At 36.0% G+C, this 120,360-nt stretch overlaps 1 protein-coding gene and 1 non-coding gene across 5 annotated transcripts; both read left to right on the top strand.

Moving 5' to 3' along the window:
- Nucleotides 1-6,587: 6,587 nt before the first annotated feature.
- LOC134744706 (diuretic hormone class 2) lies at nt 6,588-104,262 on the top strand. 4 transcript variants are annotated; one of them, XM_063678622.1, is made up of 6 exons: nt 6,588-6,622; nt 98,231-98,314; nt 98,601-98,705; nt 99,892-99,912; nt 99,996-100,016; nt 102,422-104,262. In XM_063678622.1, the coding sequence occupies exons 2-6, from the start codon at nt 98,232-98,234 to the stop codon at nt 102,549-102,551; spliced, it is 360 nt and encodes a 119-aa protein (XP_063534692.1). In that variant the 5' UTR covers nt 6,588-6,622; nt 98,231; the 3' UTR covers nt 102,552-104,262. The 4 variants fall into 4 exon arrangements, with proteins under 4 accessions (XP_063534692.1, XP_063534693.1, XP_063534694.1 ...); XM_063678623.1 differs by lacking the exons at nt 6,588-6,622; nt 99,892-99,912; XM_063678624.1 differs by lacking the exons at nt 6,588-6,622; nt 99,996-100,016.
- A 5,194-nt stretch (nt 104,263-109,456) lies between these two features.
- On the top strand, nt 109,457-109,528 carry Trnae-uuc (transfer RNA glutamic acid (anticodon UUC)). The gene has a single exon. It is a non-coding gene; the product is annotated as a tRNA-Glu (tRNA).
- Nucleotides 109,529-120,360: the final 10,832 nt, after the last annotated feature.

The raw sequence follows: 120,360 nt of genomic DNA, 5'->3' as shown, positions 1-120,360 counted from the left end.
ATTGGCAGACGGTTATACATACAACCCCTTAGCTGACAATACTGATATCTTTATCCATATTTTATACCTTTCTTTATGCTTTATCTCTGGTGCAATTTTTTAATGCGACAATGAGTGTGGTCACGGTAATGAAGTATTTGGAACGTTCGAAGAATGCAAACTGTGTCAGATTATCATCAGCATATCAGCCAGAGGACGTCGACTGCTGGACATAGGTCTCCTCCAAAGAGTGCCACAATGACCGGTCTTGCGCCACCCGCATCCAGCGGACTCCCGTGACCTTTACCAGGTCATCAGTCCACCTTGTGGGGAGCTTACCCACGCTGCACCTTCCGGTACGTGGTCGCCACTCGAGAACCTTTCCGCCCCAACGGCCATCGGTTCTACGGTGTCAGATTATACAAATGTACAAATATGCAACCAGTATAATTTGCATTTTAATATGTATTACTAAACAGTTGAATTATACCCGGTATAAAATGTAATTTAGAACTATGAGTTTATTCAGCACTTAATCCCTTTTAAAATTGAGTAATAGAGTAGTATTGTAATGTCTGTCATATCGTTTATTGGTAATGCAACTGCTTGATGGGCCATCAAACGCGGCGCCGCTCTATTACAAAGTACTTAAATGTTTAATGTTGCGCTGAAAAGGGACCTTGTCACAGTAGCCGCATAATAGCTTAATATATTTTTATACTTAACTAAATATTTCGGTGAGGTGTATATTTCCGAAAAGATAAGAATGTTGTGAAATACCAAAAAAAACTATTACGATGGAATTATGGGTGATTTTCGGAATTAGCCGACATTTTGAAGTAGTCCATGTTTCCCGAATGCAACAGAAAAAGCATCAAAAAAATTATAAAATCCTTTCATAATCAGCAGTTTTGAATCTCCACCCCATTCTCACGTTAACTTAAATCTCCAATCCCAAAAACTTCAAGAACATGTACCTAAGTTCACTCCAAATAGTATGGGTAACTACAAAACCTTGTGAGATCATTAAGGATGTCGCCAGTCTAACAAAAACAAACCCCAAAAATACTCCTGCAAACTATCGGATACGTAGGTGGCAATGCAAACACTTGCTCTCGTCTCTTAAAATCCGACCGTGAACTCAGAAATTCCATTACCATTGCTGACTGCGCGCATGGCCTCACGCAGCCAGTATAAGTGAGATCTCAAAATCTATTATGGCTCCTCTACACGATGACCCAGCGTCGCCCAGTCCAAGGGACGCATTTATCAAGAGCAATAAGGGAGCAATGACTTTTACGGGAGCAAGTGATATTGCTATCTCATTCCACCGCATAGCTACGTTCCTTGGACTGGCCTACGCTGGTCCATCGTGTAGAGGAACTATTACAACTAGGCTTTATTGAAGGTCATGCGTAGGGTTATTGTGCTAGTTTCCGCCCAGCTCTAGTTTTTGGCCACTTGTCGAGTTTTAAATATACCTTATATTATTTGCTACTCCACCAAGTGGACCAAAACTAGACCTGGATTGCTGGCTAGCCTGGACGAAAACTAGCGTATTGACCCTATAGGCGAAACTAAAATAATTATCTTGTTGGATGGGGCAAATGTGAGCTTTCGGGCCAAAATTTTATCCAAAATGGTGTAAGTTTTGAAGATAAAATGAATTTATAGTTCTCCAATTCACATGGCTGCATGTCTTTTCAATCATATTGTACACAAAAATTCCTATATCAAGTTAATATTCAACTAAATTAAACCTAATTTTTCAAAAACGCTACTACTAAAACTATCTATCGATGAAATCTAAAGTAAATAGAAAAATATTAAATTAAAACAGTCATGTAGGTGGAGGTACTTATGCTAAATTTCATGGTTTCTCCCGGGTGACCAAACTCTTAAGCTAAGAACCCTAAATAGGTACTGAAAATTGTATGGTAATTGTTTGAAAGAAGATCGAAGCGACTTTTTCATGAGAACCGTTGATAACGCCCAGTTTTTCTTCCCGACAATAGCTGTGGGAGACGATGGGCAAACAAAGGATGATTGGACTGGAATGACTGAGACGGCGCCCACGTTACACGGTCCGGAATCGAACCGGGAACTGTGCTGACATTGTTAAGAGTCCCGGCTTTATGAGTAATGCAGTCGGCAGCATTACTGCAGCAGTAATGTAGCGCGATAAAACTGGAGACAACATTCCGGCCGCCAATATCAAAATCTATTTTGCGGATATAACATTTAAAACACACAATAAACACATATTAAATCACATTTATAATCGTCTGGGACGTCAGTTAGCCGCGACCACGACCTGTGAAACCTGTGTCGAAAGTGTCGAAACGTCGGTAAATAAAGGTAACAAAATAAGTTCGCGATAGACCCGATTATAAATGTTATTTAATCCATGTTGCGGAGTTTTAGAAATTTGCGGCAGTAATGCAGTCGGCAGTAATGTCGCGCTGCAATACTGCAGAAGTACTAGTGTAGTCTGAACCTTTACATGTTAGTCAAATGTCAGATAGTTAGGTAAAGTTGAACCATACGTTCAAAATTCAAAGTCACGTAATTAAGTTGTGAGACGATAAGTGGCGTCAAAACTTAGAACTATGTGCAGGTTAATGCATCCATGCAACTTGAATTAAAGAGTTAAGAGGTTTGATGCAGTGCTGGAAAATAGTGGATAGAGGTCGCTACTGAGACGGAACGCCCATTGTCTAAAAAAATATTATGAGACAACCTTACCTTCAACCTGCGTATACATTGTGTCCTTACCTTCTCCATTGGAGAAACCCTGAAATCCCACGAAGGGTAAATCTAAGGAATGCTCTAACGTTAATATTTTTTTTTATTAGAACAAAAAGATATGATAATAAATTTCCAAACAAAAGTTATTTCCAATGATCGACAACAACACAAACATACTGTATTGGCAGTGTTTCTGACAATTTGTTCGAAAATGTTCGGCGATAAATAAAAAAGATAATCAAAAAGGTCGAAGAAGTTTTAATGGCTAGGGACAATTTAATGCCAAACAACGATAAAACAACATATGGTAAGCCGCTACCGGAGACTATGGACGCTTCCAGTACAGCAGAGGTGTCATATGACTGTACCGGTCCTTTAGAAACCCGCATGCTGCTTTTTTTCTGGAGTAAAACACATCGTATTTATTCCGAATTATGTTTTTCTTGTTGATATCGCCATTCAAAACAGTAACTAAGTATGGGTAGGTACTTAGGTACATATGACTACCACAGTGAATGACGATGGTCAATATGGTCATAATAGCAAAATGCTTATTCACTAAGGCAACGAAAATAGGCCTCCGACCTATCTTATTTTACTAGGTATTAAGATGGAGAGGTGCCCAAAAGACGATAAGTAAATCCACGATCACAAGTGCTTATACGCAAATATAAGCACATAAGCAGTCCAAAAGTCTCTTTACCCTTCAGAAATAAGCAGATATTTTATCGCATGTAAATTTCAATGACAGCGGTAATTTTCTCAAATAGTAAACCCACTTTACTTTTAGAATATTAAGTAGGATTGGGTACAATGAAGTGAGTCAATGCAAACATTTTCAGAATATACTTTTATATGTTAAGGATTTTCGAACGATCATTTAGTTTTTTTTAATGTTTGACAAAGTGACAAGTCCGCTCCACATTCGTGCGCGAATCGCGGCACGAAGCCGCGAACGCGAGTGTGGAGGGAGCTACAGATATATTTGACGGGGCTTTTATGAAAAATGACATTGATATTAAAGAGTACAATAGAATTTGTCTTAGAAAATTGAAAAGAAAATAAACTTGTATATTATAAAGCCCCATTTAGACTGTTTAAGAACTTGTATGCGATATTCGTTACATTGAATTCATTGTACTCTGTAGTTCTTTGTCCTTATCACCGACCGGGTTTTTTTTTTCAAGGTCGGTTTATGGCAGCATAGGTAGGAGGCGATGGCGAAATACCGAAATTTATAAGAGTGAAAGAGAAAAAGGATTATCAATACATGGATATGTCTTTCTCTTACCCCTGATCGCTCGGTTTCATGTCTATAACTACTATACTATGTCTATGGTTGTCAACGTTGTTTTTACCGAACTTGCTAATAATACGGAGTTCTATTATATTATAGCTTAGAAAAAAATAATATAAAAGAAACTTTATGTAACCTACTGACTCTCTCTCTCTCTCATTTTTCCAGCGTCGTTGTCTCGATTTTTTGCAAAGGCTCGCTAAAGGGACCTGCCTGGGGCCTGGGGTACTAACTATACGATTTTTAAATAACTTCCTGCTTTAAGCGCTGGTAGCCAAACGGTAAGAGCATGCGACTTTCAATCCGGAGGTCGCGGGTTCAAACCCCGCCTCGTACCAATGAAGCTTGGTAGGGGAAGACCAAGAAAAAGTTATATGAGCCAAGTAAAGGAGCATGCAGGGGCCGTGTCATACCAGGACACTTAAGGGCTCGCATCGGATCGACCAAGGTGGAGACAACTTCATCACGCTGCACCGACAAGAGCCCACAGCTCTTAAATTGAATGAATGACCAATGAAGCCCCGCCCCGCCTCGTTTTTGAGAACTTATTAACGATATATCATTTGATATTTACGAGCCGCTTTTCGGTAAAAGAAAACATTTTCCCTCTGGGTTGGTAGGTCACATGGCAGTAGTTTTCGTAAAAACTACCCCAAACTCCTTGCCGTGGCAAAAAGCCCGGATAACGCGAAGGTGATTGATGATTTAACTTCCTCCTTTTGATAGGTCAGTTATACCTAAATATTTAGTGACATTTATAACTGACCTATCAAAAGGAGGAAGTTGAATCACTTACCCGGGCCGTAAAAATGAAACTATTTACCAAAATAAGTAAAACGGTATCGACTCCGATTTTTCAGAAAATGAATAAACAAATAAATCCACGAGAATCGAAGCCGAAAACGAAGCGCTTCGCTCGCACTTGGCGCTCGGACGGTCTAAAAGCTTACGAGTTACGAACACACTGTACGAAACGCATATCGGAACTGGTTAACCAAATGTGACGTTTTCAACCAAAGGTACCACATTGTCGGTTGTCGATAAGCTTGATTTCTAATTGAAGCTATATGGAAATAGCGACTTACTGACAAGCGACAATAAGTACCCTTTTGGTTGAAATGGCACAAATGTCCCGGTAGATGACGCTGTTACCTCCGTCAAACTAGCGAACGTTAGTTCAACGTAGTAGTTGTATTAAGGTGTTAAACTGTTTAAATAAAATTTATATAGGTACGTCTGGTTTATCATTAAACACGGTATTTGTTCTTGCGGGGAAGCAAGCAAGCAAGTTCGAGACCCTGTTGCAAAATTGTACACATTACATATAGGACAATTCGAACATACACTGACATCACAACAATGATCGTGCGTAGGGTGGTTCAAAATACTTTTTTTCCGACGGGGCACCCCCTTATTTTGTTACACTTATTATGCTGATAAAATATAATTATTTTATTTTTTTGGATTTCATAGAACGATGAATAATTTTAAAGTGGTTAAGCACTCCCTTGTAGTTGAGATAGTTACAAAACTTGGCGTATTGAAACAGCAACAAGTGTAAAAAAATAAAGGGGTGCCACTTCTTATAGCTAAAGTTTGAATTTTTCCCATACAAACGTGAACGGCGTGAACCACTCTAATCGTGCATTATTGAGCGTCTCGCATGCACTCGCGTCTGACATGTACGGCCAAGTACAAGCAAAATGCACGATATCATTATGATGTCAGTGTATAAATATACCATAAACCTCCTTTTTGCTTCGCCGTAGTCGGGTAAAATCTCCTGATAGATTATGTTTGCCGGGAATGATTAGGGCAATTACTAGCCCGATAATGGACAACAAATCACCTCAAAACAGGCTGTAACGATTTTTCTACGAAACTACTACAATGTTTCTATTTGTAACGAACATTTTTATTATAATTTGAACTATTTTTCTTGTAGATAGCTTATATAAATTGTCTCGTTTCATTCAATAATGCTCTTACGTATACCCTGACAAGATTTTATTTGGCCTTTGTCATGTTGCGGATTTTCAATGGTACTATTTTATTTTCCTAGGAGCGCTGGTGGCCTAGCGGTAAGAGCGTGCGACTTTCAATCCGAAGGTCCCGGGTTCAAACCCCGGGTCGTACCTGTACCAATGTGTTTTTCGGAACTTATGTACGAAATATCATTTGATATTTACCACCAAAAAGTTGCTGAACAAATGTTGGTCAGTTTGAGGCTAACAGCCTCCAGTTTAATTTATTGCTCCTGTTACAAGAAACACCCGGTATATTATACGATATGTAAGCTTTAATTGCGTTTACAGTAAAAACCACACAATCACAAACTTTCTCACACAAACTTTCTATTTGTTATCTGTTATACGAGGGTAAGCACTCAACATTTTAAAAATGCATTTCCGCGTTAACTGCTAATAAACCAAAAACGATTATCACATAATTTTGATTTCTCAAATTGAATTGCAAACGCGTTAGTGCGCCGCCCATCGCGGTGGGCGGCGCCGGCCTCTATATAAGGCTAGGGCGGCGGCAGCACAACACTTTTTGCCGTCTGTTCGCCGGTCGACGACGGAGCTTCACTACTGTCAGGTAAGTGACTTTTTTTTAAGTGACGGAAATAAATTCGGAGGCCCGATTTTTTTGTGTGAAGTGACATAATTTTTCAGGATTTTTCTCGATGCTTAAGAAGTTATGTTTGAAACGAGAAAAGTTACACTATTAAAGTTATAAAGCCGATAAAAAAATACACAGAAGATGGAGATTTTTTGTGTGAAGTGACATAATTTTTCACGATTTGTTTGACGCTTGAAAAGTTAAATTTAAAGTGTAAAAAGTTACACTATTACTTAAGCTATAATAAAAGTTATAAAGCCGATAAAACAATATACCTATAGACGAAGATTTTTTGTGTCAAGTGTCATTTTTTCAGGATTTTTCGATGCTTACACACACATACTTAAACATGAAAAAAGTTACACTTTTCTACACTAAATCTGTAATAAGAGTTATTAAAGAAGTGGTATTAAACGTGTACATTTGAAGTGTATTTACCGAAGTTGAAATCGTTCTACAGAATTTAGCGACGAAAAAGTTTCGAAACCGTCAGTGGCATGTTCCGTTAATGTTTTACAAAGTCAGGTTAAGAGATAATTAAAAAAAGGGTTGCTGTTCATTAAATTATGAAGGTAATCTCTTTATACAAATGCTCCTGGTCAAAGGACCACGGCTTTTGTTTCGTCTGTAAACTCCTTTAAACTCGTCGACACGAAAAAGTTTTTTGTTGCAAAGAAGATTTAAGTATACTCTTACTTCTTTGATGTAGAAACTCATTTTTAATTTTAAACCATCCAATAATTTACAGAAGTTTGTAAATGAATGAAGTGTTATAATTTATAAATAATATAATGGAAATTGAATATTTATTTAAAACAAAACTACATTACCCATTTTGTACTATATAACTTGAAAACACTATGAAAATCTATAATGTTCCCTAGTGGGATGGCAGCACCATCTCTCTCGCTATACCGTAATCCAGTAAAGGATTCGTATAGAAGGTGTAAGAATACATTGCTCGCCCTTAAAGTTGGTCAAAGGCGCCTAGCCTTTCAAAGATAGCATACACCAGAGAATTTGAGACGCGTACCGCCGTGGCCGGGTGGTCTAGTGGTCAAGACGTTAGTCGCGTAAGCTGAAGACGCGGGTTCGATTCCCGCCTCGGCCACCGGTGGTCTTGATCACTTTTTCTTTAGTGTATGTTATCTATTTCAGTCTATAATGTTTGTCACGATTTTATTATTAAAACAGGAAATACTTTTTATATATTTCGGTGGTAATTAATTAGGTACCTAACTATTACGGTTGGTAGTAATTTAGGTAAGTAGATATATAATTCCTGGTACGTACTAACTTGATAGGGTTGGTAAAGGAGAAAAGAAAAGTCTTCTACTAATTTGTTCAAAAATTAAAAAGAAAATTGATTAATAACATTAGGTTACAGCTAGGTCAAGGTTAAAATTTAAATTTGAAATATCAATACAGTATACATGTACCTATAAGTATCATGAGGGAGTTCGTGAGGGAGTTATATATAGTCTAGAATAAGAGTATCCAGAGTCCGTCTAGAATATAGTATAAGTGTCATTATGAACGTCATATTTCCATAGACATTTGACATGAATTATGATATTACTACACTTTGTCATTGCAAACGCCATGCACAATTAGCTTGGGCCGACTCTATTACACTTATGGGTAAAAAAACCCGGACAAGTGCAAGTCGGACTCGCCCACCGAGGGTTCCGTACTTTTTAGTGTTTGTTGATATAGCGGCAACAGATGTATGTAGTTTACTGACCTTTCCAATTTTTTACCTAGATGTAGTTTACTGTTAAATTTTGTTATTTTTTCTTTTTGTGCCTGTTTTCTATAATGTTTTTGTGAAATTTAAGTGCATTGTGTATTGTGTATTTTGTTTTGTCTCTTGTGCAATGTATTTTTTTTTTCCTGGTATTGGCAATAAAACATTTTTTATTTTTATTTTAACAGAAATACATCATCTGTGAAAATTTCAACTGTCAAGCTATCACGGTTTATGAGATACAGCCTGGTGATAGACAGACAAACAGACGGACAGATGGACACTGGAGTCTAATCTTAGTAATAGGGACCCGTTTTTACGGAACCCTAAAAAGAACTAAATGAAGTCTCTAAATAAAAAACCGTCGATCGAATAAGTGATTGTCGTAAGTTGGCGTAAAGTTTTCAAACTGTTCTCATTAACGCGAGTGCTTAGCAAGTTTATTACCGCAACTTAAACCTCTACGGCCGTAAAAAACTTAATCGCCACAATTATTTCTATAACCGGAAATAAATTACGTCAGATTGTGAGGATTGTGTAGAATTTCTTTATTTCATGCTACTTACAGTGCAAAAATCCCTACTAATATTCGGTCAAATTGTTTTTTGAAAAACAAATTATAGCCAGCTTGAAGTGAATGTAGTGTGGTACCTTTGGGTATGGTGCTTTACGCACACTAGTGTCCCAACCCCCCTCCCCTTTTAGCATGAAATATGTCCCGCTCGACATTTTTTTTATTTTTTGGGGAAAGTATACAATTAAAAATAGGAAAAAAGTTTGAATGAAAGAAAGAATCCTTATTAAATTTTCAACAAAAAAGGTTATATTAATTTTTTTGATACGATGCACCTTATTCACTGACCTTTTTTGTTTAAAAATCATGAAGGATTATTTAATTTTCTTACCTTGACACTTTTTTTCTAATGCTTTTTCTCAAAAATTTAAAAATAAACCGTCAACCGGGACATATTTCATGCTAAAAGGGGGGGTTGCGTCAGGAGTAGGGGACCCACGCTAGTGTGCGTAAAGCACCATACCCAAAGGTATCATATCATACTACGTTCATTTAATGTAGGCTATAATTTGTTTGTCTTCCCCATATATTGGAACATAACTTGAACAAATCAATACGTAGTATAAATGCGAAAGTAACAGATAGACAAGAGTTTTCTCGCTTTAATAATATTAGTAGAGATATTTGTAGGTATGGGTATGTACTTTTTCAGTGACAAGTCAAGAGTCAACCGTGGATTACTGTATAATGTATAATGCGGAGGGCAGCTTAAATCACCCCTACATTTTTCGTGCGACTTAACCTCGTTAAGATATAATTATGCTCTTCATTTGGACGACACTACGATCGTACGAGTAGTCTATCTATTTGGCTTTCAATTTCAGCACCATACAATTGTTATTGTGAGATTATTAATATATAAATGTTAAATGTACATTACTATCATTCCTTAGGAACTGTAGGCACAATCATTTTTCAATCTATTGTCTATTACCAGGCTTACCTATAACAAAATGTTCCAATGAATTGACTGATTGAAAAAACAATTGCAAAAACGAGTATCTTCTTCTATTCGCGCGGGTATTTCTAACTTGGTCTTGATTATTCCCATTTACGCTTTTAGGTATCTTTAAGCTATACAAACGTCCCGTCAATAATCTTTCGGTGTGATTGAAATTGTTCACTTTTTATAGCCAAACTAGCCACGCATGACAATGCGTTTAAATAAATTTTACCCGTATCAATATCAGAAAATCATAGCGCCATTCAGAAAATTGTGTTATATATGTTATATTATTACACAAGGAACCGAAGCGAGGTTATATTAAATTATTATGAACTCAATTTAATTACGATACTGCGTACTTGTTGCGACGCTGGTTTTGTAAATATAATAATATGAATTGATTTCGATATCGTACAATTAACTAACAATAATTTTCCGTAGGAAACAAATCTCCTTATACCGATAACACCATGCAGCCACATTTCCGCGTAGGCAGCGATATGTAGGAAATAGCGTTAACGCTGGACCAGGTATCGCAAGTTACTATGCATTTACCTCACTTTTCCATAAAACTCTAAAACGGCTACTCTGGGTTATAAAGTTATTTAATCATTTTGCTAACAATCAAAAATATTGGTATTTACTGAGAAACGCTTTGCCTTGGTGCATAAAACTATTTTAGTCTTTTAAGACTTAATTTGTACATTTTAATAGTAGATCACAGAGCACTATACCAATCCACTGTCATCTGTATTACTTACATTATAATTAAGACAGATTCACAAGTAATCTTTACTTTGGTAAAACGAAGAGCCAAAAAAATTGTTTAAATTGAATAAGAATAATGAATACATATCTCATCATTTTATTATAATATTTTACGTCAGAGGTCTCCTTCAATCGATCTTAAGGTAATTCCAGCAACCTGATGTTTTTGACCGGAAATCCCAAGCGCAAGAAAAGCGCGCGTGTAGGTAAATCTCAGGTTCTTTGCCCCTCAACATCAAAGCTCTGCTGTGAGGTGTGACAATTTACTCGACGGAATATGTTTATGCCAAGATCTGAGGATGTCATGTTCTTTCTTTTAAATTAGGTACGTTTATTGTTGCATTGTCAAAGGAACCTGAATCAAATCTGGTGTGATTTAGCTACAAATGCTCTGTATTTATTGCCATAATAACATTCATGGTTTTACATGTCTTATAACTTAAACTTGACTTGTTTTTGGAATCGTACGAGTATTTTTATAGAATTACTTGTAAAAATGGGTACTGACTTCTATTGTCGCAGGTTTTTCTAACTTGGTCTTGTTCCTTTCTGCGTAAGTCTAATCTTAAGTCCCAGTTAATTAAAATAATATTGTTATACTTGTACAAAATTTAAGCGTAAAATAATCAATATAAACTAATAATAATTAAATACCTTAAAAATTACTACATTCAATAATCCATAACTTAACATAAAACTAATACACAAGCCATCATAAAAAAACGCGCACAAAAAACCAAACCAATAACACGTGACCACGAGTCATTCCAGGTGCAAAAGTTTCCAACACGCTCGCTACGTTTCCGCGTTGAATCCATCGGGTACACCGACCCCCCACAGGGGTACACCGACCCCTTACATTTCATAAAAGTGTCATAAGGGTCTCTACGTGTTGGCTTCGGCTCCGCAGACGCTTCCCAAAGGTCCGGAACACCTCATTTTTCCATGTTGGAAAGATATACAAGTAATTATAAAATGTTTAATGTATAAGACCGTATTGATTCGACTATTATTTCGATTATACCAATTTTTTTTGCAAAATTGACCTGATGCAAACGATTCTTGCATGCCTAAAGGGGCCCACTGACTATCTATCCGCCGGAAGATATCGGCCTGTCAGTTGTTCGGAACTGTCAAATTTTTGTTCTAACTTACAAGCCGATATCGTCCGGCGGACTGATAGTCAGTGGGCCCCTTTATCTACACTTTTCTCTTTTATCTTGGTTAAAAACCATCATGTATAGGTATACAGCCACGTTACATTTTAAATAGAGCAAGTAGTGAAGAGTGAAGCACATCTAGGTCAAAATTAACAAGCGCTTTAACTTTGATATTCTAACAATGTGACCAAGACAAAGCCATGTGGAATGTTCAGTATGACATTTGTGTCAATAAATTGCCTATTTGTTTTTGAAGGTGTGATTATACATTTATTTACATACAAGATATATACAGTGGTACTACGTAAACGAAATTAATAACTAGCTTAAATCTAAAATAGGCCCTTGAGGCATTGTACCAAGGATGCTGGCGGCATTTCCCCGCTGTATCGCAATGCTGATACGTTGTGCGAGAAAGCCGCCAGCTCTTCGGTCACCAGTTACGTCAACCAGACGCTTCGCGATTTCTGCAAACAACTTATGCGCGCTGGGACCCCATGGACCTAGAGTTTCAACTCCAAATGGAACGAAATGATACTCTCTACCGAGGCTCTTATATTTATTACGTTTTAAAATTTCGGCGCTTTCCGCCGCTCCGCCCGCTTTTACATTAGTCCGTTGGAGGTGGGACGGTGCCAGTGTGTCTACGCAGGTAGCATCCCACACCAACATCCGTCCCAAGCTCCAAGGAACCAAGGACATCCCATCGGGCCTCTTGCCATCATCTCTGATAATGCCAGTCGGCTCAAGAAGAGCGGGTACATTGATGGTGGCAAGAGACCGACGGATTATGTCATTAAGCGACGCATGTCTTGAAAAACGGCCGGCACTTTTTTGACAAGATAATCCATGGTGTCCCAGTCGGTCCACGTCCGTGCCACAAGAGCATATGTGTGGCGTACACACCGAAACCCCGAGTCGCAAACCAGTCGCCAGTCTAAGGGAGGCCGGATCCAAGAAAGTACCAGTATTAGGCGAAGGATGGGCATGTAGCCAGTAACCCGCTTCCCGGGCTCCGACCGCCAAAAGCCTCGCGCGGTCTGGACCTGTACAGTTGTTTAGGAGAATATTGTAAGTTAAATCACAGTAAACATTATCCCAACTCCTTTGTGAATTTGGGTTGTCTGGAAATTGTTTTCCCGGGCAAGCAATTTTAAAAGCATTTTTGGCGTCCTCAAAGCCCGCAATCTCACAGTTTGTGGGCAAAGCCCTTAAAATATTTCCTATGAGACCAGACGTGCTATGAGTGGACGCCAAAAAGGCTGGGGAAGCCACACTGGAAATTTTGCGAATTCCTAAACCTCCAAACCGAATAGGGAGGGACGCTTGAGACCAGGAAGGCTCACTTAGCTGAATGTTTAGAATAGTCTCTAAACTAATTTTGATCAAATCATCTAAAGGCGACAATAAATTTTGATGTTTCCAAAAAGGACAGCAGCGGAGCACATATGTAAATTTAGGGACAAAAAGACAAAATTTAAGAATCACAAGAGCATAATGAGGGCTAATTTCGAGTAAGCGATTCGTGTGACTTTTGAATTTAGTTAATTTATTTTTGAATAGGTGACGTTTTGTGAAGATACTAAAGGTAAACAAATATAAATAAGTACTAGGGATTTCATAGATGCCAGATCAATAAAGCTCGTTTACACCGCTCTGATCAGAAGCAAGCTTGAAGCGGCTTGTGTTGTTTGCAACCCCTATGGAACAACCTATATCCTGCTGCTAGAGCGACTAGCGAGTACAAAAGGCGTTTCTACTTTCTATGCTTCCTCTTTAAAAAAATGTTCCGGTATTACCCATTATTATACCCAACAAATTTTTGCTGGGTACATTAGGTTTTAACTCACTTGAGGTGAGGCGAAATTACATACAGACTCTGTACTTTAGCCAGTAGCATTTAACGCAGGGATTCTGACTGCCCCGAACAAGTAGCTCAGTTGCTGCGTCTGTATGTTTCCTCACCGACTAGATTTCTGTTTCAACCGCGTTGTCGCCAAATGTCAGCGCTGCCACCCGTACGAACTGTGTCCCGCCGAAAATCACTGCTTGTTCAAGCCTTGCACAGTTGCACCTAATAAACTCGCTTTTAGATGCGTACGCACCATCGCTGGCCCACTACCTTTGATGTGCGGACGAAAAACCGACATCGTGGCCATCACACATCTTGTGCATCTCTAGGGTATTTGAATTTTTATTAATAGTATCAGGTTTGTTTTGAGAACCAAATGTCTGTATGGGACCCATTGTCTTAAAGCAATACAAAAGTCACAAATGATAGTCAAAGTCTGGCAATCGCGCTTTACTGACTAAACGCTTCTAACACCTCTACCTGCCTACCTACTTGTAACGCTTCTACCTGCTTGTAATTTTTTTATAATTGTTGTAACATATTTTGTAAATATTATTATGTACTTACCCAATTCCTGACATATAAAATAATATTGCTTTTACGAATAAACGTTCTGATTCTGATTCTGAACAAAATGGATATATTACATCGTGACGCCACGATGTAATGTCACTATTGCTTAGAACCGTTTCAATGTATGGAAAACAAGGAAATTGCAATTTTGTCGGTGAAATATTGCGTTTATGTATATTGTTGCAGTAGGTACAATTATTTTATATAAAATGTAAGGAATCGAATGGTACCACTATTTTTTCCTTTCTGGATGTTAAAAAAAAACTTAAATTTTGAAACTAACTTGTATTTTTTTTCCATATACTTTTTAAGTAAGTAAGTAAACACTTTATTGTACGAAAAAGAAAGGAATCACGGTTACATCAGATAAAAGTAGTACAAAGGCGAACTTATCTCTTAGAGGGATCTCTTCTCTTTTTAAGTTTCAAATCTATTGTGATAAATTGCTCGTTTTCTATCTATTTAACTAGATTTAGTTTTAAAATTCAACTTGTGTTAACAACTCTATATTTTACGTTTTCAAGCTGCACGCAGTAACATTCGAGTGGCTCGCGGCACATTACGAATACTCGTGGGCTCGTGGGGTAACATAACATATAATTTGCACGTCTAGTTTTTGAAATAAAACACAAAAACAGAGAAGATGGAAAGCTTTCTACAATTTTGATCCATAATAAGCCCACAATTTAAGCACAGTACCTGTTTGAATATGATTTTAATAAATTATCATCGATTATCTATTATAAATTGCATTAATAAGACCTTTATGTTTCACCTTTAGAATCGAATATAAACCTCAATTAATAATTCTAATAAAATTAGTATTCTTGTTCATTGGCGTTTGAAATTTAGAGCAAAAATTTGCTTGAGATCATAATATACTTAAATGGGATTTTCTAGTACTCGTATAAATATTGTCAGGTAGCCTCTGAAATAAAAACCTTTCAATGCAAGATAATGAAATGATACATCTTTTTGACAACATTTGTTTTGTTACATTAAATTATTCATAGAATATTTTGTAAACCGTTTTTAGTATGTATTTAAAAGTTGTATACATACTAGTAGTATGTATGCACAAGTCGAGTGATGACGAAATAAAATGATTGATTGATTGAACAAGCAATGAGGGCTACCGTTTTTGTGCTCACCAGTTAGCGCCACTGTAGATGTAGGTCCAGAAACACAGATCTCAAAATTCTTCTATGCTTATTTTTATCAAATCAATGCGTTCTAATATACACAAAGGTATTTTAACGTCTAGATGTGTCATTTTTTCAACCTGGTTAATTTTGCATGTATTTTAGTTGGCACTTTTTTTAAGCCACTAACGTTTATTGAACTATACCATGTGTTTACCATGATTAATCAAAGATGGACAAAGATTTACCACGATTATGAATAAGGAGTGAAAATTTCCGAGAAATAAGCTTGAAACCCCCAACTTTTATGCATTTGACATTTTGAAAGACCTCCATCTACACTAGCGCCCCTAGTGGCGAAATTAAACGCAGTAGCCCTCATTAGAAATAAACAATGAAATCTATTACGTCAATTTTATTGAGCCTACAATGGCATAGAAAACTATGAATGTGTTATTGTACTTGTCCCTTAGTGCCTTTGTACTCGTAAATATGGTATGTCATTATACGAGGTAAATCGTCGTATGCACAGGTATTTGGCAGATGTTTTCGCTACATTCCATGTCTTGCGAGAAGGGGACAACTGTTAAACGTTTACCCCGTACGACTGTGACGAATTGTTTTTAACTTCTTTAATTGTTTTTCTTTCTGCCTGAAAAGAATAACTAAAATGCATATCTAACATTTTTATTTTTAACATCAGATTTTTATTTTTGTGTTGTTAAGCGCCTAACTTCTATTTTGCTAAAATATAATAAACAATTGAAATATTTCTACAAACTAAGCAAATAGTTAAATTAAACGTTGCTTTGCCATTGTTAAACTTGTTAAATAGAGAGGTTAAATATTTGAAGTAGAAGCTGCTAATAGTGTTAAATACATACTTAAGTAAAGTTTTGCATTTTTCGTCTACTTCACAAATGTTTGCATAAACAGTTAAAATATTTTGGTTATTTGCAACACTGTTTCGTGCACTGATGAATTTATAAAGTGAGTGAATAAAGTGATTATTTTATGATAAAGATATCATTAATTTCATCTTTAATGTGTTTCCAACTCACGTTTTTCGGGTTTGTCCAGTGTTGTTATGATTTTGTTGTTTCATATTCATTATCTATAAGCTCGTAGGTAAATGCAGTCGGCAAAGTTGCTGCCCACTCCTGCATACAAACTTCTGTGCACTGATGCTCACAGAATAACTTTGCTGGCTAAAAAAATGTGATTTTTAACAAGATTGAAGATAGGTAAGACTTATTCTCAGTATGTATTCTTAAGATCTCGTTTTACATAATGTATTCATATAAGGCTACAAGTGCAAGTACATGACAGCATAAAAGGGCAATATCCTCGTATACCAACCATCAGCAATACACTAGTAATACTCAATGAAGTTACATTCAAGCGTTAATAAGCTACGGTGTCCGTTTTCCACCAGGCGTGCCCTAAGATTGTGTTGTGTATTACAAAAAAGGGTAAATTTCACGTGGAGCTCTAGTCTCATTTTAAATTTGATTTGTTATTATTTACGGGTCATAACGGTCGAAAACCGCAATAAACTGTCCTAAAACAATACTATTACAATCGAATTTAAATAATTTGTTCCTTCAAAACCTGCTTTAAATGAAAAAATAAATAAAGAGTCGTTAACGACTGGGATTAATTTTCATTATGCTGGTATTAATTTTGCATCGTTTTAAAAACGTATATGAATTAATATTTAGCATGTGAATTTTGATGACAATTGTAATCTTGTATTTACCTATTAATAATACGAAGCGTTATGCAATCCGTTTAATACCTGAAAGTCTTGCAGTGTCTACACCTAGTTTGTTGCCGTTCGTTGCGTCTAAATGCGGTTACGTGCTTTTCTGAAAATCTTCAAGAATCATGAAACAGTTAAACGGCAAGACCAGCACTTTGTGGCTTTGGGGCCAAGCAGTAACTAAGTATCATAACTGTTTTGTATATCTAATAGCTCACACACAACGTAATCCATACATTTTACTAATTTACATTTATCAGCGAATTTTAAAGTGTTCCCTACTAACTATTCGGTAGTATTTTACCAGTACTGCAATGACTGCAGTGTCAATGAATAAATAAACACAATAATTGTGCGCGCGTGCATTCACATGAAGTTGACGTCCGTCACACGTGCGATTGTGACGTGCAAATGCACGTCGCTAAATATTAATTATAGTTGGGAGTTGGAAGTGTGCATTCTGAGCGATTTTGATTAATTGGTTAGTCATTTGAACGGCATTTGACTGTCGCCATTGTTGTTGTCTGCTTAGATTTAAACGAATTATTAGTAACAGTTTTTTAACTAAGAAAAGACGGATCTTTGGGACACCGGTCCGATACTGACCACCAGAATTATCGGCGCTAACTCGACACTTAGTTGACTTAGTCGATCTTTCCATCACATCCTTGATTTGTTTACACGCCTAAAGGAGACAAGTAATGACGTCTGCCTTAAGAGCACTACTGTACCAGGTACAAGTTAACCGCATCGATGACCCAAGTCATATTATTATTATTCAAAATTAGTTAAATAATTGTAATTTCCCTAGCAGTCTCTACCTAACCACCTACAGAACTAGGAGAACACAGTTCAATGCTAAAATTTCCAAGCTGTTTTTACTCGCTCATTAAATTGTATCATTATATATAAAACTACTTCTACTGCCATAAATATGAATTTGTTATTGTATCCACAAATTTATTTCGTAATCGAAGCTTTGTTAATTTTAGCTTTTTATCCTATATATTGTTACGTAGCGCTATATTGTGTAGATCTAGTAATCTGTGGACGATGTTGTTGGAAAAAAAGAAAAAAATTAAAAAAAAACCAACCCACTAAGCAAGTACGCCCTAGAATCACCACCTATTTAATTGCACATTCACTCAATCACTCAACTACCTATAGTCCAAAAGCTCCCAACAGCTCCAAAACTGACTGGAATATCTTCGTTCAGATGTAAATATTTTTTAATGGTTTACAGTTCTAAGGCAGACTATTTTCACAAATGGGAGAAAAAAGTCAGGCAACACCAAAAATTTGATTGGTATTCATACTTAATTACGTGTTGAACTTGTGGACCATATTAAATTTGTGGTACTGGGGCCCGTTTATCAAAAGCTTGTAGCTTGTAATACAAGTGGAAGTCCCTTTTTGACAGCTCTTGTTAGAAAGGTACTTCCACTTGTATTACAAGCTACAAGCTTTTGATAAACGGGCCCCTGGTCTATAGTTAGGTGCTACCAAAATGGTGTTCAAGTCAAACACATAACCCTCTTTTTTTGCTTGACCTTAGTCATATAAAAGCAGGCAGACGCATTATCGCGTCCATCTTAAGATTCGGCTAACCCCTATAACCAAAGCAGTTTCGGTTGTCTCTGCTCTGTGATATCTGATTGTCTCATAGATTCTACGGGCCAAGAACCTTTGCTTGGCTGCCCGCCAGAAAACCCCGTTTTACTGGGAAAAGTGATGAAAGTGAATCAGTAATGTAATATGAAGCTTTGGCTAAGTGTATTTGATGGTAAATCTATAATTGTATTTTTAGTTTGTTGTTGAATTAAATGATTAAATAGATTGTATCAATAGTTCATTATGTGAAGTGAGTCTAAACCGTAAAATGATTTAAGTTCATTATGTATTAAGGGCGGTAAACAAATCTCCGAATGAGTGTGAATTGAAGCCCGAAGCCGAAAGCGAGGACTTAACTAACACGAGTTCGAAATTCCGGTATCTCCCGTGGCAGTGGCACGTACTCTAAGCCCTAAGTAAAAAATTAAAATTTCCGGACCGCATTACCTAAGTAGCAAGTGTAATGAAAAATAAGACTTGTATTCAGTATTTAAAGATAACCACAGGATCTTTTATATTTTGGCTCTCGATCCCAAATGTACAATGCGGTTTTAACGTTGAAAATTAGAAATACAAAAACAAATACGCTACGTCATTATTTGATATTTGTTTTACAAAGTTAAAAAACAAATCATTATTGAACTTAAAATATATTTAACGGAAATCAGTTATTCGTTGCGGGAAAAGGTGTCTCGAGTAATTGATTGAGTGAGTCAAACAGAGTCAGTCCCATGGGTCAGGAAATACCAACTTTAAAATAGGATCTTTACGGTATTGCAGTTACAGATATACCTATATAGGTATATTCTGCATCTTCTCAAATGATTTTTTCGCCAAAGACCCTCATATGTTGAACAAAAGCCTTTGTTCCTTTTATGCGTGCGCGTGCCCATTGTTGGTGAGCGCATGCCACTCGCTGATATTACACCATGGTCACGGGCACGCACAAAAGGAACAAAGGCTTTTGTTCAACAGATTACTATACACTTGAAATATTACAATTCAATTTAAAAAAACGCAAATTAGAAATTTTAGTACCAAGTTTTTCATCTATAGTATTATTTTTTGCCGGAATGTATTTTGGAGTATTAAAAATTTCTTCTCCATTTAATAAAACTATGAAAACGGATTATATCGCGTATATTGAATTTATAATACATCCCGACGTTTCGAACTCTTTACAGCGTTCGTGGTCAACGGGTGACTGAGGAAAAATTACAAAATGCAAAAATACCCACATACTAAAATAATGAACAATCATAGACTACAAACTTTAAGGCTGGTTGTACATGCAAAATCGGTTCATAAGGCTTGTTATACACTATAATTATTTTTCAAGTAAAGATATATATATATACGCGATAAAAATAAACTATGCCGGCTCCAACCCTACACCACGGACCCGAGAAGATTTAATTCCCTCCTAAATTGTAGGAGGGTATCCCAATATGGGACCGGCAACAAACTCGGCGGGACACATCTTTTCAAAACATCAGAATGTCCAGCATCATCCAACACTACGGTCTCACAGTCTATATCTCGCTTGCTCCTTTATCAGGTGGACTACAGGATCCCAAGCTGGTGGTAGAGAAAAGCCATCTTCCCTATTAAAGTTTGGATATTTCTTAATCTCAATGGCCTCGCGCAGCATCCTGGGTATGTAACGCTTCTCCTTGGCAAGAACCAGAGGCTTATCAAACTTGATTGAGTGATTGGCTTTATCCATGACATGCTCACAGACAGCAGACCTAGGTCGACGGTGCTTGACATCAGCTATGTGTTCCTTCACCCGAGTGGAAATGCTCCGTTTCGTCTGCCCGACATATGATAGGCCACACTCACAGTCCAGCCTGTACACTCCTGCAGTCTGTAGAGGGGTATTGCATTTTACAGGCCTCAGGAATTGTGACATCTTCTTCATTGGCTTGAAATATGTTTATATAGAAGCACGCTTCAAGATGTGGCTGATCCTGTCCGTGACCCCCCTGACAAAAGGCAGAATGGCAGGCCTGCGCTCGACTGTGGGGATCTTAATGTGGGACCTCTGGTTGACCCGCGGTATCCTGAGCTCGTTTGCCTGGAGCGCGCGCCTGGCATGCTGGAGCTCCGCGGCCAGATGCTGGTCATCACATATCCTCTGGGCTCTCTGAAACAAAGATTTGCCTACTGTAACAAGTTGACTGGGATGGTGATGCGATTTGCCATTTAAGTACCTATCAGTATGAGTAGGTTTCCTATACACAGTGCGACCTAGGGTGTTATCAGGATTTCTTTTTACCAATACATCTAAGAAGGGGAGAGAACAGTCTTTTTTCAACTCCATAGTAAATTTTATTTTGCTATGGATGGAATTTAGGTGATCCAAGAAAGTTGAAACACTACTTTTTGGAAGTATAGTAAAAGTGTCATCTACGTATCTTTTAAATATCTTCGGTCGCACAGGAGCCAATGAGAGTGCCCTCTCCTCGAAGTCCTCCATAAAGATGTCAGCGACTACTGGAGACACCGGAGACCCCATGGCCACGCCGTCGACTTGAAGATAGAATTCACCATTCCATAGCAAGTAGCCAGATGTAAGGCAATGTTCCAACAGCTTAGCATATTCCTCTGACATGTTCTGCTCACATAACCTCTTCTTGACAATTTCAATGCAGTCTTGTACCGGTAGGCTTGTAAATAGCGACTGGACGTCAAAACTGACCATGATCTCATCATCAGTCAATGTTAGGTCTTTAATCTCACCGATGAAATGGTAAGAATCCTTTGTATGCGTGCTAGTGTTACCACGTAATGCTGAGAGGGCTCCCGCGAGGTACTGAGCCAATTTGTATGTGGGAGCATCTATCTGGCTCACTATGGGACGTAGTGGGGCACTAGGTTTGTGTATTTTTGGCAACCCATACAACTTTGGAGGCACGGGGCAGTCAGGAACTAAACTTGCAACATTCAGATCAAGGCTCTCCGAGTAATCACTAATTAGTTCTTTAGTGGTTTTCAATACTTTCATAGTCGGGTCCGTCTTTACATGTTTGTAGGTTGTAGTATCCGCTAATAATTCCCTAATTTTCTGGTTATAATCTGAAGTATTAAGTACAACCGTCGCATTTCCCTTATCCGCTCGAAGAATAGTAAGGTCTGGATCATCGCGTAACGTTTTCAACGCGGCCAATTCATCTCTAGGCAAATTCCTTTTCGGAGGCTTGGCTTTCCGTAATAATGACGAAACATCCTGCCGTATAGCCTCCAAATCTTCCTTCTTTACCTGATTTTTCACCAGACAGTCTTCTACACTAACAATAATGTCCTCAAAAGGGATCTTTCGCGGAGCCACAACATAATTAAGACCTTTTTCTAATACTGAAAACTCAGACGTCGACAATTGTTTACTGGATAGATTGACAACCGACCGATTTGACACTGACAGCGACGTTCCGTTAGCGCTATTATTCTGAAGCCCTCCGTTATCGCTGCGTCTCGTTTTCGATTTTAACTTGTCAAACTTGGCACTTTGTCGTTTCTTGCATTGTTCAAATGTAAATGCGTAACGTTTATTACCTTGTTCAACAACATCATTAAAATCGGTGCTTGTCAACACTTCCTGCAATTGACCGGTGCCTACCTTAATCTGTTGCTCAAGTCTATAAGCCGTGTAACGGTTGTTGTGGATGGTTTTGCACAGTAATCTCTCACTCGCCCGGCGAAGTATGCGTTCACTGCCGATAATGTCCTTCTTCGGAGCTATCTTCACGCATGTAGGAATAAGATTTTCATCTCGACACCTCTTCAAGAAATGCAGAGCGCAACGAGCGCGCGCGAGCTTATTCCCAAGGTCTTCATGTCGCCGGATTTTGGTTGCAACTTCCAGTCCGTACTGGTGTACATAATATTGTCTTCGGTTACCGCGATAGTTACTCATGAAATAAAACTATGAAAACGGATTATATCGCGTATATTGAATTTATAATACATCCCGACGTTTCGAACTCTTTACAGCGTTCGTGGTCAACGGGTGACTGAGGAAAAATTACAAAATGCAAAAATACCCACATACTAAAATAATGAACAATCATAGACTACAAACTTTAAGGCTGGTTGTACATGCAAAATCGGTTCATAAGGCTTGTTATACACTATAATTATTTTTCAAGTAAAGATATATATATACGCGATAAAAATAAACTATGCCGGCTCCAACCCTACACCACGGACCCGAGAAGATTTAATTCCCTCCTAAATTGTAGGAGGGTATCCCAATATGGGACCGGCAACAAACTCGGCGGGACACATCTTTTCAAAACATCAGAATGTCCAGCATCATCCAACACTACGGTCTCACAGTCTATGTCTCGCTTGCTCCTTTATCAAACACATTTGTTTTTTTATTTTTTTGCAGAATGCTGCGCGAGGCCATTGAGATTAAGAAATATCCAAACTTTAATAGGGAAGATGGCTTTTCTCTACCACCAGCTTGGGATCCTGTAGTCCACCTGATAAAGGAGCAAGCGAGACATAGACTGTGAGACCGTAGTGTTGGATGATGCTGGACATTCTGATGTTTTGAAAAGATGTGTCCCGCCGAGTTTGTTGCCGGTCCCATATTGGGATACCCTCCTACAATTTAGGAGGGAATTAAATCTTCTCGGGTCCGTGGTGTAGGGTTGGAGCCGGCATAGTTTATTTTTATCGCGTATATATATATATCTTTACTTGAAAAATAATTATAGTGTATAACAAGCCTTATGAACCGATTTTGCATGTACAACCAGCCTTAAAGTTTGTAGTCTATGATTGTTCATTATTTTAGTATGTGGGTATTTTTGCATTTTGTAATTTTTCCTCAGTCACCCGTTGACCACGAACGCTGTAAAGAGTTCGAAACGTCGGGATGTATTATAAATTCAATATACGCGATATAATCCGTTTTCATAGTTTTATTTCATGAGTAACTATCGCGGTAACCGAAGACAATATTCTTCTCCATTTATTCATATAATCAAGTTGTTTCGGGTACAAGATGGAAAAAAGAAAGGACAAAAAATTATGGAAACACTATGCAGCCGTCCTATCAAAATTGAATCTCCTCACAAACCTCACCTATATAAACAATAATTTTTTTACTCATGGTTGTAACATTATCATTAAACATGTTCAATTTCGTGTAAAGCGTACCAGATTACTTTTCCCGTTTCCTTAAGCTTTTTTCGAATATACTTTCTTGAAAATATTTTTGTAATTTCGCACGTTGAAAAAATACATCACATTCTTGTTCTCAAATATGATTATCTCGAAAGCGAGTCTGGGGCTTCTGCCGCGACGCAATGTCAATTATCGTTGATTTTCTTTTTAAAGTAACTAATAGACATTTATGAAGAATTCACGTATTGGCTTCTTAAATACTAAAATAAAATAAGTTAGTAACGAAGTATCGATATTCTTAGCGTGTAACGTGTAACAACTACCCTTTTAAATGACAGACCAGTGCCCTGTTTATCAAAAGCTTGTAGCTTGTAAGCGGAACTCACTTTTTGACAGCTTTTGTTAGAAAGGGACTTCCGCTTGTATTACAAGCTACAAGCTTTTGATAAACAGGGCACTGCCCGGTCAATTTAAACAACGTGATAATTACAATACGAGATCTAATATATACGTTATAGCGTAAACTGTAACGTATCTATTAGAACTCGTATTGTAATTATCACGTTGTTCGAATTGACCGGGTAGGTCTGTCATTCAAAAGGGTAGTTGATTACACGTTACAGGCTAAAAATATCGATACTTCGTTACTAACTTATTTTATAAGTACAGTCTAAGGAGAACTAAAGTTCTCAACTAGTTATCTTTTGCAGTTCGATTCGAGAAATCAATTGTCATTTCACGCTACAATTATTGTGACGTTTTGGGATATCCATTAGATAACCATTGGATGTCTGAGTAATATCTTAAGCATATCTTAAAGAGATCGTTCAAGAGGACATTCGGAATCGCGGAAATGTCAAATTTGACATGACTTGCTTAAATATCTAGTTGTCGTTTCTGTTTCATATCTAGTGGATATCTAGTTGATATCTAGATCATTGTTCGATTTGGCCCGGTTTTCTTAAACATTTTTCTTTAAAGGTAAATTAAATCTGGGGGCAAGGTATTGCCGCCGCCAAGACGAGCCAAGCGATAAGTACCTTCATGTTTAGGTTGTCAAAGCTCATTTAAATCAAATATATGTAAAAGTAAGTCCGATTATTACCAGACTGAGTCAAATATTTGGCAATCAATTTGATTCCTTTCATGCCTCATTTTCATTCCATCGTAAATATTGCAACATTTTTTGTTAAACTGATATGACAAATCATATACGTCACTGATAAGTCAGACGACGCAACGGAGCCACGCTGTTATGTGGTCGCCCAAATCTACTTAAATTGTATTTTTCTACTCGTCGAGTATAATCTGTGTATTACAACTTCATATGCAACACTACAACCTTACTCTTTTCAACGTTGGATAGTCTATGGCACTTCCGACTCAAGCATAAGAATTTTATCGATACGGTTTAGTCAAGTATAAAAATTTTGAAAATAGAACTTCATACATTTCGATAAAATATTTCTTGTTTAAGGAGACTCGATTCAATGCAAATAAATTAATTTAAACTTAAACACGCTGCGTCGCATCTGCTTTGTGATTGGTTGGCCAACAAACACATTTTATTTTATGTTGGAGTAGAAACAATTGCTTCATAAGTCAGAAACGCGCATGTGACGGCCTTCATATAACAACATTCATATCCTACGAAAACCGCTTAGCGTTGCTTGTTAGTCTCCATAGGCTACGGTAGCCAAAATCGAGAAAAAAACTGTCTTAAAATTGAATTTAGCAAGAAGCAGGTACCAGGGCCTCATGAGTTACGAGGTGTCGTTGACCAACCCGCCGGGGGCGCTAGGCCCGGCGGCCGGGGCGCGTACGAGTATGAAGGTATCGCGGGCTGCGGCAGCTTGCGTATCTTAGCTGTATACTTTTGGTTTGTTTACCTATATGATTCTACCAGTTGAAAGTATTATTTTTTTGTCTCGTAGAAAAAGTATTGTATACAATAGTGATATAATCAAGCTTTTCAATCTCGTACCTTAACTTAAGCAACTCAGCAAGCTTCGTTGCTTAAACACGGTACTCGACTGAATATCTCTCAATTATATCACGATTGTATAAAATACTATTTATTATTATTTGTGTTTTATCGTATCTTTTGTATTTCTATTTGCTTTGTAGTTAGCAGAAGTAGTACTGTAATGCTGTGTAACTAATTTAAATAATAAAAAAATATGTTGAAGAAACTTTTTTGAAGCACCTACTTCTAACGTGTATTACTAAGTAAACTTTTTCTTTAAACACAAAAAGGGAGTACTTAAACCCTTTACCTTGGGATACATTTGGAAACATTGTAGTTTTATAGGTCACGTTCCTAGTAGATGCAGGTTTAACAACGTCCTTCCTTTTTAAATTGTAGTTGTAGTATAGAAAAGACAAAAGGTTTAAAGTTTTCAAACGCTATAACATTTCAAATACTAAAGGTGTTATTTCTATAAATGAGCGTCAATTTCCAAGAATTTAACTGAACACTTTTGCCATCAGTTACCAAAGACAAGACACAACAAACAAACGTTACTTTCTAGTTTAATGTTTTCTTCTGTAATATTTTTTATTTTTCACCTTTCATATTTATAGTCATATTTACTATTTATAGTTTTCATATTTGTAGTGTAGTTATTTATTAGTCTAACAACACCTACCTACCCATAAAAAAGACCTCTTGATATTTATCACTATTTCTTTTGCTTAGTTTCATCAAAACATAGGTATTATTAAATAAGAAGCTACAAAAATATGTTATATACTTATCCAACCTATTTATTGCATTAGCATCATCGAGCTTTTATACCTTTTTAGCAATAAGAAGTGCCGAATTTGGCACCTTTTCCGTACTGCTAACAACTCGCCGCCGCAGGGAGTGTATTTCCAATACCTATTACGTATTCGAGCGGTTGATTTGCCGGCATCCTCGATAACAGAATCTCGGGATTACTATAGGGATTTCGTTTCTCCGATCTGTCATCAATAAATACACTAAATATTCACCTTATTGTAGCAAAAATAGTAGGTACGGGAAGTTCTTCTTTATACACACACACATATAAAACACATATTAAAAAACATTATTGTCCTGTTTTAACGGACGGTTAGTTATTAATGTATTGTTTTTTACTTTTTTTAAATATGTATCCACTAACAAAAATGCAAACAGCCAATTATTATAGCCGCGTCTACACGACCCGGTCACTCGGTCAGCTATCATTATAATCTATATAAATCGAAACTCATCCACGAATTGCCGTTTTCCCGGCCTCTGCAATAATGTACTATTACTGGACGATTTTATAGAAAACTTTTAGCATATGTTTCAAATGTTTCAATGAGCCTTAAAGTTCTGATTAGGTGTGATATTTGGAGTGTGGATGTTTTATTTTATTTTATACACTTTGTTATTTATTACAGTATTTTTAAAACTTTAAACTGTTTATTTTAGTTTGGCACACTGACCATAAAATATTGTTTACAGTACAATTGGTTATTAGTACAATGGTACATTGAACCTGTCTTACGATTGTCGAAGACCCGATTAAAATTTAAATTTTAATTGGGTCTTCGACAATCGTAAGACAGGTTCAATGTAATTTATCCCATAATTTATGTGTATTTGTGCCATGCTCAACCAAAAGGGTACTTATTGTCGGTTGTCAATAAGGGGCTATTTCCATATAGTTTCAATTTGAAATCAACCTTATCGACAAGCGACAATGTGGTACATTTTGATTGAAAACGTCACATTTATGTATAGCCTCTAGCCGGATAGAGGCTTATAAAGAGGTCTTTTATTTTATTGTACATATTTGTATTAGCAAGTTTTGATATCTGGGCGGCTTGTTAGAGGATTGTCTAAGTTATCTGTAGCGTGGTTCAAATGTAATTACTTATCAAGATATTGTCCAAAAGTGTGCAATATCTTGATAAGTAATTATGTAATTAAGAACCAAGTAATGACTGCAAAAATATCGGTAGTTTGTCATAAAAAGTCTCGTTGACAAGGAAAGTTTTGCCTCACTTTTGTTTCAAGAAAATGAAAACCTTTTGTTAACTTTTAGTTATTAACTTTCTAGCAAAGCTCATTCTTCATAGTTCATAGTTCTCATTTGAACTAATTTCACGTGTCGCCAACCTTTCCGCCAGGTATTGAACACTGTAATATCAAGACCTCTCCAGGGAGCCAACTAATATTTGTTCTCGTCGTAATTTACTTTTAAATAAACGCTCATTTCGGGTTGAGATCGTTTCTAGTACTCATTAATTGTAGAACTACTGACATAGAATATTGCGCCGCCACTGATTATCTTATGTCATATTATTTTTACACTAAGATGATGAAATCATCATCATCATCATCATGTCAGCCGATAGACGTCAACTGCTGGACATAGGCCTCCCCCAAGGCTCGCCACTCCGACCGATCCTGTGCCGCTCGCATCCACCGAATTCCCGCGACCTTCACCAGGTCGTCGCTCCATCTCGTTGGAGGCCTACCGGCAGTTCGTCTTCCGGTACGTGGACACCACTCCAGAACCTTCCGGCCCCACCGGCCATCAGTTCTGCGAGCAATGTGCCCCGCCCACTGCCACTTAAGGTTTGCAATTCTGCGAGATATGTCGGTGACCCTAGTTCTACTGCGGATATCAACATTTCTGACTCTATCACGCAGAGAAACCCCGAGCATAGCTCTCTCCATTGCCCTTTGCGTGGCCTTGAGTCTTCTTATGAGGCCTATCGTTAGCGCCCACGTCTCAGATCCGTATGTCATCACTGGCAACACACACTGGTCAAAGACTTTTGACTTAAGACACTGCGGCAATTTGGACGAAAAGATACCGTGGAGCTTCCCGAACGCTGCCCAACCGCGTCGGATTCGACGAGTGACCTCTTTCTCCAAGTTGGACCTACTTAACTGGACTGTTTGTCCTAGGTATACCTACATAATCTTCAACAACTTCGAGCGCAGAGCCTCCGATTAATACGGGTTGGCACAACATGGACGTTACCGGATGATGAAATACGTATACAAAAATTTTAATATTCCCAAAAGTGCCATAATCCCATATTCAATTTGAAAGTAATTAACATCCTTCCTGATATTTTTATAAACGGGGTGAATAACCTAGTTCTAAAGAGAACGTGACCAACAGATTCCGCGATATCTTTATGACGGAATGTCATTCATTGCTATCATCAATTAATGTCAGAAAAATAACTGGTTACTGGAAACGAGAACTAGTGTTTGGCATGGTTGTTGAATGGATTATGGTAATGAGATTGACTAAAATGGTAATGATACTTGGATATGAGAAGTATATTTTATAAGGGAATATTGACTTGGCGTTCTAAATTATTAGGTCGGTCGTGTGACGTCAAAACCTAAGTAGAGCTTACTTTGTTATAAAGTAAAATAAACTTGTGACTATTTTACGGTTTCGTGACAACCGGAGTATGCGTGTTGCGCCGTAAGTGTAAAACGTCACGACAAATTGAAGAAAGCTAATGCGAAACATTATGCAATAATAAACGTCACGCGCAGCTTGGTAATAAATTAAAATAAATGTATAAATATATCCTGAGGACATACGTATACGTATACGTTAGGACACTTACTTTATTTCGCACTCCAGATTTTGGGGATTTTAAACATTTGTGGTTTTACATAATTTGGTGGTAAAAATGTCTTAACTAGTTTAGTTACTCTTAGTTTAACCTCCGATTCTTAAGAAATTGCAGCTACTGGAAAATAATTGAATACCTATTTTATGAAGAAACAATTTTAACTGAAAGTCAATCGCCTTCACAATATGACCAAAGATACTTTTCCTGTTCATACTTAAGTTATTTAGGTACTTAATGGCGCAGAGACCCAAAATGAGACTTGGCTTCCGACACGAGTACACACCAGTTGTCTCGATCCTGTGCCATCTCCCACCAGTTATTGGCATGGAATCGCGCAAGTCCGCTTCAACCTTCAACAGCATCGCCCCAGCGATACCTGGGACGTCCGATCGGCCTCCGCCCTACCCTACCAATAGGGCGGCGAGGCGGCATATGGGGGGTTTTTTAGTGGGTACACTGTGAGCCTCATTAGCCTAGACGGGAGTCCCACATAACCACTCGGGTCACCCCCCGCACCCGGGTGGTATGCGGAATGCATTTTTCCCTCCTAAAAAAAAGGTATGCCCTTTAGTACCCTTTTAGTGTTCATGATTGTCAAATTTCTTGTGTAACTTTTAAGCGATATATATCAGTTAAGCATTGCTAACCGTATTCAAGACGTCAATAGACGTCCCTTTAATGCATCATAGAAAAATAATAGCCTTTCAACCCCGAAGGTCATTCCTACGAATTTGATACCGTGAGAAAACAAAAGAATGCCGAAGATTCCAGAGGGGCCGTCGTGGAACGAAGTACATAAATAGTGTGTTATAGCGCCCTGTGTGCACATACCTACTCGTAAAGCGCGGTTTACACCTAGTTTTAATGTTAATTACAAACATTCCTTTTTAGGGGGGTGTAAATGGGTTTTTTTGGTTGGGTGGCATTTTTGTCACTGGCTTTTGCATGCGTAGTTGCTTTTTTGGTGACAAGTGCCAGTGTATATAATATTTATGTAATATTTTAATCGAAATAAAACCGACCGAAACATTTATCAAATTATAACGTAATTTTTAACGTACCTAAATCAATGAAAAAGCATTTATATTTCGCAATACGCGGCAAAGCTTTTTACTACCACTACTACTACAAAGCTGATTAAAAAAGTGTGCGCAATCGTATAAATAATTTAATTATATAATGTACAAATAATACTTTGGTTGTGGAGTTATTAAATGTTGAAGTCTCACAATTGTGAAATAGATTCAAATAATATAAATGGACTTCTGATTAATACATGAGAAAAGTACCTAATGTTTTATTAGGACTTACTTACCTATAGTATTGCGTGAAAAACTTGATGTTGACGAGTATGGTAATGAAACTAATCGCATAATCTACTTCATCACTTTCTAATTATTATCTTCCTCTGAACAGATGGAGTTTAAGCTGTGCAGATAAAATAAAAGTATATTTTGATATAAATAATCCGTTTTCCTAAATTATAAACTTCCTTAATGTAATAAAAAAAACCGGCCAAGTGCGAGTCGGACTCGCGTTCCAAGGGGTCCATATATTACACAATTTTTAAACAATGTATTTTTATGTGAAACGTGAGTGTGAAATGTCTTTAAAAACCCCGTAGGGGTCGAATCAAAAACTAAGTAATTAAGTCCGACTCACGCTTGACTGCAATTTCTAATAGGTTTTCCTGTAATCTATAGGTATCTATTTTGTTAATTTTTTTTCAAAATTTTATACCCTGTAGTTTCGGAGATAAAGGGGGGAAATGGTTATTTTTTGCCTATTTTCTTGAATAACTTCTAAATTGTTTATCCTAAAATTGTAAAAAAAATATATTTGAGATTCTCACAATGAGCTCTTTTATATGATATGTAACACGATATAGTTTGAAAAACTTTATTTTTTAATTTTCTCATTTACCCCCCAAAAATGGCCTCCATTTTTAAAATGAATTTGTTTGCGTTACATGTCCGTCTTTGGGTCACAAACTTACATATGTATACCAAATTTCAACTTAATTGGTCCAGTAGTTTCGGAGAAAATAAGCTGTGACAGACGGACAGATAGACGCACGAGTGATCCTATAAGGGTTCCATTTTTTTGTTTTTGAGGTACGGAACCCTAAAAAAAACAAAAAAAACGTTTTACAAAGTTCAGAGTACCTCCATTACCTATATATGATAATTTAAAATTTTGATTGTATAAAATTTATCATACTGTACCAAAACATACAAATAACAAGTTGTCATGAAGTCGTTTCGTTGTTACCAACTAACTAACTAACAAGATATTTTTTCTCCTGGCTGAAGTAATAATGGTTCTAGTGCGGTACTCAGATGAAACACTTCAACTTGATTTGTTTGAATATTATATAGTAAAACACTGATTTAAACTTTCACGATTTCTACACATTTTTAAACTGTAAAACGGGATCGCGTATCTAACTTTTAAGATTTACCTCCGACGTTTCGAGGACGGCGTTGTCCCCGTGGTCTCGGAGAAGACTGGCTAAAGTTGACATCAACATCTTCTAGCCGCGAGAGTTTTTCGAACTACCCGCACTTTGGTCTTGGTATATATAGTAACTTGAGATGGCTCATTGATAGCTTGAGTTAGTGCATTGCGGTCGCGCTTATTGGTCAAATTCGTATCATGTCAAAAACTTTGCATTTTTATTTTATGAGAAGGCCTCATAGTCTAGGATATAAAAATTAAATGACCATGAAATAACGCTTATGGCCAATTTGCACCATAATAAAACGTTATGACACTTTCTTGTTACATTTTTGTGGATCCTTTGAGCTTAAACATCGTTAGACCTAAGCGTTTCATTTTATTATAATCGAGTGTCTCCTAAATGTACCGACACTTGGCGAAAACCAAGTTACGTACCCTATATTAGGCATAATGACCAATTCTTGGTAATGGCAGCATACTTAACAAAAAAACGTTGGCGTATGTAGGAAATAATCATAATAGAGGTAAAAAATAAAAACCGGCCAAGTGCGAGTCGGACTCGCGCACCGAGGGTTCCGTACTTTTTAGTATTTGTTGTCATAGCGGCAACAGAAATACACCATCTGTGAAAATTTCAACTATGAGATACAGCCTGGTGACAGACAGACGGACAGAACAGACGGACTGACGGACAGACGGACAGCGGAGTCTTAGTAATACGGTCCCGTTTTTACCCTAAAAATGGGAAACATTAATTTCATTTTTAAATAAAAAACGTGATCGGATATTGGGATACTGGTGTCCCGGAGTCTCGCCGGACGTGATGAATTTTTAAACATGTTTTACTTAATAAACTTACTCCTCTGGCGCAGCGACCCAAAGTGTGTCTTGGCCTCCAACACGACTGCTCCCGGTCCTGTGCGTTTCTCGCCAGTCTTGAACCTGGAGCTCGCGCAGATCAGCATCCACCACATCCGCCCAACGATACCTAGGTCGCCCGACCGGGCGGCGTGCTGTCAGTTTCCCTCAAACGCTCTTTTCACCGCCCGATCGCCTCCCATTCGCTTAATATGGCCGAGCCACCGTAGCTTTTGTGCCTTTGTCAGACCAATAATGTTTGGTTCAGCAACTAGTTGTTCAACTTTAAATTTAAAAATGAGTTAAAAAAAACGTTATTGGAAAAGATACCCTAATATTAAAACTGTAAACTATATTTGAATATACCTTAATTAGTTGTTAAAATAGTCTAAAAGGTGTAGTGACAATTAAACAAAAAGATAAAATAATATATCTTTTTTTTTAATAGTCATCATAAACTCGCCATGCATGTTCGCTTTTCGGATAGTATCTAAGTTTAAGTTTAGTTTAAGTTTAGTTTTTTAAGTGCATAAATGCTTAAAATGTAAAAATGAGCGCTATCTCGCCAACAAACTGCAATCGCAGTTTGGCGAGGAATATAATTGTAAGAAAATTGTTGTGATGTACATTGAGATAAATTAATTAAAAAAAAAAAAAATACTTTGCGGATTTTCCAGCTGCCATCGGGTCTCTGCGTTGGACCGAGGATTTTGCGGAGAATCATCCTCTCAGCCACCAACAGCTTACTTTCCTCCTCATGTTTGACCGTTTTTAATTTATTTGCGGTTCCGTTAAGTCAGTCTCGGTACAAAAAGTACTTCTTCTTCTTATCGTGTGAAGGGATCAAAACTAAATAATAGTTTGCCAATATCTTGCCACCTCTAACCCCCGGGGGGTAGCTCTTATCAGGTCTTCTGTAGTGCACGAAGACACAGGGAACACTGCATAATATGTTGCGTTGTTTGTAGGTCGCCACATTCGCATAAATAGTACCTATACATATGATGCAGTCGCGTCACCCATTTTTCTCTTGCGCCAGGGGGTAAGTGCTCTTTAGGTGTTATGTTTACAGTCTTCATTGAGCTGCGATTTCCATGCTGTAAGACGGGCCTTTTGTGGCGTTTGGTGCTCGAGGGCTGGATTGGTGACGAAACTCCTGCGTGACTTTAGCCTGCCGGTTATAGCAGTATGTGAATGTAGTGGGTGTCGGGAATCACACAGTTGTTTTGCGCGTTCTACAGCGGTTGCCACGTTTCTACGTATGTGAGGAGGAGCGATTCCGCTCATTTGGTAGAGATGATCGCGTTTGGTAGGTTTAAGACACCCAGTGATCAGTCGGCAGGTTTCGTTGAGAGCAGTGTCTACCTGACCTGTGTGTGCAGAGTTCTTCCACACCGGGCATGCGTACTCTGCGGCTGAAAAACTAAGCGCAAGTGCGGTAGTGCGGAGTGTATGTGGGGTTGCACCCCATGTGGTTCCAGTGATCCGAGGAATGATGTTATTTCTTGCCGCCACTTTCTGTTTTGTATTCAGGCAATGTGATTTGTAGGTCAGGGATCTGTCAAGCGTTATGCCCAAGTATTTGGGGGCGAAAGTGTGATCCAGCCGACAGCCCTCCCATATTAGGTTTAGTTGTCTAGTTGCCTGTCTATTTTTGAGGTGGAAAGCGCATACCTGTGTTTTAGCTGGGTTTGGTCTGAGTTGATTCTCCTGGTAGTACGCTGAAAGGGGCTCCAGGCCTTCTGCCAGGCCATTCTCTACCTCACCGAAAGATTTCTCTTGCGATGTCAGGGCCAGGTCGTCAGCAAAGAGGAAATGACGTAGGTTCTCCTTAATGTGCTGGTCGTTAGTATAAACGTTTAATAGTGCTGGTGCAAGTACGCTACCCTGGGGAAGACCATTTTTAAGGCATCTCTATCTGCTCCTATGCCCTTGGAAGGATTTAAAGAATCTTCGATTAGATAGTAGCTCTGAGATCATTTGCGTAAGTCTGTAGTCCTTGTTTGTTTGGTACAGCTTAGTTGCCAGTCTTCTGAGGTTAATGGTGTCGTATGCCGCTGTGAGGTCTACAAAAACCGCTCCTGTCACCATACCCTTCTCAAATCCGTCCTCAATGTGCTGTGTCAAGTTGAGCACTTGCGATGTACAGGATTTGCCTGGTCTGAAACCTGCCTGTTGGGTGATGAATGCTGTACAAAAAGTACTGAGGTTGACTGAAGTATCATGACAAATACGAACGTTTTCAAGAAAATACGATGGCAAACCATTATGCACTACATCGTGTATGTAGTGATAAACACGTTATTATAAAAAAACAAGGATAAGTAACAGCTGATATAAAGTCCTAAATAAAATAAAATAAATATCTTTTCATGCTTTCCTCTAAACATTCTTTTTTTAAACCCTTTAGGTCATATTACCCGTAAAAGGATCTCTGGGTCCAGGAAGGGGCTCACAATTCACAATTAAACAGGATTACCGCCCTCTTATTGACATCTTTGCGTCACTAATCCCGTAGCCTTAACTGGACCCATGACGCAGAGTTTGTGGATATTTGCTGGTTCAACATTTACAACAAAGGACATCTGAATAAGAGGAGGAAAATCACATAATTTTTACTCAAAAGACTTTTTACGTCATGACTGTAATAAAATTGCCGGACATTTTAGTGTAGTGTTTTAAAGTCGAATATTTATTTTTGTTTTGGATAGCTATATTTAAAATACTAAACTTTCCAATGATTCGCATATTTCCTTTTGCCAATTACTTTAGTGTTGCTGCTAACTTGCAAATTTTTTTTGCTGATTGTTACAGTTCTTAAAAAAAATAACTTTTTCATAAGTAAAACAGAGTAAGTTATAATCTATTCTGCCAAAAATAAACACACAATGTGAATGGAATTCCTGATTCTCAAATACAAACACTCAAACAGACGTAACACTCACAGCGCTCGTCTCATGAAAGTTTTTGTTATAAAAAAATGTAAAATCTGATTCAATTGACAAAAAAAAAGATTAAAAACAAATAACTAGACTTAGAGAGTAACATGAGTTATTAAGTCCGCGCCGTTATTTTTTGTACCTTGTTAATGCAATAAAATTGAATCCCGTAAAATAAATGATGCTGACGTTTGGAATCTCCAGTCCGATGGTGAAGTAACTTCGGCTTCGACTTCCTAGCTTGGCATGTGTGACAGTGAACGATTGTTGATTATCTGGCGTTGCCGTTGGCCAAATAATATTTTCACGTGATTGATAGTAACGATTGAAGTTGAGTGAATTGTTTGCTTTAATAAATGTCAAGTTTCTGACAGCTAATACTATGGACGATCTCTTATAGCACAAATGTTGCAAAAGTGACGAGCTTTCGGCTGTAAATAATAGTTACTAATCTCTCCGGTAGCGCTAGGTAGGCTCTGGGGTATGACATGAACCATAGATATAATAATATAGACATAAAATGGGGGAGGGGCAATAAATAACCCGACCAAATTAGGTTGTTTTTAGTATGTTGTCAGGAATGTTAAAACGAGTTTTTAATTTTGTTGCATTGCGTATGTACTGTCCCTCACGGTCGCACATCTATATAAAATACTAGGTCTATGACATGTCATTTCGGTGTATGGTGGCGCCGCCTAATTACTGTTTTTTGATGGACTAGAGATGTTGTTGATGATGAGATGAGCACAACTGTTGCAGCATACCCGATAATATTGACTATTAATAATAATGACTCTAATTTGATTGCACAGAGATTTGTTTTTATTATGTCACGCACATCGAAATGACAAAAAGTCTTTACGTGATGAAACGAAGGAAATAAGGCAATTTGCTCTCTTGAGATAAGTAGATTTAGAGTAGTTAAGTAGAAAAAAAATCGCTAATAATTGGAATGTATTTTTACATTGTAACTACCTACATTAACAGTTCATGGTTTTTATTCAATCATTCTTTAAAAACTAGACACATATTTTTACATTTAAAATTCAAGCTCAACAAAAAATTACATTATATAGGTAATCCGTTTAAGAATGAGTAAAACCGAAAAATAAAACGCAAGAAAATACAACAAATTATTGTTTTAATATTTTGGAAAATACGCTAAGCCGTGAGTTAGCCACTTTCAGCAACATGTATCATTCATGTGTTGAGTATCTCCATCTAGGATAAATATTAATGTCGTTATTGTTTACAAAATTTTAATTACATTAAACACAAGAAGGTAAACGTTCTATTAATAAGTGCTTTCAACACCTTAAGACCACGAACAAAGTTTTCAGTCTTTAAGAAGCTTATTAAATCACCTCTAAAGCCTAAGTTAAAGTGTAAGTTAGATTAGATGGTCTACATCTGTGTAATAGGGAGATTTTCAAAACGAATATTTACGCGAATTCACAAAAATAAATAGGTACCATCAAAGTAAGTAATTTCAGATGTTTATAAACACCTTACTTTGATGGTACCTAATTTATTTTTATGTCACCATCATCATCATCATCATCATGTCTGCCGATAGACGTCCACTGCTGGACGCTGTACTCCCTTTTTGGCGAAAATTGTATTGCCGAATTTCACTTGGCAACCAACTTTTCGCCAGTTTCATTTGACAAACCAATCGTTACCAACTAATTATTGCGAAACCATTTCATTTCCCAACCCCATAGGTAGTTGGGAAATGAAAATGACGTACTAGGTTGGGTTAGGTTAGGTTGGATTATGTAAAGGTGGGAAATGAAATTCGGCCAAATGAAACTTTGGCGAAAAGTTTTTTTTTTATACTACGTCGGTGGCAAACAAGCATACGGCCCGCCTGATGTTAAGCAGTCTCCGTAGCCTATGTACGCCTGCAACTTCAGAGGACGTTGTAAGTTGGTTGCCAAGTGATATTCTGCAATACAATTTTCGGCGAAAAGGCAGAGAACCCTGCTGGACATAGGCCTCCTTCGAGGCTCGCCACTCCGACCGATTCTGTGCCGCTTTTTATGTATTCGCATAAATAATCGTTTTGAAAATCTCTCCTCTATTACACAGATCGGCATACTCTTAACCTCCTTAATACCCAAAACCATTTTTTTTTTTACTTCAAATTACAAAAAAAATTAGGATGTCTCCATTGCGGAAAAACAGTGCAGTGTATATATGTATAAGTGTATAAGGTGTCATGAAACTTTTCTTTTTCTTTTGACACAATATCGCGTCAGAAAGGGCAATATTGTAATGAGGATGACGAGAACAACTCGTTTTATTTACAAAAAGATATGGCAAAATAATATTGTAATACTTACCAAATTGCAACGCTTTAACACAAAAAGTAGGTAGTTTTACAACTTGTAATCTTAACTTTTTCCGAAGTTTAATTTATAAAAAAATCTTTGAGAGTCGACATAACGGGGTTTTACATAATGTCTAAGGAGGTAACCTAAATAGTTTGTATATGTGTCTGAGTTAACAGTTTACCTGATTGACAATGAATTTTAGTATTTATTTTTAATTTTAAATAAAACATGGTAGCCCAACGCTAATTTTCTTTAGTTTTTATTTTATCTGTTCCCAAAAATTAAGAACATTGAACAAATTCCCACAGTTTCCCATCAATTGTAGAGACAACTTTTTTTTCTGTATTTATACCGCTCAAATATATCACAGTGTCTTCTTTAAAAAAACCCATGACTTTAAATATCACTTTTCGAATTACGCAGCGCTGTCAGAAGCGGTGAACCACAAACCTAATTTTGCGCGAATGTGATAACGACAGGGGTCCTTAAATCCGTTCCCCGAGGTGAAAGGGTACATTAACTTTTACCTTTACATACGGTTCTGACGTCATACTTGTTGTTGTTGTTATGGTTGATAATTGTTGATCACTTTGCGGTCACAATATAACTTTTCTTTTCACCATTTTTATTGTTACTTATAGGTAGATTATACATTTTTGATGGATAGCAGCGCCTATATATATACTTACTACTAATAAAAAAAACATGTACCTATGAAATGCATGAATAAATAATGTGAAATTATAAACAGTAAAAAACAGAAAAAAACACACCCAAAACTTATAAATAAAATATCAATACTTTAATTTATTAATTAAACTAAACTATCCCTGCCAATATTTTAATCATTCGCTAGCGGTGCAGTCGAGTGAGCCGGCAGATTGCCCCATTCCACTAATTAGATGACTTGGCGGAGCTCTACCCGGCGAATTTTAACTGCGTTAGGTTAGGCCCGTCGCGGGCGTAATATCGAAGCAAATGAAAAATAGCCGCCAAGTTTATTTCATTATACGTCGTGTTGGTATTGAAGTGCGTATGATGAAACGATTTTGAGGAAAATTAAAATACATTTCATGGAAATTAAATTTTCATGAGATGAACAGCTTAAAATACAACCTATTTGTTCCTTGTTCGCTAAAGCCTGCTTAAATTAACGAATGAAAGTATATATCTATATCTTCTTCTTTCTCGATTCCTCATGACTGAGGGTCCCGACCACACGAGGTCCCTATTTTGTGCACCAAGGCTCTCCAAGGCTCTATAGCTTTTGTCAAAATGCTTATACATGGTCGTATAGATCAAAATAACAGGACGCTTCTCACAAATTAGTAGGTAGTATAATAATAATAATTATTATAGCCAACTTTAATACGTAAATTTTCGTACATCCTTCAAAATACAGTCTACCTATAACTATGCGTTCAAATTCGGCCTAAATGTCTTGTGTCTTATATGTAAATATGTTCCCCCAATTTCTGTTCAAGAATATGTAACATACTTACTTATAACTAAGTTATAAGAATTTATGCGAAATCTGGAAACTGGACTAGTCTACACATTGTATGTTTGTATTTAATTTCACCATTAATCCATACTAATATTATAAATGCGAAAGTCTGTCTGTCTATCTGTCTGTGTGTTACCTCTTCACGCTTAAACCGCTGAACCGATTTAGTTGAAATTTGGTATACAGATAGTTTGAGTCCCGGGGAAAGACATAGGATACTTTTTATCCCAGAACTCACCCCTCACGGGGTGAAAAGGGGGGTGGAAATTTGTATGGGGAATCAATAACCGCTGAACCGATTTAGATGAAACTTGGTATGGGGATAGTTTGAGCTGTGGGAAAGGATATACCTATAGAATAACTTTTATCCCCGAAATCATCCCTTAAGGGTGTAAAAAATGGGGTGGAAATGTATAGTGTGGACCAATTTGGGGGTGAAAAAAGGATGGATTAAAAAGCAGATTTATTTAAGAATTAAGGTACCCAAATTACTAATTCCACGCAGACGTAGTCGCGGGCAAAAGCTAGTGATTTGATAAAAAAAGGTTAAATTAGCACGAGCATTTTTTTAAGAGATTCATAAAAGCACATCCACTTATTGCCGACATACTTTACATACTCGTACTAGGACTAGGTTTCCCCGGGTCAGTTACTTTTAAAATAAATAAGTAGATGCCGAATACGGCAAAAAATAATTATGTAGATATTTTTATAAGTAGAGCAATGTTTAAGTACCTACATAAGTATAGCCGAGGGATCTGACCAGTAATAGTACATTACTATAGAGGTCGGGAAACGAAGGGTTGCAGGCTAAGTAGATATAGACGGCCGAGCGTAGCGAGGCCGTAGGGATACGCGGCCGGCAACCCCGTTTCTCGCCGAGATTTGTATAGTGCTTTTCTCAAACTTGCAATGAAATAATAATAAAAATATAATGATTATGATGTTTCATGTCCTAATGTTATAGGTTATTCAGTGCGTAGGGTGTTAAAGGGAAACAAAAATTTGATTATTTTTGCGCCACGACGCACGGTTTAGGAGATACAGCCCTAGCGCCTAGATACAGCGCCTAGTGTGTAAGGCTGTATGAAATCCTTTACATCATCTTCGCTCATCGCACCGGATACGTAGTATTTCCGGACCTAATTTAAAGTAAGTCATGTCAACATTTCATTGCAAGTTTGTTTTTTTTTTAAACAGAATTATATTTTCATTTAATTGAGGTAAACATGAAACCCCCTGAATTGACATAACTTCCTTCGCACGTCTCGATTTATTTTGTTCCCTTCTAATTTCCTGGCTTTTACACATTTTTTGTTCGACGAAATTGTATAACGTAATAATACCTAAAAATAATTATTGAATTAATCGGCAAAACCCGTAAGCAAAACGTATCAATCCAATACATTCGATCCGATTAATTACTTAATGTTTTGACTTGATTACTTCTCCAATATCCACACTACCACAAACTCTTATGTGCTATTGACACGCCATTTCTAATTAAGTGAAGTGTGGTCCTAGTCAGAGCAACAGAATAGTTTAGTTCCGAAACAAGTTTTTTTCTGCAATGAAGGTTATTCAATACAATATAGGTACACTAATAGCTCGTAAAGGCTGAAAAGATACTACTCGTATTTACCCTGAGATAGTGTCACTAAGCAGCTTACATATGGCAATAATGTGCGTACGTCATGCATAGTCAAATAAAAGTCAGTACCTACTCGTCATGTCAATTACCTACTAATTTCAAATCATTGTTTATTGGAGTGCCAATCCTTCGTCTTTTTATTGATGTACATAAATGTTTATTTGTATTCAAAAGATTTTTTTTGCATTTTAGGCAATTTGGCATTTTTGTGGTAAAATAGTTTATAATTTCGAAATCTTTTTTCTTCTTTACATCGGCGACATTTGATGACTTTCAACGTCTGGGGGCCGATTTTTGAATTTCGAGCGCTCGATTTCGTAAATTAGCATTTCGCCGTTTTTTGTCGATTTTCGAGTAACGAAATCGAGCGCTCGAAATTCAAAAATCGTTCCCCGGGTACTTAAACCACGGAAATCATGGGAATTTATACACTGATAGAATGAATCACAAATGAAACGATACTCGTACTAAGAAAACATATCTGTATCATTCGATACTTACCATATTTGCGAGGGTAAGGGTATAGTAATGGTACTCATTGTTTACCTATCAAAGTGGCTCGTGAGAGCGGCCATTACTGAATTTGTTCACCGAAAAGTGACCTTGTTTGGCATTGTGTGTCAATTTACGAATATGGTTAGGATATTTCACACGTTTAATGTCAATGAGAAAGTTAGGTCACTGATTTTCTTCACAGGTCTTAGTATCAAAGTAATACCTAGCAATGCCTAATACGTACCTTTCTTTGAAAATCTACTTTAATGTTGGTACCTAAGTAATTATAATAATTAATAGCTAAAGCATTTATAAGCCCAACTAGGGTTAAGAGCAGATTGAAGCATAGAATAGACTAAACCCTAATACCAAAAATGTTACCTACATCTACTCTTTACGCTACAGACGTCAAAATGTAAACAATGGTTAACTTATTGAATCAGGCAACTTTGCGGGAATTCATACTAAAAGTCATATAAAATAATGATTGTTTTATACAAATTTTCGAGATTTAACTGGACCAAATGCATGAATTTGCTATTTTTTAGCCAAAATATCAAGTTCCCATAATAACAAATTCAAATTCAAATATAATTTATTTCGGAAACATAATATCCATAGTTGTTAGTAACAAAAATTTACTTAGAGCTAGTATTAGTAGGTACCTTAAATTAATATATACATAATAACACACTCAAGAACAATCATACATAACCTAGCGAGCAATGCAAAAGGTTCCAGTGCTTCTGGAAGCGCCCCTCACATCGCTCTGCAATGGTGTTCAGTATGCTGTTTGTGCTGCCCCGCAACCTATTCACTAAGGATGCCACTCTTTTGCGCAAAATAGCTGCAAAGCTGTCCGTGTGTAACATTCAATCAATCTCGAGTAGTATGGCTAAAGGTAAAAATAAACATGTAGTATTTTAACTTAAATAGTTACCTATCCCTATAAAAAGTTCCAATATGCTCTGCTGTCTCATATTATTATATTAATAATCTAAAACGCCCTAGAAGAATGCCAATTCCCATGCTCGTAACCCATAAAGTCGCCATGACGTCACATCTAACAATCTGTCCACACGATATTTACACTCAAGTAGGTAATATCATCCATGCATGGCGTGTGACGTCATTAACGTTGTTATGAATTTGTGACTTGGCCTATTCGCCGGAGTAAAGTTCTGCGGTGTAATTTTTCTTGGACTTGTTACAATTTTGTGACTTGTTATACATAAAGCGAGGTCACAGACGTAAAATAATACTGTCATCTAGATAAGATAATTTAATTTATAAATATGATTAAAAACGGAGTATTTACCATTTATATTGTATTAAAATTTATTTAGATAAAAACATTCTTTCGATTAAGATAATTCGATTACACGAACTTTTTTAGTGTTAGATGTTCCAGTGAAATAAATTTATTACGTAAGAATTAATTATAAATAAATATATATTATAGGACATTCTTACACAGATTGACTAAGTCCCACGGTAAGCCCAAGGAGGCTTGTGTTTATGGATACTCAGACAACGATGTATATTATATATAAATACTTGAATACATAGAAAACACCCATGACAGGAACAAATATCTGTGCTTATCACACAAATAAATGCCTTTACCGGGATTCGAACCCAGGACCATCGGCTTCACAGGCAGGGTCACTACCCACTAGGCCAGACGAATAATAATTGAACGAGTACATTATTATTCTAGTTAAATTCATTTTGATTAAGGTTACAATTAATTCTCAGTAGGTACCTAACAGTAAGGATTATTCCCTCATCATACTACTACATACAGCATCATACCCTCCTAAGTCCTGCGGTACCAAATTTTGTACATAATAAATTTCACCCGTCAGTCCCAGCATTAAGTAAGTTACTATAGTAATAAACACCGATAGTACATATTTCGGTACAAATTTTTTAGATGCCCCCCGCTTTCAAATTTGAACGCTCGCGCGGAGTATTCTGACAGTCCATAGGGTTGTAAATAGTCCGTTCAGGACTGACAGCAAATATTTATTATATGCAAAAAAATTAACATGAGCTGCCTCTAGGACTATGACGTTTAAAAAAAGCTGGGACTTAGGAGGATACCAAAATACTGTTAGTTTTGTACGTGGAGTTACGGAGTGAACATTTCCCCAATATAAGCGTGACATGTCAACCGCTAGCTAGCAAGTCTACTCAAGGGATTATCATTTTATTTTATTACGTATGTTTTGACATTTGGTGACATTTACGTTTGTTGTTAGTCATGTAGTAGAAACTTTTTTGCGTTGCTACTTCCCGTTATGGGAATGAACGTGTGAATGCAAGTTATCTTGTGAAAATAGGCTTATAGAATTTTTCAAGAAGAATTGTCATGCAAAAAATTATATGTCACATGTTGATAAAAATATTAAAAAATTCGGAATAAAAAGAAATTCTAAAAATGTTTGCCTGAAGCGTTATGCCATCTAATTTTATTATATGTAGGTTCAAAAGACCTGCCATCATATAAAATCCGCGCCACCTACGCCTGTCTACACCGTACCTGAACTAAGAAAGTTATAAAATTGTCGACTTTTTTGCGAAAATAACACACAAGTTTTTTATGTGAACAGGAAAAGTTTTCAGGACGTAATGAAGGAGCTATTAACCTTGTTATACTTATAAATTGCGTTACTTAACATTTGGGACGACGTAATTTCATTAGTGGTCTGCTCTGTGTGTCACTGGAAACGATCTTTGATAATAGGAAATGTTTGGGAATAGAAAAATAATAAAAAACGTAAAATATATCGTATCAAGATTTGGTAATATCAAAGAGGATATAATAGGATAGAGCGGTACTGTCTTAGTTAATTTTGTAACCACAGTAAATTCACTGCCATCTATCGACACACTTTAAAACTAAAAATGAAGATTTTAAAAATACGATAAAATGTATTTAAATATGGATAAATGATTTTTTTTGCATTAATTATTTTTATATGATTTTGGCCCATGTTCTTTCACTGATATGCGAATAACAAACGAAATAACAAACGAAACCGTCAACGCCCTCTATACGAGAGTAGGCCAAGGTAGTGACACCATCTGATCGAGAATCTAATTTTCGTGATTTTCGAGGCACGTTTTTTCCTTAGACTGTATCTATCTATTACGGAGTTATATCTATCTTCGGTAATATAATGTCAATATTTTAAATACAGTGTGTCTCTGATCATGGGGCTTTTAATTCAGGGCTCGATTCTATTCGCTAAACTGAGCTACTTTTATTATGGGACCAACTCTAAAATCGCGAATTTTTTTTTGGCTTTTCTATAGAAAACGTCGACATCTGATCAATCAAAAATGTATGAAAATGCCAAGGTTTTTTTTCGCAATTTCGGGGTTGGTCCCATAATAAAAGTAGCTCAGTTTAGCGAGTAGAATCGAGCCCTGAATTAAAAGCCCCATGATCAGAGACATACTGTATGTACCTAGCTTTTTTCAAGGTTTATTAAATAAGAAAAGAATTCAGTACTGTTAAAAAATTGTTTGAGTAAATTAATTTTTAACTTTAATCAGAGCATCCTAAATAAGTTTGGCAAATGGACGGTAAGAATTTAAAATCTTAAAACGTGGGAGGACAAAGAAATGAATATCTAAACACAAGCACCAGTTAATTTATGTAGAAATAAGCAGGTTTTTTACTTATACCCCACAAATATACATTCACAGCTGTTGTTCATAACTACACAAGTACCTAGGTACCTTTATGTTAGTGGCTAACATAAGTAATACCTATGCCGTCAAATATTTATGCACACAGATTTCATTATTTTTTGAGTAAAACAGATATACAAGTAAAATACACACACAATAGCCGTAGCCAAAACAGCGAAAACGTAACCTTAATAATTTTGGAAATGTAATTTTTAGGGTTCCGTACCTCAAAAGGAAAAAACTGAACCCTCAGGGTTCTGTACCTCAAAAGGAAAAAACGGAACCCTTATAGGATCACTCGTGCGTCTGTCTATCCGTCTGTCACAGCCTATTTTTTCCGAAATTACTGGACCAATTAAGTTGAAATTTCGTACTGATATGTAAGTTTGTGACCCAAAGACGGACATGTAACGTAAACAAATGAATTTTAAACATGGAGGCCACTTTTGGGGTAAATGATAAAATTAAAAAATAAAGTTTTTCAAACTATATCGTGTTTAGAGTTGTGCCGTTCCCGGTAACATTACCCATTTTGTATAGAGAATGTTACCGAGCGAGAAATTTCCCCATACAAAATGGGGAATGTTTTTTCCGGGGAATGGCACAACTCTAATCGTGTTACATATCAAATGAAAGAGCTCATTGTGAGAATCTTGCCTATATTTTTTTTGTTATTTTAAAATAAATAGTTTAGAAGTTATTTAAGAAAATATCCAAAAGTTCTTTACCTACAGATCACAGGAAAACCTATTAGAAATGTGCAGTTAAGCGTGAGTCGGACTTAATTATTTAGTTTTAGATCCGACCCCCACGGATTTTTTAAAAACATTTTAGTCACGTTTCACATAAAAAAATACATTGTTAAAAATTGTGTAATGTACGGTACCCTTGGAACGCGAGTCTGACTCGTACTTAGCCGGTTTTTTTATTGAAATAGTAAAACATGAAACGATTAATTTATGTACTATGTTTTTTTTTATACAAATATTTTTACTTAAAAAAAATACAAACAACAACAAACAAACAAACAAATAATTTATTGAAAAAACTATTCATTGGAAACTTAAAAAAAAAATTAATTGCAAAATGTTTTTCCTTTTCCAAAGCGCTATTTACCTCTTTTCTAATTGTTAGGCCAGGATTACACTTGTAAGCTTTACTTACGTAAGTAGGGACAAAGCTATTTGCTAGAATGAGATAACGATATTCATATCTCATTCTGTAGTATATAGCTGTGTCCCTACTTACGTAAGTAAAACTTACAAGTGTAATCCTGGCCTAAATATCACTTATTATATAAGTATAAATAGATTTATTTCGTCGTAGTGATCATTAAAACAATACATAATAGCAATAGCATTGTTTAAGGTCTGTTTACGGTACCCTTGGAACGCGAGTCTGACTCGTACTTAGCCGGTTTTTTTATTGGAACATAGGTACCTATATATGTTAGGCAATTTAGGTATATGTGTGATAAATTTCATCAAGATCTGTTAAGCCGTAAGTTCTACATAACATAATTTTAACCGAATTTTCAATTACTGCCGCGATAGGGACTGTGCGCGAGAGTCTGCCATCTTGTGGCCTGAATCGGAAACATAAACATGTACATTGTCAAAGCAAGTGCTGCCATCTACCGTTCTCGTACGTTTTCTTGTGCATAGTAGATTCTGCCATCTTGTGGGCTGCGTCGGAAGCTTAAACTTCACATTTACGCCTCACGCCAAACATCTGACGGCTCCTGTGCTGCTCCCTACACCTAGTTCATGCATGCTCCCTATTATGATATCTCATCCTTCAATAATTTTATCAAGGCAATAGGGTTGTTGACACATGTTGAATTTTATAACTAAATCTAGGTAAATGGATAGAAAATGAGCAATTTATCACAATAAAGTGGAAACTTTAAAAATATATGGGAATGATAAAAAAATAAAAGACCATTTCAAAAAAATATTTTTTTTTCAAACTTCCATTAGGAAAAAATGGTACCATTCGAATTCTTACATTTTATTAAAAATAATATTGTACAGCAACAATATACATGAACGCAACACTTCACCGACCGTTACATGGTGACGTCGCTATTGCCATTTTGTTAGAAGCGTTTCGACAGTAAAGTGCGGGTGCCAGACTTTGACCATCATTTGTGAGTTTGTATTGCTTTAAAACAATGGGTCTCATACAGACATATGATCCTAAAAACAAACCTGATCGACTGGATACCATTAATAAAAATTTGGAATATACCCTATTAATAGATACCTCTACAGCGCCTGCGCAGAAGTTGAACCAGTAATGTTGCCACATAATGCAGCTGCAGTTTCCCTTCGAACGTCACATTAAGATAAAACAACTTATTTGCACATTATTTAACAATTTAGAAATAATACATTAAGTAAGATTCAATAAATTAAAAATAAATACACCTCGGTATAATCAATAGAAATAATTTAAGCTTAAATACACAAACGAAAATGGGTGTTAGTAACCCTAGACGAATGTAACTGTATCTCTGTTAACATTTCAAATCGATATTACGCAACACAGTGCATTCAAACATGTCTACTTCATTCACAGCTACCACCCTGTAGCAGCGGTGTAGCGGCACTATTCACAAAAGCAGATTTCTCCGTGAAATTGAATGCATGCGGGCCGAATGTGTTGACTTCGTTATAATAGGGAAGATGCGATTGACGCACAGGTGGATGGAAAACAAATACTCTATAGCTATACTCGTAATATTTGCTTACGTTGAAATTAATCCATTTGAGTGGAATTCTTTATTATTTTTAACAGTTTCTGACATCTCAAATATTGCCAGTATTATGACACTATCAGGCCTACCTACTTATTTAATTAAATCTGGTGTACGAGATGTAATTATATTGTAGTCAACATAGCTTTTTTAATTTCCTCTCATTGTTTCATTATTTGTTAAATAAACAAATTGTACTGCCTCAAAAAATACCCATTTATTTCTTGTCAGGCCTAAATATATTTGACGATTTGAATGAAGTTCTTATTTTTAGAATAGAGTCAATTATGTTTATTTCTAATTACATTTTATTTATATTAGTAAGCATACACATATTTTTTCGTTCACAACAAATTTGCGAAATTGCTATAATTTTACTCTATGTATGTAATTTTAACATGATTAATATACATATTATATTTATATTCATTCGCTCTTAAGAAATAAGACTACCTGGTGTTTGCACCTGGCCTCTATGTTTAATCAAGTGTTTTTTCTGAAACTACATTCTTTACCTAAGGGTGCGATAAAGAGCATCTCCTACCACATTTGTGGCAAACAAGCATACAGCCCGCCTGTCTTTTTTATTAAGCGGTAAGCAGTCACCGTAGCGTATGGACGCCATGCAACTCTAGCACTGTAAAAACCTGTACACTCCTTTTTTAAAGAACCCCGCACTGTAGACCCTCGGAAAAACCCCTTATCTATTCTATTCATCATTCATCAATATTATTACCATGATATCGTTCTATCCAACGTTAAAACTTATACGACAGTTTAAAAATAAAAGTACCTACCTTGAGAACTAGTCTTACTTAAGACCGTTATAAAGTGCCAGTGGCATGGAACTTACGTATCTGACAATAACTAATAAAAACTCGATAATTAAAGAAGTATTTAATGACCGTATTGGCTTTTGTGCCAGTGCGCCCTTCTTGCGGCCATGGGGCATAAATGTCAGTAATTTCACATTTTACAGATGTTAGTATTCTGATAGATAAATAAAATACTTAAACTAGATTTACTACTGACTATCAGTCCGCCAGACGATATCGGCCTGTCAGTTGTTCGGAAGTGTCAAAGTGTTCTTACTGACGACAGGCCGATATCGACCGGCGGATTGATAGTCAGTGGGCCCCTTTAGTACCAAAACTAACGTTCTACCCGATAACTACCGCGCAGCTTATTTTTAACGACCGCCTGAGTAAATTGGTAGATCTAAAAATATTAATATTATTAATTTAACAGCAGTTAAGAGGGAGTAATCACAAAATTGCAGTGTTACTTGTCGACTTACTACTTATAAAGGATTAGATGTTTTAAAAAATAGCAAAAACTGTGTTAATATTATACATTAGGATTAGATTGCCAAGTGTTAGCGATACACAATGGCTGGTAAAAGCGGATACATGTCGAGTTGGAAGCCTCTCGAGTGACGTATGTTGTGTTGAAAAGTGCATTAAGTGGACAAATCGGTACGATGCAGTTTGAGTCGTCAAACAATACAGTATTTGATTCTAATGTCAAGACAAAAGAAAACTAACAGAAAATTAAGGAAATCACGTTTATAATTATATGTTATTGGTTACTTTAAAGAAAGATTTTACACGAAAAGCACACAACATAATCTTTCACTCGTAACATCATTCATAATTATATTTTAACTATGTATTTTATATATTTGTTTAACGCTTTTCCTTACCTAATATATATATGTATGTAGGTACATGGTTTGGTTTTCAATACAAAGGATTTAAAAGGATTTTCTTTGGTAGAGTTGTACCCATCGCTTACCATCTTTCAGTCATCATTGGCCAAATACGGATTTTTACTGGCATCATTAGTTTTAGCACTAATTAAAAAAAAAGATGTTCAACTTTCCCAATAGTTTTATTTTCGCGAACCAATTGCTATACGGGTACATACCTAATACAACGATGTTTTGGTAGGTACGCTTATCAAATTTCATTCACACTCCATATTTCCGCCATTTCACCGACGCAGTAGGTGATCTCGCGTAAAACTAGAACTGAGTGCATTTCTTGCACATTCACACAACATACATTTTTCTAGTATAATTTGAGCTCTCAAACAGTACCAAACATTTGATTTTGGTGTCCAAATTTAAATTGGACTGTGTACAATCAAACGAAGTAAAGTAAAGAGCGCCTCAAGGAAATTATAGGTACATCTACTCTCCTCAACCAGTAACCGTGACCTATTGTTGTGCATAGCTGATAAAGACCTCAAAGTCACAACTACATTTGGTACGCTTGAGGCGAGCGCTCGCCATGTTCTAAAGTCCGCTCGATTTAAGTGAAATAACCAGTCAAACGGGACCTCCGAGATATATAATAACTAAACACAATTGGAGACCACACTATCACTGGATAAGCTGAAGCTTAGTGAATGATTGATAGACCAGTGCACAGTGTGTGCAGCACAGAGTAAACATACTCGTGTTATCCCAAGGAATTTGGCGGGAAATGTTGTTACAATGTAGTTTTATAGCCAGTGAGTGAATGGAAAACATAGTGGAACACGAGTTGAAAGTGGTTTGACCAAAGCTTTACTTTTCAATTATTGCATAGAATTCTTTTGGCGTTTTGCTTTACCGATATGCGTATTGAACTTTTAAGTATTATTGATTTTATGTCGTATTCCTTTTGGGAAAAGCACCATATATTATATACCGGTGTTCCACCAGTATTATTTCCGTGCAGAATAACTTCGATCGCACCGATCGAAATTTAATCGGTAATAGGATACCAATTTTTTTAACGCGGTAATCAATGGTGATCACATAAATGTAGATCTAATACAAGTAAGTCATTTTTTTAACATACCTAATTTTTAGGATAATTTTTTTTTTGATTGAAAATGGCACTTGACGTACACTTACTTCCCTAACATTTTACGTGACAACTGCTTATGCGATTAAGTTAACATGTACACTTATAACGTATAAAGTAGAAAATATCTTATAATAAAAAAAACCGGCCAAGTACGAGTAGAACACGCTCCCTATGGGTTCCACAATTACACATTTTTATAAATTAAATTAAATAATCATTTATTTTCAGGCAGGCCCATAGAAGTATTAGTAACAAAAAACTTAAATACTAATGTTAAACAGTACAATTAATTAAAACCTACCATGCAAATCAATATACTTAGAGCTAGGACTAGGACAGTACAATACCAGGTGAGCCGTACACATTTACATTACATAAAACATTTACTATTACATTAAAATTTAAAATTTGACTAGTATCACAATCATAAAAACATGTCAATAATCAGAATAATTCATAAAATAGCAGCGAAATTATACATATATAATTAATAAAATTACAATTATTATATTATTTGATCAGATTTGGTCAATACATTAGAATATAAATAAATTATAACATATATTTTTTCTTTAAGATCAACTCACGCTTGTCCTTTATTATGTTTTCCATTTGAATCCTTAATTAAGTGGAACAACATTACTTTGTTTAGTTTGATTTTAAAACAAAGCAAAATCAAGTTTTTCTGGTCAATGTATTTTTGGGGCATACGTATAGTATATAATATAAGTACGTTGGCCAATCCATCAGCAGCTGATTGATTGAGTCGCGCACCTGCTCACACAAGCTGCAGTTTTTGCCAAACCTTTGATCGATTGTTGCCTTATTTGAGTCGATTGTTTCTTAGTCTGGGAGCGGCGTTTGTAATGCTATTTTTGGCATTGCCATTAAGGCCATATTTAAGTATGTTACAGGTCAAATAGTTTACTATACTATTATAATGTTTGTACAGTTTACAAAAATGCTTTAATGAAATTACTTGACGTTGTCAAAATTAAGTGAACAGGATTAATCAAGTTTATTAATTAAGTAAATAATGAGTCTGCAAACCTTACCTAATATTTATTACTAATATCCAATATACAATATTTATCCAAAAAGAAGTTTCAGCCAAGTTTTTACCTTTAGGTTGTGTTGACGGTATCTCGCAGCTACATAAATTAGGCGAAGTAAATAAGATTTATATTTGCAGTAATGTTACTTTATTAGACACTATTACAGGGGAGTACCGAAATTAGAGCCATGGCGGAAACTAATTATTCACTAGCCTTTGCTGATATATCACTCCCTCGGGATACTTTAGAATGCAATTGGGAAAGCGCTGTTAAATAAAGGTACTATGTATTATTTCCAAAATTTACAGTACGATAATAAGCACATTACGTAACTATGTCGAAATTTTTAAGGGCCATATGTACAACGTTGTCCGATACATGTGCGAATAGGTAATTCGCAACACACGTGTCGATTTAAAACACTTTTCAGGCGGTTTTATTTTTATCGCCGATCGTTGGGAATTTCCTATTTTTCGCACTTGTATGTAATAATTATGCTTGCTCTCAATTATTTCACATGGCAGTAAGGCAGACTTGGAGTTTTACAAATTTTATTGAATATCTGAACCTTTGAGTTCCTTGAAATTCGATACAAATTTAAACTACAAAAGTTTTCCTACAAGTTCGTTCACATACTCGTATTTATTTTATACGCGGAAATTATTTACGTATTACATTCCTTTAAGGCCGTTCCATCGGTTTGCCGCTATCACTGTCAAATTTCGCAAGAAAGAACGGGAAAGACAATGCGCGCCAAGTGTCAATTTTGATCGAATTTTGTCGATTTTTACAATATCGAAATTCGAAAGCGGTAAAATTACTATTTAGGTTAATTAATGCATAATAAATAACCGAGTAAAGTTGGATTAAAATTCCTAGTTAGAGGTTACTTTGGGAATTAATTGTATCAAGTGAAGTGTCATAATTCGTGTATCGGAAGCTTATAAATTAAAGATAATATAATCAAGAACCACATAATATATATTTTTTCCACGTCTACGAATATCAACGTCTCTTAGAAAAATATGATCATATAAGGAGATTCTTCGCCTTCTGGCTCAGGGAACCGCCTTAAGCTTGTCCAAGCAATCTTGTTACGGTAAATATTGTTACATTTTGATGCAAAATTCCTATCAATCATTAGATCCCTACTTTCTTCAACATGAGCCGTTATGTAGCCATTGAGAGCTGTTTCGAACGATAACAAGCAATAAAAAGCCCAAATACTTTTTCATATAAAATGCTTAAAATTCGCACACAACTGACCCTAGTATCACGATCTACCTCTAAAAATGTTTAGAGGTAGATAGTGGAGGGTCAGTTGGGGGCAGGTGTCCCTATGGGGCAACTACTCCTACTTAAGGAAGTACAACACAAGGTTATTTCATGGTGACCGCACTTTTCCCAGGCAAGCATAGGATACATTTATTATCATTCACCATAAAATGGCTTTTAACCCCTTTTGCCATGCTTGTATCGTAGAGTAGAACCTTTTGCTTTTCCATCAAAAAAGCACGGTAACAAGGTTAAGTCGAACCTTTTGTTCTATCTCGGCTCACGGCCGATATCTAGGACCGTAACCAATATGACAATCGTTTGTCGACGAACACCAATTATTGCGCAACTGTTTAAAAGAGTGTAGAACAATACGAGCAGCGGCGTTTAGAAGACCTGGATGCTAAGCGCCATCTCCGTAAGACGCGACCGAAGCCTTCGTATACCTAGACCTACAACTCAGCCGGCCAGCTCCATTGCGTACCATGTAATCGCATCTTCAAAACCAAGTTTGGCTTCGCAAGCCACATTGGAGCGTTCCTTGTTGCCGATTAAAAACAGTTGGTCGCCGTCGTCGGACACGGCGAGGAAGACTATATATTGCCTACTGACTTCCAACCTGCACCTTATAGCTTGTTTCTTCCCTCCTGGCACTCTAACACTATTAAATTTTCTCCACTCACGGGCAGGGTTTCGCTATACTTTACGTAAGTATTTAGACTAACCAAAGCTCAATGACTAACCGCGCTATTGTTTCGATTTGCGTTTTCTTGAAAATATGGCCACTTGGCTAAGTTATGTATTTTCATAGAGTAACTTATACTAGAGCGGTACTGTCATAGTAAATTTTGTAACCCCAGTAAATTCACTGCCATCTGTCGACACACTTTAAAACTAAAAATGAAGATTTATAAAAATACGATAGAATGTATTTAAATATAGATAAATGATTTTTTTTTATTTGCATTAATTATTTCTATGATTTTGACCCATGTTCTTTCACTGATATGCGTTAAAATTGTTAAATAACAAACGAAACCGTCAACGCCATCTATACGACTGTAGGCCAAAACTAGGCACGTTTTTTCCTTAGACTGTATCTATCTATTACGGAGTTATATCTATCTTTGGTATTTTGAAATGTTTTGTTTTAAAACTTTGACTTTTATATGCAAATCTCAACGTCTTATTGATGAAAACATAAAAGCTTGTACTACGTAGCTTCTTTTACTGCCTAGATATAGTTTAGATATGTCCAGTTTTGTTTCGCTTGTGCACCCGGCCTCGCAAGTGGATCGCTCATTAACTCACCAACTAAACTATAACAACATATGAGACACACGTTTTACAAGCAAATTGCCACCTTATTCTCTTTGTCCGATAGTCCTTAATAAGTTGTATCGATAAAAGCAGTTATGATCTTTAAATTGGAATTTGTCCATTTGCACATTGTTACTGGCTAGAAAGAAAAAGTAATGCTTTTAAGTACTGGCAGTTGACACGACACATTTTATTAAATAAAACCTGCTGTTGAGAATAAGAAAAATACAAACTTCTTTGTAGGAATTAAGTGTAGTTACCTAAATCGCAAAAATGCATCACGTTCTTAGAAATTAAAAAAGAAGTGCTTTTAAGAAAATATTTTTTAAGTGAATTAACATAAAAATATGCTGTTTGGTCCAAATAAAAAAAATCCTGGAAATTTTTATTTTGATCACAGAAAATCTACTTTCAACAAAATATTAAATAAGATCAACAACATATAAGTGGCTTTTGGCCAGCCAACAAAGTTTCAAGCCAATCACATTTCTGAGGGTATTGAATAGTATGAGCAGCCATGTGGGATGATTTGGGATAATCAGTGCTTTACGTTTTGTAAGTAATCTCGTATGGGAGGTTGCGGGGAAAATGCGCGTGTTAGCTGTTATAATGTTAGTTGCATTAGGCATTCCTTTTGTATTGTGGAACTGTGTGTACTAAGTACAGTGGAATCTCGATAACTCAAAACTCGAGAAGGTGAAATCCACGTTAATACGAAATAAAACGCCATTCCCTTCAAAGCCCGAAACCTCTAGTCGAAACCTGAAATTTGATCTCTATAAAACGAAAACGTAGACGTAAGTACTGTTTTATCTCTTATCACCTCTATATCTCGAAGTTATTTGCTAACAAACCTCTCTAATTTTTATACATTTTACCTCTGTAACTCGAAACCTCTTCAAGGCAAAGAAAGACCTATAAGAACATAAGTCGATGTTCTCTATAAGATAAAACCTCATAAACACAAACTTTTTGGCGTTTCTCTTAAGATTCGCGTTATCGAGGTTCCACTGTATGGATGCAAGGCAATTCCGAGCTTTACAGTAAAAAAATATATCGCGTATATGTAATTATCATAGAGTAACTTATACTAGAGCGGTACTGTCATAGTAAATTTTGTAACCCCAGTAAATTCACTGCCATCTGTCGACACACTTTAAAACTAAAAATGAAGATTTATAAAAATACGATAAAATGTATTTAAATATGGATAAAAAAATTTTTTTATTTGCATTCATTATTTTTATGATTTTGCATGTTCTTTCACTGATATGCGTTAAAATTGTTAAATAACAAACGAAACCGTCAACGCCATCTATACGACAGTAGGCCAAAGCTAGTAGAGCCCTCTGAACGAGAATCAAATTTTCTTGATTTTCGAGGCACGTTTTTTCCTTAGACTGTATCCATCTATTACGGAGTTATATCTATTTTTGGTAATTTTGTACCTAATACTAATCAAGACGTTTAGTACCCTTCAAGTACTCGTGAATACAATTATTTATAAATTGTTTCCCTTGAACTATATCGAACATAAAATCCGAAAGGAGGCGGACTGGACCAAGCTAATTTTCATGCCGAGTACTACGCCAAGTATGGGGCTTAATAGGGATATATGCATTTTTACTGCAAAGTTAACGTGGTCAGAGTCTATTGACCTTTGCTGTTGCAATTTTAAAAGGTCAACTCTTTTATAGCGATTGTTGGTTTGCAAAAAAAAATCGCAAACAAAGTATCATCGTAGGAGCTATTCAACAAGATTAAATCTTGATCCTACCCTAAAATGTATCCACCACTTTAGCCTATCTCCATTTTGAACACAAAACTTGATCTTGGTTATGATAAATATAAAAAAAGCGGAACGTCCTTGTCTTCGTTTTATAACAAAGGGTGACCAAGCGTCACATGAGGGGACTCGGACTGTTTTTAGAACGAGGGTGACAATGCCTTGTCTCTCTATTATCGATACGTTATCGAGAGAATGTCTCATTATGGACTGAATAGTTGGACATCGCTTTAAAGAGTTGCAGTTTACGAGTATAAACTAACTAGTAAAAGGCTTTTAGAAAAGAATTGCACAATAGTGGATCAGAAATAAATAAAGCAAGCTTTATGTTGCATGAAAAAATGTGGTTTCTCATGGTTGCCTTTAGCAAATCATTAGGAATTACTCTGAGAACAAATTAAATTACTTTCTATGAAAATATTTTAATTTTTGTTATTTCAAGTAGACACACTACTATTTAAATTACAGGTTATAATAATAATAAGAGGTTTGCATTAGGAATTCGATAAGAAATCACTGTATTTTAAAGTCAGGCAATTTTGAGCTTAAAGTTTAGAAGCTGTAACTTTGTAAAGTTACAACTTCATTATGTGTTTGTTTAAGATAAACTCAAAAATTAAAAACGGATTAAAACAAAGATATAAAAAAAGTTCAGAATGTTTGATAATTCCAAAACATGGACTCTAATAAGATGGAATTATAGATAATTTTTGAAATAAACGGACATTTTGAAGTAGTCGGAATTACCCGAACTTACTACTAATTTAAGTCGACGAAATTAAGTATACAATCAGTATAACTTCGTCGACTTAAATAGGTGCCTACTATTTAAAATCGACGATATAATAATATTGTTTTTTTCAATACTTTCATATACCCTGTTAACCAGAACCCATATTGTAAAAATCATTCGATAGCGTGACGAGCGTTCGCGTTTGCGTTATGTTTATTTTTGTATGGGATTTTGAACAGCGCGCCAAGCGGAGCGTTTTGGAAACTCAAAATCCCATACAAAATGACACTTAACGGAAACGCGTACGTCACGTCGCGCTATCGAATGAAGTTTACACTAGGGGTACATCAGTTAAAGCCGCAGTTGTAAACGACCATTCCCACTTATCGTCTACACTTGCGAGCAAAAAAAGATGGATTAAAAATCGGCTAGTCACATTTTTCTTTGTTTTGGTATTTTTTTCTAAAAAAGGAAATATTACCTACAGATAAAGTGAAGTTGCAGTAGGTAATTTGCAAGATATTGAATTGAATTATGTCTTACCCATCACGGAATAATGGTGTTCCGGACTTCTGGGAGGCGTGCGCGGAGCCGAAGTCAACACGTAAATGTAAGGGGTACACCCGCGAGCGGATGCTGCCCTTGCCCGTGTCAAGGTCGTATTTAAACCAGTTCAAAACCATAACAATCTGAATCGGGCTTGGGAAAGTTGACCTGTGTACATGTACATCTTCTACAACTGTTCACTGAAATTACCTGGATAAAATGAACACTAAAACTAGCTAGTTTGCGGATGCTCACAAGTGCAGGTTTACTCCTCTCTTAACCGTCCAATAAACCCTTTATCGCCACGCAACAGTTCGCCGATTTTACAACCTTTCTGATTAAAGTAATAAGTGGAACGGAGCTGAGGCCGACGCTCTTTTAACAACTTGAAAAAATTATAACCTTGAGTCGTCATCAGGCATCTCACGTGCATTAATAAGTGCGAGTAGAGTCACCAATGTTACGATACGGTAGGATTTCCTCCGTCAGGATTTTCGGTCTTTTGTCAAGATTGTGTGTCTTGGCCAGTGTGAGGTTTTTTTAGAAACCTTAACTAACTACTACAAAAAACATGTCTACATTCATATTAATACCTACATCACTACTTCAAACTTCACATTTTTAAAAAGGTTTTAAAAGTAAATACAGTAAGTATTAGCAATAGGATTGAGATGTATAATTGCATATTGCGGTTTCAAGTCAGCCCGAAGCATCAAGAAAATCCAACAAGTACTACTCGTAAATGCATATCATTATCACGGAGCCTTGTTCTAAAGGCCATGATCTCCAGGTGACGCTGTACGTACGCTGCACAGAGCGTCACATTCTGTCTTCTCATACAATGTGACGCTGATCGCAGCGTTCGACGTCGACTCTAAGATTCCAATATTCACAAGCTTGTAAAGTAAGAGCTTTCTGTTCATATCATACAAAAACGCCATTACTTCCGAAAATCTAATATAAGAAAGATATTTTGCGGAATGTGACGCTAATAGCCCAATAATAGCAATTCTTGTGACGTAAGCGAGTAGATCTATTGCTTTAGATGCTCTATGCTTCGTATTAAAGGCGTAAATTCGGCGTTTCATATAGGTGTCGTGTGCATATTATTGTCTCTGAAATTACATCTTATGAAGACGGTACCGAGTATACCTATATTAGGTACAGGAGTGATATAAGGTAATTATTTTCAGAACAAACCATTACCACAACAGAATAATGCGGTATTGCACACTTCAATAAAATAAAACAATACAAATCTCATGAATCTTGAAAGTAGAAGTAAATAATTTTGGTTATAGAAAAGACATCTAAGTAAATAAACACAAGTAAATTTAGCATCGTTTACCCTCGGGTGAATCCCGGTTGAACACCCGAACTATAGTTTGTCAAAGAACTGTCTCATTTCAAGCATAGACAGAGAGAATCATACTATCTTTGTCTTACACTAGTACTAGCACCCAAAAGAAAAGGATGAGTATAGTTTTTTTTTGTTCTTATTTACTGACAAAAGATGCTCCGTATCCCCTGGACAGCATTCCGGACTAACGTCTCCATATTGCGAGAACTCAGAATATCGTCGCGGCTGTCATCCGAATGTCTACGCAGAGTCCTTGAATACTTCGGTCATATTGAAAGAAAAGACGGTGGCAACCTCGAAAAGCTTTTTGTGACCGGCAAAGTGGATGGGAAAAGGCCTGGATGTGGACGCAGTCCAATACATTCGTCTGACCAGATCCGTACCGCTCTTGACTTCACAGTTCACATGGCTCTCCACACCGCCAAAGACAGAAACAAATGGAGAAAGGTCGTAAGAGAGAAAGTTATACAAAAGGGAGGTCACGACCCTTAAGATTGAGGTATACGACGCAAGGAGGTGGAAGGTTACTGACAATTTGGTTTGACCAGCTATGTTTTTAAGATGCTTAAAAAGGTTAGTTGTACATAATACAAAATGCTCACTTGCCCATACAATACGTTTGAATTTGGACATATAGCGTACCTTTTGGCTATTTTTTTCGGGTCGCATGGTATATTAGTAGATAGTTGGTCCGTTTAATTAAATACTCATAAGCTGAGTGATTTCAAATTGAATCATAAATCAATGTACATTTCCACGTGGCCCGCACAGCGATAATTAGTATTACTTATCACCAGTCACGGGCTAATGCTTGCGATAGCGTACATAGTACAATAATGGCTTATCTATGATAACCAGAGCTTGTCTAGTTGATCTAGTACCTAACAGAAATATAACAAAAGGTAAGATAGCTGTTTCTTAAGCCCGGTTCACATTTGTCTGTCGTGTTGTGTTGTGTTGTGTCGTGACGCGTATCGGTTTCATACATTTCATAAGATTGCGTGCACATTTGTCTGACGCAGCGTGCATCAGATAAATGTGAACGCAACCATATTAAATATAAATATGAAACCGATACGCGTCACGACACAACACAACACGACACGTCAGACAAATGTAACCGTGCGCGATCACTGAAAAAATAATTCTTGGAATTGAAGCTGCTAATAGTATCATTAGTTTAAAATTGCCAAATTCTAAAATTTTAATTATCGTACTTAGTTCAGAAATCAGCTGTTCACTAGGTTTTGATTTAAAGGTGTCAAATGGAAACCACTTCCCAAACAGCAAACAGAAATTGTTTGAAAAACAGAACCAAACAAAATGTTGATTAATGATCTAGATTGTAGAAAATTAGTTCATTCTCATCTTTATCTGGACTAAATTAAAAATCTGTAAGGTTTTGATATTGATACGATCACTCCGGCTGGCGAGAAATGCTCTGCGAGTCATGAACAGTATACATTACGTGAAATTAATTCCTTTGTCGTTTGATGTTGAAATTTTCAAGTACCTAACCTCAAAACTTTACTATAGATAGGCTAATATGGCGGCAGGAGTCCAGACCAAGTTTTTTATTTGAGAAAAAGGGATTCGAAGAAAGCAACGTCTCGATGTGACTAATGACATTTGCCGTGACATCCGGACCTTATCGAAACCCGTTGGAAATGACAAGTCAGTTTATATCAGGGTCCCTTTGTTCAGTGCATGTTCAGTGAGACGAGAAATTCGAATTAATATCGGTAGTTTCTACAGTTTCTTGAAATTATTATACTTCTACATTTTTTATATTGACATGGAGAACAAAAACTTTGAATTTAGACTTTATTTTTTGACTTAATTTTTTGTATAGTATCTATCTATGTATGTTTATTTGTATTAAGTATATGTGTAAGTTTATCAATATAGTTTATATTCATTTAGTCTTGGTTACAAATTCATTTACTTTAAAAGTCACTGCACCTACTTAATCTTTCTGGTTTAACCCATTGGTTGACTGGTAGAGAATGCCTTAAGGCATTAAGTCCGCCTTTTGTACCTTCATGTATTGTGCAATAAAGCTTAAATAAATAACTAATTTAGAGAAATTATTTAGACTAAATTAAAATGAAATCAGTTAGGTATTCATAGGGTAATTCGTCAATTACTGGCCACTGTTTAATAATTGGCCACCTTATACTAAAAATGAATTCTATTACAAACAGAATTCATTTTAATATAAGGTGGCTAGTTATTGAGGGGGGGGGCAGTTAGTGACACCTTATACTAAAATGAGTTCTTTATAGGTGAATATAATTCATTTTTAGTATAAGGTGGCCAGTTATTAACCGGTGGCCAGTAATTGACGATTTACCCTAAGAGCCACATGAGCGGAAAGAAAAAAGTGTGTGTGAGCACTTTTCTCAAATATCATTTCGCAATCAAATCATTTTTATTAAGTGCTACTATTACCACCACCGACTTTTTCTTAAACTTCGCCACAAAATTACGTAAGCTATTCACAAAGGAATCCAAGGAGCTAGAAGTAAGAAAGTACCTTAATTTGGCTTAAGCGGGATATCCAGTTTTTCTACTTGGTCGGTTTGGTCGGTAAACCATGGTGTTAAGTTCTATATGGTCCAGCGTAAGTTGACCCCTGACATTTATAAGAACTGCTTGATGAGAGTTCGCTTTTAATCTGGTTCATTTAATCGATTAGTCCGCGGTTGGTAAGTGATCGGAATGATATCACAGGAAAATAGACTACCACCTACTACAGACTTCGCTTTGCTTACGAAGACCGTGGAGTCACATGTACTGCAAAAGACTGTAAAAACCCCTAAAACTCAATTGGTGTGTTCCTATTTCCTAATGAACTGGTCGTAAACGGTACGAGTACAACTCAAAACATGCACTCTTTAAAAGAGAAATTTCATTTCCTGTAAAACACACCGGACGCTTGTATTGTATTGCATTGCTGTCACATGTTTGATGGTTCCAATTTAAATGTGTATGTACATTTGTCATGAGCCGTACCTAAACGTGATCATACTGAAGTGGGCAGTCCTTATTATTAAAATTAGCAAATACGCCAACGCGTGGTAGCCACTTCTTGTCGTATGTGCTCAATCTAGTCAATAAGTCTGTGCAGGAAAATTATTAAGATCATTCGAGTTTCATAGCTCCAAGTACATGTTAGTGGTTCCGAAGTTGCTAAATTTCCCCGGAGGGAACGCAATTCGACATTCAAGTTTAAATCCAAAATGCAGGTTTGAATTTAGAAGACGTCGTTGTGAGACCGTTGACATATAATGGGTGTTTTTTGGCTGGTTAAGCCTAAATTGCCATAATTAGTGTTATAAAGAGATTCATTAAACTCCTAACTGTGGCGATTATTTTTAATCGTGTTTACATTTAAATTGTTGCAAGGGATTACGCATTAGTAGAATTAAACAGTAAGTATTTTAGAAAAAAAAATCGTTTTGCTGCATTAGAGTAAATTTTATAAAACGTTTTTTTCTATCATCGTTTAAATATAATATAATTATCTAATCCTAAAAATCCATTCTGCCTAAAATCGACCCTGAAAATGCGTAGAAGTTTATAATAAGTATTTGTCATCAAAATATTCATTAAACTACCTTGATTGAAGCTAAACATTTTCGTAAGAGATCTATTAAGTGTTATTACATAAATATTTATATTACTTAATGTAAAAGTTAAACTTTTATACCCGGCGGCGGTGGAAAAAGAAATTTTAATATAAACTAAGTTGAAGAGCTTCCAAGTTGCGAAAAAATGGACATCACGTTTGTTTGGTTACGTAGTAAAAAAGAAAAAACACAAAGTACATATTATTATGTACACTCTAGGGTAGTATGCGCGACCTCGATGTCGTCATAACTTATAACAGTTATAACCCCATTATCCTAATAGGGATTGAATTTTAACAAAAAACTTTCTTATACCATTTATTTCAAATTTTATGTTCCTAATCCAACACAATTTTGGCAGTATTTTATCTACATAACGGAACTATTTTACATAGTATTATGAAATTGTACAACTTAAGTAACTTGACAACAATTAATGAAAAATAATGTTTGTAACGCGGGCGTTACGAATATTGTAAACATGAGTCGATAAAAACGATTAACTTCTTGACATTCGTTATCAATTTTTTCCATGCCTCCCTTGTTGCACGATGTTATTCTGATCTAAAAAGCAATGTGATCAACAAAGCATTGTAACATTTACAAATACGAAATAAAAATTATGTTTAGTTGATTGATGAATTGCTTTTTTGACATATCTTAAGTCTTTATTCAATCTGATAAATTAAACTACGCTTAATAATAGTTGTAAATATTTAAAATCGTTTTAAGTGACGAGTCAATCATAAAAACCCTACTCTTTAGGTAAGCTGGAGCTAAAGTCGCCTCCATTTTCTTTGAAGCCTGTACAACAAGGTGATATATGTATATTGTATTATTTAGAGAATCAGCGGGAATTGAGGTCTAAAAACGCCCCGCTACAGAATAGCTGCATACATACCTACATAAAGGATGCAAATATTGAACGCGTACTTATAATTGACTTCCCAGCCAATATAATCCAATCTATAATACCCAACGCGTTAACAGACTTTCATACCCGTCCACCGTGAAAATGCCACTTTCAACTAGCTCTATGAAAAAACCGTTAGCCGTTAAATTGGAACTGTGTTGCCAGTGATATTCTTTTGTGCCATTTATTGGACGCCTTTCGGATTTAAACACAATCGAGTGATGAAATGGCAATTGATTTCATGCGGGAAAAAATTACGATTGATATTTTCATGCGACAGAATTGAGTGGATGTAGTGTGATTGCTATTGAACGAAAACTAAGTAGTACGAGACATAGATACCTATATATATTACTTCATGTTCATGTCAAATTGCATGTTATTTCAGAATGTCATTATAAAAATGTTGTGTGCATGTGCATGCTAGGTTCGTGTGACTCTTTGATCCACGTGTCATAAAATTATTAATCTAATTATTGTTGTATATTTATATTATTATTTTTGTACATCGATAATCTGTTCGTGATCTGGGTTCTAGCAGAACAATTAGTGCTTCATCCGAAAGAGTGGAGCGTATTACTGAGACACAACCCTTTTATTTGCTGCAACGCGCACACCTTTTATTGATGCTTCTTGTTCTTTATTTTATTTTTATTTTGGTATTGTTATTGTTTGTATTTTTTGTCTATATGTGTGTATTGTGGCAAACGAATAAATGGTTTATCTATTTATCTAAACTACCTACTTGTTTGTACTAAAATAGTAGTAAAAAGTATATAAATCTATCTATATTGGTTACGAGCATGTATTTTGTTTTGAAATATATAAGGACCCCTTCCTTCTGAAACTTCAACTATATTTTAGCACTTCGGTATTTATCGAAGACAAATATAGCTTTACCGTTTGGGATCCAATAAAATTAATTAATTTTACAAATTTCAGAGTTTAGAACAAACAATTCAGGTTGATAAAGCGTGTTCTATATTAATGATTTGGTACTTAGTGTGCTGTTTAATGGAATCGCCAATTATTATTTGAACATTCCGAGTTTGTACAATGTTACAAGTTACAAGCCATTTATATTGTGCAAATGACCTTCATTTGTTTCATAGTAATTGCATGTTATGTAATGTTTAAAGGGGGTTGAAGGAGTTAAAAGTTATGTCCATTCTGTGCCTTTTCCGTTTACTTAAGAATGACGTCAAGCTAGGAAATTAAAAAATAAATAAAAGTAATGACGCGGCACGAAAAAAAAATTAGACATATTTTTATAAACTTTAACATTTTTGATTCAACGGTTTTGGTTGAAGTCTGCCCTTGCAAATATTTGTCCATGGCATCTGCACTTGATTAAAATGTGTAAAAACTAAAAAGTAATATCAAAACTAAAATGTCAAAAGCTATGTCCATTGTGTGCCTTTTTTATTTTCATGTTAAAGGAAGCCTATACATGTTTTAAGATCATATCCTGAATGTGTCGATTATTGGGAGTGAAATCGGATCCAATCAGTATAAAACTTTGTTTAGTCTTTCGCTGCCGCGTCGGGCAAATGTGGGCGATTTTAGTATGCAAAATAAAACCGCGGCGTTCAGTGTGCCTGGACTTGGATAGGACGATCCTTGACAATTAACATAATTGAGATTATAAAAACAAAAAGGGGCACTTTTAAAATAGTTTTACCCTAACCAACATTTTCTCTACTATTTGAATATATAATATCCTTAGAATCATGATACTTAGTCCGTTAACGTACTTGTCGAATTCATCATAAGTTTTAACACTTTTAACCTGTTTGAAAGATTCCCACTTTTCCACTTAAATAGTTTTCTCGTAGAATAGGCATTGAAACTAGGACTGATGGCGCATAACTTGGCCGTCTATGCATGCTCGCCGCGCAAACTATTTCCTTTGTGCAGCTAAATATTTTGTACCTATTTATAACTAAGAAATATGCTCAAAATTTATCATGAGTTTTCGACACATCTGGGTCGTACCACACAACATTTTGATGTATCAACAAGGAAGTATTCCTTGAGCTTTATTATGTTCTATTTTGCTCTAGTGTATTGACTCTGGTTTGAAACAAACTGACCGCCACTAAATTTTGATTGAATTTCCCAACTCTGCGGTAAATTGTTCGGCTGGTAAACTTAATAACCAAACGGTGTTTGTTTTGTGGCGTTTCTGTTGAATTAGTTGTTTTGAAATTTCGTTGTTGTGTTACGATTAGCGATACAATACCCGCTGTTGGCATCCGCACGTCGCTTATTAACAGAGCGTTAGCGAAGGTCTCCGTTTCAGTTTGGGCAAAAATGTTTTCGTATGTCCGTATGCTCTCCTATTAGTGGCAATTCTCAGTGGATTCTCATGACATTTTGTGAGCAGGTTTAATAATTAAATATAATATTATTTTTTTGTTGACTTATTTTTTAGAAATATTTTAAAATGGCGGAGTATTTATTCAGTTTTACTCTATTGTCGCGGTCTACACCTCACGGAGCCTCTAGTAAAGGGGCCCACTGATTATCAGTCCGCCGGACGATATTAGCCTGTCAGTTATAACAAAAACGTGACAGTTCCGAACAACTGACAGGCCGATACCGTCCGGCGGGCTGGTAATCAGTGGGCCCCTTTACGTAAGTTAGTACATAGATGAATGGTAGACCGAGCCGAATCGGATCAAGACAAAAAATCCGTTGGTAATTCAAATATTGTATTATTTATGAGCACACTAACTTTGTGCCACGTCTCTTACCCTGCAATCCCAGTTGTAGGCAATATTTACCACTAGATTTGCAATTAGGAAACAAATCAAATTATTTTTATCAAATATTTTGATTTGTGTTTAAGTAGTCAGAGAACTATACAATTATAACTGCAATGGATGTCGTATACTAAAAAAAAGTAACCAAGCCCTCCGGAGTAGTTTGGCCTCGGTCAATAGAGGGCTTGGTCTCTTTTTCTTTCATATTATGACATCAATTTCAATTTATAATGAACTGATTTTCTAGTTGTATCCTGTTCCCCCTCCGTCCGTGATCTGATTTGCCTCGGTCTACCTTTCGATAGATATTTATATTAAGAAGAGACTATAGCCGGATATTGAGATGTTATTAATAGTTGTAAGTTGTAAGGAGTTAATTGAATAATAACTAGACCAATACCCAGGGGAGAGGAAGGGACCCTTCCTAACGTAATAGCAGTTATCTGGCATTAAGAAGTTAGTGACGTATAATAGATATTCAATGAAGGAAACGAGAAATTATGAAAATCCTTAAGAGGGCTAACACAAATTGTAAATTTTATAATAAATTTTTACGCGTTTCAATCACGGACAAATGCCATGAAATCAATGAAATAATAACTATACTACTAGGTTATATTTGCTAGGGCAGACTCCAACTAAAACACCTGGTAAAAGTATCTTTTTTATTTATTTAAATTTTATTGCACAAAAGAACACCTTAATGTCCTCTTCCTTGTCGTATCCTCATGGTTGAGGGACGTGACGAATGTGGACACTTCACCAGGGGTCGTAGTCGTAGCACGGTACGCTTATCACCATGCCTGTCACGTTCTAACAAGTATGTGAGTGCGAAAGTGACGGACTTAGTGATAGGGGAACCATGCTGTACGGGCAGTGCTCATCAAGCCGCTCTTTCTTGGATCCAGTGCATGCTAGCCTGCAATGTGGCGTTTGTCTGACGTTACACCCTAATGTACAAAAGGCGAACTTAATGCCATGAGGCATTCTCTACCGTTGACTCGATAGAAAAAATCACGAAACCATGTCTACTTTGTGATCATTTATTAGTTTGAATAAACCTCAAGGAAACAGAAAAAGACAAAACATAGCAGAATGTTCCATTTTTACCACACATACGTTCTGTTACATTGTGTTCTCTGATAGGCTTGTTTTTGCTCCCACGATAACGATGTATGTACCTATACCTACATAACGTTAAGAAAAGTAGGCGAGCCGCTAAGTCCCTTACTTATCTTGTTATCTTACATGAATATGTATGTATTGTACGTGATAGTATGTTTAGCAAGATGCTTAGTTACTCAGTAACTTAGTTTACAAGTAATGTGTTGGGAATTTTAGGATATTCCTACATGATAAGTAATAGTAATGCAGATTGTGGGTGTGATAATTAATTGGGTTTAGATATTAAAACCGAAGTTATGAAGGCCCTGCAACAGATACATAGGTATGAGAAAGTTTTATCACGAAACTGTGTACATGTCCATGTAATTTTATCACGTGCTAAATGGTACCATGTGATACTAACTAATGTAACCAATCTTTTGAAGTAAGGGCTCATCCATTAATTACGTCACACGTTCGTGGGGAGGGAGGGGGTCAAGAAAATGTGACACGTCGTGACAAGGGTGAGGGGGGAGTCACAAACTTTGTGACGTCACTTTAACTACATCTGTAACAGAAAATGATTTTGTATTTTTTTTCACTGTTAAATTGTTGATTTAGTTGAAAACAAAATTGCCAAATATTAGATGTCACACCAGGGGGGAGGGGTTCGCCAAATGTGACTAGATGTGACAAGGAGGGGGGGAGGGGTCAAAAAAAATTCAAATTCGTGTGTTGTAATTAATGGATGACCCCTAATGCGTTGCCATAAATGTTCCAAGGAAGTAATTAACATTAATACTATTTTTAAATTATAACTCAAACTTTTATGCATGGAATGGGTACCACCATTTAATACGTCTATCAACTAAACACCTCTTTTCTCTGAATACCTATTATCAATCTGTCCATCAATGTCATCGTCCAATAGTTGGTATAAACGTTTGCACAATGCAAGCTTAGCGTCCACACTCAACGCCATCCAATATACACTACACAAAGGTCCACAGTGTATCACTCACCGATGGCGAGTTGAAAACGAATGTAAACCAGTATAAAAAGAACCACGATATTCGTGACAACTTGGGCACCTCTCTCTCTCTTTCACAAGCCCTTCTTCGCGTCTTAGTCACAGGATTTCTACAATATTTTCCTTGTTCACTTGTTTCACCCTCCCATGTATGTGCATCAGCCATATCTTTACCCTATAATATTACCGATTACCGTAGAGCTGTTGTTATTTATTTTTCAAGGTTTTGTGTAAGTTTTTAAGCAAATTATTACATTTTTAAAGATTTCTTGAAGCTGACATAGCGGAAGATTATGCGCCGCTCTCCTACTATTTTTGGAGCTCTTGTACCTGGAGCTGTTTGGAGCACATCTTCAAAAATATTAATAGCACACACATACTGGTTCGCTTAAGCTCGCTTCCACTCTATAGGAATAAGACATCTCGTCGCAAGAGCATGTGTTATGAACCGACAATTGAAGTGCTTGACACCCTATTTAGGCGTTCCTAGGTACCTACTGCAGTTGCATAGGTAATGCAATGATCGCGAAACGATATCGCCCACCAGCGATTATTTTGACCTACGAGTATGCGCCTTATGTTATCTGGATTAAACAAAGATGAATGGTTTAGAGGAAGATAATGCAAACTTGTAGTTTATATATTGATTTTTCACATGTTTTAACCCATTCAGCGCTAATTACGACACGTTGTCGCTTTGCCTCTACGAAGCATTTCAGCTACATACAGGAAAACCCGTGTTTTCGGCTACGACGTCGCGCTACGACCGTAGCTCAGCGGTGAATTTGTTAAGAATGGCAAATGCCATGTAAAATCACAGGGAAACTAGATATTTGCAAGGGCACTCTAACCAAAACCTTAAGTGTCCCCGGCAAGCTCGGCCGAATTTCACCTTCCCATACAAACTGAGTTTCGTTCTCATTTTAAAAGTACATGTTGGATTGTAATAAAACTTTGCACATACAATGACATATCTAGTCCTGTATTTAGTTTGTATAGATCCAGTTTATAAAACAAACGAAATAGAGCAAAAACAATTTGTGTATGAAAAACTTCAATTCGCTATTTTTTTTTACTATAGTATCTGAAGCTACATGAATTATTTACAGGACTAGTTATCACATTGTTAGTACAAAGTTTCAGAGTAATCCAGTCGTTTCAAAATGAGAGCGTAACTAATTACGTTTGATGGAGAACCGAGTTTGCTGGGGACTCTTACTTAAGGTTCCGTAGAACAAAATCGCGAACACGTCTAATTTTCATCTATTTTCATATTGTATGTCTAGACCCTGCGTAGCCCTTTTAATTTGACGTGATTTTAATTATTAATTGTAAAATAAGTCAACATGTCAAGAGTAATCGTTAGTGGAATTCAAAGAATAGATTGCGAACTTTCGTCCTGTTTTAAAACTAGGTGAGAAACCGTAAAAGGCCCAGTTGAAGCAGCGAGTAGTAGGTGTATATATTTTTAGCATGTTACCTACGTTACCTATTATTGACATACCATCTAAGCAAAACGAAAAAATGTTATTTTTACCTGTATTGACAATGTAATTGCTTCGTTTTCATTTTCATTTTCCTTCACTGATTTTTTCCTCTTTCTTAATGTCATGTTCATAAATTGTGTTAAGTACCTACGTCAATAATTCAGACATACAATACTCGTACTTAATTTTCATGTAACTGTTGTAAACATAATTCGCATTGTTATTTAATTTTTGGGGCAAATATGCTGTAAAATGTATTCCTTGTGAAAACCTAAGTAAAACCTGTCCCTGTAAGCACAATTCAAGACAAGATAAATTTTAATCGAAATAGGTAATATCTTTATTATTTTATCATTTCATACAATACATAAAATAGGCAAGACAATGCATGTCTCTAGCAGGTTGGCTCAAACAGATAGCGTACAAAATATATCTACCCGCATATTTATATATACGATCACAGAATGCAAAAGCTTATTAAGTTTAAACCTTAGTGTCATAAAAATAGGGTAGAATTTAGAGAAGTCATTTGTTTCTAAGAATATACCACTCTTTTGTTTAGAGTTCACTTGAGGAAGGCACGCTTGTTTGGGGAAATGTTATCATACATCGTGATAACATTCTGGTCTGATTTTTCAAACGTCAAGTTTACTTGCTTATCAGCTTATTTTATGGCATGTGAAATAAATGGATAGAGATATAGAGTTAGACGAAGAAAAGTCTGCAGAGATTTTGACAGTTCACGTAGTGCAGGTGTTATTTTAAACGTCAAACTTCTGTGTAATTATGACGTATAAATAACACTGGCACTACGTGCGCTGCCAAAATCTCTGCAGACTTTTCTTGGTCTAACTCTATTAAACAATTAATAAACATCATCACTACGTAGTATAAAAACAAAGTCGCTTCCTGCTGTCTGTCCGTCCCTATGTATGCTTAGATCTTTAAAACTACGCAACGGATTTTGATGCGGTTTTTTTATATAAATAGAGTGACTCAAGAGGAAGGTTTATATGTATAATACATCAACATTGCACCCGTGCAAAGCCGGGGCGGGTCGCTAGTAAAGAATAAAATTAGGACTTGTGTGCTTATTATGTTGTCAAGTGGGGGTATTTATTGCCTTAACGATACTATTGATATTAACATTTTATTAATTTATACTTATGAAGAAGCAGGAGCGACTCTTAGTTACGGGCGGTGGACTTAGGTGGAGAAATAACGCAGGAGTTTCCAAAATTTTAACTTTTAATGAGTAGAAACTACATGGTAGATAAATATTACATGTACGTATGCGTTGCTGGCTAGATGAAGAGTGGGGCGCGGGCCGCGCCCGCGCATCTGTTGCTGTCGCTGTGTGAGTATGTGTGTCTCATTCATGGCACACATACTCGAGGCGTTAACAACTTAATTTATTTTATAAAATCTTGATCTTTCGGCCGTCAGAATTTTGGTATTAAATAATAGCATTATTTTTGTCTTGTTTCAGGTAACGAATATAAAATGGCGATCAACTAGTTATGAAGTCAGATGTTCCTAATCATTTACCGAAGGTAACCCTTAAAATCCTAATGGCGTTATTCATAAACGCGGTACTGGCCTGAATTAGTTATGAATCGTTTGTCTTTATCTGTCATTTTGACTTATGTATTTGTAAGAAAGGGATAAAACATAATTTAACTAAATCAGGCCCGAAAAGTTTTATGAATAAGGGGGTAAGTATATAACCGTACCCGGTTGGCGAGACTGAAGGCATAAAAACAAGCAGCTATAATAATGAAGAATGCTTTATTATTGATTACTTTTACTTTATTTTACCATAGTCACACCATAGCACACAGTTTAGAAACTTTTGGGACTCATGAAAATATTTATTAGATTCGTTAATTGCTATCATAACGTTGTCATGAAGATAATACACATACGAAACGGTTTGCTAAAATTATCAACAATATGCTGTAGTAAAAAACGTCAACGAATATTTTGGCCTCCTTGTAAGTGCAAAACGAACACGTATTGTCTCCAACTTTACATATTCTAAACGGGAATGACGACACCACTCCAATTAAACGTAATTAAAGTATTATTAATTCAAACTTACATCACCAACTTCAAGATCCAGACGGATAGCTGGTAATGTCAAATATTTACAACACAGGGGAAATTGCACAAGTTTGTCTTGTCACAATATGTGTTGGTAACCTTAATCGTGAATGAAACAAGGATCCCGATTCAGATTGAACTATTTGTTATGGTTTTGACACGACATTGACGATTGTCTTGGTGACTGGCACGCACGACTTTCACATTATTTCGCATGCATGATCTTGAAGATCGCTCACGCTGATAATTGATATGTCTCGCAGCAATGTACATAGTTTGTTTTACGAATAAAGTAAAATTTGAATCACTAGCACCAGCACCATCAGATAGCACCAGCGTTACTGCTGCAGCATTACTTCTGCAGTATTGCTGTGCAGCATTGCTGACGACTGTAAAAATCAATTATGACGCATTACAGGCATCATAAATAATTATTTGATTTTGACATCTGCTGCAGCAATACAGTTGGCAGTAATGCTACCCTGAATCAGAAACGCTTCAGCCAAATAGTTCTCAACAACAAAAAGCAAAATCCTTGATATCATTGCTAAAAAAAAACAATTTCTTCCAGAAATGTTTAGATTAGCCGAAAGCAGAATAAATTCTTTATCATTAAAAAACAAAAAAGCAATTAGAAAGAAAGGCCGTTTTGCATAGGTAATAGAATAATTATATTTCGTAACTAAACATTAGAACTCTTTCTAAGAGAGTTCACGTACACCTATTTATAAATTATTGCTTTTGGTACTAATTTGGATACCCATTATTCATTTTAAATTGAATTTCTTAATATTCATGGAAACGAATAAAAATTTAAATATATTTTACAAAGGAAGCTAATACATATTTAGTAGGTACTTAAGCAATTGAATTTCATTTAATTTTATAAATCCTTTTGTTTTGAAAAAGATTGGCGGGTACTCGTTAGACTCGTTACCTTTTACAATTTTAGGTCTTAATTTTGCACCTTCATCGTCAAGTAGTGCAAAAGCATGTAGTTCTAGCTCTTTTGTATGTATAATTTAATATATAGGATAGAATAGAATAGAAATAATTTATTCGTTAGCACACACAAATAGAAAATTATACAAAACAGACCTACCTACCTACCTACTTTCTTATTCCTAATTCTACATTCTTATTTCCTACTTGAATTTTATTACAACTATGCCTAAGGAAACCCTTTAAACCGTTTCCGAAAGGAAGAAGTTCTGAATAAATTAGGTAATTTTACCACCCTTTTATTGGAATTATTATATAATTATAATTATCATTAAAAAAATGGGCGGAATCTAACAGGACATAATTACAGGTGAATTTTTAATCCTTTCGATTTGTTTGGGCTAATGAAAGGCCAGCTGGGTTCACTCATCACTAATGTTGGAAGCGGCCCCTAATAGCTATCATAAAGTCAATGACAATAACCAAAACATTCGGCTGGTTAATATTATAAAAGTAGGCGTAGGATTAGACATTAAATTTAAATAGCTCGCTAAAGTTCTTTTTAGGGTTCCGCACCCAAAGGGTAAAAACGAGACCCTATTACTAAGACTCCAATGTCCGTCTGTCTGTTTGTCTGTCTGTCACCAGGCTGTATCTCATGAACCGTGATAGCTAGACAGTTGAAATTTTCACAGATACTTTAATTTTCTTTCAACGGGCAACTAATGCTCATCGAGACAATTGTAAGAAACAGAAACCCAAACACAAGTTGCGTTGTTTTACCACATTTCCTTTTTCCTATAGCCATCTCCCGTGTTCATCATCAATCAGCTAGATGGTTCCATGTTCCATAACTTACACATGTGTGTGAAGTTTCATCTCTGCCGAATAATGAGAAGTAAGTTACACATTACAAGTTTAATAAAAAGCTTGTGAATAATAAAATTGAACCTTAACATTTGTTACCTACACCAAATATTTAAAATTACATCCTCAGTTCCTCACGTTTACCGGCAAAGGCACTAAACCCAAACTGCCGATTTCCAATTAACCGGCATTATCGAATTAATCAGCGAAACTATGAGATAAGGTCGTGTCAACATTATTCCGGGAACTTTCCTTTGGTCGTGTCCGAAATTACGGAAAGGTGTGGGTGATCAAATTTTATGGGAACAAATGTAATAAGAGGAAATTAACACGACGACGGTGGTCTCCGGTTGACCACAGGCGCTACAAAGGGTTCAAAACGTCGTGATGTATTTTAAACTCATTTTACGCGATATACAAAAATAAAACTTTATTTTATTTGAGTAATTATTGCGGTAACCTAAGACAATGATTATGTAAGTAATAAGATGATGATGGCAAGCAAAGCTTGTCGTTAGAAAAAGATGGCAAATTTTAAAAATGTGAGAAGCTTGAAATTTTGAATTTTCTACTGGCAATTTTTTTTTATTCATGATAAAGTAAAATACATTTTATAAATTACATAAAAACTCGCAAAACTGTGAAGTTTCATGGCAAGAGATACGCTCTTCAAATATATGACTAACATAATTGTAAAAGTTAAATATATTATTTAAAAGAGTTCCTCACTTCGCTTGAAACATTGTTTTTGTGTATTAATTTTCTATATTCATTAGGTATTGTCATTCTTTACACGGTTCTGCTTTACAGAAATTATGTCAGTTTGTATCTTCTACTCTAAGGGATCCGATCCCTTTCTATGCTCGTGAAGCCGTGTACAAAATTGTGTACAAAGAAAATTTTGAAATTTTGAATGTATATTGAATAATAAAAGGTTCAAAAATCGATAACCAATGTTTTTCGGTTTCAAATGGCTCATCAATGGCCTTTTCGTCTATGCAGACGATTTATTTAATTTAATAACTAACTAAACGCCTAATTTTGTATACTTTCCGCTTTTGTAAAAAGCGCACCAAGGTCACCCCTCAAAGCCAAGGTCACTGCTACCGTGTTTACAACTTCATGCATAATGCTCTCCAACACTTGAGACAATTTGAGCAGCCTTTAATATTAACCTGTCTTGGTCACGTCTGCCGTACGTTGTATGCAAAAATAAACCTTATTGTTTAGGGACTGTACAAAATAAATGACCCAATTTGTTTGCGGTTAAGTTATTTTGGAAGATTTGTTATTGCGGTTGCAATTTATTTGCGGTTCATTGATTTGGTTTAATATATATGCTTTCCTGTTCTATAAATTATTTTGTTACATAGGTGCAAAATACAGGCTGTTTTTTAAGAAACCCTTATCAATATTTTGCGAGGTGAAAGTTTCATTTATTTTGGTAGATCAGATGTCTATCTTTTCTATGGGTGAGTCGAAATATTACAACGGGTAGATATGTACAATTTGTGAGAAAATTCAATACATTTTTTACCATTTTATTATTAGGTATATATAACACATTTTTAATGAAATTCATACAATTCAACTAAATTTGACTGGACTATCTTAAACTCGATCGCTTAAATATCGATGAAGAAAGACTATGGAACTTATTATTATATAGCAAAACCTTATGGAACTTTCTTTCGTATAGACTATAAGTTAGAAATACAATCCATTCATTTTATACATTTGATGCGTAAATGTATAAACAAACAAGACTTATTTATTTTATTTTTTTTATTTTTATTTCATACATGGAAAACCAACAGCTATAAACATTTTTAAAGCTACAATAGAATTACAGAGCCAATTACAGGTTCTCACTTATAAAAATTAAATATACAAAAATCAAATATAACTAAAATTCAGTTCAACACACAAGTACCGACAGCACAAGCCAAGGTTAGTGTGTACTGCCAGCTGCAAAACCGCATAGACACATCAGGAATGGCATTCATTCATAAAGTAACCATGCACTCCAACCGCTGACTGCACAAAACTTTAAAGATTAAACAAAAAAAAAAAAAAAAAAAAAAGATTAAACAAAAAATAAATAAAAAACTTATAACAGTTTAACAGTCCACGGGTCATTTCAAAGATCCTAAAGGCAGTCATTTCCAAATTTATAGCCCCCGCAACGGAAGACTTACAAGACCCTTCTGGATCCCACAGATCACTTTTAACTAGGTACAGTGAAGTTCAAAATTGCATAGTAAATTATGAATGAACTCCATTCATAATTTCTCCATGCAATTTCGAACCTCACTGTACGGAGCTAACACGACGATTGGTAGTTACTGTGAGGCGTATTCTGATTGTAACAGTAGGTCATAAATTTTATCTACATGCCAATTCTAGTTTTAGTTATTCGATATTATATTGATCTGTCAGTATGATTAGATTTGTTACAGATATGATCTATCAGTGTCAGAAGTGACCAGAAACGTCACTTTTGACACTATAAAATCATATCCATAACAAATCCAGGTCAAATTCATAACCTTTTATTACAATCACGTCTCCAATACTCCATACTCATTTAGTGTGGGAGCGCCGCAGCTCATTTCAGTTGCGTCCACGTTTAGGACCTGGTACACGTTATATGATAGTTTTCAACTTGTGATACAAGCAGCAGTTTCTTTAGTAAATATAAATAGAATTCCGCTTGTATTAGAAGCTACCAATTTCTACCTGGCGTAAAACTTGGACTCTTGTATTATTTTTCATTTCTTTTTTTGTTTTTTTTTTTATAGGGAACATTCTTACAAAAATTGACTAAGTCCCTCGGTAAGCTCAAGAAGGCTTTATAAAAATAATAGTAGAAAATACAATTGCTTGATGCGATTCGCGGCGTGTTACACAAAGAATAAGACTGATTGTTGTCACGCTCGACATTGCGAAAATGTAAAATTTGCGGGTACACATTTTCATGCCAATTGACATCTGCCAACTGTCAAATAACGAATTAGTCCCTTGAGTTGTTGCTTGTCGACCGCCATCTTGGTGATATCGAGTGGTGATATTTTTTTTTGTTTTTGCTCATTCACGTTGTTTAAAGTGTAGCTGATAGCTTATTATGCAGTAAACTAATGTGGAAGTGTGCGGATAATGAAGAATTAATCTAGATATGAGTTTCGTTGACGCCAGAATGGTGGATATTCTGGCGTCAACGCCAAGTAGCTCCACGTGGCCCTCATATATCGCTTTACAAGAGCTAATAACCGTACACTGTCTTGTACTAACAGTACAATTTATATATTATTATATATAGCCTCTTAATTCCTTAGAAAAAAATCACATTTGGTTACATGTATAAGTACATAATTTTACAGCTTAAAATAGTAATACATTTCAACATAGGCACAAGCGTTATTTATAAAACAATTTAATTACAAATATGATTAAATGAATACTAATATTTATATAATAATATTATATAAATATTAGTATTGAATATTATTAATATTATTATATTAATAATAGTTTTACAATTTTTTTAGAAAAAAATACATTCGAATAAATTAAAATAATAGTTAAAATTATATTTAAATCATTACAACAATAACATTTGGTTAGTCATAAATTAATAAAATTCAAAATGTAATTTAAAATAATACCTAATATAAATTAATTCAATTAATGTGCAAAAATTGTTGTATAGAAATTATTTAAAATTCATTCATATCACAGTTTTGAAGCTAATAAATAAACAAAAAAAATAAACTCATTTCATTCGAATAGATAGTAAACTTAAGATTAATATTAAAAAGAATAAGAACCGTACAATATTCGTCTATATTATAGCTCCTTATACCTTGACACTGGCTAAATTGTCAGAATGGACTGAAGCCATTTAATTTTAAAAACTGAACTAAATTAGTCCCCTTATAGCCGCCAATACGTATGTCGATACACGTTAGCATTGCCTTCGTCGAAAAAACTCAGAAATGTATACTCAAGAGTATTTTACAAGAGCTCCTATTAAGGTCATGTGGGGTAAGACAAACATAGTTTACTCGGGACAAGAGTAACAGTATGAGGATTCAATACAAGTGTTACTCTTGCCCCAGTGTTTGTCTTTGCCCCATCTGACCTTATACTTACCTCGATCGGTCAGTCTTGGTTACAGCATCGCGCTTCTTAAAGCGGAGTCTGAAATTAAGAATCTTTGGTACTCCTTTTACGATGTAAATGAAACAAAGCTATGCAAATTCTATCCTACACTTCGGGGATTCGAAACGGTCTTAAAGGAATGCCAGTTTCGAAGAATCATAATATTTCTTAATAACTCATTGTTTTAAATTCGACTCCGTCGGTGTGTTTCTGGTTAAAGTATTTTGGTGGACTTTACAAAGTATTAATTTGCATTTATAAATGAGACCTTAGGTACTCATCAATGATTTAATTATGATCAGAGGTATTGTCAATCCTAATGTGTCCTAAGAGGTGTCTATTAGGTGTCGTCTAGCATATTATGAAAAGCACGATTTTCATGAATTTATTTACCTTAATATGCGTAAAATAACTCTGTACATAAGCAACTTCTAAGTCTCCCTATAAGAAACATGAAAAGTATTCATTATAGAACAATTAGGAAAAACTTCCGTTATAGATTGATTTTAGGGTTGCGTACCCATAGGGTAAAAACGGGACCCTATTACTAAGACTCCGCTATCCCATGTATCTCAACAACCGTGATAGCTAGACAGCTGAAAATTTTACAGCTGATGTATTTCTGTTGCCGCTATAACAACAAATACTAAAAAGTACGGAACCCTCGGTGCGCGGGTCCGACTCGCACTGGGCCGGTTTTTTTTTACCTTAAATAGGTAACTAAGACAGACAGTAAGATAAATTTCAATTAATCTTTTAAATATGATCATCGCGAATTATTTGGGCAAAATTATTTCGTAGCCAGCTACGTAAGTTAATGTTTTGTTTGATTCGTGAGTTTTGCACTTAAAGCATTAAACTGAATATAAACTTATCCTTTCATCTTCCAAGTCGAAATTTATAATATTCATAACTCGAAAGTTCCTTCAGCTCTTTATTACTCTTACGTAAGCTGCAACAGACAGACACTATATTATTATGTGGCTTTGGTTTTCAATCACTGAAGCGTCCTCATAGGTACACATGAAACATAAGTCCCTTCTCTGATGGAAATCCACATATATTATCAGCATGAATCTTCTCCTTTATTACTTTTTATTTTGAAACTAGACTTCACATGCTGCTTCGTAATATTTTAAGAGAATTGGTTTAAAAGTTTTATGTAGAGCATAATAAGAATAAGAATTGTTTATTGCCACATATTCAGAAGTATACATATGAAAATCAAATAAAAATACATAAAATAAGAATAAGAAAAACAATTATTAATTTATAATATACCTAAGTACAATCAAACAAATTAGAATATATCGGGCAAAGGGTTTCCAGTCTCAGCGTGTGCCGGGCCGAGATGCCCGGCGCTGGTTTTCAGACCGGTCCCAGACTAAAGGGGCCCACTGACTATCAGTCCGCCGGACGATATCGGCCTGTCAGTTGTTCGGAACTGTCATATTTTTGTTCTAACTGACAGGCCGATATCGTCCGGCGGACTGATAGTCAGTGGGCCCCTTAAGACGGTCGGAGGGTAGCATAAAGCATAATTACCATTCAATAATAATAAGAGGATTTTGTTAATTCAGGAGCTGTTAAAATCCTTCTGCAAATAATATATTCTGTCGGCCTGATCCGAACTTTAAGATACTTCAAAAATTTCCTAAAGATTCGACATGGATCGGATACGCCAGTGTCAAAAGTGACGTGTTTTCAAACAAAAACACTGACTCATCCAATCCATATCGTCTCTTAAGCAAATGTTTGACGTATAAGTATCCTAAAGTTAGAATCAGGCAGTGTGCCTCTGTAGTTAGCTCCGTAGGAAGTGCGTGGCAGCAACAGGTTTTTTAGAATTAATTTTAATATGCATTGTTATAATGTTTTTCTTTGTATTTAGCAATGTCAGGATTAATCTGCTTAGAATCGAGAAAATTGTGCTTAATAAAAAAATTTAGTAGACAAATTTTCAGTGTTCACTGAAAAGTAAAAAAAAAAGTTTAACACAAATTAAATCTATGGCTCCTCTACACGATGGCCGAGCGCTGGACCAGCAAGATGGCCATGCGATGGTTGAGAGTTGAGAGCAAGCCCTAAAGACCGCGAGCCAGGAACACATTTTCATGACCAGTCGCCTCCCGGGCGGTAACTCGTATAGTGGTTAACGGCTATGTATGATGAAGCCTCGTGGACGTCAGCTGCCGCTCCGTTGGTGGGTTGGAATAGCAGCCACCGAAACACGTAAAAAAAATTTAGTCATCGCCTCCCGTTTAATACTTTGTGAGATTATAGTGTTGATGCTATTGTGAATTAAAAAAATCGTCAGCCTGGTTTTTTAATTCATGATAGCATCTAAACTATCATTTCTGACAAAGTATCAGCCGGGAGGCGATGACTGACGATATATGCTCCTGGCCCGCGGTCTACTATGAAATGGGCCACGTGTAGATGCGTACGCACCATCGCTGGCCCACTATCTTTGATGTGCGGACGAAAAACCGACACCGTGGCCATCCCATCGCCATTCCGCTGCGCCATAAGCCATCCGACACCACTACCCTCTCTACACGCTGGACCGTCTTAGGGGGCATCTTGGGGGGAGGGCATCGTGTAGAGGAGCCATGAAACAAAATCGCGTTCGTCTGACAACTGTTCCGTTTTATATAATTAATCTACATTAATAAATACATCACTTCCCGCAAAACACAACACAAATGGAAGGCTTGCATTCCTTAAGAAAGACAACACCTAGCAGTAATCCAACAATCCAACAAGCCTGCCTCTAACACTCAAAGTAATCGATACAAAATAACTAGAACTCGCTTCATTTCTAACTCCCCTCGATTGGCTGTAAGAGGCTATTTTCTTCGTCTTTTAATTTCCTATTTATAAAAGAAACAACTATTCACCATGACTGCGACCGCACAAACATAATCGTGCTGTCGACACCGGCGCCTCTGTTATAGAAAACGACTACGCTTGTATGAAACTCCAGTAGTTCTCCATTTAGCCAATTGTAAAATAAAGTTGGTATAAGGTACGTGTACTGCGTTTATAATGAATTCTTTTCTCTTAGAGAAAAGGGAAAAAAGTTCAAATGTAATTAGCGCGTGCAAACAAACGTTTTTCATAAATTCACGAACGTTTAGTTTGGAATTTATCGTTCTATTTTTTAATTTAAGATGACTAATTACTACATTCATACCTCGCTTTTTAGTGTAACTTAAGTAATAATTGCAATAGGGTAACATTTTGGGCTATTTTTTTACCAATCGGTAAATTGCCGTCATGTGATGGTCGTGAATGTTCAAAGGAAATTAGAAAATAAGGTATAAACGATAGTACTTTAACATAAATGGATATTCTTAAAACCCTTTTCGAAAAAAAATCTTTTTGATACAAATTAGGGGTTATCCCAAAACATCTACATAAATTTACATTATTACTCTGTCCTAGTCCCGTCCGGGCCCCGCAGTCGTAGACTTTTACTAGGCAGGATAATTGTTGGGATTAACGGGCCCAGGGACTTTCCAGGGAATAAACCCTTCTTCTGTTTGTTTCAAAAATTTACTACTATTTCGTGGCTACCAAAGTTTTTGTTATTTTTTCACCACGCTCGGAAAGGGGTAGTTCTTCGATTAATTGAATTCAGTGTGTTAATGCAAAGTTGCATTTTATCCTCTAAAATTGAAAAGTAACTTGATACATTTTTAGTTTTTCCTTCTTTTTGATATACATATTGATTGAATAGTATTAAAGGGTCGGCAGCGCGCGTGTAATATCTCTGGTGTTGCAGGCGTCCATAGGCTACGGTAACTGCTTACCATCAGGCGGGCCGTATGCTTGATTGCCACCGACGTGGTATAATTTTTTTTTGTATAAGATTTGTAATTTACAGTAAGTATTTTCCAATCGTGTTTTACTTGGCACTCGGTAGTAATATTTGTTCACCACTTGTTGGTTGAAAGATTTTAGTTTATTTTATCGTGGTTCAAATTTGAAATCTTTCACCTGCTCGGGTCTTTATACTTTTTAGCACGAGGGGTAACTAATGACATTGCTTGTTGAACAGATAATCATTGAAGCCAACCTAATAACTGATATAAATAAATTGCCCCTTACTCATGGCCCATAGTTAATTTGAAATTTAAAACCCCAACCTAATTTCCCTGTTAATAAGCTTACTTCATGTCCTTACTAATTTTGAACCACGTACAAATGAAACTAAAGTTTCTAGCAATAAACAACAATTTAATAATGATTTACTTTCAACACAAGGTATAATTTATTTTGGTCCCGCAAGAGCGCATTGGTTTTAGTTTAGAAAACTGAGTGTTTTATGAAAATATATTTTGAGTATAATACCTTAAGTGAATAACTAACTTAAGAACCTTTAAGAAACGCCAAAACACAAGTTTTAAAGAAAAGGCATGTACAAAAATCTTATTAACTTATTGGTAACCTATATCGCTACTTCTTATGCCCACTGATAGTCCTGATTAGTGGTTCATAGTAGAACATAAATATTGTAAATAACTTAGTTTGGGGTTAATTTAATAATTTGATAATTATATTAATTTGACGTTTACCTACTTAATGTTTAGAAAATGATAACACAATCGCACATACCCAACAGTTCAACTACACTACAGCCAACCACAATAATAAGCTTTTTAGCTTTTGAGTCGATGTGAATTATTTTTTTAAACAACAAAGCGGTTTTCATATCTTTAATTAAGTCGTAATTCCAAATTTTCTGCTTTGCCGTCGTATTTTCTTTTCATTAATCTTATGCCGCGTTCAGTCTTGTCATTAAAAATAAAACTACAAACATTTAACTAGAAAAAGGTATTCTCTTTTAAAATGTTCTCCTTTAGCTTTAATACACAAAGTTTTTTTTTCACTATCAACAATATGCCGCAGTAAAAAACTTGTCAACGTGTTTTTGGGCCAACCTGTATGGTCAGCATTTAGCTTCAACTGATTTCTGCATCATTTTCGTGGTTATCTTTGATAAACAACTGTCTAGTAAGCTGCTTCAAACTTTCAAGTTTCCTACTTTCAGGATGATACCATAGTTATTTTCTTGACCATTATTATCTAAAGCAAAAGGAGCTACTAATCAAATTCTTTGTAAAACATGCAACTATACCCAAGTAATTTAATGTTTCATAAAGTATGACAGCCGCTAATGTATGAGAATGAAAGTAATGCATAACAACAACCACCGAACAACGTCGTGCTCTAAGAGCATTTGGTATTTCTACCTCTAACCGTGTCTGGCTAGAGCCCTAGAGGCCCATAATATTATTGTTTACCGTACACTGGCTATGGCCGATGGCCGATATGTTTTAATCAAGAAATATTAATTCGATCCCACGTGGATCCCACTTTGACGTTGACGAAATCATCGACAGTATCGATGGAGTCATACTACCTGAAAAATTGAATTGAAAGTAATGCATGACAACTATGAGATATATCTACTAAAGCTAGAAAGTAAAGTGGGCTGAGTGTTTCAACCCTTGTCTAGGTAATACAATAATATCTACTATCTAGTACCATCTTGCATCGTCAGACACAGAGATATCTGGTACAACACATTGGCGCAAAGTGAACGTATAGCGCTTTGAGAGACGACACCACTTTATAAATACAGTTGTGCCAGTAAAGATATTGTTGGATAAGTTGGATTTATGTTACAGATGCAGTGATGACATTTTGTTTCTTGTTATAATGCCATTATTATACTTGCTTTTATTTTACGTACTGCCTATTCGTAAAGTTAAGAATAGGCAGTTTGTATGCGTCCCTTCTTAACATTTGATATTATATATTTTGATCTGTTTCACTTGGCAAGGTTTTTTCAAACTTCTTATCTAAATAAATAAAGTTTTTTCAAGCCTTATGGTTTGATACAAGTTATAAATTTTAAATTTCTATCCAAATTCCAAACACTACAATACAAACTTTAATTTCCTGTTATTGACACAGTGGAAGATAAAACAAAGAAAAAGAGGTATCTTTATTATCGCCAGCCGCCTACATATTAATAATTTAATATGAAATGATAATACTGACCTACGTGCGTAGGTGTCTAAGATAACGAAACTAACCCGCGTTTTAAAACTAACCTTTTGTTCGTTAAGAAAGGGATTGAGTTACGTTACGTGTTACGTGCGAGTGAATCTGTAGGTAGACTGGAGTGGACACAATCAAGAATTCTTAACAAGTACATTAACAATGTTTCATAATAGTATTTTGTGCAACAGGTACATAATAAGGGTTCTTAAAATACAAAAAAAAATACAAAAAATTTATTTCGTTACCAGGCATAGATGAAATATAGGATAAAACAATTGGTTTCACTTACAAATATGACAATTTGGTTAGTAGTAGCACTGACACTAGGTCAAGCCTGAGTCCTGAAGACTAGGAAATTCAAGGGGAGAAGTTACAAAACGAAACGAAGTTGAATTTTGTAAAGTCAGGCCCGGAAAATTTTAAAAACCTAATTATGCAATATTTTTTCTAAGACAGCAAACACCTAAAATTATAAATAAAATCAAAGTAAATAATTGTTTGTAGTTCTTAAAAAAAACACCAGTTGCATAATATTGTATGAATATTCCTAAGAACACTGCTGTTAGGATCCTAGGAACACTGCGCTGGGGCCCCGCGCGCCGCACTTCTTTTGAAGTTGATTTCAATCTCACTGGCAGTCATTTAATCTACAAATAAGAGTGCTGGAGTAGAAGAAAAATTAGAACATAGTGTTTGGGATAATACGACGTCCAATAGTGTCAAATATTATTTTATTTTGTTTATAATTCGCACCACCGGCACCGCAGCGCCCTTTTTCTAATATTATTTATTATGTTCTAATTCAGTTACCGATGTTTTCTGTTTTGTTTATTTCCACTTAAGCTATTGACTGTTGTTTGACAGCTCGGCCCTACAATCAACCTCGCCTATAATGCATTATTTTATCCTACCGTTGTCTAATCTTTTCTTAGATTTTTGATTTCAAAAACCAATTTCTACCAGTGTGAGTAGTGTGGGCTGATCTGATGACACTTGTCTTAGACGCGCATTCGTTTTATTCATAAAGAAGATATCTCCTGTCTGTTAAAGGCTTTGTTTACCTCACAATACACGTGGGCATTCTAAGACGTAAACAAAGAAATGCTTATTATACCCGCACCTTGATAGAATGGTGCCGAGAACGAGGAGAAGTAGTTTTACTACGACTTGGAATATTTTGCATATATTTTTCGGCGTTTAATTCATACATTTATGTGGTAAAAGTAGACCAAAAAGAAGATCGTATGAATGAAAATTTAGAAAACTTCATTTGGACGTTAAATATAGGGTTATATAAGAAAAACATACTGATATAAATAAATACGTGTCACGTGCGTCAATACGTGTAATTAATTGAATGGCTTTTGAAAACTAATGATTATTTTTTTGGCAACATACCTACTACATTAATTTTCAACAAGCAGAAACGTCTGCGGACATTTATTTATTTTATTTCCAAACATGCAAGTTTAGAGTTCTAAACCAAACCACTTACGTACTACAATAAATCATATTATTAAATTACATTATATTAATTCATGCATGTGAAACTAAAATTTAAATCTTATTTCTTAAACTATTAATTGTACTAGCCCTAACAAAGTGGATAAAAAATATAACGTATGATGATACAGAAATTCTATTAGGATGATGAGTAGGATAGGAACTGAAACACGCACCCCCACACACACACACACACACACACACACACACACACACACACACACACACACACACACACACACACACACACACACACACACAATCTAATCTTTTGTTACTTTGTGAATATAATATAAGGTAAAATTCTAAAATGTTAATATACGAATTTTGAAATAGTACTAATAATATTAGGTAAATTGTTATTTTGTTAAAATAATAGCAGTTTGCACAATGTTACATTTTATGGTTAACTGTGTACAAATGTACTAGATAAATGTGGAAGAGCGGGGCTTCCTGTCACAGGTATTATACATACTTACTAGGAAGTCCCAACCATGAGAGTGTTATGATGTACTATTTAACAAAATAAATGCTTTTTGATTTTTTTGATTTTGATTTTTGATTAATTGTACTCAGTCATATTATTAAATTACATTATAAATAATTCAATTGTAGATTAAATCTTATTCCTTAAATTATCAAGTTTATATAGATCAAACATAATAAAATCATACATGTATAAATCATATCAATGAACGATGCTATTAAGCTTAGAATAAATTTAAAAGCGGAAAAATGACTGCCTTGGGTGAGACTTGAACTCACGGCCTCTAGCTGGCTGCTCGATACTCCAGCGCAGCACATTTAAAATACCCACTACAGTTATAAAATTCCCAAGCAGGATCGTGGATATGTAAGCAGTATCACCCAGCTATACGCCGTAGCAGATCGTAGCGCGTAGCATAAAGAAGTAGCGAGAAATAGGTTGTAGCACCGTAGGTACCTGCAAGGAAACACAATCATATTTTATGCAACAGTTACAAAATGGGGTACCCCAGAATAATTTTTAATGATCAAATTTTACAGTGACAACAGTGAGATTTAAGCGTATGTATAAAGTAAATAAAGACCTTCCCACACCAAAAACAGGCAAAGAAAGTTTGTTTGTTAAGCGATACTTTAAAAGTTTAGTACAGTCAACATCGAAAAGCTTGCAATTGTAAACTTTGTTCCTTTGTAATAAGGCTTATATAGCAAAAAAATATATATTTCTCATGTATAACGCACTGATCCCTCCTTTTAACTATTTTAAGTGCTTTCACGTGCGAAGGGTGCTAATCTTAGTTAGTTGTTGATGAGTTTTTAATTATTCTAAGATGTGCGACGACGCAACGACGTTTATAATGTACTTATCAGTAACGAAGAAAATGTAGAGAAAACTTAAAAATATTTTTTTTGTAAATAGCTGCTCTAAATGCGTAATTTTGATACTTAAACAATGTACAACATTTGTTGAAACTGTTCTTGTACATTATTTTGTAGAATTTATCACCATAATTTTTTGATGATTTTTTTATAAACTGCCCCTTCTTGTCATATATTAGGCTCAAACCCCGATTCGACAGAAGCAAAAATGCACTACTGCTAGATGTTGATTAAATATTGACTCTTCTATCGACATCCATATGAAGCAATTTTTGAATGATCGTAATTATAAAATAACAGTGTTAATTATATATAGGTACTCTTCCCATTACTTGCAAACCTCTTTCATTTATGCTTATCGACATATTGTAACAAACAAAAAGTCCGAAAAACTTATCAACAATGGAGAACCGAATATTTCACTGACATAAATTAATGTTAACGTGTCTCGTTTTCTTTTCTTTTTCTTTTCAAGTACCTAAATCTCATAGGTACCTAAAGTTCCCTTATAGAATTGACCTTATTTTATAATTACGACCATTCAAAGATTATTGCATATATCGATAAAAGAATCGATATTTAACCAAGCACTAGCAGCAATGCATTTTTTCTCCAGTCAAACCGGGGTTTGTATATTACCGGTGACGCACGCTCGTGACCTCATTATTATTTTTCCTCATTATTATATTATTATATTAGATGATAAGACCTGCAAATAGAAACCAGTACCTACTTGTTATTTAGATATTACGTAACAAGGTGTACAATTTCACCGACTAAATCTATCTATATTACATTTTTGCGCTAAAACCGTTACCGGGCTCTTAAATGGCTGCGGAAGTGCAATTTGTCTTTATCATTGAACATTGCTCAACTTTAGAATAAATTGTAACTTCTGCTCGTTAGCACACGGCAATATATACAAACAGTAACTTTCACCGCTGCAGCGGTGGCACTAACGCTGGGCAAATTTGGCACCAAAAGTTTACAACAAGCAACATGTTCTAAAACAGTCTTGACTGTGAATTCGTGTCTAGTATTACTTGGACTTGAACAACTGCATATAGAGAGCACCACATAGGTTAACAGTATTTTTCTAATAAATACATCTGCTGTTACGGTTAATGAGGTTGAACGCGCAAAACTTTCACACGCACAATATCCACAATATGCTATTCCAGCATGCGCTTTCCCTACATCCCTTTTAGGAAACCCTTTCAAGGAGTTTTTTACATGACGGATACGACGACACTCCACATCCAATCAAAGCAAACCGCCTTAATTAAAATGTAGGCGTTTCCTGCATGACTCGGCGGAAACAATATCAGAAATCTGCGGGTCGATTAATCGATATAGGTATCGATGCAATTAGTTGTAGAGTACCGGTTGTTAAGTATCGACATCACGGTTGGATAGGCACCTTGATAAGCCGGTTGTTATTTTATAGGGCGCTTTGATTTTGGTCCGGTAGTTTGGCTGGGAAGTTGAGAGCCGTTTGATTTGACGTTTTACTGGCGGATTCACGTAGGTGTTTTTTTTTAGCTTCCTTTTCACGCTTTTAATAATAAAATAGTTAAATAGACTATGATTTGGTCAGTTCAAAAATTCTCTCTCTCGCCTTTAATATTTTGTGAATTTTTGTTCTTTATTTTAAAATTATCTATGTGTAAGAATGTAAAGTATCAACTGGTTATCAAACTAAAAGCATAATTTACTAAAGGTACGTGTTGAAATGTAGAATTTACATCCTTCGTGATGAAAGAGACTCTGAAGGATGTCCACTGGGATTTAATAACATTATGAAATATAAAAAAAAAACATACAAAATGTATGTCACAGTGAATTATCGCTAAGGACATGACAAATTATTGACAATAAATTTTTTGAGATGTACCTTATTATATAGGTACTTACATTTTAAAGCCATTTGATCCAGCATAACATTAACCGACCAAACACCACCGAATCTATCAATACTCGAATTCTATCAAATAAAAAACAATAGATAGCGGAACAATATCTTAACGGTTCGTTGAGAGGTAAATGTCGCTTGCAAATTTGATACAAAACAAGTGTTGGCGGCTGTCACGTTTGCGAAATGTCTTTTGTATCCTTTTAATTTCTTTTTTATTTCAATGCCACTTGACTTTTGTATTTCACTTAAGTTTCAGTCGAGCCTTAAGTTTCAGTGTTATGGCGTACAGTCCGTCTAAGCTAACTTTGCATCACCGACTTGAATAGAAAAAAGTGAGTGAGTGTTAGTACATAGTTTTTAGTTCACATTCATGATGACATAGCCACACTTTGTCATTACGAATACGATGCAGAGTTAGCTTGGTACGACTCTAAAAATAATTAATTCTATTTTTTAGGTTAGCCTCACTTATAAATACAACTAATGCTTCCTTTGCTTCCAATAAGTTGAAAATAAATTATTAGCTGTTACCAAAGAGAATTAAGAAGACGTAGAATGCTCACTCCATACATCAGCTTTGTTACCAAAACGACTATTATTTTCGTAGTTTACGTCTAGCGTGAAGTAGCGGAACTCTAAGTCCTGCTGCTCGACAATAGATGTCGCGGCAAACGGAAACTCTAATGCTCAATAATTTTCAGCTAATATTATAACAGGATTAATCGGAGCTCTATTTTCAACTCCTTCTGCTTATCATTAGTTATAAATTGTTGAGCAATACACTTTTCGTCAATCGCGACACATGTGACATCTAGTGTCTGACTACGAAAATAATAGTCCTTTTGGTAACAAAACCGATGTATTGATTGAGCAATATATGTCTTCTTAATTATTTTTGCTGTTACTGAAGATTTCAAAACTTTTATTAATTTTTATATTGTTTCTCAATTCTGCTTTAGGTAGAAAGAAAGGGCATCCTAGATCTAAATACATATAAATAAATGAAAATGTATTCTTAAAAACTCCCACAGATCCATCATAGCTCATAATATTTTCTCAATTTTATGCATATTACGCTCCGCGCACCATAAAACAAAAGCCTTAAAGGCTCAAGTAGAACATCCAATTGCCTATTTCCTGAAATTTACATTACACATTTCAAACACATTTTGCTGTGTTTAAAAAGGCCTAAGTGAATACGATTTCCTACTAGAAGACGCTGTTTTATCTGGACAATGATAGGTTAATGTTAGTATATATTTTATAGGGCACCATATAGTCGCTAGGGATTCAAGGGTAGGTTACCAAACCTATCACCTATATCCAGCATAAGTATGTCCTCCGTTCGCATATAGTTGTTACTAATTTTGAGATCACACTGTACTGGACGATTCACCAAGTTATGGGAATGGTCAGGATCGTATTACGTGACACTTTGACGAACCACGTCATCTATAGCATCTCATTTTCGTTTTTTATGTCTAAATGTATTTACTTTGTTTTTATGTTACATTGTTTTCTGTTTGTAAGGGCTTGGTCATTTAGTTATGTTATTCACTTCTCATGCTCGTTTGGTGTTTAAGTCGCGTGTAAGTGTAAGCGACATAAAGTTGCATTTTATGCTCTAATTCATAAAGTACAATCAATTACGACGCTTATTAACTGGGCAATGAAGTCCAAAACCTGTCATACAAAATGCCACTGCAGCAGCTGGCGGTTTATAATGTTTTACAGATAGTATTTTCCTAGCGTTGGTGTGGTGAAAAAAATGTATTTCACTTGGTAGCAAAATTTGTTTGTACCTATAAATATAAAAAAACATTATTTTTAATTTATTCTTTTGTTTAATTAATTATTAGTTAGGACCTGCTGTACATTCTGTTCTTAAGTCAATACCTACTCTTTGGCTAATGTCAAACATTCCCGCACCGAAAACCCCGATGTATGAAGAATATCGTCAAGGTCGTATCAAAACCATAACAAATTGCTAAATTTGAATCGACGTCAAGGAAGTGCCGTAACGCCGAGATATTTTCGTTCATTCATTCGACTATCTATGTCTGCTTTAGTGAACCGACAATTTTATTATTTGTTACGAAAACAGTATTTACAATTTATACCAGAGAAATAAAATCTTACTGACAAAAAATACTATGTATACGAATCTGATTTATTTAAATGTATTTCATGTTGAGGCTTTATTATTATCCCTTATATTCGATAAAATATATACTCCTACTTCATATTTTCGGTATTCTTCCAACCAGATAACTTTGTGTTATACCTATGTACCTACTGTTTTTATAATCTCTACGTTTTATTTATTTATGTTTTGAGATAGCTATGAAAAAACGCTTAATTTAAATATAGTGTACCTAACTTACGATTTCATGAAGTAATGAAGACTGAATGATGCCTTTATAAAGGACAAACTTCTAGATCTTGTTTAAAAATATAAAATATTTAATTTTAAAGTCATTTTTTTTATTATAAACTAAAATAAATGTCATATACTAAAGAAAAAGTGACCAAGCCCTGCAGTGGCAGAGGCCGGATTATAACGAGATTGGGACGGATATTGCCGTGACGAGTTAGCCTAGAGGTCCAGAGGGTCGCACTTGTAAATTCGTACGTAAGTGTGACAGAGCGTTAGCCGCATAAGCTGAAGACACCGGTTCGAATCCGGACTCCACCACTGGAGGGCTTTGTCACTTTTTTAGGTTTGACATCTATTTCCGTTCATATTTTTTATATTGTACTTGTAGTGTGACTTCTTAAAAAAATACAAATCTAAATTTGAATTGTTCCCTAAGTTCCATACTCATAAACTGTACAATAATTCCTGGTTCTTAGAACCTTTCTCCAATAGTAATACTAACCCCGACAACCGATACCTTACACCAGTTACACCTTTTCTATAACCTTGGCACAAAAGTCACGCTGGCCTTTAAGGACCACACTGATTTGTGATCATATTACCAAAGGACTGAGGAAATACGAACGTTCCGTTGTTATGTCATACCACTGTTTAGTTTTTTCCTATTTATTTCTTCAGTTGTTATAACCGCTTTTTATGGAAGTAATTATAAGTTTAATTTTTAATAAAAAAGCTGTTATCAATTGTACAGACAACTGAAGAAATAAATTAGATATTTGGGCTGCATTATATGGCAAAGACGAAAAAAAATTATTTTAAATATATTTTCCCTTCTGCCATCTAAAACTTAAGCCATTTAACTTGTGGTCATTGTGGAGATTGCTACGCAAACAGATACACTATAGAGAACACTGTAATAGCTGAACTGTTAATGTCTGGTAATGTAACAGTTCAACTCTCCCACAAACGTAAAAACTCCAATACAGTTTCTCGCCTCACATTGCTCCGCAATTACTAGAACTTTCGAACGTTTCACGATCGTTCCTGAACCGTTTAGTAATACAGCTAGTTTAATCTGTACTAGTAGTACTGAAGTGAACAAAACTGTGTTTAACATAGATATTGGACTACTTTGTTAATGGTTATGTGCATGTCGCGACCCAATAACTTTCGGTTTAAACAGAAAAGCTTTTGAAAGCTATCCGAGGAAACTGCCTTCAACACCGGGTACCTCAATTGCCGGGTTTGCCGGGTTTGGCATTAATTATCGGGTTTAGACCCGATGGTTTCAATTTTTTGTTATCTATAATATCGAGTTACATGTGTATTAGGAGTTCACTGTAAAAAAAGAGTTTACAGTTAGTCAGGTGTTTATTTAGTAGATGTTTATCTACCTGTCGCCCGCGGCATTTTCGGACCGATACAACCTTTAAACCTTCAAGAAAAGACACACACACTTCTGGTGTAGCAAGTATCCATGGGTAACGGTAATAGCTTACCATCAGGCAATTCGTTTACTCGTTTGTCTCCTAATATATCTTAAAAAGAGCCTTACAACATAACAGGTTCCATTCATAAATATACGCGAACACCCGTAATCCCATGCGGATTACATACAAGCATGTCATTGACTGATGGGACACAGATTGCAGGAACGGTCTTCGTTGATATCAAGTAGCTACTTCGCTATTTATCATCGATTGCAATATTATCGTGCAAAATACTGGAGTTAGGCTGCTTTGTTAATGCTTAAGGGGCCCAGTCCGCCGCGCCGCCGGACGATATCGGCCTGTCAGTTGTTCGCAACTATCAAATTTTTGTTCTGACAGGCCGATATCGTCCGGCGGACTGATAGTCAGTGGGCCCCTTAAGACTGTCAAAAAAACGTAACCTTGTGCCAAAGCTTATGCCAAAGAAATTAAATCTTACTTCCATACCTACCTTTTATCAAGTCAGAGAAAATCTGACCTGGAAAATACATTTTAGTTCAAATATGATCATCCAATTCGGTTCCGCTACGGTCTGCATTCTAAATTGCTTTTGTTTGTCCAGAAAATGAACTTTACAAAACTGATTTCAATGTATTTTGATGTAAACAATTTCCTCGCAGATTGCAGTTAAGGCGCAGTGGGGTGAGACAGAAGTTTTTGAAAAATTGTAGCACTTTTTAGATCATAGTACGGTTGCCAAAATATACCTTTCTCTAGTACCTAACTGCATCTATTCGAAACCTGATAAAATAACTCGCTCGATAGAAAAAACAATCACGAACATGGGTCTAAAACTCACAATAAAAAATTGTAACTTAGATTTTCCCTAAAGCTATTAATATGAAAATTGATTATAAAAATGCATAATATTATTTTAAATCAAATTCATAGATTACTTTTTTGTTAACAATAACCAAAGAGGATATAATATTATAGAGCGGTACTGTCATAGTAAATTTTGTAACCACAGTAAAAATTCACTGCCATCTAACGACACACTTTAAAACTAAAAATGAAGATTTATAAAAATACGATAAAATGTATTTAAATATGGATAAAAAATTTTTTTTTTATTTTCATTAATTATTTTTATGATATTGACCCATGTTCATGCGTTAAAATTGTTAAATAACAAACGAAACCGTGAACGCCCTCTATACGAGAGTAGGCCAAAGGTACTGGCGCCATCTGATCGAGAGTCAAATTTTCGTGATTTTCGAGGCACGTTTTTTTCCTTAGACTGTATCCATCTATTACGGAGTTATATCTATCTTTGCAATAACCAAAAATATCAATTATATCCGCGATCCTGAACACGCACGGCCGTCCGCTCAGTCCTCAACAAGCAGCATTCGGAGAAGGGCCTAAACTCACTGCACCTTAATATAGCAGAATATTTTAGAAGCACCTAAATAAATTTTAAGTCCCATGTGAACTAAATACGATTTATTCGTAAATGTAAATGCAAAGTTTGGGTTTTGGCTCCGTATTTATATTTGAGGGGAAAAAAGACAAGTAAACCTTTTACTTAACGCCGACAAAGGTAGATGCGAGAATGGGAATGAGATATTTTGGCTCCGTATTTATATTTGAGGGGTAAAAAGAAGTTTAAACCTTTTACTTAACGCCGACAAAGGTAGATGCGAAAATGGGAATAAGATATTATCTATATTATAGCTTAATAATTTAATATCTGAAGAGAGGCGTTTTTTAAACCCCCTATAGATTCCGGCCCGTGAAATCCAAAATGCGGTGGGCCTTACATAGGTCGGGTACCTTAATTGTAACATTAAATAAAAATTACAATTAAGTACATGCTTTCATAACAGTATAGGTATTTTATAACCGTATCTCCTGAACACAGCTTTTCGCATTTTCCAGTCTGCTAATCTTACGTTTTGGTATATTCACGGCATTCACGCGGCCGTTAGCGGTTGCTATGAAGCTCAAAAGTGGTCACGTTTTTTTCATTTGTAGTGTGCCTCTTTCGCACTCATGAAATGTTCATATATGTAATTGCTTCATTTTGCACACTTTAATTATCTTTAAGGCCGTTCCATCGGTTTGCCGCTGTCTCTGTCACATTTCGCAAGAAAGAACGGGAAAGATCATGCGCGCCAAGTGTCAATTTTGATCGAATTTTGTCGATTTTTATTTATTTTGAAAACGTTACCCTACAATATCGAAATTCGAAAGCTATGAAATTACTATTTAAGTTAAGATTGTTTTTTCTTCTTTTTTTGTTTATGGTATCACATAATAAATAACCGAGTAAAGTTGGATTAAAAGTCCGAGTTAGATGTTACTTTGGGAATTAATTGTATCGAGCGAAGTGTCATAATTCGTGTATCGGAAGCTATGATATTAAAGATAATATAGTCAATAACTACATATATTTTTTCCACGTCTACGAATATCAACTCCTCTTAGAAAAACAGGATCATATAAGGAGATTTTTCGCCTTCTGGCTCAGGGAACCGCCTTAAGCGGATTCGTCATTCTAGATCTAATACTAAGAACACCAAGATTTCAATACACTAACACATCAATAAGATGAATTCATCGATTTAAATTTAAACCGGCCAAAGCAACTGCGACTCGTGGTTACCGTTCAGTCAATCCGAATGCATTAGGGACCGGCTAAGAGCCACCACAATCAAATTATTGGACTGCACTGAGAATTGGTTGTGGCGTAAATAGAGTCAGACCAATATAACCCTGCATGGCATTAGCGATGATAAAATGTGGCGATATAAATAAACAAATAACCCTTACCGGGATTCGAACCCAGGACCATCGGCTTCACAGGCAGGGTCACTACTCACTAAGCCAGACCGGCCGTCGATCGTCAAGCTTGTGTTGTAATATTATCTTTCTTTTTACTAGCTTATACTTATGAAACAAAGAGAGGTTCTTATTACTCTCTTAATTTTTATAGAAAATATTGAATCGTCTCTACGTTTCTGGGTCAAACAAAGACAAAGGTTCTATTAGATTCTTTTAATTTTTATAGCAAATTTCTGGGTCAAACCATAAAGTATTTATCAAACAAAGACAGAGGTTCTTATAAGACTCTTAATTTTTATAGCAAATATTGAATCGTTAACTAGGTAGATATTATACTTGTGTGTTTTAGGAATCCGAAGTTAAATTAAGATTCCAAAAAGGTTTCTAGGTCATACAAAGATTGTGTAGTATCAAACAAAGATTTAAGTTCTTATTGCAGTTTCCTAATTTTAGTAACAAAGGGATTAACAATTTTGGAGTTCTCTGTAAGATTATATTTTAATCCAAAGCGAAATTAGGCTATCATAAGTTTCAGAAACAAAAACAATTGAACTTCTACCACAAATTTACGTCAAAACAAAAGGCTCGTTAAACCAATGTTCCTCGTTTGATGAACTAATCCATTGATCTTTTAATTTCCTGTTTGTCCCAGTCCAATTCAGGTTTAACAATTACGGTTTTTTACTTGGTTTGATACGTGATTGACGTGCATCTAACGCACGACTTTCACTTTGATTCGCACACACCAATCAGCGTAGCGAGCGTAGGTCGTATCAAAACCGTAGCGAGTTGTTAAATGGGAATCGGGTAATTTTATTGCTAACCTTACAACTTTACAATGCAGTACTTAATTGACTTTTCACTTTTCAAGCTCGTAAAGTTCGTCTTTATGTCGTGCGTAGGCAGTATAAAATGGCTTTGTTGCAGATCTGTCATGAATTGGCAAATGATCTAACTCGCGGTTAAGCAGTTAAACCGTTCACTCAGTGACAAATTGTACTGGTAACCATGGTAACTCCAGGTTTAACCGCTTAGGGGGGCATGGTGGAAGAATGAATGCGCGAGCCCATGATGCCCCCATACAGAGTCTGAGAGGGTGACGCCGCAGGGGATGTTAGCGGGTATTTTCCTCCCCATCCTCTGGCTAGCAGAGGATGTACGGGAGGAGCGAGTGCCACATACCCCCCCCCCCCCAATGGGCTTCCCCAGCCCGGAGGGTGAGATGCGTAAATGCATTTACCCCTGCGTCAAAAAAAAACGACAACCGCTTAACCCCTGCTTGGTGGGATAGTGGTGCAACTGCACTTATCGATTTAACAGTTAAGTCCAAAGACTGCCATACAACCATTGTAGTATGTAGATTATTTAGTCCTGAATTTAAATACCATAAATCACGTTCAGATACATATTATCTCCGTATATTTTCCTCGCAATCAGTGAAAAGCAGAGCATATAAATTAGCATAAATACCCAATTCGTCTTCGACATATATGGGTTGTTTTATTCTCTTAAATATTGTACACCCAGCTACAAAAGGGCATGTCCATGAAATAAAACGATGAAAACGGATTATATCGCGTATATTAAGTTTATATTGCATCCCGATGCTTTGAACCCTTTACAGCGTTCGTGGGCAACGGGTGACTGAAGAAAAGCTACAATGTGCAAAAATACCCACATACAAAAATAATGAACCATACTAAACTATAAATTAACTTTAAGGCTGGTTGTACATGCAAAATCGGTACATAAGGCTAGTTATACAATACAACTATTTTCAAGTAAAGATATACGCGACAAAGCTACGCCGGCTCTAACCCTACACCTCTGACCCGAGAAGATTTAATTCCCTCCTAAATTGTAGGAGGGTATCCAAATATGGGAATAGTTTTATTTCATGAGTAACTATTGCGTTAACCGAAGACAATAAATATTAGGGTATGTCCACTTTATGAATGAATTCCGTTCATAATGGGTCCATGCATTGCAGCTCACTGTACAATCAACCTACAATTAAGTAGGTACATACTTGAATCGTAATTATTGATTGACGATTTCGATTTTTTAAGACAAGCATAAGAGGGGGGAGGCCTTTGCCCAGCAGTGGGACACAGTAGGCTCTCACCTCTTGTGTTGGTATTAAAGATAGATATAACTTCGTAATAGATGGATACAGTCTAAGGAAAAAACGTGCCTTAAAAATCAAGAAAATTTGATTCTCGTTCAGAGGGCGCTACTAGCTTTGGCCTACAGTCGTATAGATGGCGTTGACGGTTTCGTTTGTTATTTAACAATTTTAACGCATATCAGTGAAAGAACATGGGTCAAAATCATAAAAATAATTAATGCAAATAAAAAAAAAAAAATTATCCATATTTAAATACATTTTATCGTATTTTTATAAATCTTCATTTTTAGTTTTAAAGTGTGTCGACAGATGGCAGTGAATTTACTGGGGTTACAAAATTTACTATGACAGTACCGCTCTAGTATAAGTTACTCTGTGGTTGGTATTAACATCTTTTATTGTTGGTTCCAGAATGGTTCGAGCAAGCTGCGTCCTAGCGAGCTGCGCGCTGGTGGGGCTTTTCCTGGCGGTGCCGGCGGCGTCTTACCCCAGGTAGTGGTATTTGATCCTCTTTGTCACATGAGTACCTATATATAGGTACAAACGTCGAGCGAACTGAGCTGAAGAGAGGTTTTAGGATTATACTGAGCAATTTTTCGCGATTTCGGGGTTGGTCCCATAGTAAAAGTTGCTCAGTATTATCCCAAAACCTTCCTGGCAACGGGAATGCACGTATTTTATAGCACCGTGTATAATAAAAAAAAAAGCTGGCTAATGCTCGTAAGTACTTAATTAATTTTCCCAACACGAGTAAGTAATATATTTCTTGTATGTATTCCAGTCAAAACAACTACTACCGCAACGACGGCCCTTACGACCCTGAGGAAATCATGGACATGCTGAACCGCCTCGGAAACCTCATCCAGATGGAACGCAAAATGGAGAAGTAAGTTCATGCCACCCATGCCATGAAGAAGGCTATTTATGTGACCTATAAATAACATATCGTCAACATAAAGTACCTACCGGTCAATAATATTAATAAACCCTGAAATATTTCCATATCTTAACATTGGGATGTACCTAATGAACCTACAGACCTCTAGTTAATAAGAGATTATGGCAAGGAGGTTAATTCGAACTTACATTTTGATAACATTGATAATCAAAATGTTATTTTATACACAGAAAAAAAATTGTAACAGTTACACTGTCTTCCCAACGTTACCCAACGACACACCTGTCATGCAGTAACTGGCAGGAAGTTGCGCAGTATCGGGACAGGTAGCATGCTCTCGTTTCGGAGGCCAAGATTCTCTTTGGATCACTGAGCCAAAATAGTTAGTTAGTTGTAACAGTTATGTCTCAACTGATATAATTATCCTGATCCAAGATGTAAGATTGAATTGCCTTCAAGTATATCTCGGAGATTTTTTGTGATGACAATTTGTATTTTTGACCGGTACTCTACATACATAACATTTTCTGCAATTAACAATTTATTCGGCTATACATATTTGCATGACTATTCTCCGTCATGTGTTTTCAAAATGTATCGTATTCATCTTTAAATTGAATTGAATTGGCAACCCAACTTTAAATGTTAATGTTATGGATAATGTAAAGACTACTTAAATCAAGGCTCATGCAGAAATTTTAGGGTAGTATTTTTCTACATGAATGTAAGGCCCGAGTGGACGCTCGAAGCGGAACGTTCGGCGGGGCGTGCAGCGTGGCGTCGGGCTCACAAGTGATGTGAGCAGCGTGCACTAAGGCCGCTCCTATACGTTTGCATTTGTTTAACATGCACGCCGCACGCCCTGTCCCGCTTCACGCCCAACTCGAGCATCCACTCAGGCCTTACACTGAGATCTGATAACTTTTTGACAGTGCGAAGTGCGAGCCATCATTATGGTCTCGTTTTGGCAACATTTTGCATGAAAATGTTTTTGATGGGATATGTTTTTATTAAATCAGTTGATGAATAAACATTTATAAGCTTGAAGTCAATACAGTTTATTTGTTATCACTGCTGTTTTTACTATAAAAATTGGTATTTGTAAATTGCTTATATTGACTTGATTCAAGTAATCTTGACCCATTTTTTTTGACCCGTGTTCGTCTGTCCACAGCTTTAAAGACGACATTACTAGGTACGTCTTAAAAGCGAATAAAGATTATTATGCATTTTCATGCATGAATTTCATCATTTTGACATGTTTTCATTTTTCCACAGTTATAAAGATGACATTACTAGGTACGTTTTGCCATGAAATTATGAATGTTGTTATATTTTCGTGCATGAATAATTGATTATTTTAATAGCGCTTGCAAATTTGCAAGATATAGATATTAATTCATACAACGAAGTTTAATTTATTTTAATTTGCATAGATGAAAGAACTTGCAATTTGGGTGTAGACTGTATTTTAAATGCCACCTTGGTGGACACTAGATGCCTACATATAGAAGTGATCCCATTGTTATTTCTATTGTGTCTGGAGTAGTATCCAGCATAGTGTTAAAGTTGCTGCAATACACTCACTATTAGTGCCAAAAAGTCATCATTATTTTCTTAAGAGTCCCCAGCAAGCTCGGTTCTCCATACAAACGTAGTTACGCTCTTCATTTTAAAACGACTAGCTAAATTGCTCTATACCTTTGGAGTAACGATTAGGTATATCTAGTCCTGTAAATAGTTTATGTAGCTTCAGATACCATAGTTAAAAAAATGTAGCGAATTTAATTGTTTCATGCTAAACTTGTTTTTGCTTTATTTCGTTTGTTTTATAAACTGGAACTATTTTATACCTTTAAACGAGCAATTCTTGTATATACGTATATATATTTATATATTTCGGCGATCTCGGAAATGACTAACATTTCGATGAAGTTTGCTATATCAGGGTTTTCGGGGGCGAAAAATCGATATAACTAAGTATCTCTGGGAAGCTCCGAGAAGCTCGGTCTCCCAGATATTATAAACTAAAAGTTTTTAAAAGATACGAAACCCCATTTGTATGTGAAGGTGAAATTCGGCTGAGCTTGCTGGGGACTCTTAAGTCGTCGTGCTTGTATTGGATATACTTAAAGAAAAATAACCTACGTCCTGTTTTGGTACGCTAAAGATAAACTTGATTCATAATTCAGGTCTTTTTGCTTTTTTTAGACAAGTTAAGAAAAATATTGTTAGAGAAAAGATGATTCATATAGCACAAGTAATTAATAATATTGTAATAGGTTATATTTAGAAGGTTGATTCCAGAAAGCTGTGAAGCGGATTTTGTAGTTATGTGTAACTATTTTGACTAATTATTACCTACATTTATCGCGCCAGCGCTTATGATTCAACCTGTATTTAACGTAGAAACTGAATATTTTTATGAAATACTTAAACCGCTAAACGACCATTTTTTTGAGTGAAACAACATTTTGTACAAGTTTGTAAATCTCTGCGGTATTTTTGTTTCTTTTACGTGTTTCGCCAAATGCTGGAACATGTAACAAAGGCAAAATTCCATTTTAAGGGAAAGTTGTATACTTACTTATGGAAATACGGGCTCGAAATAATTCTACGCTTTCACTGATATTGTGTTAAGGTTTTTATTTCAAACTTTTCCTTTAAGTATCACATTTTCCTTTAGTTCTATTATCATTATTATTGTTTTGCTTTTAATGTCTTGAAAAATAATATCAGTTACATTGACATAGCTTTTAGCTATTAAGGATGACTCACGTTAGACCGGGCCGTGTCCGGGCCGGAGCTTCCGGCGCTTCGTTTTCTATAGAAAGCATCACGTGATCACCTGTCATGTCATAGAAAAGTAAGCGCCGAAAGCTCCGGCCCGGACACGGCCCGGTCTAACGTGAGTCATCCTTTATAGACAGATATTAGATAGTATCTTTTTAAATTATTTCTCTGATAAAGTAGGTAGAATAAAGAAAGATTTAAGTATTAATCTTTTTTTTTTAAACCTAAAATTCACTAGAAGTTTAGATACCTACGCTTATGGATATTATGGCACTATTATTTATAGGTACTATAGTACCGTACCTTAGGCCTAGACTGCCTATACAGTGAAATTGCCCATGCCTACCTATGTGCGAAACACATCGGGACTTCAATTTACATATTTACAAAAATATCATTATTATTGCCTATAGCGATCGATACAACAAACATTTCTGATACGCAAACATAATAAATATATCCATACTTCCATACTAATATTATAAATGCGAAAGTCTGTCTGTCTGTTCTGTCTGTCTATTTGTCTGTGTGTTCCCTCTTCACGCTTAAACCGCTGAATCGATTTAGATAAAATTTGCCATAGAGATAGGTTGAGTCCCTGAGAAGGACATAGGATAGTTTTTATCCCGAAAATCATCCCTTAAGAAAGTAAAAAGCGGGGTGGAATTGAGATAATTAATGAAGTGTCTGCTAATTTGTGTGCATAATATGCTCAAATTTGGATTGCTATGAGATTTTCTCCAGGCGCTCTAGCTGGGGTTACTAAGTCCACGCAGACGAAGTCGCGGGCAAAAGCTAGTCTCAAATAAAACAATAAAATTGACCTAACTTCGCTATAAGCAATGGTCTTATCGTGTCAAGCTGACTTCAGAAATAAAAAACATTTTTAACGCAATCATTAAATTTTACAGCGAGAAACGCGCCATAGACCTGGGTCTCAGCCGCGGCTACTCCGGCGCCATGCAGGCCAAGCATCTGCTCGGCCTCGCGGCGGCCAACTACGAGGGTGGCCCCGGCCGGAGGCGGCGAGACGCGCACTAGACGGAGGCCTAGAGGCCCGCTGCGGAAGACCTCGTGTGACGCGCTGCTATTGTTTACCTAGTTTACAAGTTTTAATTTAGTACCTCTGAGACCATAGCCAATGTGACAATTAATAAGAAGTGTAGAAAATTTATCTAATTTACGGCTTAGCTCATTTTTTTAGTGCTACAACGGCGTGCGGCTGTCATGACCGGTGCTTACGCACTGTTAGTGCTTAAAAATTGAGACCTTAGGCTCTCCGAAAAATGTCACGCAAATGACTAAAAATACGTGTGTTGAAGCATAAAATTATCTAAATTTTAGTATGTCTCACGACTGTTTCAATTCGATTAAAAGTCGAAATGTAAAAATATATAGGGATGACAGATTCTGATGCGACGAAGTCATGCCATCAATGCCATCACTTCCATATATGTATTATTTAAATTGGATTGGCGTCTTCTATAATTGGCACTTGGCTAGGCTAATGATTGTTTTGAAATGTTACTGTTGTTCTAGTCATGATCAAGTTACTTTATGTTGCTTATTTTTACCAACTGTAATTAATTTAGGTATTTTAATTAGTCTGATTGATATTTTTTTGTTTACAATCAAATTAGGTACCTACCTACGCTATTGAATTTCGTAAACTTTGTTGTTTATTTTATAATGTTACTTTTGATTTAGTCATATTATTTTTAATGTACGTTTGCCCGTTATTACCTACATTATCTTGTTTACTTTATCTTTATCTAAGATTGCGAAATATGTTTTATATACTTTCAAATACAGCTATTTTTATTTTTATTTTAAAATAATCATAATCTTGTAATATGATCACTATTTTTTACTCTACTCCTAATGGTGTTTTGGGTGTCATAACAACAGTACCAAATGTCATGTTACCACTTTTTATGACATCCATAACTAACGTATTATAACTATATTTTCATAGGGATGTCACATGGGGTCTTAAAACTATATCCGATCGAAACTCCTATCTATATAACAGTATATATCCTAGGCCTCTCCATAACTTTTTCACTGTAAAATGGCTGGTAAAACATTGAATATCATCTTTGTAGATATCACTCTCTTTAGTAAATTGATATCCTATAAAATAAATATATTAATACGAAAACATGACGCAATAAATGCACAAAGCTTTGTATGTTAGTTACCAAATGTGCATAATAACCTTGATTGGCCTTTAAAAATTTTATAAATATTTTCAATTCCCTTTTGTTTTAAATCTCTTTTTGTTATCGGTAATTAGAATCCGATGGCGTATATTTTTATTTTAATATTTTAATCATATTTTATGTTAATAAATACGGTTCGCAGTATCGATGGTTTAATTTGTAAGAATTATGATTTGGTGGAAAAAAAACAGTATTAAACGTTCTAGTCATTGAATTTCCTTGCAAATTTGTTTTTATTATAAATAAGAGTACTTACCCATCATAAGTATAACTTATTTACCTACCCGTTTCTTTACCTACCTACTTACCCATAATGTAAGAAGTAATTCTATCTTTCTGAATGTACGTGGCAAATTATTTAGTAAATAGTTAGATAGATTAATAAAATAAGTGATAAAATACCTCCTGTCTAGAGTTTATTGTTAAAAATAAAGATATTCATATTAACGTTGCTGTGTTTGCATTATTCTTTGACAAATTATACGCAATATTAAAATATTAAGCTATACATTAACAATATCTTTGATGCATTCAACGGTGTTTTTTTTTCTATCCCAAATAGATTTTATAGTAAATATATACTTAGTACAGTAGATTACTTCAGAAAAACCTTATTAGGAAAAGTATTCTACACAGAAGATCAAACCTATTGAAATAGTTATTTACGATACAAGTGCGGAAAAGAAGAAATTCGAAACGAGTGGCGATAAATTAAAACACGACCGCAGGAAGTGTTTTAAATCGACACGAGTTGCGGATTACCTTTTCGCACGTGTATCGTACAACGTTTTACAGTACATATGGCCTTTTAAACTTTCGACATATGCACGTAAAAGTGCTCATTCCCGCACTAGTGCGAAAAAGTAGCACCATATGTACTGTAAAATATTTTTCATATCTCATGCTCTGAAAGTGGGTCGTTGTTGTTCTAAAAAGTGCGCAGAAAGTGATACGTTTCTGCTCTAGTGCAGAAAAGTAGTGTGTTCCAATTAGTCCTCGCCTCATAAGCATTATGCGGGAAATCATTCTAATTATTATCAATACTTACCCCGCCACTGACAAAGGGAAATAATTTTATTTTTACTAGTTCATGGAATTTATTTTATGAGTTATAAAATAAGTATATGTTGTAAATTCATTACTTTTATTTTAGCTGAAGTATTCACTAGGCTCTATGAGGTGGTGACAAGTGGAATGCACCTACAAACCTTTTTTACTTAAAGCTCTGCATGTGAGCCAAGGCAGAAACGCATACAGCCACACTTAAACTAATACAACCAAATAATAAATACAAATAATATGAAAATATTCAAATTACAATAGTAATTATAATTATTGTAATATATGTGAATATTTATTACTAGTTTTTCACAAAAAACAAGCGTTTAATATTAAATGGCCGTATCAGACTTCCGCACCGCACCAAGGTCACGGTGCGCCGTACCCATAAATGAGAGCGAGAAAGAGATATCTCTTTCTCGTTCGAAGGCGACGTTTTTAGAAGAAGAAGAAATATACTATTTAAGACACCGATTAATTCACCGCAAACGCGCGTAAAAAATGATTACTTGCATTATGGTGCTTGAAAAAAGTTACGCAACGCCTAAAAAAGTAAAAGAGCGGGGAAGCAAAACTAGTGCGAACTTTTGTATTGTAAGGCGAATGTAAGTAAAATTATTTTTCGCGATTAAAATGAGTTCATCCAGTGATTCTGAAACCGACTTAACGCCTGATTTAATCAGAACAGAAGCCCAATCTATCGTGGAAGGCCTTTTACCGCAAATTTCAAAAGAAAGATATATGAAATCATATACCGATTTTATAAAATGGCGGTCCGAAAAGAGAGTAAAATCATTCTCGGAAAGTGTGATGCTAACTTATTTCAGTGATTTATCGAAGAAATTAAAACCATCAACGCTGTGGAGTATATATTCGATGCTTAAAGCCACTTTAAGCACCAAACATGATGTGAATTTAAAGAACTACAGTAAGCTGACATCTTTTCTAAAAAGGCAGTCGGATGGCTTTAAAAGCAAAAAGTCCAAGATTTTTACTGCAAATGAGATAGAAACCTTCTTAAATGAAGCCCCTGATGATGTTTATTTGGCAACTAAGGTAATAAAAAAATCATATTTTTAGTGTGAATGTAATTAAATTTCTATAGAAATGGTAAAAAAATAGCTTTTGCCAAATACCTACGTAATTTACAAATACCTAAGTATCTCTAATTATAATTGTTTTGTTTTCAGGTGGCGCTAATTTTGGGTATATGCGGTGCTTGCAGAGGCATTGAACTTACAAACATAACAGTAGACAACGTAGAAAAGCACGGTGAATTATTATTGGTAAAGCTTCTCAATACAAAAACAAAAATCGACCGAATATTCGTTGTGAGGGAAGAATTCGTTCGAATTGTGTTAAAATATCAAGCGCTTCGCCCCGTTAATTTACAAACAAATCGTTTTTTTATTAACTACCAGAGAGGAAGATGTCTAAGACAAAATATTGGGAGAAACAAAATCTCAAATATGCCCAGAAAAATTGCAGAATTTTTGAAACTGCCAAACCCTGATCTATATTCAGGACACTGTTTTCGCAGAACATCTGCAACTCTATTAGCCGATTCTGGGGCCGACTTGACAATGGTGAAAAGGCACGGCGGATGGAAGTCGAGCACAGTGGCAGAAGGGTATATAGAGGACTCAGTGCAAAATAAGTCCAAAATATCTAATAAAATTACAAATACCATAAACATACGTAGCGCTTCGCCACGTCCAGGTACATCCAAAGACTATGCTGAGTTCCAAAAGTTACGTACCAAAGAAGTATTTATACCAGTAAAGGTGAATCAACCAGCGTCAAACGCAACGATACCTTATCAAATATTTACTGATGCACCTCAAAACACCACTCAAGTCTCGCAAACTGTACCTGTTGTAGTGCAGAATAAGGAAAAAATATCCTATAATAAAATAAACCTACATTGCACTACGCCGCGTCCAGGCAGTTCAAAAGACTTTAATAAACACGAATATATAAGTACAGAAGAGGTCTTGGACCCAGTAAAAGACAATCTACGAGCGTCACTGACCAACATAAGAATGCCTTCTCCGACGTTTACTGATATACCTCAAAACGAAAGTCAAATCTCACAAACTATATCTAATGTGAATATTCCAGGCAAAAATGTTACATTTAAATTTGCAAATTGCTCTAATTTTTCCATTAATTTCAAATAATTGTATACATTGAATAAACATATTATAAAATTTTCGGTCTGTGTTTTTTTTAGGGTTCCATAACCCAAAGGGTAAAAACGGGACCCTCTGTCCGTCTGTCCGTCTGTCTGTCTGTCACCAGGCTGTATCTCATGAACCGTGATAGCTAGACAGTTGAAATTTTCACAGATGATGTATTTCTGTTGCCGCTATAACAACAAATACTAAAAAGTACGGAACCCTCGGTGCGCGAGTCCGACTCGCACTTGGCCGGTTTTTTTACTTTCCTCGTATTCGATATGAAAAGTAGAGTGTTTAACTCGGGTGAAAGTCACCCATTTCTGACTCGAACCATTGGCGCTCTCACTTCGTTCGAGCGCCAAAATATCTCGTCAGAAATGGGTGACTTTCAGCACTTGGTTAACAATCTACTATTTCATTTCTCATGCTCTGAAAGAGAGTCATTGTTGTTCTAAAAGGTGCGCAGAAAATGATACGTGTCTGCACTAGAGCATTTCACGTTCGAAGTACGATTTTTTTAATTTTGTTACGATACGCAATTGAAATTTGAGTTTAAATGGATTTGTTATAAAATTTCCATTTTGATGTTTGACTCTCCATTCCATAAATAAATAACGATACTTTTGCCTGAATTGTTAATTGAAAGTACCCTCAAGAAATACTATAAAAATGTATACTTAGCCATGTTTTTAACAAAATACATGCATTTTACTTTTCTCGTATTCGAAATGAAAAGTAGAGTGTTTAACTCGGGTGAAAGGCATCATTTCTGCCTCGGACTATTGGCGCTCTCACTGCGTTCGAGCGCCAAAACACCTCAGCAGAAATGAGTGCTTTTCATCCCTTGGTTAACAATCTACTAATAAACATAAACATAATTTATTCAAAAATACGTGGTATGCTTACATTGAATAATCACAATATCATTATAATTACAATATTGCCAAACCGATCCTATGCAGGCTCCAATGAACAGGGACTACGCCATGATTATGCTATGTTAAAAATATTCAGTCACCAAAAATGTACAAAAATTAAATTAAATTAGCTCAATAGTTCTATTTGGTTCTCATCATCATCATCATCATCATCATGTCAGCCGATAGACGTCCACTGCTGGACATAGGCCTGCCCCAAGGCTCGCCACTCCGACCGATCCTGTGCCGCTCGCAAGCTCGCAACCACCGAATTCCCGAATTTGGTTCTATCATAGAGTAACTTATACTAGAGCGGTACTGTCATAGTAAATTTTGTAACCCCAGTAAATTCACTGCCATCTGTCGACACACTTTAAAACTAAAAATGAAGATTTATAAAAATACGATAAAATGTATTTAAATATGGATAAATGATTTTTTTTTTATTTGCATTGAATATTTTTATGATTTTGACCCATGTTATTTCACTGATATGCATTAAAATTGTTAAATAACAAACGAAACCGTCAACGCCATCTATACGACAGTAGGCCAATGCTAGTAGCGCCCTCTGAACGAGAATCAAGTTTTAGTGATTTTTGAGGCACGTTTTTTCCTTAGACTGTATCCATCGATTACGGAGTTATATCTATCTTTGGTTCTATCATAGAGTAACTTATACTAGAGCGGTACTGTCATAGTAAATTTTGTAACCCCAGTAAATTCACTGCCATCTGTCGACACACTTCAAAACTAAAAATGAAGATTTATAAAAATACGATAGAATGTATTTAAATATAGATAAATGATTTTTTTTATTTGCATTAATTATTTTTATGATTTTGACCCATGTTCTTTCACTGATATGCGTTAAAATTGTTAAATAACAAACGAAACCGTCAACGCCATCTATACGACTGTAGGCCAAAACTAGTAGCGCCCTCTGAACGAGAATCAAATTTTCTTGATTTTCGAGGCACGTTTTTTCCTTAGACTGTATTACGGAGTTATATCTATCTTTGGTTCTATCAAAGATGGTGCTATCAAAAGCCATTATTCCATTTTAAGCAATTTTAATATAAGCGCCATCTATGAAATTTTATCGACACTACTGTAAAACTAGGTTAATTTAGTAGCCTGAAATTGTAATAAATAATTTGAGAAAACGTCAACGCCATGTACAGCACAAGTTCAAAATTACTGAAATAGCTATTAAGTTTGTATTTGGTGACACAACCCTGTTTAGCACAGCGCCATCTATCAAAATTATGCATGAAGTTATATTATGTGACTTTACCTACGTACTCTTTGCCTGCGCTCCGGTCCTTTCGCACCGTTCTTCCGAATGCCACTCATATCGGCTAGATGTCGCTAACGGTATGAATTTGCTCTTTCAGCTGACATGGTAATAATGGCAGCTAATCGGTTATAGTCTTTTGTGTAGGAAAGCAATACACTAATAGTTTTTTTGGCTAATTATCACCATTTTACATAACAAAACAGTAAAAATGGTATTATTATTACAATGATTTAGAATTTTAAGATAAATTTCGACCACGACCATAACATCCCGTATGGTCTAGTGGCTAGGATACCTGGCTTTCACCCAGGAGGCTCGGGTTCGATTCCCGGTACGGGAAATTTATTGTTTTTTTTTTTTACTGGTAATAGTAGGTAATAGTGAATTGTGTTGAAGTGTGTTTTGTTTCGGATTTTTAACGTCGGTAACGAGACGTAATTAAGGTTAGGTACAAGTTATTTTTTATACCACGTCGATGGCAAACAAGCATAGCCTGATTGATAGTAAGCAATCACCGTAGCCTATGGAGGCCTGCAACTTCAGAGTTAAGTTAAAATATTAACAACTTACATGCGTGTTGCCGACCCTTTAAACACCTATACAGTCATCAATCTCATCATCATGTATGTGGCATGTGGTATCAATGCATTCAGTATGATGTCCTAAATATACAAATATTTGTGATGAAAAGCGCGTAAATGGTGGGGGTAATATAATTGTGACGTAATAAAGTCAGCGGTACAAAGATCGTTTTTTTTGTGGGGTATCAAATGAAAGGGTTTTTTGAGTAGATTACAAATAAGTACATAACTTACGATAGCATTTTCACTCCTTGGTCTAACTAAGTAATTATTAATAAACGACCGAAGATTTCACAATTCATAGTTGATCGAACTGCTATAAAATAGATTGAAAACGACTGAATAGATTATTCCAAAATACATACTAAGTGACTGAATATCCTCTATTTTATGTCTAAATATATTTAACCAGATATATTATACACGGTGGCTAAAAAATAAGTGCATTCCCGTTGCCAGGGAGGTTTTGGGATTATACTGAGCAATTTTTACTATAGGACCAATCACGAAATCGCGAAAAAAAATTGGCTATTTCATACATTTTGGCTGGTCCATTTTCTATGGGATTTTTTTCGCGATTTCTTGTTTGGTCCATTTTGGTCCCATAGTAAAAGTTCTTATTTAACATGATTACGTGATACAAATCAGCTTAATGTAGCCAAGCCCTCAACCAGCCCGTAGGCTAAGGGGCAGAGCGCACTGCCGTCGCATGTCGTTCCGAAGTGCGAAGCGAGGAATTCGCGTGCGGCGAGGACGTTCCGGTGGTAAGATTTTCTTCGCATCTTCGTCCGAAAGCACGAATCTGCGCACGGAGAGACGGAGCCAATGTGATATACCGTGCGATTTTTGCATTCAAAATCGAGATTCTACAGTACACAGTTAAAAACAGACGGACGTCGTACCGAAGTGCGAAGCAGTGTACTATGTTAAGAACTTCTTACCGCACTTAAAGGAATATTTGTACCTAATATTTTGTCACTTACACAAAAAACAGGACGCCTGTTTCTACATCGGTTGAGCAATATCAAAGATAGATATATGATATTAGGTAATTTATTTCTTTATTAAATACTTAAGTAATTTTATTAATTAATCAATTAAATGAGTGGCTAATTATTACGGTAAAGGTAGACCTAACTAGTTCAGAGTATAACGAAAACATACGAAAATCCATTTCAAAGTCCTCCTATTTAAAGCTGTGAGGACAGTATCCACGCTAGGGCGGATATTGTGCACACACTCGGGTGACCACGTTTTTACAATGGCCGAGCCAGTGGGTATTTACAAAACCGTTAGGGTTTCCAGCACACTCGATTTCCTTTGGGTACTATGGTGTTAACAAGGTGCAGAAGTAGGTAAGCGGGATAAGTTGTCAAAATTATGTTAACACATTCTCCGGACACGTAGATTATTATTATTTATTCTCCGTTTTTAGCTTCGGCTACTCGTCGCTAGATGGCGCTAGCAACCCCAGCTAGCTGGAAAGTGGAAGCTACCTAGAACTCTGGTCTCGAAAGGGGACGCTTAAATCAAACACCTCGTTATTATAAACAGTATAGTTGTTTAATTCGGCTCCACACAAATCACAAATAATACAATATAAAAATTAATAAAATTAATATCTTATGAAATCCACGATACAATACAAACGTTAGCTAGTTTCAGAAATAAAAAGCGACATACCGGGAAGTTGAGTAAACTGTTTGTACAAATATGCTATATAGCATTCGCGTAGTTTTTTGTTTCCTTTGGCCTATGACACATGACGTCACAGTCATACTATCCAATATTACGATGCGGACATAGTTCTGAAATAAAACTTAATTTAATCCAAATACAAGTCTGTGTTTGTGTCATAATACATGTTACGTTTCCAACAACATTACAACACAAACTACACCCATTTTACTACGATAGTACGCCAAAGTCCTCACGTAGGACGATACCGGCACCCTTACTACGAGTTTACAGGTTATTACCCGTATTACTCGCCCACTATATTTTCAAAACTTGCCAGCTTAAATGTAACTGCCAAATTGACAAAGTCTAAAACGAATTGAGGCCTATACTAAATACGCGTAGGACGCACGTCGTCAGGAGGCTATACGAATCTTCTTAAATATCGTAAAGGTACCTACAGATCTTCTAACGGATCACAGATCGCTGGTAACAACGGTAAATGACCTATCGAAATCTAAGCGTGCGGCCTGGCTGCGTAGCCAACATGGCAATCGTTAACGCTCCGTAGCGAACGAAACGTCTGTCTCCGTCGCACTAATATGGAAGAGTGATAGAGAGAGATCTACGACTAGAGGCTACGCCACGGAGCCCTCGGAGCGTTAACGGTTTGCACGTTGGCTAGGCACCTAGGCTGGCGTCTAGCGTTCGGCGGGGCGAATATCGTGGCGTTCAGCTTCAACGCCTACTGTATCGAATTTTGTATCATGAACTTGTAGCATGGGCGTTTATTAGCAATTAAACATTGAGAATTTGAAATAAGTAAGTTTTAGTAAATCAGAATTGCAGCATTGACCGCCTCACGGCCGTGGCCCGGCCACGACATCGCGCGGCGGCGGCAGCGGCGAGCGGCGGCCATAGGTGGGAACGAAAGGTCCGACCGCTGTGTCTCGCTTCAACCTATGGCCGCCGCTCACCGCTGCCGCCGCCGCGCGATGTCGTGGCACTCGTGGCCGGGCAGTCAGTTAGATAGACTAGACCTATCTAAAATAATTCGAAGCTTTATCGACTGACGTCACACGATGAGAGATTCCGTAGTAAAGGCCCAGGTGAACGAGTGGGAAGATATTTCATTACAAACTGCAGTGCACCGGTTATCGACCTGACCCCTATCTATTTATAGATCTGCCTTTGTGCGCGCATTGGGGCGGATCGAAGCACGGTATAGGTAATAATTAATTATGTACAGCGAGCTGCAAATGCGCATTCAAATGGGTATGTGTATGTAGTACTTATGTAAAGGTAACGATAGGTAACCTTATCTAACCTAAATCACTTCTCTAGTAGCAGATCGTTTCTGTGAAGGTCGCAGTTCCTTATATAAAACAAGAAGATTTTACTTACAACCGGGAATTCCCGCAGAACCACCCAAATATGGTCCACAAGAACCTACGATAAGAAATTAAGTATATACCTAAATACAAATTTAATGTTCTTTTTGCTTTTGTCTGAGTTTTTCTGGTATCTTCCATTTATAAAAAATAGTTCATAAAAGTAGTATAGTGATTATATAGTTGGTCAAACCAAATTGTCAGTAAATAATAACAAAAAAAAAACTATACTCATCCTTTTCTTTTGGGTTCAGTCCTAATATAAGACAAAGATAGTACCTATAATTTTCTCTGTCTATGTTTGAAATGAGGCAGTCCTTTGGCAAACTATAAGTTCGATATTTTAGTTAATACTGGGCCCTATTTGGAAACTGTTAAACTATTAGGTAAGTAGTTGAGTGGTTAAACGGTAGGTAGGTACTTAATAATAAAAACAAACAACAGTCTAATAGAAAAGATTTAAGAATTATAAACGATTTGTAAAAACAGTAAATTTTTCAGTTAGGAAAAAGTGTTTATATTTTCTTCTTTTACTTCATAAACGGGTCGACACATTTTGCCGAACTTGCGCAGCCTTATTTATATCCTTATGCCCTATTATATGATTCGGTGACAGTGACGTCACAGCATACAGCTTTACGACATATTTGCCCAAATTAGATTAGATTGGGGCAAGTTACTGCCAGGTATTTATAGCAGGTTAGCAAACCAATTAATGTGATCTATTCGGTTTCTAGACCTGAACTAAGCTAATACACTTAGCAGTGACAAAGTGTGGAAGTGTCACCAGAAACATCCAGAAAATAGCCAGGTAAAGCAGGAAATTGGAAGGGAAATGTCGTTTTTACCTTTTGTCACAATTACTCTGAAAATAGTCAAATCCCTAGGCAATATCACTAGCTGTTATATTAAAATTATACTGGTATGGTATACAGGGTAACGATATACAATTAAGTACCTATTTGGTAGGCGTCTGACCCTGATTTGTATCGGAACTGTACGCCGACTGCACGCCAACTGCAACGTCTGCGTGCAGTTTCCATACAAGTGCAGTCGGGTTGCAGTGTAGCCGGCTAACTATAGCGGTAGAAAATGAAAACTAGGTTCTTAAAGTAAAACAATATAATAGTAAAAATATGTAACAAATATAATGTAATGTATGTGTATGTAATATGTGTCAAATAAACTAATTTATATCAGTACGCGAGTCAAAACCAATAAAATATCGTCACTGGACGTAACGTTTTCGAATTCCAATTTTCGTCGAGCCGAACCATGAATTCCGGCAGCGGGTGCTACGCGGGCTCACCAGGTGCAAGCAGATAAAAACTTCAGGAGCGAATATCCAGATAATAAGTAGCTTCAATCATGCGTCTTCACTTTTAAACCAAAAGAAAGGGCTGCAACAATCGTGCTTTCTTAGTTTTCGGGTTGAAACCTAACCCAAGCCTCATATACAAGAACCAGTGACGTACAAATAAGACTTGGATTAGGTTTCATTTAAACATAAACTTAATACTATATACAATTATACAAATTTTACCTGCATTAGACGCAGCCCTCGTAATACAATCGTATTAGTACTTTTAACACAAATTATAAGCATTGAGTCACATTAAATAAATATAAGTCGTGCTATTTGCAACAAAATTCCGAGAGTAGTTTGATGAGAAAAACAAAAGACGGGCGAATCGCTTAGTTTTTAGTGGCTGCACTATGCAGGTTTGCCATGTTACAGCAGTTAGTCTATATCGGCCCTTATAGTCTAGTTTTCTTGAGAGTTTTTCATGCCATTTCCCTTGATATTACCGTCTAAAAAGGGCCCCGAGAGGTCCGAGTAAAAGGGATCCTCAACCAACTTTTGCTCGGCACGCGACGCGACATCGCGGCATCGGTGACGCGATGGACAGGCACCGATGGGGGCAGATCACAAGAACCAGGTGTGGAGCATCCACATCCACTGATGACGACGATCCTCAGTCATGAGGGAGCGACCACAGAGAGAGAGAACCACATTGAGGCAAATCATTTCAGTATCTGTGATACAAAAAGAAGATTTATGTTGGTAGCACTTACCACTGTAACTTATTATAGCTAAAGGTCACACAAAACTCATAATAACATCCTTGGCCTCGTTAGGCAGCTATCTAAGTGATTTTATGCACCGGAAGATAGAGCTTGTGAATTCCCGCTTGAAAAGATTTCTGGAATAAATGGAAGCTGCAATGGCGAAGTAATAGAAATTCGCGTCCCTGAGGAGGCGACATTTAAGAACGTTTTGATTTTACTTTGCTTTATTTATTACTAGCTTTTTCCCGCAACTTCGCCTGCGTTGAATTAGTTCCAGCTGTTAAAGTATAACGCCTGGATAAAATCTAATGGAGCATAAAATGCTTAATTGCTTACACCAATTAACAGGCAATTCATAAAATTTTCTCATTTTCATCCCCCTTTTCACCCTCTTTAGGGACGACTTCCGACAAAAACTAACTAACTATGCCAAATTTAAACTAACAGACGATATAGACGGACAGACATACACACTTTCGCATTTATAATATTACTAGTTTTTGCCCGCGACTTCGTCTGTGTGGAATTAGTAACAGCAACTAGAGTAAGTTTAGCGCCTGGATAAAGTGTTATAGCAATCATTCAGAGATCAGATGTACACTAGTGTAGGAACCCTGGTACTATTAAGTAGAGGTAAGTTTCAATTCTCCAATCCCGTCTCTACATTTCAAGAAAATTTACCAATTATTTGACAACCTGTCTGGTATGGTGGGTAAAACGCAATACATGGTGTTTGGACCTACTGGGTATCGGATACCCAAGGTACCTCCCATCAACCTGAGTGGTACTCCACTGGAAAGGGTGAGGGCTTTTAAATATTTAGGCCATGTTGTCACCTCAGACCTAAAAGACAACATGGATATCGAGCGTGAACGGAGGGCCCTGTCGGTGAGGGCAAACATGATTGCGCGTAAGTTTGCGCGATGTACTAGGGAGGTGAAATTAACTCTCTTTAGAGCATATTGCACTTCCCTCTATACGTGCAGCTTATGGACATACTACACGCAGCGGGCCTATGGGGCTCTCCGGGTCCAATATAACAACGCGTTCCGGGTCCTGGTGGGGCTGCCTCGCTTCTGCAGCGCGTCAGGGATGTTTGCTGAAGCACGCATAGATTGCTTTTATACGACTATGCGCAAACGATGCACATCCCTGGTGCGCCGGGTGCGGGCCAGCCCCAACCCCATCCTGCGGTTGATAGCCGAGAGGTTTGACTGCCCATATATGAGGCACTGTGAGGACATGCATGTTTCTAGAAGTACTTATTATGTATAAGCTACTTGGGTATGTACTTCTAGAAACATAAGTCAGTTCATTTCAATATTGTTTATTTTTTATTATTTATTGTAATGTTAATTTTTGTGATAATAATTATTCTGTATATATAGTGATAGATGTAAGCATTAACATAGCTATAAGTACTTACTAACACAAGCTATATGAGTCTGTAAAGTTACTCGAAATAAAAATGATTTATTTATTTTTATTTATTTATTTATACCTGTCTGACCCTGCTTATGAAGCCAGTCAGTTTTGACCTAATCTGACCTAAAATTACGTCTAATACCTTTTCAGTTATTTAAATACTAACACTGACAACAAAATACGTCTATGTGATTGTAAACTTTAGTTGACCTTGTGATCGATTAGTACTTAGTACTAACTTGGCAAAAAGCTCTTTCTGCAACTCCCAAAACTAATAGCTGTCTAAACATTCCAGCAACTAACGTGCACGTGACCCATTTCCAACGCTTTCCAGCTTTCATTGGAAATATCACTTGAATGCGATTTGACGTTATTCTCTTCCAATACCTTTGTATCGCCAAGACGTCTTTACCTTACAAAAGGTCATATGAAACCCTAGAAACGCTTGTTTATACGACGTAAGAGAATTTCGTTGAAAGTATTTGTTCTAGATCAAATAGAAATACCATCAATGCTCAGGGAACAATGTCTTTGACAAGAGAAAAGTGATCGCACACTTGTGAGATTGGATATGGATGACTTGTTTAATGTTTAGAAGTACAATTATTGGTTTTCATAATACCTATGTAGCTATTGATATAATAAAGGTATGGGCACGGGAGTTCACGCACACAACAACAAAATGACAGCGATATTTTTAAATTAGTTAGTATTCTTTTTTCGTATCGATAGCAAGTTAAACCACCAACTGCAAGATGGACCAAAAAGTTTCTTAAATATATTAGCTTAATATGGTGCACTTAAGACACATTCACTCTTTCATTCATTCAATATTGTTATTGCGATTAGTACTCTGTGTAGCTGTGTAATCATTCACCTCAACTCTCCTGGAGATACCTATACTTACAAGTAAGATTTTATTAGGAAGTACTAATAAACGGGCACAGAAAACGTTCCTAAGTGCCATAATTGCTGCGAATAGTGTGAATTATTACATTAAAGATACAGGACACACAGGAGAGAGAGAGGAGAGGAGGGAGAGGAGTAGGAAGGAGATACAGGTTGGAATTTGGATATATATATATAGACTTCTAGCTAAGTACGTCTATGTCTATGTCGTCTATCCAATTCGCAGTTTGAGGTTCGCGTTACGTATCGGAGTTTCGCCTGAATGCCGCTATTCTGTGAGAACTATGATTTGAGTCTTACTTGGGCAAAGATTTGTCTGAGACGTCTCAAAAATCATACATGTATGTACCTACGTACACTGTATGATTTGTATTAAGACAGGAATTTCTGCTCTCAGGTTAGATGCAAGTTAAATGGAGTAAACTTTTGGTAGGTAACACATACACAGAAATCATAAATCTAACTACAGATTAATCCACTTGAAGGTTTCCTCGTTTAGTTTTATCAGGGGCCACCAGTATATCGAGTAGATGGGCACTCTTGAAAAATATGTTACCTACTCTGCGCCTCGGTACCACAGTGAAAAATACTTACAAAAGACCAAATAAACCAAAGCTAAAACGAATTACTGACAAACAACGGTAGATAACTAGATACATCGATGGGAAATAACTTATTTAAAATGCCTTAAGGATTTCTTATTCCAAAGACCCCTCTCCGAATAACACTGTACGTCACGCACGTGTTTTAGACGTTTTAGTACACAATTTTCTACTTCAGCAAGTAGTGATTAAGTAGTTACTTTATTATTCTGATGGGAACGTCGGTGGCAACGTAATTATTGATCGAACACCCTTTGAATGCATAAGATAGGTAGTAGACATAAAGCACAAACGGTATGCAGTATTCACTTACGTATGAGGCCTAAATAGTTAGCTATTTGCTTTACAGGGGAGCGAAGTTGTTGTTTAACTTAAATGTTAATATATTTTTCCTTTTTTATTATGGGACGTACCACAGTCACCTCGGAGGTGGTCAAGGTTGTGAACCTTAATATGCAGATGTCGCTAGTGACGTCGTCACAGTTGCAATGATTGACGGATGGTCAGCTGGCGCAATTGTTAACGCATTGGACCGGCAATCCAAGGATGTGGGTTCGAGCCACGTTGACCAGAGTTGATCATCGTTGATTTTTTCATTGTGATTGACATCTGTATATACAATTTATAGATTGTTGTTTAACGTCCTAATATTGAAACCCGAGCAATCAAAAGATTCAAAAATCAAATAGTGGTATCTTGAACGTTGCGAGGATTTCAAGGAACGAGCTAATTTTTATACGCGATTAAGTCCCGTTTTAGTAAAGAATAAAGCGACACACTTAATAACGGACGATGGGGCCTCGCTTAGATTTTGGTTCATTATTTTAATTTGAAAATTATTTCCATTTGTCCCACAATCACTCCAGCATATTAAATTGGAATTTCTCATCTTTAAGTCGGGTAGAGTACCTATAGTTCCATATTCTGGACTCCAACATTTGTGAAATTCTTGGGTTTCCAATATTACACGAGGCTTCAGAAAATGGGGGAAAACGAACCCACATTATTTAACTTATATGTACGGAGAAAGGATAACTTTCAGTTATATGACTGTGTCAGATAAGTGTCAGTCATATGGATCGTTTTTGGAATTAAGAAATGTAAACTTCGTGTATATTTATTTCGTCGTTGCTTGTTATAATATGTGCAATTTCGTTCACTTTCAGATTTTTCTTTGACTATTTTATGTCCCCTGGCAACACTACCCCACTTGCGTCCTTTGTACTCTAATGTAAGCTTGATTCTACTTTTCTACTTTTAAACACCCACGACATACCAGTGTCATACAAAAAATCAAAACTTTTCCAGTCTTGCTAACAGAAATGCAGCCTTAAATAAAATTAAGCAAATTTGCAAATGGCAAGAGCTCGTTTCTGTTTTTGCGAAAGTTAAAAAGAAAAGAAAGGACTAATTAAGTATTTAAATAAAAAATTTGTTTAATTAGAGTTTTAGAAAGAAACGGTGGATAATTTGCTTTCGTTTCATTTCTTGTAATTTTTCTCTTTTGTACAACATCATCATCATCATTGGCCACGACATCTATAGCAGATGATCGTTGCAGCGTCAGGTAAAATCAGGTGTTACGGGGAGGTTGATTGCAACGTCTGCGATGACTTAAGAGTCCAATACCAGACCGGCATCTTCTGCCACAGCAATCACAAACATGACGTGAGTCCAAGGGAGGAGGTCTAGCAGCGCGGAGTCTTTTCTGCCTAAGGTTTTCTAACCAGTCTTCGTCATGTTTAAAAATAATGTTTAAAATAAATAATAATGTATATTTTCCGAATAATAATTATTATTCATTTCCATAAGCGATCTAGTTTCCAGATAAACACAAAACGTAATTGAATTAGATCGGAGAGAAGTTTATTCATTTCCTGATAGATCGAGTTTATTGAATAGTCCAGGTGATTGAGGTCTGAAACACATTCACAAACTAAACAATACTGTAATAGAAATAGAAAATAGAAACCCATAACAGCTATCGACTACTCAAGTGCAATGAAAACGGGTCACTGATTCGTTTTCATCGTTTTTAAATATTCACTCTAATAAAGTCTCATAAAGTCATCGCCAATCCAAGTAGTAGTCTTTTATGAATTTTTTGTTTCTAAAGCCTGATACGTCTATGTATAATTCGATTATCTGGTACCTAAAGGTCTTTAAAGTCGTAGAAATTTACAACTTTTAAGTCATTTTGTATCCGAAGCTACGTTTGCTTACCTATAGATGTGATCGGCAGGTTACGGCGGACTGGCCGCGGGTCGGACTTCGAGACAATGGGGCTATTCCACTCTCGCCCTATAAATCTTTCCGTCCAAATAAATTCTTTATATAAAAACTTAAGCTAACTTTCAGAAACTCTTACCTTAATTTTATAATCAAGTTAATCTGAATCGTAGCACGTCGTAATAAGGTTTATTTTAAACGACAGGCTTGGTGTGATATGAGTGTGAAACGGTATACACTGGTGATATCTTGCACTCGATGCCACACAGATAATTGGATTGGAATCGA

The sequence above is a fragment of the Cydia strobilella genome, chromosome 10 (assembly GCF_947568885.1).
Source record: "Cydia strobilella chromosome 10, ilCydStro3.1, whole genome shotgun sequence".
Taxonomy (NCBI): Eukaryota; Metazoa; Arthropoda; class Insecta; order Lepidoptera; family Tortricidae; genus Cydia; species Cydia strobilella.
Note: the sequence above shows the minus strand (reverse complement) of the source record. Positions and strands in the feature narration are given on the sequence as shown.

Bases quoted from the DNA above. Each gene is read 5' to 3' on its own strand.
- LOC134744706 (XM_063678622.1), top strand. From the start codon at position 98,232: ATGGTTCGAGCAAGCTGCGTCCTAGCGAGCTGCGCGCTGGTGGGGCTT. The intron at 99,913-99,995 runs GTACGTCTTAAA...ATTTTTCCACAG, and splicing joins TTTAAAGACGACATTACTAG to TTATAAAGATGACATTACTA. The intron at 100,017-102,421 runs GTACGTTTTGCC...TAAATTTTACAG, and splicing joins TATAAAGATGACATTACTAG to CGAGAAACGCGCCATAGACC.